The 143627-nt window shown below is 42.5% G+C and overlaps 7 protein-coding genes and 2 pseudogenes across 8 annotated transcripts; 7 read left to right on the top strand and 2 right to left on the bottom strand.

Annotated features, from left to right (window-relative positions):
* Positions 1 to 11843: 11843 nt before the first annotated feature.
* On the bottom strand, positions 11844 to 56500 carry IFT54 (intraflagellar transport 54). The gene is made up of 16 exons (XM_086465995.1): positions 56378 to 56500; positions 55522 to 55590; positions 51896 to 52057; positions 48019 to 48156; positions 47406 to 47876; positions 46678 to 46735; positions 46024 to 46085; positions 38946 to 39021; positions 34388 to 34486; positions 28777 to 28867; positions 27964 to 28047; positions 27348 to 27468; positions 27161 to 27197; positions 25556 to 25632; positions 14537 to 14760; positions 11844 to 12033 (listed from the first exon to the last, which is right to left on the bottom strand). The coding sequence occupies exons 1-16, from the start codon at positions 56498 to 56500 to the stop codon at positions 11868 to 11870; spliced, it is 2058 nt and encodes a 685-aa protein (XP_086322121.1). The 3' UTR covers positions 11844 to 11867.
* Positions 56501 to 72100: 15600 nt separating this feature from the next.
* Positions 72101 to 112939, bottom strand: USP40 (ubiquitin specific peptidase 40). Of its 2 annotated transcripts, XM_086465108.1 has the most exons (32): positions 112919 to 112939; positions 109914 to 110130; positions 109324 to 109391; positions 108186 to 108299; positions 107437 to 107601; positions 106699 to 106845; positions 102583 to 102726; positions 101507 to 101635; positions 100880 to 100981; positions 100432 to 100539; positions 98384 to 98705; positions 97808 to 97889; positions 96600 to 96771; positions 95700 to 95784; positions 94510 to 94580; positions 93048 to 93367; positions 91994 to 92120; positions 91467 to 91524; positions 90733 to 90786; positions 88964 to 89052; positions 88243 to 88329; positions 85410 to 85446; positions 83693 to 83757; positions 83045 to 83119; positions 79326 to 79452; positions 78131 to 78225; positions 76827 to 76945; positions 76366 to 76431; positions 75930 to 76140; positions 75695 to 75790; positions 74747 to 74841; positions 72101 to 74321 (listed from the first exon to the last, which is right to left on the bottom strand). In XM_086465108.1, exons 2-32 carry the CDS (start codon positions 110110 to 110112, stop codon positions 74213 to 74215), a joined length of 3738 nt encoding a protein of 1245 aa, XP_086321234.1. In that variant the 5' UTR covers positions 110113 to 110130; positions 112919 to 112939; the 3' UTR covers positions 72101 to 74212. The 2 variants fall into 2 exon arrangements, with proteins under 2 accessions (XP_086321234.1, XP_086321233.1); XM_086465107.1 differs by lacking the exons at positions 83693 to 83757; positions 85410 to 85446; positions 112919 to 112939 and having other exon boundaries at positions 109914 to 110118.
* Positions 112940 to 116088: 3149 nt separating this feature from the next.
* Positions 116089 to 122297, top strand: LOC104347211 (UDP-glucuronosyltransferase 1A8). The gene is made up of 3 exons (XM_009952178.2): positions 116089 to 116934; positions 121617 to 121688; positions 122202 to 122297. Exons 1-3 carry the CDS (start codon positions 116089 to 116091, stop codon positions 122295 to 122297), a joined length of 1014 nt encoding a protein of 337 aa, XP_009950480.2.
* Positions 122298 to 123450: 1153 nt separating this feature from the next.
* On the top strand, positions 123451 to 124314 carry LOC104347212 (UDP-glucuronosyltransferase 1A1 pseudogene; annotated as a pseudogene).
* A 3188-nt stretch (positions 124315 to 127502) lies between these two features.
* On the top strand, positions 127503 to 129162 carry LOC104347213 (UDP-glucuronosyltransferase 1A1-like). The gene is given in 4 exon segments (XM_086465994.1): positions 127503 to 127699; positions 127701 to 128093; positions 128694 to 128952; positions 129133 to 129162. Coding segments are annotated over 4 exon segments (879 nt in total).
* A 1228-nt stretch (positions 129163 to 130390) lies between these two features.
* Positions 130391 to 131299, top strand: LOC104347214 (UDP-glucuronosyltransferase 1A1). Its single transcript, XM_009952180.1, has one exon. The coding sequence runs from the start codon at positions 130391 to 130393 to the stop codon at positions 131297 to 131299; it is 909 nt and encodes a 302-aa protein (XP_009950482.1).
* Positions 131300 to 133722: 2423 nt separating this feature from the next.
* Positions 133723 to 134649, top strand: LOC104345904 (UDP-glucuronosyltransferase 1A1). Its single transcript, XM_009950500.2, has one exon. The coding sequence runs from the start codon at positions 133723 to 133725 to the stop codon at positions 134647 to 134649; it is 927 nt and encodes a 308-aa protein (XP_009948802.2).
* Positions 134650 to 135553: 904 nt separating this feature from the next.
* On the top strand, positions 135554 to 136941 carry LOC104345905 (UDP-glucuronosyltransferase 1A1-like). The gene is made up of 2 exons (XM_009950501.2): positions 135554 to 136387; positions 136876 to 136941. The coding sequence occupies exons 1-2, from the start codon at positions 135560 to 135562 to the stop codon at positions 136939 to 136941; spliced, it is 894 nt and encodes a 297-aa protein (XP_009948803.2). The 5' UTR covers positions 135554 to 135559.
* Positions 136942 to 138824: 1883 nt separating this feature from the next.
* On the top strand, positions 138825 to 139751 carry LOC147415486 (UDP-glucuronosyltransferase 1A1 pseudogene; annotated as a pseudogene).
* The last annotated feature ends 3876 nt before the right edge of the window (positions 139752 to 143627 follow it).

Genomic DNA, 143627 nt, shown 5'->3' with positions numbered 1-143627 from the left:
AGGATCCGTGGTACCACCATTGGATCAGGAGAACTGCAAGGCAGGAACATTCCTGGCTCATGAACTAAGGCTGGGGCACAGCAAAGAGCTACCTGCAAAGCTCCTGTGTCCCAGGCCAACCTGTCAGGCTATCTTTCCTCCAAGCCTAAGGCTCAACGGGGCAGCCAGCCTTCCTAAAATGTGCTTACAAGATGCACAAGGTCCCTGCCCCTCTGCAAAAGCTCCTTTCAGCAATCAGGAGGCAGCTTAGCCACTCTCCTAGAAGACATGTTGACACAGTCCTTTGACTCAACAGCAGCTGTATCATCATCCCCCTTCCAAGCAACCCTACTGTTTTGGATGCCTTTTCTGCCAAGCAAGGCAGTGTCCATTGAATGGTCTCTTCTGCACTTCTCTAAGGATGGCTTAGGCCCACTCCAGGATTCCCTCCTTGTGAGTCCAGTAATAAGAAGCCTGCTTTTGGATGTCTGCAGAGATGCCTATCTTCTTGGCCAGATAAAGCCTAGCACCACACCCAACCCCTTGTTTCCTGTTACAGAAAGAAAAAAAAAAAAAGCCTCAAGACCTCTAAGGCAACTACCTTCAGCCAGAGGAGTCAGAGCTGATCACATATAAACGTACATGTCTACGTTGATTAATCCCTGCTGAGAACACTCTTAGTGCTCCATTTCCATCTCCCAAAGCTTCAGAGAAGATACAGCTGAAGAGAGGACAATTTCTTAAGCAACTTCAGCAGTCTCACAGTGCTCTAGTGGTCTTTACCACCAGGGACTTCAGAACAGGCAACAGGATCATCACCAAGCAGATGCATCAGTGGTTGACCTGCTTGACCTTGTAGCTTTTCCAATCAATTGTGGCTACAGCCTTGACAGTTGAGTGCAAGGGTGTCAAAAGAGAGCCAAGCTCCAGGAGACAGTCATAGCAAGTACTGAGAGCATATGACAGTGTGGGGGGTCCACAGTAGGAGAGGTAAAGCTGTGGCAGGACTGCAAAGTAAATATTAGACATGAGAAAGGGCACGTTGCACTTACACATAATAATTATGGACAAATTTTCTGGCCAGGCTCTGGGAGTGAGCTAGAAGTGAACTCCAGTGGGCGTTAGACACCTCACACAAAAACCCCTCCCTTCTTAGCAAATTTCACCCTTAATTGAACACTGAAATCTGCACTTAATAACCCAACACTTTTCAAAAATGTTGCAACGAAACCTCACATTCACCCAACTCCTTTTCTGCAGAAGCACCAGCAGGTGACTGCGAGTCAGCCCTGCATGGCCATCAAGCCATCCAGTCTACATGAACCTAGGAAGGACTTTACCCCTTCTGGAGGGGTTCCTTCCCTCTCCAAGCACACTTTTTTCCAAGCCGGGAGACATCCTCTCTCCTGCATCACACTGTGTTTTTCCCACAAAGCCCAGCCACCAGCAGAGCCAGCCCAGGGCGGCAGCAGATGCAGATGCTGAGACCAGCGGTGGAAATTCACACACACCTTCCACTGTGGGCTGTCCTCCCTCCACAGCACTGCATTGGAAGCAGCTGGATGACTTCGGGTGGTCCCGTGCTCCAGTTGCTCTCCATAGTCACATACTGAGAGCCCGCAAGCCCCGTGCAAATACAGCACATGATACTTGAGAAAGTGACATTTTAATGAAATAACACATTTAATGCACATTCCCACACAGGTTCTGGTCGCTCCTACCAGCAGATATAAAATGCAGCACAATAGAACAGTATTTAGCTGTGAGAGACTCTGGTCTCTCACCCTCCATTTTGGCTCCAAAAGACAAGTATCCTATTAACGTGGACCCTGAGTTTACAGCCCTCCATCTAATGGAGTTAAACGGAAAACCAGCCCTTTCTTGACACTTCTGTGGACAGGAATGAAAAGCTGAGAGCCAGGGAGCACTAAAACTGGAGGAGAACACCTTTCCTTCCTCCCAGGCTACCTGATCAGCACAGGGCTACCTATGAACAGCAGATGTTTGGTGGCCCATGAATTCCTTCTGGCTCCAGCACGAGATGCTCCTCAGCTGAGCCACCCCTGCAGCCACCGGGATCCCATCAGGGATGCTGAGGCCATCGAGGGGGCATTTCTTGCTCTTCTCTGCCTCGTCCAATTCCACCCATGCATGGTGATGGCCACGGCTTCATCACACTGAAAACCTGTCACTATTGGAAAATCTCTTCTGGCTCTTCTCCGATTAGCAGCTTCCGTGCATCCAGACTGCTCAGAATCATTTTAAATCCAGGTCTCTTGGTGCATCCTCCAAACCAGCTAATCCCTCTGCACTCCTATCAGGACTTTTTTTTTTTTGGACCCATGGCTGTTTGCTGAAGATCCAAACTGTTGGGATAGAGAGGTACTTTTATTCAGCTCCTGCCCTGCCAGCAGCAACAAGAAGCATGAATAAAACTCTTAGTGTGACTAGAACACATAAACCTTCCTGCTACATCAAACTGCATGCCCCAGGAAGGGCTTCGCATCTCTGTTCAACCTAAACAACACTATCTCTCCTTGCAGTCCTCTTCTCCTTCCCCCCCTCCAAGCATAACTCTCAGTGAAGAGGCTGGCCTGCAAGAGGTGAGGACAACTGAGTGAGATCTGGGAAGGATGCTAAACAGGGAACAGGAAGAAAATCCCTCCTGCAAGAACTGCAGAGGAAAATCCAAGCACAGTTGGGTTTTACAGCTAAATATAACACAGCAAGAGTCACCCTGAAAGACAGACGAGTTCCACATCAGCTGCAAAGGAATTCCAGATCTCAACTGATATGGAAAAGGGAGCCATTTTTTCCTCTTCTGTCCTATCTCTCCTTTTCCCAAATCTCTGCAGACCATGCACAAAGAGCCAAGTGTGAGTCTGCATTACAACAAACCCAAAGGGATTTGGCAGTGCAGATGTACGTGTTGCACTACACAGTGAATAGGTGATGATGGGGTTACAAGTGACCATGAACCAACATGGCTATAAAACCAGTGTGAAAAGAAATGAGGTCTCAGCTTGCTCCAGTAGAGGCTGGAGTGAAATATGCCAGGTGAGAGCTCACCAAGCTCACTCTTCCCTAGCTTTACATCTGTCTAAAGTCAGAGCTGCCATTTCCCAGTACCTCCTGGGACTTTACAGATACAAGCATCAGTGGGGCCAGGACGTCTTTAGCTATTTCTGTCAGTATTGATGCAAACTCAAAACACTCTACTACAGTGACCATTCTCGGGTTAACATATATGTTGAAATGCTCATTTTTACAAGCATTTTCTTCCAGTGGCCCAAACTTACAGACTTTAATACCTGTGCAGATGAAGGCCAGGAGAAAGGAGTTCATCGTGGCTTTTTTACATTCACTATTTGTTGATAGGCTGTTTACTTTCACCTTTGTCCCCATGATACAATTTACGTACGCTTTTACACTTTTACCCATGAATACTTTGTTGAAACTCTCCATTTCAAACATACTTGTCTCTAATGCCATTTTTCTGATGTCCGGTCATCAGATTCATGAGACACTTCAAGATGTTGGAGGAGCCATTCTTTGTTCTCCGCATCCTCAGACATTATAGTAGCTGAGAACTGTGAAATCAGTATCTCTCATTTCTTTCCCATCTATCCTTACAGTGAGAACTGCAGCACAGATTTCTGTGATGATTAGCAGAGCAACTTGGGTATTGTGGAGAGGAGCATCTTGGGCTCTTTCTCTTCCCACGGCCATCTCCCCAGTAAAAAAGAAAAAAAAAACAAACAAAAAAAAACCACAACAAAAAGCATGGTGCAAATGGCTAAAGGCTGCTTGTCTGTCTTTAGGAGGATGTGATGAGACAAAGCTCAGCATCTCTGTGTTCTGGCTGCTCATTCACAACCTCTCAGTGTCACCTCTGGTTCTTACCTGTCCTTTCCTATTCTCCATGCACTGATGCTGACCCAGGACCTACCTCAAGTTGACTCCAGTTTCCACCTTTGTAACGTGCACTGTAAGTACTGCCGAGATTATTTGAATTGGACAGAAGGACTTCCTTTCTCTCTCTCGAGGTTAAAGCCAGACCAGCTTGGAACCTCTTGCTTGGAGCAACTGCTTCTTATCCAAACAGCTTCTCCATCCCAGACAGCTCTGCAATATGCTGTGTATCCTCAGCTCCTCCCAAGCACAGCCAACACTTGGTCTCCAGCATCAGCAGATGCTGTTCCAAAAAGCAGAGAAACCTGAAAGCACAGAAGAAATGAGGCACCTCTTACCACCAACCTAATCCGACAGAGGGCTGTTAGACAGAGAGCCATCCCTGTGGCTAGGCTGCCAGCCCAGGAATTGAGAGATACTGTGCAGCTCCCTCCATGCTGCTTGCCTGTACCACTTCCCATCCATTTCCTCCTAGACTTAATCAGTCTTCTGAAACAAAAAGAGCTCTGTTAAAATACGCCTTTGCCATTAAATCAATAGAAGTCCTTTCGGTTTACATCCTGGTCATCTGGAACGGGGTCTTCTGGCCTTTTGGGGAGGGAGGAATTTACGTCCATAATTAGCCTTTCAAACAAAAGCGGTTACACTGGGCGGAAAGCAAGGGCCGCTTCCTTCCACAGCACTGCAGCACGAGACCTCCCTAAATGTGGTTCAGCAGGAGATAGAGAGAAGACAGGTCCTGCTATACCCTGGGCATGCAGACTGTATCTGCTGTTCTTCTCAGGAAAATGGAATTCCTTCTGTTTGTCTCAGGTTTTGGGTTGTATCAGTTGGTTTAGGTACTGAAGTAGTTTATCCTGTGTAGATTTCCTTCTCTGTATTATTTATGCTATTAACCTTTAACAGACTTTGCGGAAAGATGGGCATATGGGCCCCCCAGGGTAGACTTGTTTCGGTCACTGCCTTTACAAGACCCTCTTGGGAGGAAGGAGAGCGCAGGGAGCCTCCCCAGGCACACATGCTGAAGGAGAGCGATGCTCAGGAGGGTCTCCAGCCCCATCCTGCTCCAGCAGCTGAGCACCTAACTCATGCGTGCCTCCATATCCCTTAGAAAAGCACTGTGCCTCAGCACGTGACCGTGAACCCATGGGGTTGCAGCTGCTGTGGGGTTTGTAGAAAGGAGTCATCTAAGCGATGCCCCCCACACAGAGAGAGACCATGTCCTCTGCCATCACTGGAAGCCTGTCACCCACAGGGTCTGGGACTGACAGCAGTTGACACCAGCTGCGTGCTGTCCCTTTGCAGAGCAAGCACACCTGGAAGTACTTCCAGTACTGAAAAAGACAGAAATCACCTGGCCTTTCCACATACAGAAGAATAAAAAGAAGTCATAAAAAGAGAAAAAGAAAAAAAAAAAACCCACCAACACTTTTCTTTACAAGAAATTTGCACTTCCTTAAAAGCTGGAAAAAGACAAAGGCATCCGTTTTCCTTGGACAAGGAGACTCATTTGCAGAACATGGTCATTCTCTCCCTGGCTTCAAGGGGAAGGTTGTCACCATACGTGTTCAGGTGCTGCCTTCCCTGTAAGGCTGAATATAGTGTTTCCACAGTGCCTTTGCCTTCTCCACCTGATCCAGTGCAGGGCAGAGACCAAAATAACGTGGCAGGCGTAGTCCCTGTCCTCCAGGGCTGGAAGCATTTTCAAAGGTGGCATCGGCACTTCATTGCATGTCCCACAGTTCATTTCCCAGTGCTGCATTTCGGGTGAAATACTGGACCAGGCAATGCCTGGGCACCCTCTTCCCATGCGTCCTGGGTTCCTCTGATGCGTCACCTGGGGAAAATGACTTGAGCACATTTGCTACCGAGTATAGATACTATGGTAGGATTACATGCTTTCTAGGGTCACCAGATCATTTTGTCTGACCTCATGTACCTCCTGGCCAACCCATTTAGATTCTGCCACATTGCTTCCCAAAATACCAGTGAACGAAGGAGGCGAGCTACGTCCTGGTCCCAGCTCTGGTGATCAGCTTACCCCTTGCTGCAGAAACAAGGCACCACCAGGATGACAGGAGGATTCCCTGTGCCACCCCAGAGCAGGGCTCCCATCCCCATCTCTTGCCTCTGAGTAAAATAAATGGCACAATCAAAGACAACCAGCATAGCAATGCTGTTACCTGTTGCCGTAAGTCTTCCTGGTTCTGCTGGAGTCCTGAGATGTTCAAGGATTCTCCAGACATTATGTCAGGGCAAAACCACTGGGGCTGGGAGGGTGCAGAGTACTCCCTTGCATCGGGCTGCACCACGAGGCTGACAGATCCTGCAGGCAGAAGCCACATCTGGGTTCTTCCCCTGAGCAACAGAGCTTTGCTTTGGAAACGTTAGGATAGAGAAGGGCTGGAGCAGGGACCACCAGGCAGAGCCTTTCTCCTGGGTACCAGAACTTGCCACCCAACTGGCTTGATCGTGGCAGGAGGGAAAAGACTATGACACCAGTGTCCCTGGGGCCAGACCCCTCCCACTCGTTTCTGCCTGATGCTCCTAATCGCTGTCATTAACTGAAAAAAAAAAGAAATGCCAAAAAGGGGAAACCGCCTGGGAGGGAAAAAACCCCACCTTGCAGGGACAAGCACACACTCCCCACATGTCTGAACACACACTTTGCCACATACACACAATCAAGAGCCTTAGTGGCCCAAAACAGCACCTGAGCACACAAGTGACCTGCAAAAGCAGCCAAAACCATCAGTTTTCAGCCCATTCCCGGGCACACAACAAAGACAAGTCTGTGGGACCCAGCGCAACATAAAATAAAGCTAAACCATGCAACCTCTGCTTCACAAGTCGTAAATCTGGGGTGGAATTTTTCTCCCTTTTCTTCTCAGTAAGCGTTTCCCTTCTGTGGCTGTTGGATGCAATTGGAGGCCAAGCTGCCATCGTCTCAGGTTGGGATTTGGGTAGGAGGGGGAGGGAGATAATCCTTTTTTCATCACATTAAATTAAACTATACCTTTTAATTCTGTCTAATTAAATTTCTCACTGGAAAATGGAAATGTTATTTCTTAATATTTTTTCACAAAACATGTCAGGAAGCATTTTGGAAGAGGCGTGCCTTGGCGCTGGAGGCAGCTATCTGGGGCATCATGGGACATGCCTGGGGCTCTCTGATGGGTGAGGATCACTCCATGGCTGGCAGCTCCTGAGTCCATCACACGTCCTAGACTGACTCACCTCCACACATGCATTCAGACCCTGGGAAAAATACAAATCCAGCCAAGACAGGATCCAGCTGTCTAGGATACACAAGGTCTTGGTGCTATCCCACCCCCTTGGACTCTCCTGGCAGAGAATGATGTGTTCCCAAAAGCCCTTGAAACACCCAAGCAGCTCTACAGTTGTTGCGCTCTACACAGCCATGGTCCTGCACTCCTCCTCCTGCAATGTCAGGCTGCGGTGGTTGGATCAGTGGATGGATCCAAGGTGCTTTGGAAAAATAAAAAAAAAAACACTGAGGCTTTTTAATTTTTAAAGCAAAGCTGTTTGGGAGCCCAGTTTCAATTAGATTTCAGTGGGCTGCATCCCCTAAATCATGTAAGGGCTGGCTGGCTTACAAATGCCAGGCTTTTCTCTACTGACACAGAAATATAGCTAGAGCTTTGCAATTCTAAAGCACTTAAAAGTAATTGGCATTTTCCCCTTTATGTTCCAAGATGTGCTCAAGGGAAGTAACCCAATAGGCAGGAGAGCATCTCTGAGGCCTCTGAACTATGCTGGCTTCATGAAGGAAGAAATCCAATACAGCGAATTGCAGCAAGGAGTCACCTGAAAGCAAGGGCAGGCCATGAAGGAAGCAACGTGTCCGTCTCTCTGTCCTCCTGGCTTAGAGAGCAGAAGGAGTTTCCATCTGCTCTTCAGATCCCCAGTACCACAGCAAAGCTGTATCACTGCGCCAGACCAGAGGGAGCTACAGCAAGATCAGGCACCAGCTCAACAGAGCGGAGAAACCTAGATCTGACGCGGGGGCATGTGCATCACGGCTGAGATGGAGGTGGTAAGTCCCAAGTTGCACACATGTGATCAGGAATTTCCGATTTCAAGGCAAAAATAGCAATGTTGGCATTTCTTTTGCCAAGTTGGAGAGGATAATGAGATGTGAACAGTGGTAGAACTGTCTGCCCAGGTCAGCACGCAGCCTGGAGCCAGTTTGGGAAGAGATGAACCACACAGCATTTACCTCCGAGGCTGAAACACAAACACTCCAGTGCCAACACTCTAGCAAGAGCTGCTCGTTTGCAAAACTGTTAATTCCACACCTACATGCCACCGAGCAGGACCATGTCCCATCAGGACCAAAACAGGAATGAGCTCTGCCCCTAAGCGAGCTGGCTGAATTAAAGCAGTTATCTCCATCTGGAGGGTACCAGTGGGGAGTGACAATTTGGGGGAGAAGGGGCGTGCAGAACCTGCTATCCCAGAGCATCTACTTTTGCGGCAGGTGAGGAACCCTGGCAGATAGCCTCCATGAGATGGGAAGAAACACCTGATCTTGTAGCTAAGGTGCGGGGTCTGAGACTGAAGGACTCAAACTCGTGGGTGGGTGAGGCAAATCTCACAACTTCAGACACCAGCAAAGTAAACAGCCTTACCCGAGCTTTCCAGCCCAAGGCTACTCTTGAGACAACGCACGTAAATGGGCTTTTCAAGGGAGCTCTGTTTTTGAGCTCAGCCTGACAACGAGGTGAATTGAAGAATGCTCAAGAAATGGGCTGCATCTAGAAGCAGCTTAGATGGCCAGAGTATTTGGACTCAGGACGCCTGGCACTGGTGTCCCTGGAATTGAGGGGTGAGGTCCCATGTGAGCAGAGGGTCCCTCACAAACACAGTTGGACCCTTTGGTACCTAAACTCTGTCTGAGTCCCATTTCACACACCTCAACCCTTCAGGCTTCCTTTCCCCTGCACTGCTGAACACAGAGCTAAGCCTCTTCCATTCCCACCCTAGGGAACAGTCTCCAATACCCAAAGCACTCACTGTTGTCCTCAGATGGAGACCTCTGAGCTCACCCCACCATCCCCTTCTAGCCTCCTCTGCCCACAGACCTAAGTCCTCATGATCTGGGGAGGTACTGTTGCCCCACTGGTCTCCCTCACTGGCTAGCTGCTGCGTTTCGGGATCCTGCCAACAGCTCTACCTTGTCAGCTGAGAAATGTTCCCCAGCCTTAACCCAGAGGGGCTGGCAGCCATCTCCCGACCTGCACAAGAGAAGAATGTCAGGCACATCGTGAAATACAAGTCCTGCTTCCCAGAACTGTCAGGCTCCATTAGCGCCAGAGTGGCTTGACAATGTAAGGGTTTTAAACCCCAAACCACCGTGCTAGCGAAGTTTCCCTTGAGAATGAACCACCCGCAAGCTGAAATGCAAGCCCAAGGCACGGGCAAGCCGATGCAGGCAGACACGCCCACACAGATATTCTCTATCCATTTTCAGAGAGGCTCCTTTCCCCTTCGTGAGGCACGGCTGTTTATTTGATTTTTTGGTGCTCAATCCTCAACCTGCCTTTAAAATTAAACCCAGCCTCAGCTCCAGGACACTAGCTTTGCTCCATCATACTGGAAAATAAAGCAAACCTAGATGCAGAGCCAGCTCAGACTGTGGGAGACATTAGACATGTTATTAAACCCAAACACTAACCCATTCTTGTTTAAAGTGATGTTTGGTGCAGAAAGCGTAAGAAAAGAAGTGCATAAGGATGCAAGAAGTCATCCCTAAGGATGGGGACGACAGGAACCAAATCAGTGCCTCCAACCCCCAGGTTTCTATGAGCCCTAGACTTTCCACCCTAACTCAGGGACAGTCACTTTTAATGCAAGGACAGACGAACGCATGGGTCACATCACCACGTGAAGAGCACACAGCACCCATCAGCAGGGAAAAGATGAGGAGAGAGAGTCTGGTGAAGGGAGCTTTGCGAAATGGAGTAGCTGAGGGAAAAGTCATGGTTCAAATCCCGTTTAACCCAGGGCAGAGCTGCAATCACTTCACGTCCCTGGAAAACACCTGAAGCACCCTGCTATCTCTCTCCTCTTACTGCTTTCCTGCCAGCCCTTGTGCTCCAGCAGCACCACACTGGTCTTGTCTGCAGATGTAGAAGGGGCTTGGGAGAGGCACCAAAGGAGTGACAAAGGCTGAGAGACTGGTAACAAACCTCCCTGTGCCTTTAAAGGGTGGCTTCCAGCAGTGGCAACAGAAGCACTGAGGGACCAGGGGCTCACGGGGTCACACACTGCCTAAGCAGGGGTCTGAGCAATTTGACCAAACCCTGTTATTTTTCAATGCAAGTATTTAAAGGGAGAAGGGAGAGAGCATTCAAACTGCTCTGAAGTTATATATCGACCATGCAGGCTTTCACTATCAGTTCTGGGCTCTGGGGATCCTGGACCCCTTTTCCTTCATGCAATGAGACCCAGGATGCAGTGGACAGGCTTCAGCCCTAGGCGAGAAGCAACGCACAGTAGGAGAGGGTGGCAATGCAGGGCTGGGTCACTGCAGGAGTCCTGCCTCTCTGGACCCTACCCACAACACTGCTTCACCATTTAAGTTCACATATTGAAATAAAAAAAAAAAAAAAAAAATCGAAGTGACAATTCAAAAGCAAAACCGCATGTCATATGCTGTTACAAACAGATCAGAGTATTTCTCCTGTTCCTTCACAAGTCCCCGACTTCCTCTCCACCCTCACCAAAACCCCATGCAGCAAAGATCCTGTCTGTATTTAATGTTCTAAATACTCACGCTATTTGGTGATGATCCATTTGGTAGGTTTTTCAAGGTCCAGATATCAGAAAAAGAAACCAAGAAGAAAAACAAAACTCCACAGATCTGCCAACCAAGGAAAAGGAAAAAAAAAAAAAAAAAAAAAAAGGCACTAGCACTTCATAGCACTTCATACACAATCCAAACAACATGGGAGGAGGCAATGCACGCGCACATTACAAAAATCTTGAGAACAGCCTTGCAGGGGATTAAAGCCTTCTATGCTCAGTGCAGTGTCATATAGTTGTGTCTACGCTAACACGCTTTGCACATTTAGGAGTAAGTGAAGCTGAACTCTAATGTGCAGTACACTCAAGAGGTCAGTCATTAGGAAAACAGTACAGACATCTGCAGTTAACTAAAAAATATCAGTGGAATTATTCACGTACAAAAAGTTACAGGAACATGCATTTGGGAGGAAGCAGGTACTTAAATAAATCCTTTCCAAATGAACATACACAATAAAAATGGAATTAACACCTGTGCAGATAAAATACTTCTGCTCCCTTACATGGTGATGCTTGCATTGCATTTTCAGTTGTTCGTAGTAAGATTCCTGATGGCTCTGAAAACATGACATCATCTCTGTAACGGTGCAAAGAACTGCATGTCACACAAGGCTTTGCTTCTTGATCTTGTGGCATTGTTTTGCAGATAATTTTCCCTGTTAATAACAAACAGGATTTGGGAACCTTCTGACCCTGCAGGAGTCTGGAGCTTTTTTTTTTAAGGGGGCAAAAGAAGTCTCTAATACCCATTTTTCATGACAGCGTGTTCAAAAGTAACCTCAGCAAAATAAGGAAAAGAAAGAGAGAAGTGGCTCAGAAACTGTGCTCAACAGGGCAGGGAGGGAAAGAGGGCTGTGAAGGCCTGGTAAGTGAGTAACAGCAGTTCACATCTAAACAAACAAGTTATTTTAATAGCTCTGCAACCTGAGCATTCAAATGAATGTAATTTTATCCTGGGTAATATCAACATCTAAAGATCAATGCAATAATGGGATTTTATATACTTTTTTGACTTGTGGTACCTAAACATTTTACATCTATAAAGGCATATCTTAGTTTTCTCCGCTATTTTGTTTTTATTTGGTAGGAATGTCAGTCAGTCCCAAGGCTTGCTTTTTTTTTTTTTCTTCTCTCTTTTCCCCTTCTCTTCACCTTCTTGAAGAGAGGTTTATGCTAAGAACCATCCTCCGGATTTTTCCTTCGTTCTTCAAAATATTAGCTTTTACAGCACAGATCTTGTCTTGCTGGTCTTTAATCAACTGTTCCAGTTCTGCCAGATCAGCTTTTAACGGTTCTACAGCACTGTCTGTGATGCTGAAAGAGACACAAAGAGCGTAATGTTACTGGAAACATTATGCTGCTCCGGGTTACTTAAGCCTCCAAGAAAGTACATTCAATACCTGAAAGCCTGCTCAGTATTTAAGTTGTGCCTACCCTTCCTGAAAGAAAGTTTAGAATAAGAAGCACAAAGGCAAAGCTAACAACATGGACAGAGAAGAATATTGTTCAAGAGAGATCACCCACAATTCCACAGTAAACAGCCACTTCTTGGCTAATCAAGCTTTTCTGCTAAAATTCTTTGCTTTGCAGTTATTTCACCCTGCACTATGCCTATTGTCAAGCACTTCTTTCATTTTACCCAGCCAGAAGCTGCAACCCCCTGGCCCAGGGATGAAGCAGCACTTCACTCCATGGGATAGAACCCAACAAGGACCAGAGAAAGGGTGGATGCTCCATCTTTGGAAGTGTTCAAAGTCGGGTTGGATGGGGCTTTGAGCAACCTGCTCTAGCAGGAGGTGTCCCTGCCCACAGCAGGAGGGTTGGACTAGGTGATCTTTAAAGGTCCCTTCTAACCCAAACCATTCATTCTACAGGAATGAACACCCACTTTTTACAGAGGCCCCTGGGTCCTGCCATGATACACATGGTAACAGCCATCCCTCTGGGCCTCACCACAAGAGCTTAAATGAGAAGCACGTGGCAGAGAGCGACAAATACAACTCTCCATGGAGGTTGCTGGCCTGCTGCCAGCTATTTCCTACAACACACCACCAAGCCAGCAGCAAGCTGCTGCCAGCAGCACCAAGCTACAGCAGGTAGACATGTGAGAAGAGGCAAGGCAGATGAAAACTGACCCATCACTAGCTGCTGACAAGAGCAGGCAATCCCATGCTAATAGGAAATTAATAAATCCTGTGCTAATAAACCACAAGTACACTGATGCATCTGAAATGAATGGGGCTGTTTGGCTTTAAAACAAATGTGCCCTGTTCTGTATTGCTTTGCTGATCTTCAGGAACGCTGAACAGCCAGGGAAATGACAGACTGAACTGGCCTGCTGTCATTCTGAATTACCCAGTCACTTTGAGGACTCATTAGCAAAAGTCCGCATCTCAAAATCATTTTGTTTTCCCCTCCTTTCTACCACATTAGCATAAATCACAAAAAGCTTTGCTAGAAATTGCACTAACATTTCCCCAACGGGATCCTTCAGTTGTCTTTCACAGAAGCAAAGAAAACAAAGACAGACATCCAAATTCCAGTACATATGGGAAGCATTGTCTTCTTCATGTCTGATACTCTGTAATTCTTTCCTAGTAATTCATCTGAGTAATTCCTTCTTCCCACTCCCCCTCTCCTTCCACACTGCTGTCAAGGAGATAAGTCTTGTCCTCAGCACACTTTGCCTGGGAACTCCAGGGTCATACGAAGCCGGCGAAGCACATACAGTCACTCTGCTGGGAAACTAGCCCAAGTGTAAATGACTTGTTTGGCAAGGCCAAAGTGGATCCACTGAGTAAGCACATGCCTGGAGAAAGGCTTGAGACTTGCTCCCTGTTGCTAGGTGTGGTGCTAAGGCCAAGTGAGTCAATGCCTCAGTTTCTCCAACTGTAAAATAAAGCCAAACACTGTTTCCTTTCTCTGTGCAGGAGTGGTGCATTCTGAGGCCAACCAGAGTTTTAAAGCCTGTCAAGGTTTTGGGATAGAAGGTGCTATGTAAGTGCAAGGAATTAACATCATTACACTTTATATGTGAACCAAAGCCCTAATTCCCACCTCAGCCCCTGGGCTAAGCCAGTGGCTGTAAATTTCCAACATTTAACACATTGCTGCCTACCAAGATAGGACTTAGCTAAGAACATCACCCATACTTGCTTCTGCATGAAGCACGTGGATGCAGGGAGCAGCAAATCTATCTAGGCTGACCGTGAATCCAACAACATCGATACCTAGTTCATGTTTGACATCAGAGGACATACAGCTGGAAAGGACGATCTGTTTTCAAGGAGCATGAAGACCCATCAGTGAGACAAGTAAGGTCAAAGAAACTGTTTCCAGGCTTGACCTCCTTTTTTTGTACTATGGACATCACCTTCACTCTTCTGGCTTTCCAATGTTATTTTTTAACCTTGCACCAATGACAACAACCGTTATTAACACCAGCGCAGAACACACTGGATTCAATGGCACGGAGAGCAGGTTGCAATTCAGGAATCCACGCCTAGTCCCGATTCAAAATCTACTTTACTAAGTTCTTTCCCCATTGCTCCTGATATATTTGTGAGGGGAAGAAAACAACAAATCAAGCCCTCTCATATCACACAAACATTTGCATCTCTGCTGTCATCTACATCACACGAAATTCAGCTGAAAAGACCTTAAGGCTTTAACACTTCAAAAAACAATTCAGACTGCAAAAAAATTCCTCAAAACCACAAAAATGACAGATGACAAATCTGAGTTGAAAAATGAGTAAAACTTGCCCCTCTCCTGTCTGTCTCAAGAGATAAATCAAACTTTCCGTGACCACACTCACCTTTGCTCTTTCTGTAGAGCTTCTGCATGTTGTCTGTTCTCATGCCGCCACATCTGCAACTCGTTCTTCATGGCATCCATGTCTTCTTGAATGTAATCCATGATCCTGCCAAGCGTAAGGGCACTCCGGCACAGAGTCTGAATAGAGACCTGAAACTTCTCAATTTCTTTGGCTACCAAGTCTCTCTCTTTCTTCCTAGCTGCTTCTGACACAAAGGGCTTCTCCTAATAGAAAGGATGAGTAAGAAGGAAAGCATCAAAACTAAGGAAGACGGTTGTTGCACATGAGGTGTTGAATGAAGGATGTTTTGGAGTCTGCTAACTGTGAAGTATCTGCAGAAATGTTTATGACAGTCTGCAACAAAAGAGAAGAAATGAAGCAATAGGCTAGAAACACATGAGCAGAAAGCATGCCATACCCAAGTCACCGCTGCTACAGAGGACTGCTGCAACAGCATCAGCAGTATTAAATTGCTTTTCAGATCCTGAGTGTGCAAAAGTAAAATTAGCATTTGATCCCATAAGTGATCTCACTGATGTTCTCATTCTTGACATGATCATTCCCAAAGCAGTGGATGTCGGGGAACTTCCTTCGCATTCAGTCACCGTTTACTTCAACCCTTACTTCTGTATATGGAAAGGGAAATTTCCATGGCTTAATGTGGCACCATTAAACAGAAGCTCTCAACAGACGCATAATACTCAGCAACACTTGTTACCAATCTGCTGCTGCCACTGGCTGTCAACGTGTTGGCTGTGTAAAGCACACGTCCATCTGTCCTCCTCTGTGCACTCTATGGGGCAAGGCTGGACTGTCACCGTGTCACTCCAGAGCCCTGCACCAGGACATGGTGGATTGACATTTACTCAATACTACTGCAAGTCCCGGTGCGTTACAACACTGAGAACAAGGTCATGTTAAACTCTGGAGGAAGATGACTATGAAATCTGAAAGGCGGTAATTTCGAGAAGCACCCCACTCATTGTGTTACAGGCACCATAAACATTCATTGGACCTGCTTGCCACAGGGTTTTGCCACTACTTGGAAGCTACAGCAGATGCTGAAGGGCACAGCCTCCTTCTAGCTCTCTAAGTCAGTCCCTTCAAGATGCTTCTCTCCCTCCACTGTCTGTATCTGGATTTCCAGCTCCTAATACCGGTACCAATAATAGCACTTCTCACTGCACAGCTAAAATAGATGGCTGTTATTCTGTGCCTTGTACTTCTGTTAACGGTGGTTGTAAAATCATGCAGGCTGCAGATGTGGCCTCAATAAACTCCACTACTCAAAAATAATTTGGTCTTGGGCACAATTCCCTCATGTGCAGCCAGCAGAATCTCTGTGGTCAATCTCCTGAAGCCTCCTAGCTTAGTGCAAGTTTAACACAGAGAAAGTGTTTGCTAAAGCAGCAAAGTCACGAAGAGCAAAAGGATGCCATAAAAAGAGCAAAGTGATGCCACATTACTAACACGCTGATAATAATCTTATTCCAGGAAAGCCTACCCCGAAAACAACAATCACCATTAAAGGAAAGTCCACTGGGTTTTATCTCCCCCATCAAGAAAAACAACCTAATTTTTTCTTTCTTCCCAAAAGCCCTACAGGTCGAATTCCCAAACCGAGTTTTTCTTTAAGACACACAAAGGTTTAAGTTTATTTACAGTCATTTTGGTCATTTAATGTATGCCAGAAAACTAGAAAGGTCTTTCTATACCACCACCAATTCCTAAGCACAGTTCCTACCGGCTATATAAACACAGAGGTGGCAGCGTGCTTCTCTCTTGTGCTGGGATACCGAATCTACCACGCTGTCCCCTCCTGTCCTCCTACCCAATTGGCCTGTCTTCTTGTGCGAGCTGCAGGCTGTTTGTTCAGCTGCATTTGGAGGCAGCAGGGACTACTGCCAGACACATTTCAGCAGCCCTTGGCTTACTGATGAACTCGTGTATATATATACATATATATATACACACACACACACATATATACACATATACACACACACATAAGAAAAATAGTTCTAAAGATTTGAAGGCTGAAATTTACTTACATCTGATGCTTGTGTTTTACCACACACGTGGTGCAGGAAAACTGTGGGACTTCCGAGTTTACTGCAATTTTATAATGTTTAAAGTTGTTTAATTAGGAACTGGGCTGAAGTGACAAATGCTGCTGAACTTGTGACCTTTGCTTCCTAAGTCAATTCACGAGTGCTGGCTAAACTGTTAAAAACAACACTCATCTTAATTCCTTCTCACTTGATCCATTCCTCTCTCACAGATGTTTCATTACACTACGTAACATAAAATATGTTATTTAGATACTTGCTGGAGCCATCATCTATTTGATATCCTTTACGATGCAAAGATGAAAGCCTGACCCATTTCATCCCCCAAGAGCTGGTGAGCACCCCCATTCTGAGCACAGCTGCTTAGGGTTGAGCAGATCTTCTCCCCTGGGTCTCCTCCTTGGCCAGCCTCTGAGCACAATGGCCAATGGTGTTCCCATCAGTGTCATCCTAGTGATCTTGCAGCTCTCCAGAGAAGACAGCTTTTGCCCGGATGCCCCTGAAGGCACAGATCACAGGACAGGGTCCTGCATACCAGCCATTTACTCAAGCTCAGCACACATTTCGGATTGACAAGAGTTTCTCTCCTGGAAATATTTTTTTGCCCCACTGCCTTGCTGCAGCTAGTAAAGATGTATGAACAGATCTGCACTCTCACAGTGTTTCAAAACGCTTTGCTCTCTGTTCCAACTCTGTTTTCCCAGTCCTTGCTACATGTTGCACTCCACCAAAGCCACATGGAAGGCTTAAACCACAGTGGCACCATACTTTGCACATCTAATTGGGAAATTACCTACTAAGACAATTATCTTCAGTTCAGCAGCAGAGCAGAGTTGTATCAGCTTCCCAGAAGTCCCGTTGCCTTGTTTTTCCTCTCCTCCTAAGTGCACCAAACCCTTACCACTTTCCTCTCCGCCATCTATTATCAGAAGCCACAGCCATAAGACAAGAAATTTGTTTCAAATACAGCTATCTCAGACGTGAGAAGGCTCAGCCAGTCCATTATCTGAGGATACAGTTGGGGGTGTGAAAACCTGAAGAACGCTTCACACTTAACTTCCAAATGCTGATTTCAATTGTTTTATGTTCTCGTAATGCTGGTAATACCTAGACAGTTCAAGCAGCCACACTTCCCAGTGCCAGCAATACAGTATGAAAATAAAAAAGAACTGGAAAATCCACAATTCAGTAAGCAAGCAAACCAGAATTGTATACTTTAAAATATAGATCCAGCTAACAATTTGAAATATTATATGCTAAAATACACAGTTGCTTGAAAAGCTCAAGTGGAAATAAACCACCGTGGAATATTTTCTATGAATCAGGAAGATGCCTTTAAAGGCATCTTTAAATATTCAGAAATACTTTTAGTGTCCCCGTAACTCCAGCATACCCTCTGTGTAGTTCAATTCTTCAAAACTGACATAAAAAGGACAAAATATTATCCCATCCAAAGTCATTTCAAGTACTAAAACATTCTACCACTAAAAATCTATTAAATACTATTCGGGCTTAAACAGGTACATCAACAGGCTTGTTAAAGGAACCCTGTGTCTTTGAAACACATACTATATGATGTTGAAGTGCTGTAAGAACACACAAGAGTTTTTTAGTGTATCTCTCTAAAGGAGAAGCACTTCAGTTCCAAGCTCCCAAGAAAAATCTCCCACCATCTGAAAGTGCAGTAGCTCAACTGGCACGTTGTTGTCCCTGCTCACACAAGTTAAAAAACAACCATTGATTCTTTCTTTCACTTGACCAACACTTGTACTACCAAGCTGCCATGTTACACTTCCTGCAGGCTACAGAAAACTCAGGACAAAGAATTATCACCATGAAGCACTCAAGCTTTGCCAGCTATTGCTGGATATAAGTAATTAAGGGGAAGGGAAAAGCCATAGTGTCTGTTCCCAGTTTCATAGTTACAGTTATGGGTTAAAACCTACACGGGACACTCTTTTAAATCACTAAGAATTATAGCAGATGGTTTATTACAGCAGGCAATGTGGGTGGTAAGAGTCCTGAATGCCACCTTTGCTCGTTTTGCACAAACATGTAACAGCATATATTCAGTTTTAAGAAAAATGCCAGAATCAGAATTGTTCCAGTCTATTAAATTAGGCCATATACCTCAATGAACTCTCCTTTCACAAAAGGCCAAGAATCAATAAATTGTCCCCATATAAAAGACTATATCACTTCTGTAGGCCCAACACGCTTCCTTTCCTCCATGTTTTTCATAAGGCACCAAGATAAATGTTTATTTTGGATTCCTGAGAAAACGTCTGCCTTTCCCATTACTTCAATGTGAACAGAACAGAACTTGGACTCAGATGCAGAGACCTGAGAAACTAAAAAGCAGGAATTTTCTTTTTCATCTATACGGGGGAAATTACCAACAGGGCTCCACAAACCACCAGAATTTACTTGTGTTTCGTTTACCCTCGCTAAAGCAATTCGTAAAAATATTGCAGTGTGCACAGCTCCATAAAAATGGATCATTTGCAAGACATCCAGTTCCGATAGCTGGGCTGTGGAGGGCATTTGAAGTGCCTGACATCTACTAAGCTAAAGAGGTGATAGGATTTTTTTTTTCCCCCCGCTGTTTGAAAAGTTTATTTCTAGAAACAGTATTTGCTCACTTTTACATAGCTTCTCCTTCTCTTCCATTTTTTTAATTCACAGGTATAAAATACGAAGCAAATGAGAACAAACATCCATCAAGCACTTAATAGTTTCTAGAGTCCCTTTTAACTATTGTATTATGCCCCATTATGAAAACAGACCCAAGTAATCATAGTTTCATTGAGCTAGACCATTTCCCCCCTACCTCTTTCTATAGGACAGGGCAGAAACTTAATTTTGAACCACTAATTTGATACATTCAATGCAAAAACAACAAGGTGCGGGTTTTTTATTGTACAAAATATTTTTTGATCATAAAGGGTGTTTTCTTTTCCTGGTTTTTACAGAGTCTGCATTTTAAGCAGATTGTAACTATCCACTAGGGATCACCATAAGAAACTCTTTCACAGAAACACAGGGAAAACAGTAAATGTTAAATCATTTCAAATGAACAGGATGTTTTTTCTGCTTATGCCAGGTACTGAGTTCAGTAGCAGGCCAAGGAATAGGAGACACAATGTTCTTTACCGTTAGATTTACCAGAGTTAGTCTGACCTGCTTCTGAGTTGGAATGCACCAAAAGAAAATAAAAGGACAGCTCTTTAAAGGAGGCTTTTTAGTTGTTTGGGGTGGGGTTTTTTTGGGGGGGTTGGGGGAGGGGGTGGTGGTGAGGTGGTGGCTGTTCCCCCATTCGAGATCTATACAAAGAGCTGGACTTTTCAAACGTACATAAACACCCCACCTCAGCCCCCAGAGCCAGTCTGCTTTACTTCATGTTCAGTTCGTCTTGGGGAGAAGTCAGTTCATAAAACCTCAGCACACTAAGCAGAATCCTACGAGTCTGACCACATACATGCCAAGAGACAACTCTAGTGGTATTAAAGGATAGCAGACAGTATTAATTCAGCCATAATGCCATACTGGGTGCCAGTCCTGCCCAGCTTTCCTTTTCTGCTCACACTGCTGAAACTCTGGGTCCACAACCTCCTTCTCTTGAAAAAGCAGCCTCCTTCCTGTGCAAAAAGAATTTGCAATAAACCTAGTTCCTTGTGTTAAACAACTGCTTTCACAGCAGTCTATGCCCCAGCCAAATCCACTGATAAGCTTCTTGAAATATGTGAAAGTCACCTGTACTGTGTCCTACAACACACTGCTGCTATACAGCTGATGCACTGCATCCTTTCCTAGGGATGGAAATCGCAGCTGTCTCCCCACACTTTTATATATTCTTTCTGTTTAACACCTCCATTTGCTGTCTCATGTTGTAGTTATACCATATCCACAGGTGAGAACACTGTGGTTTTGTGTGCAAAGGCCACAGCAAAGGAGCCATGACACCAGGAATATCGCAAGAGTGACAAAAACCCCATTCCTGTGTTCACAGCTTGAAACACAATTACTTGGGGACCGCAGGGTTTTTTCTGAGTTGGTAACAAGGACACTCAAGCATACACTCATTCAGTTTAAGCTCCTGTGGTGCTTGTCCATAACCGGACTGCTGGGTATAGTTATTTTTGAGGCACTGCATGCTTGCACCAAACATTTCTCACTGCAGTGTTATTCAGATCACTGCGTTAATGTCACATCATCATGACCAGAGCTGTCACACAAAGATGAAAGCCCTTCTGCAGGTAACTCCTGTTAAATTTTACTGTCAGCATTTCTAAGCTGGCAGGATGCTGAGAAGCTATGGCCTTGAATGGTGAGCCTCTTCAAAATACCTAAATGCTGGGACATATGCATACCTCTGGTTAACACAACACATTCCTAATGGCACTGACTGGAAGGGACAGCCAATGGCACAGTTGATGGATTAATATAAAAATCAACGACCTGAAGAACTTTAAATAAATAGAATCAGCAATGATTGTATTTGTTCTAACTTAAAAGTACATACTTAATTTATCACATTTGTAATTAAAGTCAGTATTATTCAGGTGCTAAGCTATTTAATATCACTTGCTCCTTGCAGAAACCTAAAAGCTTTTCTTCTGAAGCCCATGAACTGTATTTAGCAGTGCAAAGATGGGAATTCTGTGATCCCACTTGCTTAAAACTATTTAATAACCTGCCTACATTTTCCACACATCAAATAAATGAAGTGGAATACAAAATGTAACATCTGTTTCTTTCTCTGTTTGACATTAGAGAGTTCGATTCTAAACAAATATATTTAGGAAGTCTTTTTAGGAATTTGTTAGGCTGAACACAGCTAATCAAGGCAGCAAAAATCTTGTATATTTCCAGAATGACCTTTTTGTTTGACCTGAAAATTGTGTATATTATTTTAAGTTTCTGCACATGCAAAACCTAGATGATGAAAGTCCCAGTCTTCTTTCTTTTTCTCTTCTTTTTCTTTATTTAAACTTCTTAAAAAGCAAATGTATGTTTGGGAAATGCATGTTTGGGAAATGCAGAACATAAAAGGTTTCAAAGGAACGCTTTTAACACAAATGCTGCTCGGCCATCAGCAGTTAGATAAAGGTGTGAAACATCCCCAAGAGTTCGCTAGTGTTACATTTGGATTAAGTATTAATTCACCAACTTCAATTTCTAGCTGACTAATCCACAGTAAATCAGGTAGGTCCACTGATCTTTTTTTTTTGCTGAATATTTGACTTAATAAAGTATTACCCAAAAATTCCGGCACTCAGACTACAAACGTATTTTTTTTTCTCCCTTCATTTTCCCAACTGGCAGAAGAGCAAGTCTTTAAAGAATATAAATGAATATAACTAGGAAAATATTTTATTTATTTTGTATGTATTGAATAGTTTAATAAAACGAGGGCAGATGAACATTCTTACTGACAGACAAAAGGATAACCTTAATTTCATCAGGCAATTTCCCAAAGCAAGTATTCTTTCAAATATGCACTGGACTTTTGGTTACCTTACTCCAAAATACAGAAGTACAATTACATTTTACTCTCTACTGCATAATACGTTTTGGAATACAGTTGCATACTGGTGTAGAAGATATTTCTTCTGGACAGTTTGATGGAAAACAAATTAAATAAAAGAGCTGACAGTCTGGGGAGAAACGGTCGAATCCCAGACTGATACTGCTTCCCAGCAGACTGCAGAGCTAGACCTGGCACAAAACCTATGGCTATTTGAACAGAGCACACTGGCCAGAGTTCATTGACCCATTCTCACAGTCCCATCAACATAACAGGACATGGTTCCACTTGCCTGCCTAGATCACTTGGCAGGAATAAACCACTTGAAACTCTTCCTTCTTTTTAATTACTTTAGCTGCCTCTCTCCAAAGAGATTCCCCAGACCAGTAACTATTCCTCCCAAAACTGCTGGTCTGCAGTCTCTCTAGAAAAAAATCTTGCCACCGCCTTCCTCGTGGTGTTAGGAACATCTCTCAGAGATGAGACATGCTCATGATGCTTGGGCCACACGAGCATGCCAGACCCCCACCTGCTACCCTCTCTGCATATCTGGTCCCTGAAATACTCTCGGAGGCAACGCCACGTTGGAAATGTATTTTTTACTTTTACCGTCCCCTGTGTCATAGTGTCTCCATGCTCTAAAATAAATTCCCAGGATTCAGTAATGTCTCCAGCTCATGTTTTTTGAACTACATGTGTCAAGTCACAGTCACTAACTCCGAGCGATTTTAATCATCTTTTCCATTGATTTTTTTTTCCTCTGCTGTCAGGAAAACTACCCTTCTCCTCTCTGGATTTGCAACGACTTCAACAACATAATTTGAAATGCAGTAGCAGCAGCAAAGAAACCTACTGCAGTAGCAGCCAGCTGCTTGGATATGAGATCAGATGATATTCCAGAAGCTTAGCGTTGTATGCAAGTTTTCACATGATTGACTAGGAAGTCAGCATGTTTTTTTCCAGAATTAGTTGTCTATTATCAGTGCTGCTAACACAGATCAGTGCTTCAAAAGATGCAACAAAAGACAAAAAAGGACTCAATGAACATTTTAGAAACTGAAAACATGCAACGGGACTAAATGGTTATTGTAGAAGGACACAATTGTCCACATGCATTTAAAAAAATCTAAGGGGTTAAAGGGGAATCGTTTTAGTTAGCTAGTTACTCTTATTCAGGGAAAAAAAAAAACAACAAACCAAACCAAACAAAACAAAACAGAAAATTTAGCACAAACATCAGAGGAAGCTTCCCGAGCATGAAATCTATGCCGTTTTGTAAACCCTCCCCCACTGTTCCTTTCTATGTCCACTGCTTAAGTTGGCAGGACACAAAACCAAACAGTACAGCCTACAGCACAGTTATGTACTGGCAGAAGACATTATTAAATGAACTACTACCAAAACTCAGTCTCCGGACTGATGATTCAACAGCACCACCTAGTAATAAAACCCGGAACAGGAACAGCTGCACCTCTTGTGAGAACAAGTGCCAGCTCAACACACACTCCAGTGACGAGCATGAGAGCTACTGCATAAACAAAGCACTATCTACTTTTACCCCTCCTTTTCTCCAAACAGTTATATAAAGACAGAACGTATTCAAGCAGGCAAATTTTCACGTCAGACATATTCGTTGGAAATAGCCAACAGCATTTCAATGATCAGTACACAGATGCCACATGGTATGTGATTCAGCAAGCTGGATAAAGCTTTAACTATTCATAATGGATTATGAGCAGGAAACTAAAGGTGTTTTCCTATTTTAAGGAGGATTAATTTTCTTCATTAACCTCACCCGCTGCAATACATGAAAGGAATTTTCTTCCAGCCAAGCAGGCCTGGATCTCAGGCAGCCCCAAACTTCAGAGAGCTTCAGAGACTCCTCCCAAGGGTCTGATCTGCCATCCCAACTTCCTCAGCTTGCTGGGAAAGAAATCAAAAGGCTGGTCTGTGTGGCAGCATAACCCATTACCACTGGACATGAAAGCATATGGGAGTATCTCTGTTTAAGAGGAAAGAATTGTTGATTTTACCCTCCCAAAGTTCCAATCCTAAAAGTTAATACTGTCACTTTTGCTGCAGAATGTAGAGGTGATTTATAGTCATACAAGTTCTAGATAAGACCAGGCTTTTAAAACAGTCTACTGCCTACCATGGTTTTAGTCCCTCAGGGACACTTTCCTTTCTGCTGTATACTTTGCTCATAATGTATCATAATATCATTACTCATTGCCAAATTACTACCGTTGATAAAGCCAAAAGAGGCAGTCAAGTGGTCAAGGCTTCGAAAGTCACTACTGATTTCAGACAGCTATCTGGAAGAGCTTGATGCTCTGCGAAAAGCTGGACTCTCGAGGTCTTGAGTTGCAGCATTTTAAAACAGCATGCCAAACTATAGATCATTCCTGAAAAAGAATATAGGTAGTAAAACCCTACAGTACTGAATTAACATTAAAAAAAATGAGAAGATGTGATTGGAATTGAAGATTTAAGAGTTCATGAAAAGCACTCGCCTTTCCAAAACATTACGTACCTGTCTGTATTTTTATAATAGCACTCTGCAACGCATTCCTCAGTGCCTCCTCACCAGCACATCAAACTAGCTTAGTGATTTAGAAAGTTTCCAAAGGGCCAATGGATCAGAAAAGTCCATCTAAATGCTCTGCCTTTTGCTGCTTCTTGTAACATGAGCTGAAAAAGCAAGGTCTCTCTGGTTGTAACAAGATGAACCTAAATCAGGGGGTTCAACCTTTTGCTTTTGGTTTGTGATCACTGCTAGACCCTTTCTGTAAGTGATCAAAACAACAAAACCAAACAAAAATAACCCAGCAAAACTAACAAAAATTCCCTTTCCCAACTACTGGTTGTGGAAAAAAATCAAATCACTTCATAGATTCAGACCTGAGTGCTGAGGTATGCTAAGACGTTATTAGGGAAACATTTGGCGAAACGAAAACACTTTATATGGTTATAACTGCACCAGAGATCCCATTTTTTTAGACACCGATAATGATTGCTGGGCAATCGGATACTGCTCTTCAAAGGCCCAGAGGACAAGTGAGATTGAAACAATAAAGATGCAGCTGTGCAAATGCACAGTGTGCCCTACTACATCTATGGCAAGACTGAAATCAGCAGACTTTGTTCTGGTAAACAAAATAATGGGCTAAAAAAGCCTCCCTGAAAAATTGTACTGAAATACTGGAAACAAAGAACCAAACCACAAAAATTAAAGATGAGAAAGAGAGAGCACTACACAGAGAAGGTAACAAAATCTCACAGACTAATGGACGAAAAAGGCAGCATAATGCATCAAGGAGGAAAGCTTGATCACAAATGGAAAAAACACATTTAAGGCAGAGAAAAAGGTCATGATTACAATATTTAATAGTCACAGTTCTTTGAAGGCCATTACCATCTTACCCTGTCTGTCGTCTTTGATGATTTCTGTGATGCCTCATAATCTTTCTTTGTTTCTAGGATTCTTTTCACAAGCCCACCTGTTGAAAAATCAGTGTATTTCTCAGCATCAGTTGGAACTAAAATGTTGCTTTAAACATTCAGATAATAACATCAAAACTGACTGCTTGATTTTTTTTTAATGTAAACAATTTTTAGAGCAACATGAACAACATTCTAGTATGTAGATTACTGAGATACAACTTATTTTTCATTTGATTTATTTTCTCCAATGTCCCCTAAACGAAACTGTATCATCAGTATCATTTACTGAACGACATCAGTCCATTTACTGAACGACAGAGCGTACAGAACCAGGTCCTTGAGCTGTATGAACACAATGGCTTTTCCTTTTTTGGAAGAATTCAAGAACTGCACGATAGGTATATAGATAAATATTCCTTTGTGAGGAATTTTTTGATGCAAATAAGTATATCTGCCTAAATCACATCCAGTGTAACCATAATGGAAGCACCTGAATTGGAGATCTGAGGTCATGAGTAAGCACAAATGTTGTTAAGAACCGGCCCATCAATTTTTCTAAAAGCTTTTCTATAACTTGCCTTGAACAGCCAATCCCATCTCATACCTCAGAGCTGACAAGCTGTACCTGACACTTTAAATGAGTTTTAAGCAGAATTTTAAATCCTGCTTAAAGATGTTGTCCTAGGTTACAGTGTAAAATGTGCCAAAAGGAAAAAAAAAAAAAAGTATTTTATTACCATCTTCAGGAGCTGTTGAGACCAGGTGGGGCGGTGCTCCCTGCCTCCCCCCTCTGGACTATCTCCTGTTAATGGCCCATCAAGGAACTGCCTCACGACTCCCCATCCCATTGTGAGACGCTCCGCCCGGGGGGAAGGAGCCAAGCAGTCCATGCTAAATAAAAACTGAGATTTCGAACACCCTAGCAGCCTTCTTCCACTGGATTCCCAGAGAAGTTTTTCCCCCCACTGGAGTTCCAGAGGACAAGAGCTACCTACCTACCACTGGACCTTCGGAGGAAGACCAGACTCTTTTACCTGATTGCTGCTTCCACAGAACTACATCCATCGCTTCAGGAGGACTGCAACCATCATCTTATCGGACTGCTACTGCCACCCTAACAGGGTGTCAGGTTGTATTCCTGACTCTGTCAGTGTAAACCAGTGGGTTGTTTGTTTTTCCCTGCCTTGTGATATATATATATATATATTAGTAAAGAACTGTTATTCCTATTCCCCATATCTTTGCCTGAAGGCCCGTTAATTTCAAAATTATAATAATTTGGGGGGAAGGGGGTTGCATTTTCCATTTCAAGGGAGGCTCCTGCCTTCCTCCACAGACACCTGTCTTTCAAACCAAGACAGATGTATAGAAAAATCTGTACATAACATCACTTGCAAATCCAGTTGCACAAGTAAACAAGACTGCATTTGATAAATAATTTCTGTTTTTCTTGCAAACGTTGCAAGCTCCTACCCTTAGGAGGTATTTTGCCGCTTTATTCAGCATTTTAAGTGTTCAGCATTTGGTTTTAAATTATGGCTTTATTCTACATATACATATAAATATATGCAAAAGCAAACATACCATGCTTTTGATCCTCAACCAGCTCCACTTCTGGGTCCTACACATGCAGGAAGACAGCTTTAGTTGCAAAAAGTTGGCATTGCTATAATACACAACTATTCAAAAATATTCAGCTAGAAGATACTTAAACAAGTAAGTTACAAACAAAGTATGGAAAAATGTTCTATAATTTGCAACATGAACACACCGTTTCCATATCTGGCATTTCTGGACGCGGCAGTGCTGCCTCCACCACAAACTGGTCATCATCATCATCAGAAATCTGCTGGTCTATGATCACATTTGAGACTGTTTTACCACTACCATTCCTGTAAGACACACAATGAAAATGAAAACCTATTAAGATCTGTCCAAACCTATTAAGATCTATTTTCCTTCTAAGCACACTACGTTACTCACTGGCACTAATTAGAGGTCAAGCAAGCCATGTTGTCCGTAGTTTCAAATGGCTGTTTCAGCCTTTTTTGAACATGGGATGTTCACTGCATGTTTCACGGAGATGTTCCAGTGGTAGTTTAGATTAATGCTCTAGGGTGAGCTGTTTCAGAGTTCCCAAAGGCAAAAAAATTAAATCACATGTTTGAACTTCCAGATGTGACTACCAACCGTGACTTTTAGATAATGCACTGGATTTGCAGAAACAATAAAACAAATAAAGCAGGCCTGAATTTTCCAGTCTGAAACAATGAGCAGTGAGGTGATCCATCCTAAAGCTGTTCAGCAGCAGATGAGACACGAAAGATCTCAAAACGGTGTGGCACAAGAAGTAGAAACATCTGCTCCACAACTCCCACATTCCTTACCTTTCTGGAAGTAAGACCTCTGCGCTCTCTTGACGTTTCACTCGGGGCGGTGCTGGCCTTGCACTGCCAGAACGGGGAATACGTCTGTAACAACAAAAAGGCTTTTTCATTTACACTAGAAAAGGAAGCCTCATGTGTCGTCCAAAGGAACAGATGTGTACACACACAAGCTGATAAATTAACCAACACTAAAATCATCCCCAATATACAATCCAATATTGTAACACTTGCTGTCCTAGTAGGAGTCTAGAAAACATGTTATGTTCTAAAAAAAAAAAAACAAAACAAAAAAACCCCAAAAACCCAACTATGATTCCATGTAAAACAACCTCTTGATTTGTCTCACTACAAAAATAACCTATATACAGCAGTTATTTACCATTAACAATAAATTTAGCATTAACAGTACACACTGAAATGTAAATGGAAAAAAAAATTTGTTTTCACAACTGATACAATTACAGAAGACTTCACTGGGAAAAAAAAAAAAAAAAAATGTACATTGGGATTTAAAAGGCAAGTTCATCTTATCCATAACACCATACTTACAAAATGCATGTATAAAGCAATGTTTTTCTCATTAGACTCTCCACACGTCCCTTATATTTTAATAACATTATATTGAAGCACTTTATGGATTAAGAAAATAAGTCCAAAACACTTCACAATGTTAAAGTTTTCTTTATGGAAGGAAATGAAAGCGAATAAAGGGAAAACAGTGTGCTCCAAGTTTCCTTGCTGTTTTCAAATGGACTGTATTACCTCCAAACACATCATAGTTTGATTGAAACACAATAAATGATACGAACAAACCTTTGGATGGGCTGAAGTGGAAGATCATTGGGTACCTCACCATTTTCAGATACTGCAGGCTTTTCAGGAGCCACAGTCTCTGCTTCTCTTTCTATTAAACAAAAAAAACCCCATATAATTTTGGCTTAGCTGGCAAGGCAAATCTAACTTTTCTTACGACAGTATTTTGAATCTTATCAGCACTATACTTGAATGCATGCACATGGAATACATCATGTGACAAACTTTTAAAATTAGAAAGACAATTCTGTAAGCTTGTATAAAAGTTACATATCTTGTGAACTTTCAATTTTCAAACATCTCTGAGCATTCACAATTCAAAAGGGACGCTGAAAAAACATTTTAAATGTCTTTATGTTTTATTTGTTTCTTAATATAGTGAAATTCCCTCATCTGTGAAAATAACATCATCTCACTCAATTCTTCCATAGTTGCACAGTAACATTTGCAATATTTCAAGCTGTTCATTATACAAAATCATAAGAGGAAAAAGGGTATTAAAAAACCTGTAATCTCTATGCTGGGGTTTTTTTAAACTTTTATTTTGTTTACCTTAACTTCTTATTTTCCTCTACTGGTATTACTTGACCCAGACTTGAGCAGGGGTAGGACAGGCTGACCTCCATCTGTCCATCCCTTTCAACATCAGGGATTCTATGATTTGAGGATGAGGGCTCTTTCTGTAATCCCACCAGAGTTACTGCTCTCCATAGGGTTGACCCCATTTGCAATTTAAATCGGACAGAACCAGTTTAACCACTCCCTCCCAGCTGACAGGTTTCCCACCAAGTTACTCTGACCAGTCCAGTGCAGTTAATGGCATGAACCCGCACCTGCCAAGCTCAAGTTAACAGCAGAGAACAAGGCAAATGCTCTGCCTTGACAATCTGTGCAGGATTATGGATATCATTCATGACCACTTTCTGCTTTAGCATTTCTACAAATAATTTTGGTAGGTAACAAGCATTCGATGGTCTTGGATTCCATCTAGAAAGCTTGCTCAGATGAATAATCTGTCAGTAAATATTTCTTCCATGTAATACTACACACAGAAAGGACCCCTCTAACACTATTGTCGACTTCAGTGTCCTTCTGCTCTGAAATCACCAACAAATGGCACCATTGAAAGAAAACAGGCCAAGGCGTCTGGGCTTTCACCAGCCCAAATTTAGGCAAAGAAATGCAAGTATCTTTCCCAGAGTCTGCTGCATTCCACTTTCCTAACAGGTTTGTGTGTATTCCCTGAGCAGTCATTTCACAGGTAGGACCTTCTCATTTAAAACTACTGAGCAGTACACAGACTACATTTTTATACAGCGTACGACTCCTACATATGGTCCACTGGAGAACATAAGGAAGAAACGTAAATACACTTAACAACCGTAAGCACTATGTTAAGTTTTCCCTCAGTCTTACTGGTACAGGAACAACCACCGTGCATCAACCAATCCTACGGTCGCTGGGACAGGACACAAGCTGGAGTGGGCCCTATGTTAAAAGTAAGCCAGGCCTGAGTCAGAAAGCTGTGCTCTGTGGCTGGCTGTACCACGAGCTTCTTGCACTTCCCTCAGTACTTTAGCATCCCTGCCTAATGGATGCAATAGGGATTTCAAAATTCCCCTTCCACACAGCAAAAACGCATTTTTCTACACAATGGAGATTACAAAAGTACAGAGAAATAAAAAACAGAGGTCTGCTCCTTAATAACATATTTGATTTTGCATACAGGCTCTCCTTGGAGCCTGCACTTGCATAGTCAAGGTCTCATCTGATTTCTTGCTCTCGCTACATCCCGCCATGCATCACACTGACATAACAGCTGCTTACGAGACAGAACGTCAACAGTTGCAAGTAGTTCTGCAAGCAATTATTCATTTACTCTGTGTGAAAATTGAGAAACTCTAAAATCTCACTTCCCTGGTTCATCCCAGCCCCATAGCACCAGGGGAGACAGAACAATGATGTATCACAGCTCAGTACTGTGGCACCTGCACAGAGCAAACTCAGAGATGTTTCAGGGACCTCCTCCATACCAGACTGCCCGAAGATTTCCAGATTCACTGTCTATTACCGGCCAACTTATCCAGTTATTTGAGGAAAGGTCCCTTCCAATCCAAACCATTCTATGATGAAAGGTTTTGTGGATCTCTTTCACTTTTAATATCAACAGAAGCCACAAACACAACAAGTAATAGGAGGAGGAAAACAAAGTCATGTACTGCTATTAAGAAAATGGAAAACATACATTTTATTAATCTGGTTGTTGCAATAACCATCTGTAATGTATTGCAAAAAGTTCCCCACAGGTTCTGCCTATTTTGAAGCTAGAATCCATAAAGTGCTCATAAACTCTTACTTTTTTTTTTTTTTTAACTTTTTCTTTTTTAAACATTTAACCAACAGCACAAAGCACTTTCATAGAAGGCTTTATGGTATTCTTTTAAATAGAAACTACTTCGACAAAGTCTACTGAAAGCATTCAAACACAACTACATTATGTTTTGTTACAGTTTAAAAATTCTTTAATACATAGCATAAAACAAAAAACAGGCACTAAACTAGAGAAGTGTTTTATTTATTAAAAAGCACTGGTTTTTTCTATTAGAAGTTTTTAACTACCATTGGTATGTTCAGCGCTGGTCTTTTGTCACTATAATGTATCTGAGTCGCTGGCAAATTCACCTGGAAATAACAACTACATTGATTTTCTCAGATAAGTTATATATTTTTTTAATAAGAATCTGACCAAGTTAAGCATAAAGCACACAAAAAGAACTACAGCCAGCTTCTTACTTGGGAACTACTACCGGAGCTGGGAGAATAAGGACAAAGACATTAGGGGTGTTTTCAACAAACTCATGCTTCTGTGCTAAAGTCATCAGTGTTCTGCTCACTAAGCCAAACATACTCATGAGAAATAAAACTTTTTTAAAAAGTCAAAAGACAGTGGAGGATCAAAGCGTTTGTCTTGGTAGAATATCTGAGCAGACACTCCTGGAAGTTGAGATGTGTAAAAGGTGAATTGTATAAATCTGTACAACAGATTTGAGAGGCAAAGCCATGCCAATCTACTTCGAAATAGGAAAGCACAGGGAATGCTCACCCCTCACAGTAAGTTTACAAAGTCCAGAAATATAAAAATTAAAAGTCCAGAGGAAATTCAGAAACAGTTCACAGAATGTAATACTTTTTTTTAAGTAGTCCCATGTACCCCCTAAACCTTTGAAAACAGCTCTGCTCTGCCTAACGCACCCCAAAGGTAGGTTTGGAGATGTGGAAGGGCAGGGACTGTGATTTTCAAGCAATGTCAACACTCAGTTTCCATTTAATTCCACTGGAGTTAGCTGGAGTATAAGTCTAATGCACAATTAATCAACCAAACGGTATCACAAACCAGCTACATTAGCAAACAAGACAGTGCCTAAGCATCTTGCAAGGACTGCAATTTCCAGGCTGCAGTGACGATCTAAGCAGAGTTTCAGTAGTTTCCTAAACCCTCCCAGTAGTGTAAACTGGCACTGCCACCAAATAAGCACTCCTGCGTTCATACTTCCCATTCTCTCCCGTTAGCACATGCATTCACACACTGCCTGAAGAGCTGGATCAGCATGACTCGGTTTAAGACACTGCCCTCCCAGCCCCTCTGCCAAGCTGGTGGAAAGGACCATCACATTTTACGTATAACACCGGTTCTCTGCGGATAGGTGGTAGGTGGCTGTGACAGCTCAACTGAATGAGTGACAACATCTTAAGTTATTTTGAAATAAAGTTTAGAAAGGAGCCTGGTATTACTCCTTCTAGAGAAGTGTACCTCAAGGTAATTACCAAAACTGTGAGAAGATGGACTGCACCAGTGAAACTCCCAGAAAAGCTCAGTTTAGAATTTAACAAGGTTCAGAAGAATCCTACATAATCATCAGCTTCTGAAAAAGCCTCATGCAGGCCTACACTTTATAGAGTGACCGTGAAATCCAACTGTTCCGCCCTTCTTGCCACAGTGGGTGCATTTATGTGCACGTCTAAAGAAAGTGGAACTTAAGTAACTTCAGGGGTGTATGAGCAAATAGCTGAGACCGGCCAAAACACCCTTTTGCCAGAAAGCTTTAAACATATACTTCTTATTTAAGAGGCTACCATGAACCAGCCAGTGAGGATTCCTAATAGAGGACACCAAGAGAGAATAACTGGTATGCTGACAAATCCTCATGTATAAACACACAAAAAAAACCCGAACAACAAACAAAACAAACAAACAAACAAAAAAACCAAAACCAAATCCACAGCGTCCACAATGGAGAGGTTCTGTTTCTAAGCATTGAGGCTCTGAATACAAGACTGAAGCAGAATGCAGAAATAATACTCAAAAAGACACAGAAAAATCTAAGTTTATTTCAGCCAGTAAACCATGTTTTTATAATCCTGTAAGTGATTCTTCCTTTGGAAACTTTCATTTGCAGTTAAAGACACAAGAACACAGCGAGAAGGGACAGGTGATCACTGTCTTATGGTTACTCCAAATAGCATCGAGCTTCCCTATCTGCAATGACTGTTCTTATTGACTGTCATCATTGATTTCACATTCCAACTGTGAAAGCTCTTAAATGTGTGAATGACAATTTCATCTCTATAAGAAATTACAGAAAAGTAAGGTTCACTAATGCACTACTACGTTACACTATCTTATTGAATCAAGGTGAAAATAAAGAGCAGTCAACAACATTTGGTGCTTGTACCACCTGAGAATCCAATCCAAATCAATAATGAACCTGGGGGTACTCCTCTCACATACATTCAAATTATAAGTACAGGAACATGAAGTTATATTCCATAACAGATAGATTCCAACAGACAAGACAGCTCCAAAAGAACTTGACAGAATAAGCGTCAAGTTCTCCCAGTTGTGTAAGGTCACACAAATGTCTTGGCCAACCATCTACATTTCATTAGACTGACACAGCTATGAGGCCCTGAAGGCCACAGGTCGACCGGGAAACAGCCTTTGACCTCCCACATACACGGTATCAACTCTCCCAACTAGGTCAAGCATCTGGATCTGGAGAAAACAAAACCGTAGCTTTTTGCTTAAATCTCATTTCTTCCTCCTACATTTTGCTTCTATGGCTCCATGTATACTGTAGCTGGATACAAATACCACATTAACAGCGTATGTCTTGGGAGCTATATACAACTTGGAAAAAAAAAATAATGGAGAAATAAGCACGCAGAGATGGACTTTTCCTTGAAAATCCTGTAAAGTGCAAACACTAAGTGAGGCTTCCAAATACTTGTACAAAAATGCAGCATGCAACGATTCAGTTCTTCCACAGAAAAAGTCACCGAGGGATTTGGGTGCATCAGCCCTTGCATTTTCCTTGGGACACTGTAAGCACTGGTCTCTGAAAACTTCACAGGAGTAAGGAAAGAGAAAATAAAAGTAAAACTGTTTCATCATGGAACGTACATTTTCCAAACCAGGACATTAACTACAAGACGTGATTAAAACACAAGGCAGCAGCTGGATTAAGTGTAAATCACCCTGCATGCATTCAAGTTCGACCACAAAGCACTCAAGTTAGACTTTCCAAGGCAGTCAAGTTTTTATTCTCCCTACCTGTCTGTTTTACTGCAAGTCCTGGATCAGCTTTCTCTTGCAGTTTAGCAACACTGTCCTCTGAAATCCTATCTGCCACACTCTTCATTTCCACAGTTCCTATTAGAAAACAGTTTATAATCGAATGAAACCAAAGATGCAATAATAATTTAAAATAAAAGGCCATGCTGAATACCTGTAACAGCTACTATTTCTTTAAGGGCTATCCTAGTTTAACAAACCATCTTGAATGTAAATAAATAACATTCAAAGTTCACAAATACTTTTTTTTCATGACCGCTGACTGAACTGATTATGTTACTGCAAACTAAAGGCAAATCCTTCAATCCAGAAACAATTTACAGATATTATTTATTAGCCTGATAGCCAGTGAAACAATACAATATTTACCTAATAATGTCTAAGTAGTTGCTAAAATACACAATATTGTTTGTATACTACTTGGAATGCATGATGTACTTCAGTTTGTTTCAAAGGCTTTCGTTTTAAACACATTTCATACTAAAGCCATTAAGAAATTTCAAGCAAGAAAAGCTAATTTCTGGTAGCTGAACTCCGTATCTTGCTGTTAATGCCATGGAAGAGCCTAGTCCACAAATGCTGTTCACTTTTGATGCTACCTAAAACTGTTTTATTTTTGCAAAAAAATGAAAGATCATTTCATCTACCAATTATCTTAAATTAATTCCTGCAGTTGCGATAGGGTGATGTTGACAAAAGCAAAGTAGCACACAGTGGAAGAAAGCTGAAATATTCACTTATACATCTGATTTCTAAATTATATGCCCAGGGAGACAAGACATTCAGGGTGGAGGGATGCAAAGGACACCTCAGGTGTGCCACCATAAGAACAAATGAGCAAACAGCTTTGATGGCATGGGAGAAGATTTATTAGATAGAGCCCTGCCTAATGCTTGAGTTGAAACATCCAACAGTTCCAAAACCAGCAATGAAATTACCGCATGCAGCATCAAGCTGGAGCTTTCAGGACATACTGATCAATAGCAGGGGACCTACTCCTCCACCCATGACACAGGAAACATCCACAAAGATGCATAGTCCATTGCAGCAGAAATGCTGAGTTCTACTAGTTTAGGAGGCGATTAACCCACGGCAGAGAAAGGTGAACCAACACTTTCATTTACCCATGCTGACTAAGGCCAGAATGAATTGTCATTTAATAAAACTGAAACTACCATTTAAAGCAGTGCTACAAGTCACCCATAAGGTCTGGAGCTGCACAGAAAAGCCAAACCAATAGTGGAAAGCAAAGCACTTTACTCCAGCATTTCCATTTAGAAAGTAATTCAGTGTCTGAAAGGAAACCTGTTCAGCTCTCAATTAAGAGCACCAGTAACTATGGAGACGAGCATGCAACAGGCATCAGTAGCGCTCCAGAAGGTTTTCACTGCCCTCTGGATTACTTACAGGAGGCACCTCTGAGCCCTACTCACCTATTGCAGCTCTGCTGCGTTAGAACAAAAAGAGGGCTAATGCCCCAAAGTATTTATCGCTTAGGTAAACTGAAATTTGAGTGCACCTTGAAGCCAAAACACAGGATAAGTCATTAACCGTATTTCATTTACCAGAAAAACTGGATCCTCATTTTAAAGAAGGGGCGATCCTATAAATGGCGTGTGTCTGGTCACTGTAGTTTAGTACCAGTTCAGGCTATAAAACAAATATTCAAATCTTGGGAAATAAAGAAAGTTATAGGATCAGCTAAGGATCACTAAGTAGTAAAATAAGACTACATTTAATGGAATCCAGATGGTATTTTTCAGCTGCAAAATTATTAAAACTTCACAGCACTTAAGTACATGAGATGCGATGTAAAATTTTCAATTTTCAAGCACCAATATGAATTAAGCTCCTAAGTCAACAGACATTCATATCCAGAGTGCCAGATCTTTTCCAAGGTATTTAAGGTGCCTAAACATCTTTTTCACTTTTTCCCCCAAATCCTTTTGAAAACACGGCTATTGATTGTTCTGAAAACACTACCCAAGCTCTATTATAACTTCAGTATTTCGCCTCCGAAACATGGAAACCTACTAAAATGGAAACCCAAAGAAAATGTAGATGCTTGGGAAGACACACAGCAACACACAGTCTCTTTACATAAATTAATAATTGTGACATTGGCAGCTTAAGTGTATGAAGATCTTTATGCTTCATTACTCTACACAGTAGCAGCCAGAATTAGGTATTTTAACAGGTATCAATTCACAGGTGTTTTTGTATCTTCTGAACAGTGGTGTTAAACTGATTTGTGTACAGTGACTTCTCTTAGAAATAAGGTTTCAGTGCCCAGGGCACAAAACCATTGAAAGAAAATTTGAATCACAGTAAATAATCAGGTCACTGAAATAAGAGTAGGGGGGAAAAAGGCATTTAAAAACAGACAGAAATTGTAGTCACACTGTCGCCATATGAGGTCCAGGTACCAGTCAGTTTTATTCCTCACCTGCGTGCTTCTCTAGGCTCTTCCTCTTGTCTTTCTTACACAAAGAGCTAGCAGTAGTAAGTTTAGATTCCTTTCTTCCTGATGTGAAAGTATTAAGTACTTGGGATATTCTGAAGAGAATCTAGTTCCCCGTTAGTATGAAAATACACTATCTAATACACTTACGCACAAAAGCTGGTGAGATAATCAATTGCAATGAAGCACCTTAATCGATAAAATAAAATTATTTACTTATTTGCAAATCCTGGCCCAATTAAACCCAGTTAAAACCATCTTATGACTAAAATCTTCATTAAATCTTGTCTAAAGAGACAAAGAGAAATGACTAATGCAGGTGAGAGGCAGATGAGGAGGAAATGTTTATTGATTGCACCCTTTGTTAAATAGCTCCAGTCAACAAAGACTCAGAAGAGGTTATCACCCAAAGACTGAGAAAATGGCCTGTAATCAATACAATTACAGTTTATATCAATCCACTTCCTAATGGGCAAGCACGGATACCACAGATCGACTATCACGAGTGACAGTCTTGACAGACTCAGCACTGAAGCACGGACAGGATGACCACAGCTACCTCCTCGTCTGCCATCAAGACTCAGGGTGGTGGCCACACCACTACCAGGGGTGACTCCTGGCCAGCACAAAGAGATGGACCTTTTACAGACACTCATTTCCTACTGATAATTCCTCTGTAGCAAATATCTGGCCTTCCTTCCCCAGCACTCTCAGCAGAAACGCAGCAGGGCTGTGTTCCTTACACCTGGCTGAGCTGCTGTGGAAGATGACATGGGATAGAATTCAGTACTGGTGATACCCAGATCACCCTTCCCAGTTCCAACTCTAATCACGAGGTCCAGGCCTGATACCAGCCCAGGTACAATACAGTTGACCACAGCTGTAATGACAGACATTGGAGAGAGTCAAAGATCTATAAACACGTGCCGTTGCTTCAATATTCAGAGGAATCTTCTGTAATCATTGAATGGGCTGCAAGCCAGAGGTTTTGCTTAACACCTTATCTTCACCTGTTCTACAGCTTACACCTGGAGTATTGTAAGCGTCTCAAGCTACGGAAATCACTCAGAGAGGTTTGGCTAGTCTTGAATTCACCCAGTCATCTTTTCACTGAAGAAACCCCAGCAAGTGTAACACAAATTCAGAGGTTTAGTATACTGCCTATCAAAGAAATATGCAGGGAAATTCCTTCTTGTACTGGCCAGCAGTCAGTTAATCACAGGGAACATTCCTTTTTTTGTTTGTTTGTTGTTTTGTTGGTTGGGTTTTTTTGAAAAATAGGATCTTTTCATTTATAAACCCCAAATTTCCAAAGACTAAACATTAGGACTTCAGATCCTTGAGAAACAATTGAAAATTTCAGAAAATAAGTGAAGTTGGGATTCCCTAGCCAAATCTAGAAAGAGCACTCTTCCCAAATATTACTGAGTGAGAAAGATACAAATTCAGAGTTCATGGCTGTATGATTTATCCCTACAGAAAAGCACATCTTGCCTCACAAATATCTTTCATCTGACTAAAACAATCTTAAACAACATATCTTAAGTCTTACTGAAACAAAAATGCTGTGCTGAATACTTCTCTGCTGTAAATATTTAACAAACCTTTACATATGACTTTATGTAAGGGTAACATGCAATAATTTTATCAACTCAGACATACTGTCCGCTAATCCTCAGTGATAGAAAGAAAAATAACGATAAAGTTCTGCAAGGCATATTTGTCTAAACTTGCTAGATTATTAAGCAAAGAAACAATTCTCGTGAAATTAATAGAAAAAGAAATAGCTGTAGAACAACTAAAAAAAAGCCCATTCAGAGAGAACAGAATAAATATCAAGAGCAGGCTGAATTTAGATCTGCAATCCTGCATGAGGAATGCGAGCAAACTGAACCGAGTACCACTTTCTACGTACCAAATCCATGCAGAAAAATTGCCTATTGTATTCATAAATGCAGACTGGGAATATAAAACAAGCACTGAAAATCACAAACACGGATAGTTAAGTATTTATGCTATTCCTATTCAATAACCCTCCAGCATATTTAATAGAAAAAATATCCTCCCTCTAGTTACCTTCTCCTCCGGGTTTGGCGCGTTGCCTCGATCCTTTTGTTGAAGGCTGCCTTGATATTCCTGCAGGACTTTCACTCTTTAAAAAAAAAAAAAAAAAAAAAGCCTGCAGGTTTATATATAAATATATAATTTTTTAATGAATAATTATATAAAATTTTCTTAGATGTGTTGGGTTTTTATCTGTATGTATTATACCTGAAAAATACAAACTGACCCACACACATAAGATTAAGAATATGTCAAGTTTATTTTCCTCAAAGTCTGCAGGTATTTTTCCTGGATACATGCTAGCTATTTTCTTTTAAATCTGTATGATTAGATTTCACTACTGTAAAAACAACTTCCAAATGTGGACCAAGAGTATCCAAGGCAGAGCAATCTTTTGAAACCTGTAGAGCATCTGTGATGCCACTGCTGATCTCGGGGCATGACGCTTAGCTACCAGTGAGCTACCGAAAGGAGCAAGATGCTTACAATCACCTATATGTTTCAGCTACATCAGATAAACAGTTCCTCTTTAACCATCTGGGAAGTCTTTTAAATTTCATTCCATAACAGAAGCAAAGACTGAAATACTGTACCACTAGACTTGCATAGTCCTTTACTCAAATGGCAAGTTTCCTGGCCAAAGACCCTGGACTTTGGGGGGAAATGGGTCCTGCCAGAAAGTCCAGCAGACAAGCAATGGATGATCTGAAGGTGCAACCGGTACAGGGACGAGGATAAGTGTTCGAAAGTGGAAAAGGTCAAACTGAAGGAAAATTCAGGACACTTCTGAGGACTCTGACCTTAATCTGAAAGCGATTCAGAGAGGCCAGGAAATGAAAGCAGGCAAGCACACACGAGAATTCTTTTGTTTTATCTGGATGTAGTTTGCAGTGCCTGAAGTCAAGAACACCTGACTGACAATACATTCTGCATGTTACACATTTCAATGGTCGTATGTCCTCGGAAAGGAGCAAGTTCAATCAGCAGGTCCACTTGGCTGGAGGTTGAGAAAAAGATGTGCATAAGCCGCAGCCTCTCGTGAGATGAGATCAACATCAGTCCCAGGAGACAAGGTCAACAGGACTGCGGGGTTCCCTGTGTGCGAAGGAATAACAGCCTATGCACAGGTAGTACAAGAGAGGCTGAAAGCAGCTACAGCACTTGCTCTACAAAAAGGCTCAGAACAACGTCCTGGCAAAAGCAGGTGGAAAGCAGGTCCCTGAGAGCTGCCACTACTACAGATCTACTGCTCACTCCACCCGAAGCACACCTGGGCCCCAAATGCCTCCAGAGAAGGTGGAAGGGGTAAAGGAGGACTCCTGCCAGCCCAGCAAAATTCCTGGGTATGGGATCAAGCTGGGAAGGAGGCAGTCCACCGCCCTACAACAATCTTGGCCAGCAGCAGAGGCAGACTTGGTAGTGGTGGACTTGGCAGTGCTGGGTTAACGGCTGGACTCGATGATCTTAAGGGTCTTTTCCAACCTCAATGATTCTATGACTTCTGCTTACATGTAGACTGGAGGACAGAGCCAGTATGCTGGCCCACCACACACACATACAGGGCTTCCCACTTCTTACAGTACGGTGCGTAATAATAAACCAGTAGCTTCCAACAAGCCATTCATGCTTCTAATAACTTTCCTGTCTTTTTACCCAAGTCTCTGATTTCATTAGCAACATTTGTTTCTAAAAAGGAAGCAACCACCTCTGAACACAACAGATAAAAGTACAGGTGATTTATAGAATACCATTTATGTTTCTATGCTCTCTCCCCCAAAATACATATCTGCATCTCATTCAACATCCTGAAATACGTTTAGCACCTCACAGAATTTCCTCCTTATCTGTTTTTTTGAAGTTTGTGTGAATTAACAGTCCATACAGTTTGCATCCAAGATTTACTGTCAAGGCTGCTGATAATGTCCATACAGATAACATAAATGAGAATTACAAGAACAACATCCCACCCTTACAAGGTTACAACAACGTACCCACTGGCCCCAGAGAGAAAGCTACATGAAGGAGGGGAACGAAGTTGACATGTCAGGAACATGGTGATGTTCGCTTTGAAAGCAAATGTGGCTTTTTTATATGCTATAACGCACCACGAGCTCAAAAGAAGTCCTTGACAAAGGGGAAATGTTTATTAACAATAGACAATCACAGTATCCAAACTGGGACGAACTGAGAAGTTGAACTATTTGGAGGTGCTTTATAGGAAAGTGAGCAGCTCCAACAAGTTTGTAAAGACCTAAACTACATCTCCTTCACCTCCATGATTGTAATGTAATGTGCACACTCAGAATTTCAGGTATTCAATCCACCAAAAGAAAGCCCTACATCCTATGCTTTGCAAAAATGTAGCAGAATGGACAGTACATGGTCCTGCTTCGATGTAAACTAGTTTTGATTTATACTGTCTTCACTGGATTACTACCGTTATTATTGGACCCACAACCAGAGCTACCAATATTTTTGTTTCACTCTAGGAAACACTGGCATGTTATAAAGAAAAACAGACAGAAGTCCAAAATGCATAGCTAATATTGTAAGTGGTTAATCTTAATCTTAGTTCATCTTAATTACTACCATCTTTCACAACCACAACATTATGCAAAGAGCAAAAATAAAGCTCACATACCATCAGAGTCTGGCTCAGCGGGCCCGCAGGCCACATCTGGTCCGCTCAAATTTCAGCAGCTCTTTGGGTGATGTAATTATTAGCACAGGTGGGGAAAGAGTTGAGAATAGGTGCTGAGGCTTCTGGAGGAGTGGATTCCGTCATTTATTTATGTCAGGTAGTGACTACAAACACTGCTTAACATTTTTGTAGAGCCACATGTGCACACTGGCAACAGGTGCAAAGTAAAAGCTAAAATTTAATCACTATGGTAGCACAAAAAAACATAAATCCCACAATTTTTATGATTTGAGCCTTTCCAAAGGGAGATAAACCAGGTCATTATTCTTCTTGCAAATTCAGAGGCTCCAAGACTTCAAAAAGCAGTCACTGAAGCCATTAAAAAGAAATCTTACGCTTCATCTCACACCATCCTTGAAAAAACACATTAAAGTGGAATCCTAGATGGATGTATGCACACTTCCCAGCTTTCAGTAATTACATTTCTATTTGGAGAGGATACAGCAGTCTGTTGTAAACCGTCCAATCTGCTGATTTGTCCTAATTATTAACCTTTAAATAGGTTGACTTTCACTTTAAGACATAAGAAAACAAAGATTTCTAATGTTTCAGCATGTCAAGAATAGACTTTGAAAAGACATCCTGCCAAACTGTTAAGTCTTCCTCCTTTCCATGCAACAACCAGCCTCTACATTCATGAAAGGATGTCGTGAACAGTTTCTATCCATGACTTTTACACTGCTCTCATAACTTGTTCTGTACATGCTTACATACATCTCCTCTAACCACAGCCACTCTGTGCATCAACACTCAAAAGGCACAAAAAACTCTCCCATGCAAGCAAGGCAGGGGGAACAACTCATTATATAACCCAGCCACTATGATTTTCTCCCTCTACTTCATCAGATCTACTGATAGTTCACTATTAACAAACAAGAAATGTCTGGGAACAGACTCTATTTCAATCAACCCCCCACAATAATTTTCTTCTATTTAGATCCACAGTGCCAGGAGGTATATTTGCATGTATACTGTAAATGGTGGGAGTATGTGTGTAAGTTTTATATAAAGAAAACTACATATATGTGTATATATATCTGTCTTATAGAAATACAAGGTTTTTAGTTTTGTGCAACAGACTATACCTCATCAATTGAGCACAGCTCCTGTCTAATGCTTTTACTGAAAGTTATGTTATCCCTCAAAGACTTGCTATGCTCTTTCCCTCAAACTGTCAGTATTTCCAGTATTTATTCCTAAAATGGCTGTCATTATTAACAGACGGAATTTATTAGTGTGCAACAGCAACAAGGAAAGCTCTATACTTGCTAAGGTCAATTTGACTGCTGTGGTGATAAAGCTTATTAGGAAAATATTGATCAATTATCTTTTCCTCAAAAGAAGGCTCTCAAGGTGGTGTTCTATTGCTGTTAGCTTCTACTAATTAAAACCTTTCAAACACAAAAAGAACAATTAGAAAACCCCCACATTTTAAAACCTAAGCTTTAATGATGGATTTCTATTATATGAGCCAGTTATGAATAGCTAACACCAAAAAGAGAGGGTCATTCACAGCACCAGAACAAAACTATTTGAGCCATGTCCAGCAGATTTGCATGGAATGATACTCTCTGCTGCTTCTAGGGCAGTTGTGTCTTTTTTTCATTCAGTAGTTGTTTCATTATATAGTTGAGATGAGTTCCAACAGAAATAGAAGTTCATTAGATATGACTTAGAGGCTGATTCAAATGACCGGTTCCAGAGCAATACAGTTTGTAGGGCAAAAATAAAAGTCATTATAGAAGTGGCCAAAAGTGACAGGATATTACAAAAAGCTCTAGCCAAGAGTTTCAGCAGCCATCTGTAAAATGGAAGAGACTTTTCCAATGTGTTTGGCCTTAGGGGTAAATGACATACCTGTTCTGCAGCCACTTTCATATAAACAGCACCATACGCTCCTCAGAAGCTCTATGACCTGAATCACCTTTTGTCAAAATACAGTATTACTTAGAAGGTCAACAAGTCATGCTATGAAGCGTCCATTTTAAACTTTTACCCGAGATGGACTGAGAGCTAGTAAAATACAACTCAACTTGCTCTGATGACAAACAGTGTGGTATGCAACAGCTAGCCTTGAAGCAGCACATAGTTGTCTTCTAATAGCCATATGTGTTAGCCAAACGTCTCTTCTTAAGTCCTACTTACAGTTGCTTTCTTTTAGTTCCAGAAAACTATAGATACCCATGTGACAACTGTTACATGCTGGGTAACATACAGGTTCTTTAGTATCAGAAAAATACATTTAATAAAAACCAAAACAAAAGACTACCTGTCAAAATTTAAGTGGCATTTTAAAGCTGGCCTCTGATAATTAGCAGCATGAAAAATCAAGACTTGCAAGAATACAGACAGAAACTTATCAAGACTCATAGGGCCAAAGCCAGGAACTAAACTTTAAGTGATAGCTTTGCTGTACATGTAGAATATGAAGAAAAAAAGTTAAATTAATTTGTTCTCTAAAGTAAATGCAGCATAAAAGCCATTCAGCCTGAAAGTCTGCGGACATCTCAAATTAAATAAAAGTTCCCATTTCCCCACTGCTTTTTCCCCCCACTGTTTCCATGTTCTTATGCTGCTACGCAGCATGTCTGAAGAAAGGACCTAATTCAGAGGACGCAAGATGAAAATCAAGTGGAAGACAAATAGCTCACTACAACGTGAAGCCACATAGGACTAGGCTTGGGAAGAAAGGGAAGCTGTAGCTAGGAGCATAGGGATGAAGAGAGCAGGACTAGGAGCCAGGTTAACTGGGTAAATGAGCATGACAGGAACAAACGAGAAAAGAGGTCAATCCTCAAGGCAGTAAAGAGTGAGTGACATGTGAGGTACTGGCATATCAACCACTGCTTGAGAGGGTATGCTTCAAAGTGTTTCACTTATATTATATTTACAAAAAGCTAAAGACAGATGCTGAAGATTTATTAACTATGCAGCAAAGACTACAAAATACGGTTCAATACTCTTCATATGCATAAAGACATAAACTGTTTCCCTTCTTTTTAAACACAGTTGTTTCACTGCCACGTGACTTAAATTGAGTTACAGTAGTTTAAACCAAGGTAAATCCCTGGAAATAAAGGCATTACCCTGCTGTGAAACTACTGTGAGGACAGGAAGATCAAATCCCAGTCCATTACATGCACTTTCCAATTTTTTCATGCTGAAATTTCCTCTAAATCACTTTGTGCAGTATCTTAGCTCTCCAGCTCTAAAAATTCATCGGGAACATTTTCATTTCATTTCTCTCTTCCTCAGTCTTAAGATTATGACCATCTGTCATGTACTGGTCTAAAGTGTATGTTTTCACCACCTAAAAACTAAGCAGTGTCTACTGTTACGCAAGCAAGCAGACCAAAGCATGTCATGTAGATTTAAGGTAATAAACCCACATGCCTTGGAATCACTCCCAAAAGCACTTAAGACGGGAAATGAAACTTTACTGCCCCAGTGTATTATTGTGGTGCCCAAGAGCACTACGACAGTTTGGGAGGAGGCTCAGAATTTCCATTAGAGACCAAATTTGCAGGAAGTTTAACTTGGCCATATACATTTGCTTCAGGCTAAAAACTATTTTATAAGCTCTCCCTCAAAGTGCCAATAATCTAAAAAGTTTGGTTGGATTTCACTCAAAGAATAGCTATAAATTTGTCATCTCATGTAGAAGACAGGATGATGTCAGCAGCCCACAGACTCTCTAAGAGAGACTCCTGCTAGACTTGGGATCCTGCCTATTTTCTCCTAGTCTGAGCTGCTTTAGGTTAATTTATTGAAGTCTCACTCTTTAAACATTTAGCCATATGGCTCCGTAATTCCCCAGATTGCCTCAGGTCATCAAGAAGCAGCAGATGCAGACACAACAGTATCACAACCAACAGCTACTGTTCAGAGGTAAATCAGTGAGTTGCTATTCTGCCCCATCATCACCCAGCTGCAAAACACGGGCCCAGACACAACAATGGACTGATTTTCTTTCCAAAACAGTAACTTCTATTAAAGTACAAAAAGTACAAAAACCAAAACAAACCAATCGAAACCAAAACCCCCCACAACCAAAACCTAACAGCTTTCCAGGAAAGATTCAAAGGAATAAACAGAAAACTTTGAACAAATATTTTTCCTGAAGCACCCAACATATCAATACACAGAAAGAAAATCTGGAAAATTAAATAAACTGAGTACTGAGTAGAGACCTTTTTTTTTGTTCAAGCTCAAACAAATGAAAACAAAAATCTACCAAAAAACAAACAATCAGACAAGCATCTATTTTATCTGGTTTACAACCCTAAAACTAGTCATCTACCTACCTTTCAATCCTACATTCCTTTCATGCAGACTCCTAAATCATTCTAAAATGCAACACTTTCAATATTCACCTGCTGTGCTACTAACCCCATTATCTGGCTGGCACTTGCTGTCTTCAGTTGGCCTCTGTATTTTTCTAAGTGTAATTCCTCAGAATTTATGGACTGAAAAGAAACCAATTGCTTTAGATTCAGTGTGCTGAGAAGTGAGCTACTTACCTGAATAACATGAAAGGGGAAATGAGCACATTACAACCGTGTTCTTAGCCATCCACCTGCCCTCTTTACCTTGCCTGCCCCACGTAGCGGACTAACAGTGCAAAATCGACAGTTAAACATTGTTCTTTGAGTGACACGAGGAAGGCCACGATCCTTAAGGCCAGTGGACAGGTACTGACAGAAGTACTTTCTCACCTCTAACAAAATTAAACTACCCCTTAACAGAAGCACCTTTGATGTCCATTAATCCTGAACTTCTACCATGAATCAGCATGCAACGGAACAGAAAATGAGAACAGGAAATATTTAGAGGACGAAGAGAGAAGACAGAAAGAACAACAAAATGAAAGGCTATGAAGAGATGGCTCCTAAGGCCTTTAGGCCTTTACACTAAGAAGGCCTGAAGTATGGGGAAATGGAATTGTGTTCAGTCTCAAAGATGCAACATGATGTGCAGAGACCACTGCAGACAGAGCACCACTGCAAGAGGGAAATTATTTGATCTAGATGGGCTTTCCAACACTTATTTCAAAACGAGTGGGGTTGGGGGGAGAAATCAAGCTGGAAGTGAGCAGCTTAATCTAGAAGGACAGAAAAAAAAAAAAAATACAGCTATACAACTTGCAGAATCACAGAATGTCAGGGGTTGGAAGGGATCTCTGGAGATCATCTAGTCCAACCCCTCTGCGAAAGCAGGTTCACCTACAGCAGGTGGTACAGGACTGCATCCATCCAGTGTGTCCTGCTACAGAAGAAGTAAGCTCAAGAGAGGTATTAATGACTAGTTATGGCCCAAAGGAACTCTCTTCAGCCCCATCTTCCCCAAAAGCTGGCTATGGCTGCAACAATGGCATGTATTACTGGGAAGACATATGAGGACAGAAGTACACAGTTCCACTAGTCGCTGCCACCTCTCTCTGTCAAACATAATCTATGGTCATCAGGAGAATTCAGACATGCAGAGTTCAGAAAAGAAACTGCTTATTAAATGTCCAGGAAGCACAGTCAGATAAGTCTAATTGCTTAAGTTAAGATATGTCATGACAGAGACATGAAATTACACACACAGCCTCAGTCACACTCTTACCAGATCAAATCCACGTCGAAACTCTCACTTCATGAGAGTAATTGCTGTTACAGCACTTAATTGTTAAATAAGCAGAAATACAAACATGCAAGGTCATTAGAACAAACATTCAGTCCCTACCACAGCATATGAAAAGTTATTCTCTGAAATAAGACTTCAATTACCTTTTTCTCTGCTTTACCCTTTCCATGTTCTTTTAAATGCTCTCCATCCTTTTCTCTGTCCCTTTGTCTATCCCTTTCCCCGTCTTTTCCTCTATCAACATCTTTCTCTCGTTCTCTGTCCCTAGCCTTATCTTTGTCTCTTCCTTTCAGTCTGTCCTTTTCTCTTCCTCCTTCATTTTTTTTCTCTCTTTCCTGCCCTTTATCACGCTCGAGATCACCTTCTCGTTCTATGTCTCCTTTTCCCTTATATTTTTCTGTTTCTCTTCCTTGCTTGGTGGTTTTGCTTTTGTTTCTCTCCCTTTCTTGTTTTTCTCCTTCCTTAAAGGTGTTTCTTCCAGGGTCTTTGTGCCTGTCTTCATTACCCTTCTGTTTATCACTTTCCTTTTCTCTTTCTTCGCTCTCTTTCAAACCTCCTTTGGGTTTTCTGTCTCTGCTTGAGCTTCTGTCTTTAATTTCAGTGTCTCCTCTACCCTAGAAAGGAAGTAAAAACTAAAAATCAATTCCAATACATGGCAACTCTATCACACAGACAAAAACGCAAGCTAAGACAGACCAACCAATCAATTATAAAGAGTGGTAGCCCCTGTACCCCACAGAAGTTGCAGATGCCTACCTCTTTATCTCTATGGCTTTTTTGTTCTGTTTTGGATTCTCTGCTTTCTTTATCTCGAGATTTAGAGGATGGAGGTTTCCCTTTAGCATCAGCTCTTTCCCCAGCTAAGATCGTTTTTACAGCAGCATCACTGGACAGCTGCAAGGAATAGAAAAACATCACTGAAATGAGTAAATTATTTTATTGAATATCTCCTTTTCTCCTTTCTTCCTAACTCTGTAATCAACATGACTTGGGGATTTTTTGTTGATTTTGGTTTTGAGTGGGTTTTTTTAAATAAAGCTTATGGTTCTGCTCTTTTGGAAACATTCTTTCACAGCAGTAATAATGCTCTTTTATGTCAAACACCTCCTTGCAGTTCTTGTAATAATTTGATTATATGTACCAGAACTATACAAATATATGGTGCTTTTTATGTATTATGGCACAACAGCAATTCTCATTGCAACAGCTTCAATATTTTTCAAAATGATAAGGTAAGTGACTGTCCAGTCCTTATACCACGACTGCTAGATTGGTTAAACACCCTTAAAACCACATTATGTTGTATTTGCATCCACTCTTAGGACATTACACTTTCACCAAATACTTGCTCAACCAGCAACAGTCACTAAAGAAAACTACATTAAGAATGGCTTTCAACAAGCTGCAGTTACACCATTTAGAAAGCTTCTCCATCTAGTTTGTTTGTTAAGACGACAAGCAATTATTAATTAGATCATTTAGACAGCAAATTAACAACCTGTTTTCACATCCAAGTGGCACAGAGTTTAACTACATTAACAAAAAACAAGAAGAAAACCCAACATATTGCTGAGGAATTCTCCTTCCTGAAACAGGAACAGCTTTTAGATCACGAAAACGGATATTGCCCTGGTCATTGACTCCTGATTCTCTCTTGGTTTGCAAATGCAAAAGGCTGAATTTTTGTGGGTTTTCACGTTTGGACACAAAATTCTGCACATTAGCAACATTTGCCTGAACTATCTAACTCCAAGCAGCATGCTCAGCTCAGCACTGAGAGCATCAAGCTGACTGACAGAAAACTTTTCCACAATGCACATCACACAGAATAAAAGCCAAGGGGCTCATTATCTTAATTCAAATGGGTAGACTATAACCTCTGGATATTAAATCTCATCAGAACTGTTCCATCAAGCACATTTTTTAACTCATCCAGTCTCTGTGCATATGTTTATCAACTCCCCCCTTCCTGATCTGAAGCAACTCATAAGAAAGAAGCTCATAGCAGTCAGTTAATTAAAACAAAATAACATAAATTTAAATGAGTAGATTATCAGACAAAGATAATCCAAACTAAACCTGCAATCAGCCTGTAAACACTGTAGTATTTCACAGTTAAATATACAGATTTTTTTCACATTTATTAATTCAAGGGGTTTAGATAATACCTTTGTAACACCTATAAGCAAAGAATCCCCATTACTTTTGATGAATCAATTATTTTAAGAATGCAACATTTATTTTAAGAACTGCCCCTGCAGGTTATCAAATTTCTCCTTTGCTGCATTAACATATCCAAAAAAGTAAAGAAAAAAAAAGCTGCACATTGGAAAAACAAAGTCAAAGGTAGCAGCAACTGGTCATATAATTAATGTGTCTACATCCAAAAGAAGTTTTAAAAGTTCTGAAGCTTCATACACTTCTTCAAACCTAACAAAAGTTATGAAATGAACAATAAGCAAGGTGAAAAATACAAATCAGTGTACGTTTAGCTTCTGGAAAAACTCAAAGGGAAGAAGGGGGTTTACAGCATGTGGAAAAAGGGACTGGCCACTTGGGAGGAATATAAGAACATTGTCAGGGTATGCAGGGATGCAACCAGGAAGATTAAGGGTCACTTGGAATGAAATCTGCCTAGGGATGTCAAAGACAACGACGGCAGCTTCAAGTACATCAGTTCCAAAAGGAAGACCAGGGAAGATGTGGGCCTGCTGCTGAATGAGGTGGGTACCCTGGTGACAGAGGACACAGAGAAGGCAGAGTTACTGAATGCCTTCTTCACCTCAGTCTTTACTGCTAAGGCTGGTCCTCAGGAAACCCAGATCCTGCAGGTAGGACAGGAAGTCTGGAGGAAGGAAGACTGTCCCTTGGTTGAGGAGGATCGGGTTAGAGATCGTTTAGGCAAACTGGACACTCACAAATCCGTAGGCCCTGATGGGATGCACCTGTGAGTGCTGAGGGAGATGGAGATGTTATTGCTAAGCTGCTCTCCATCATCTTTGAAAGGCCATGGAGGACAGGAGAGGGGCCTGAGGACCGGAGGAAAGCCAGTGTCACTGCAGTCTTCAAAAAGGGCAAGAAGGAGGACCAGGAAGCTGAAGCAGCTCATTCTGGATGTCATCTCTAAGCACATGGAGGAAAAGAAAGTCATTAGGAGTAGTCAACGTGGATTCACCAAGGGGAAATCATGCTTGTCCATCCTGATAGCCTTCTGTGATGGCAAGAGTGGCTGGGTGGATGAGGGGAGAGCAGTGGATGCTGTCTATCTGGACTTCAGCAAGGCTTCTCCCACCACATCCTCATAGGTAAGCTTAGGCAGTGTGGGATAGACAAGGGGACAGTGAGGTGGGTTGAGAACTGGCTGAAGGACAGAGCTCAGAGAGTTGTGATCAGTGGTGCTGAGTCCAGCTGGAGGCCTGTAGCTAGTGGTGCTCCCCAGGGGTCAGTACCAGGTCCGGTCTTGTTCAATATATTCATCAATGACCTGGCTGAAGGGACAGAATGCACTCTCAGCAAGTTTGCTCATGACACAAAACTGTGTCATCAGGGAGGTGTGACTGACATGCCAGAAGGTTGTGCTGCCATTCAGCAAGATCTGGACAGGCTGGAGAGCTGGGCAGAGAGGAATCTCATGAGATTCAATAAGGGCAAGTGTAGTTTCCTGTACTTGGGGAGGAATAACCCCACGAACCAGTACAGGTTGGGGGTCGACTTGCTGGAGATCAGCTCTGCGGAGAAGGCGTTGTGGCAGACAGCAAGTTAGCCATGAGCCAGCCATGTGCCCTGGTGGCCAAGAAGGCCAATGGTATCCTGGGGTGCATCAAGAAGAATGTGGCCAGCAGGTCGAGGGAGGTTCTCCTCCCCCTCTACTCTGCCCTGGTGAGGCCACATCTGGAGTGCTGTGTCCAGCTCTGGGCTCCCCAGTTCAAGAGGGACAGGGTACTACTGGAGACAGTCCAGCAGAGGGCTACAAAGATGATATGGGGACTGGAGCATTTCTCTTACGAGGAAAGGCTGAGACACCTGCAACTGTTCAGCCTGGAGAAGAGAAGACTGAGGGGGGACCTTATCAACACTTACAAATATCTAAAGGGCGGGTGCCAAGAGGATGGGGCCAGGCTCTTTTCAGTGGTGCCCAGTGACAGGACAAGGGGCAACAGGCACAAACTGGAACACAGGAAGTTCTGCCTGAACATGAGGAAAAACTTCTTTACTCTGAGGGTGGCAGAGCACTGGAACAGGCTGCCCAGAGAGGTTGTGGAGTCTCCTTCTCTGGGGATATTCAAAATCCACCTGGATGTGATGCTGTGTGATCTACTGTAGCTGATCCTGCTTTAGCACAGGGGCTGGACTAGATGATCTCCAGAGGTTCCTTCCAAACCCTGCCATTCTGTGATTCTGTAAAAGCACTAAAATATCCAGAATGTATTTGCATGGGGACCTGGCTCCAACTCTGCTAAGGATCACATACTATCTCTCTGTTATTATTACTATTATTATTAATTATTATAAATGGTGACCAAACATTTATCTTGTGTAATTAGAAGTAGAAGATGATTGTCAATAAAGTCTGTTGCAAATAAGCTCTGATAACCTATTGCCATATGTATAAAATATATATGTGATGTCATACCTTATTTAAGCAACACTTCCCAATTGCTTGAAGAAATTCATTGGTTTTTTCAGGTTCGTGTCCAGCCACAACACGCGCTGGCTTTACTGACAGGGGCTCTCCTGTTACCATTACAACAGCATCAATTGCCTTCTGAAGGAAGCTGATTTTGGCATCTTTATCCTGGTAAAAGAGCAATTAAAAAATAATACTGAGACTCCAAAATAATTCTGCACACCGCCTAAAGACTAGAAAAACTCTGATGTGAGGAACAGTTGCAGAACAGTTGCATCTGTACAACAAGAGCAGCACATGGTTCCTAAGGTCAGGAAAGAGGGCTGCCCCAAATTTATAGTTATCGATTTATTTCTGATTAAGGAATGACAGTTTTGATAACGGATGAACATTGAACTGGAATGACTGAAGTGAATGTATAACTTTGTCTTTTTAATATGTTTATCATTTAGCTCCAGTGCATTTTAAGACCGCTAGAAGTCTTTTGGCACAGATTACATACATGTTAAATAAGACAAAGTTTTGCTTAACAAATCATGCAAGTACTACAAAAAGAACCACTAAAGACTTTCAGTGGGATTGTTACAGCAAATACTGCTTAGAAGGACACTTCTTGCCTTGAATATTTTTCAGCACAGAAGTCTCAAAGTTATGGGACTAATATCAGTCTAAATTGAGGGACTGACATGCTTGTACACATACTTTACAAGCCAGACTTATCAGCAAGCAAAGAAAACACAGGAAAGATGGTGGGAAAGAGATACAAGCATATATTTTTACATCCACAATTACCAGATGTGTTTTAGTTTTATAATTATACTTTACAAACAGCTTTCCCCAAATGCCCTTAAGTAGAGATGATGGCTTTTGGTGATTATGCAAAATTGTAAGAAAAAAAGAAAACCAAAACAAACAAACCCCCACTAAGTAAAATTTTATTGGAGGGCTCCTGGCCCAGAGAATGAAATCATGGTGTGAAGTCTCTGCAGCTGCAGAATACTGGGGAGGGGGCGGGGAAAAGGGTTTTATTAACAAAACAGAATACAATTTAAGGAATATTTACCAGGCCCAGCATAGAGTCCACTCACTCATCCTTTACAGTCATGAGTGGAGATATAGAAAGTATTTTACTAGCCTGTTAAAAACTAAACCCATGTTAGAAAAATTCTGTATGTGTGCTTTAATAGGCATTGGTTCAAAAGAATATAAACTACCACATTCAAACTAGTAATTGAAAAGCAGAACACTGCCATTTCAGTTTATTCAGAAAAGGAGCAGTTGTAATTATCCAGTAAAACACCTGATTTTGCACGGCACTTATTGTCTGAGTGTCTCAGGTGCACAGATCCAGGATGACCTGGACCAAATTTGACAGACGTATCGATACAGAGGAAAGCAACAGAAGCCACTATTTCCACAGCTGAGCAAGGTCAACGTTCTTTACAGGCCACCTGGTAGCACTACCTATTCCTGCGGCACTGGAGCTTAACAGAGCTGTTCTCATGGCATCTCAAGTCCCAGAGCCCCTCTCCATAAACGAGAGCTGGGTTCTGCTGCAAGCACGTAACTGATAGTTAATGGAGAAGACAGCCTTCAGAGTCAGGGTATTTCCTGTCTTCAGCTCTTCCAAACGGATTGAAACAAACAACTGCCACATAGCTGGGATTTTCAGATTGTCTCCGTTACAATCAGGAGCACTTGACCCATGCCAGTGCTCCCTGCATTCAGAAATAAAAAAAAGGAAAAGAAGGAAATACTGTAACCTCCTTCTATTAAAATAGTTGTCTGTCCTTCCAAGGACATACACAATCTATTAATTTCAGGAAGGAGACAGGACACTATGCTAAACCAAACAGGTTTTCAAATAAAGAGCCAAAATTTCCTCCTGCATCCTCACCATTTTCAGCAGTTACATTTATCAGCATATTCTGTCCATATAAGAAATCCTCATGGACTCGATGAGAAATCTACAGCTCCCACCTGCATCAGTAAATAAAATTCTATCAAAATAGAAATAAAGACCTGAAATAGTGCTAAGGACTTAAAATACCTTTTTTTTAAGTCTACCCAATAAAAAATATCTCCCCTATTTCAAGCAGGGACTTCATAAAGACATTTTATGTGCATATATATTTAAGGCTGATATGAAAGACTGAAAGAGCAAGCCTGATATCCAAACTTCCCATTTATAAGAGAACACAAGGACTCTGGCTGCTGCTGTCAGACTCTGTGGGTAGTTTTGGTCTCGGCATGAAGATTACTCTCCTGATTTTCTACATCTCCAACAGAAATCACAGTAAGGAAGCATTCTGGGAGAGCCAAGTGTTTCTCTTGACCAGTGTTTTGAAAAGAGGAACACAAACTAGAGATGTTCTCCCCCACACTCCAGCATTTTGATCTCCTCTTCCAGAACTCTGGAAAACCATGATCTCACGGACTGTGAATGAAATTCTCAGAGAGGTACTCAAGATCAATGCAACTTCACAGCTATCACAGTATGTAGGTACTAACAAAGACCTACTCAGAAGCAGCTAGGAAATCTGTTTTTTCAATCCACAAATAAACTGCACAGTGTTCTCCCAAGAAGCAGCAGCATGTACTAAGCTGCTCTTCATCAAAGAACCTACTGACAAGCTTCAACAGGGACCGTACCAACAAAACCAACAACCCCTTGTATAACTTAGATTTTAGTTATCCTGACAACAATAAGAACAGTCACAGAAATAAACATACATATCAGACCGATAATTAGCTGCAGGAAGTGCATAAAACACCCATGCAATTGGCTGTATGGATGACAGGCCAGGCTCGTAGATCTCATACTTTCAGTTGCTATGTTAAACAATCACCAACGGATGTAGCTGTCTAATTAGCAACACGCAAACATTGCATTATTTGTCATGAGTAAGTGACCAAAGTTTGCAATCAGATCGGTAGTTGGAGAAGTCAGCGTCAGCTCAGCAGGGAGGCAGACAGTAGAAGAGCAGCAAATGGAGGCTGAAGTTACTCTTGTACTTAAAAAAACCACTTTTCAGTAATAACATTAACATCCTCTTTGAGTAATTTGTATACTGTAATAAACCCATTGTGGAACGCATATACTAGATGAGTGCCTCAAAGTCCTGGGATATTATGCAAGAATATTTAATGTATACATGTATACAGTGCATATATATATATATATGTATGCATATATACACACACATATATGAAGCAATAAATATAAAACCATACATTCCACTGAGAGACCACATATAAAAAGATATATGTGGGTTTCTAATGTTTGTGATTTATTCTCAATGCCTAACTACTTCAAGGCGATCTTGCTACATAGTGATTCTTTTCATCTGTAATACAATAGTATTTTGGAAACCCAGATCTGGTCATAGAAACCCTGTTTTGAAATCTGTACAGAAACAGTTCTTCACATATGACACCTTGTTTGTGTCACGTCCAATTTATGGGTGTTCACCCTGTGCATTGCATAATATAACCAACAGGAAATAGCTTTTACAATTTCTTCACAAAACTAGAGACAGGCAACGAACGCAGAAAAGACCAAAAGGACCTTATGGGAAGTTTCAAAGAATACGAATCTTAAAGCTAAATAAACAACCAAGTTTCATACTCACCTTAACGTTATCTGATTTCAATTCAAAATCCGTGTAAAGTCCTTTCATAAAACCTGTCACTCTAATTACCTTCAAAACAGAAGAAAAGGAGTCAGTTAAGAACACTTGAAGGCCTCTGTTCAGTAAAGCTTGCGTGGCCATGGGAAATACATTGGCCTTATTTGCTTTCAGAGACGATACCCCATTTAGAACCATTTCTAGAGCAGGTTCAGAGGTCTGCTATGGCTCTGAACACGCTCTGGAACAATGGGACTTAAGCAGGGAGGCCTGAGCCGTACGTAAGGACTAATTCCATCTTTAACCTTAATGGTTGGTGAACCTGGGAGATTCACAATGTAAACGCCAGAATGTGCATTTTAAACGCAGATCTGCATTATTCCCTTATTGACTTCTTTACATGTGACTACACAGAAAAGCAGCAGCTCGGTGAATATAAAAATTAGGACTTTTTTTTTTTTTTTTAACGGGAGGCGGAAAAACAACGCGCCAGAGGGTTTCACGAAAGACCAAGTGCACAGCAGCCTGAGGAAAAGAGGCTGACCCTCTTTGGCTCTCAACCACCGCCAGCCGCCCTCAAACCCCGACATTTACTCACTACCCGGGGCGCGCCCCCTGCAGCAGCCACCTGCCTGCGCTGCGCAGGGCCCGGAGCCCCGCTCTCCGGCGAGGGAGCGCTCAGGGTCCTGGGCGTCCCCCCGGCAGAGCCCCAGGACCCCAGGTGTCCCCCCGGCAGAGCCCCCCCACTCCCAGCCCCGTGACAGAGACACCCCCGCCCACCAGGGGGCGGCCGAGACGGCAGGGAGGCCCCGTTGCTTAGCAACAGCGGAGCGGGCCCGCAGGCCGAATCCCGGCCCACCTCGGTGATCACGTCGTGCAGGTAGCGGAAGGGCGGCTTACTCAGCAGCCGGTCCGTCAGCGGCGGCTTGCGGATCACTCGGCCCAAGGACTCCTGCGTCCGCCGCACCACCGTCTCGTTCATACCGGCGGCGGGAACGAGCCGCCGCCGCCGCGACTGCTGGCTCCCAGCATTCCCGGCCTGCCCCGCGGCGCGGGGCGCCTCACTGCGCAAGCGCAGAGCCGGGGTAAGCCGTTGCTAGGCACAGCGCGGCCCTAGCAACCGGCCCCGTCGCCTGGTTAGGAACAGGAATCAGCCCCAAAGCCTCTCGTCCCCTCACACCGCAGCCCCTTACTTGAATAATCAGCAGGTAAGGAGTGCTCAGAAACTCCAGTTGTATCTTTCGGTGGGTTTTTGTTTGGTGTTTTTTTCTTGAAATAAAGACGTAGAAAGTAAGAGCGATGGTTGGGGTCATAACATCAGGATTGCCTCATCCCGCGTCACACTCCGTAGCAAAGCCAGGCCACGGCCATTAAAGAAAAGGACCCTCCGCACCGTCCTTACCTCCTGCGGCCCCATTCCCACCAAGCAGCTTACTACACCCTTTCTGCAACCTGCTTCAGCCTCGCCTCATTGCAGCCCTCATCAACAAGCAAAAAATTGGCTGTGCCCCACATAGAGGCCACTCTCTCTGACAAGGTTTGGGAGCATGAGAAAGAAAATACTACTTTACTGCTTGGCCACTCCTGACCCACATGTTTGAAAGCTAAACTTCAATAGGGCTGCATGGGGGCCACGCTGCTGTGCTTCAACTTCCAGCTCCAGCTCACCTGCCTTGCTAAACAACCTTAGAATTAATCAGATTTAGGAACAGAGACATGTTACAAAGCACATTTATCTGGTATTAGTGCAAGTAAGGAAAGAGGTTATTTTTTCAGCAGAAGAAGGGAAGCAGTTAGCTTCCACACTGACATGGTAATTACACCTGGGCTCCTAAGAGCAGGTGGTTGCAGGGAAGCAATTTCTGTCTTTCCCCAGCCTAACACACTGGTGGGTTGATGAGGTTCCCAGACAGGCTGTGACTACAGGAGCTAGTGAGCCTGGGAAGAAGAGGAGGTGTTGACAGCTTCTACATCCAAGAGCATTTGAAGAAGTCTCAGAGGAAGCAAAAAGACTGGGAAGAAGCTGCTCTGGGGAAGAGGGTTGTTTATTTTGGAGCTGTGTGGTTTATCTGGATTTCTGCCAGAAAGCATCTGAGATCCCTGAAAAGGAATCTCAGCGGTTTTGTTACATTTGGCCTTCGGCATGCTCATTTTGCTGAGGAGGTAGTACCCCGAGGAGGCACAGCTTAATTTAACTGAAGAACCAAAAGACAGCAACCCACAAAGTCTCCACAAATCCCTGTGGACCTAAAGGGAGTCACTGGAATCAAAAGAAGTACCCTAAGACCATAAAACAGATAGCTTTAAGTTTAATCTGGAGACCTAGTCTTTTTGAGGACCTTGGACTAGAATTGTTCACAGACTTTGGGCAAGCTGAGACCAGTCCTCCTGAAGATGTCAACAGGAAAGTCAGCTGACCACACAGCATCACTAAGAGGTAAAGCAGTGTACCAAACAGCTCAAGAGAGGATTCACGGGTCTCCAGCATATGCCAAAAGCCATCCTAACACCAAAAGGGTGGCAGAGAATCTTACTGTTTTGAGCACTTCACCTCCATCACAAGCAGGAATAGACATCAACACACACTGCCTTTTCCTCCAAGCTTTGCTTCTTCACAGAGGAAGGGACTCTGATCTTTCCAGCCACTAGTTTGATTCAATACAGTAGAACTTCTTTGCAGAAATAGGCTGGAAAGCAGCGAGACAGCACCATGGTACATATTGCTGGCCAAATATTCAAGACCCAGCAGCAGGAACATGAAGTGCTCTACCTCTGTTTCTTTTTACATACCACAAACAGCAGGATACTATCTCCAATCTCAAATAACCTTACGAACTCGGTGGCTTAAGTGCAGACATGTATCTATGTAGTTTCCAACCCCTATCAGCCAAGCTACCAAATGCTGCTGTAAAATATAGATGCAGCATGACAACAGAAAGCACCCACTGTCTGTCCCAGCCAAAACCTAGATCAGCCCTGAGGACACTGATATAGGGACAGGAGTAACATGGAAGGACATACTCACTGCATTATCTTAGAACAAGATTTTTGTTCCCGACTGATAAATATTAGCAGGTTTTCATGCATCACTGAGTTTCTTCGTTTTAAGACTTTTCAAAAAGGTAATGGGAAACCAAACAGTTTGTAGTTGTGCAGAATTCTAAACCAAGTGGAGATTTCTCCAAAGATCTCCACTTCACAGGATTTGGGAAGTTTACATTAAAATCAAGTCCTCAGGCAGAAATAAATATTCACACAGTACCCCTTACCCTAACATCAAGAACAACAACCAAATCAAGTCCACGGAAAGAGGCCGAGACATAGAAACAATTACATTTGCTTGGGAGACAGGCTTCCGCTCTCAGCATGCTCTTGAACTCTCTAATCCCTTCTCCTCCTTTAAACAGCTGTGGGTTTGTTTGCCTTTTAAATTACTACCACCCCTTAAAAGCCATGTTTTGTATTTTTTGCTGCTAAACAATGTGGAATTTGGAATTTTGTCCAGCAGTCCCACATTTGGATTATTATCCACTATCAGAATTACTCCCAGCCCATCAGGTAAGCATATCAAATGTATAGTTCAGATCACTGTGAAGACAGCATGCTTTTGAAGATCAGCAGGAAACTGGTGAAACACAAACTACTGTCGTGCTTTGCTCCTAGGTGGTTTGAAGTAATTGTATTTTGATGCTGCACAGGCCTGAAATATTTGGTTGGCTGGTTCTGCAAGATGCCTTGAAAAATGTAGATTTAAAATAGCCTGTAGCTACCATACAGTTCTGTAGAAATTCATACTGTCTGCACCTCTGGATATACTTTATTCTGCGAAGGATCTCACTCCTATCCTATTGCCACCAACTCCGGAACTGATACCAGCTTTGCCACACAGCATCTCCACAGGAGAAGTGTGGTCGCCAAAGTTATAAAACTTCAAGGAGTGTGTATTGCACTCCCTGAGAGCAGCTTATATTCTTCTACAAGAAGGCCTATTTACATATATTTGCTGTAAATATGGTCTCTGGCTTCCAAAATTATTCAGCAAATTGGTATCCAGTCTAAATTCCTGAGCTGGGTTCTCCTGACAACGGCGAGAGCTTGCTTACCAGACATGCAAGCTCATCTATACACCTACTTAGGCTGGGAACAGTCGTGCTCCACCAGCACCCCAGGTCTCTCTGACAAGTCAGCTCAGACAAATGAATCCACACTGTGCTACACTGGTGATTTTTTAACCTCAGCATGGAAAACTGAGGGTTCTGATTGTGCCCCTCTCTTCCCTGCTGATTTAATAGCACATCTTTACTGCAGTGGAAAACTAACCATTTTCACTTGGCATAGACACACCAGAGACACTTGGATGTGGCATTATCTTGTGAACATTTCAGAAAGCAGACTCCAAGGATGGCACTTCACAGGGAGCAGAGCTCCCACCCAGGACCACTTCCACAGTTCCCTTGTCCTAAAACATAATTGCATGAGCCCAACACTTGCAAGGTGGAAACCAGTGAGATTTCCCATGGGTTCCGTGTCATTATTTGGCTGTCATCCCACCATAAGGCATGAAGAAATTGGTGACTATAGCTCTGTGGCTGATGATTTCTCACTTTCATTTACTATTTAATTCCAACTGCAAGAAAGGTCAATGACAGGTAACTTTTGGAACAGTTTGGAAAGGGGAATGAAGCTGGCATCTGATACCGAGTGTTGCATGTTGCTGGCTCTGCTTTGCTAAGCAGTGCTTGCAATAAGAAAAGTCATTTTATTCCATGAATCTTTGGACTTGCAGATTGCAAAATGCAAGTTCAGCCACCAATAGCTTGAACCCACCCCTCTCCTTTCCCCTGTGTGCCGGACAGAGATCTCCAGCACACATTCCCTCATCCCCAGGGCAACTGGGCTCCATCTCAGCAGTGCAAAGCAGTGCAAAGTGCTTGGCTCCAATCTGGTCCTGTAACGAAGTAGGCAGACATTTTAAAGTGCTCAGCATCTCTTGTGAAAATGTGGAAGTGACTTCACGCTTCAAAACACACTTCACTTCAAACTCTGAACCATGTCCAACAAGGTAAAGTCCGTAGCAGAGGAACTTCTTTGTACCAGCCTACTCAGTAACAAGTAATACACAGTCGTAGGCACCTTCTACACCTTTTTAGTTTTTTGAATACAGGATGAATCTCAGCAAACCTTTCTTCTGCCAGCTGCGATCCTGGCCTCTTATATACCTCTTTTAGGGCTTTACATGGCTTCTGATATTTGTTTCATTTCCTGGCTGCTTGCCACAAGATGTATTTGTAGGACTTCCAGCTCCATAGAGGCTCCATTGCCCTACCTCTGCCATCCAGCAACAATCCAGCTTGCAAGCTGTGTCCCAGAGCCACAGACACATCTTGTTAGCTGATGCTGCCTGGATTAGGGTGAAGCAAGCTTGCTGTGGCCTTCCCATCCTCAAAGTGGCAAAAAGATGCTGTGTTTCATGAGTACTTCATTGTGGAAAGCAAGGGAGAAATGAAGTGAATTGCCTTTGTGAGTTATTTTTTCAGATATGAAAGCAATCTATCGATAAACACACCTTCTTGAAATATTTTGGTCTTCTTATCTTTACCTGCTTAAGGTATGTAATGGAGGGACCGTTCTGGACCTTAGAATAAATTTGGTTTGGACACTTGTGTTTGGTGTATTGGATAAGACCCAAACCACAATAAGCAGCATAGAAGCTGCATGTTTACTCCAAGGAGTGTTAATGTAAAAGCTTGTTTGATTTCTCCTGTTAAATCATCCAAAAAAGAATTTTTGCAATTAATGAGGGTATGGTGCACAATCAGATTTCTTTTATCAGGAGAAACAGTTCCCTCTGGGTCTATTGAAGCCATGTAATATGGCATGCCTGCAGGTTTTTTATCATGCCCCTATTTTTCTTTAAATTTTATCTGTTAGTTTCTTTTCGCCAACCTCTGCTAAAGCTGTCCATGCTAGCTTTTATTTCTTTTGTATTCAGGAAAGCTTGGCATTCAGAGCACAGCAGCATACTTGCATTTTTATACCCTAGTTTTGCAAATAAGCAGAGCTTTTGACTTTCACTGAAGCAACCATGTATCTTCCTCTGCACAACTCAACCTCCCCATGCAATTTATATCCAGATTTTGTGCAGTACCACTCCGGTTCAAGAAACATGTGATGTTTGCACATTTCAGCAACTCCCTGTCCACTGTACCCTCAGCCTTGACCTAGCAATGTGCTGTAAGTCACTGGTGGTGCTCCTGAGCTTGCTTTGTGACACTCCAGGCCTGGATGCTGCCTTTTCACCTTGCAAGTGAACTGGAGATAGAAGAAAACCACTGGTGATATGTAAGAACATATACATATGACCCTCCACAACTGGGACCCAGTTCACTAGCTCATTGAAAAGGTATGAGGAGGCGAGAACAGAGGGCAAGTCAAAGGAAAGAAGGGATCTTTCCTTTCCCATGAACTGTGCTAGCTCCAACCCCTCCTTTTGCATTGAGGACTCCAAAGATGAAGACGCCTCTCTTCTGCAAGCATAGCCGTTGCCAGCCCCAAGGTCTAGCTGGGAAACAGCCCAGGGCTGTTGTCCCTCCTCGTAGAAGCAAGCACTGAAGGTGAAAGTCCCAGTCCTGCTAGACCTTAAATATAGGCAAACACTGTTTCTTCAAAAAGTGCCAAGGAAAGGCGTTCACACAAAACAGCATTAGAACGAACATTCCACTGGTTGAGTAACCAAACATCAGAAACACAGGCACACTATTTCCAGCTCTTTTAAAACCCTACCATGACCTCTTGGGCCCATACGATATGCTGAAGCCCACCCCCTGTGACACCAGCGGGAGGTCCTCACAAGGAGCCCTTCTCTTAGCACAACAGAGCAGATGGAAACTAAAACCACAGTACGTCTGTGTACAGAAGCAGATTTCCTAGGATTTCCTAACAGGCCAGTGGTTAATTCCACAATGGAAATTATGGTCTGAATCAATCTGCACTTGATAGAGCAGAAGCTTTCCATGGAAAGCTGATGTTTAATTTCCTTAGAATTTGTGATGGAAGAAGACCCTCTTCTTAGGCTGTGACACAAGTCCTGGTTATCCCATAGAGTTATGGCTCCTGCATGGCCCTCTCATTATGCTGCTGTTCTCTGTTACTGTGATAAGGTTCAGTTCATACCACATTGTTTACATTTTGTATTTTCTTAATTATTATTTTTTTTCTTACACCTCTTCTAAGTGCAGTGAATTCTGCACCACCCTTGGCATCAAGGGTGTCAAGGAAGCCGTATACATCCTCTCTGTATCTCTCTGCTTGACCCTGGAAGACTTCACTGTACGTCGACACTCACAGTCCACCCTGAAGGAGCTAGGTGTATCTAGCATAAACTCTGCACGAATGCTTTCATAAATCAATATACCTCGATTTAAAACATGCACCTTTCTGGGCTGAAGAAAGCTTTTGTGAAAAGGTTGTCCTGCACCTTGGCAGGAGCAGGATATCCTGGGATTTCAGCTGATGTCCATATTCAGCTGTAGTACAAATACAGAGGTATAAAGAGACCTTGCCTTACCTAGGTCAGAGGGGAGAGGCTGCAGCAAGGACACCCCTGTTGAGGCGTCCAGGGGGAGCTGCCAGGTGAGAGACCAATTTTAAGGAAATGGCTTTTTATGAGACTGTCTTAAGTTTTGTCTTGTATTGGTCATGTTCTGCCTATCCAAGTTGATACTTTCCCTCTCAGTTGTTTGCAGCCAGAAGCACACACACATTCCTGTTACCGTGTGCCCTCCTTCTCTAACAGTGGCTGTGCACAAAAAGATCCAGAAGCTGCCTGATGAAGAGGAAGAAAGCCTGGCTCAAATATAGACCCTGTAGACTCTCTCTCAAGGTGAGTGACTGGGACCCTTGAGGCAGTCCTGAAGCACCCCTATTTCCCTCTGTCACAGTAGCTAGTGTGCACCTCCGCCCATGTATCCAGACAGGGAAATGTCTGAGAGCAGCGACTAGATTCCTCTGCAGTGTTCCCATTCAGAAGCAGCCCAAACCTACTTTTCACAGGTGCTATTTCCACCGTGGCCAAGAGAACTGGTGCATTCAGCAAGGAAGAGGTCCTCCTGTTCTGTGCTTGGGAACAGGTACAGGTACTTTGCTCCAAACCTGGTGTGGGGACAGAGCCAGGAGCCAGACTGCTACACCAGCTACTGATCAGCGGCTGGATCCGCTTTGCAGAGGCTGAGCTCAACAGGCAGCCTCACCAGCAGCCTCTACCCCTACAAAGGCATGCTGTGTATGCAGGAGACCATAGTCTCATAGCCAAGCTGCAGTCAGCTTAACCCCTCTGCTGTCCACTTTCCTGCCAGCGTCATAGGCCAGGCACCTGCAGCAAGTACCTCCTCTTCCTCCCTGGGTCTCCTTTGGGTGATGCAGGGCACGAGTGGGGTGCTGTAGCCATTGGAAGGGGCACCAGACTCAGGTCGAAGCTTTGGTCCATCAATCAAGGTCCAGGAACCTCATGCCAAAAACGCTCTCACATCCCAACCCTCCCTAGCTCCCATCCTGTTGAGCAATCCTTTGTTGCAGGAAGCCATATACAAGCAACACATCTGGTTTGGCTCTTCGTGAGGGTGAAGAAGTTCAGGGAAGAAATCCTAATCTACTACCCAAGCCCTAGCGAGGCTGGGGTTTCACCCCTCCTCCTTAGCAGCTGTTTCTTTGCACCTTTCTGCTTAGTGCTTTGCTGGTAGCCACAAACCACCTTGAGGGTCTGGACACCCTGAGGGAAGGAAGGTGCTCAGTTTCTGCGACCAAATTACACATGTGGCTCCATCTCCCTGTTCAGCAGAACATCCTCATCCATACTGACCAGAAAATTAACTAACGGTGCTCTCAACAAGCTGTGAAGATGACATTGAATGGGTGCAGACATACGAAGGTTTAGCACAAACAAAACATAGGTAATCCTCAATTCTTGTTATGTCCGTTCATATGTTTAACTGCACAGGACAAAGCTATGCTCTAACATGATGCTCAGACTCTATATCTTGCAAGCAAGATCCAAGTTATATGTTCCTGCATGGTACGGAGGCCAAACAAGGTTTTGGTGACAGCTCACCTTTTGGGAGACACAAATGCCCTGGCAGTGCCTCCAGCCTTATGTTCTCAGTGATCCGCCCCTCCGTACATGGCTGTGTCCACACCTCCCTGCCAGCCTAGCTGCTATTGCTCCTCACAATGTAAATACATCCCTGGAGCAACTCAGTGCCTTAACACTTCACAAGTACGGTCTGAAAAAGGAATTGCCTCCCTGCTCCTTTCCTGCAATGCCGTTTCAGCAAGCCACTGATGGTTATTCACCACTTGGAAGAGTGTCCTTACAGCCAAGGTGAGCAAAGCAAACCCTTCTACACAGCCTGGGGTATCCAAATCTGTTAGTGCTCATTCCTTACAAAGCGTTGGAGCACTTGGTGTGAAGCCTTTCCGGCACACACAGGGAAAGGTGGAGAGACAGTAAATCCACTGAGGACCCTGTAGAAAAGTTGGGGAATAAAACAGTTGTAAAGCTGTTCTGGGCAGTGACATGCTCTATATCAAAACTTCCTTGGCAGAGACATGCAGCTATGAAGCAGGCAGGTAGATACTGTGCTTTCCTCCTTTATTCTCTTCCCCATCCTGACGTCCTGTCAATTCGCCTTCCTGCCTACTCCCAACTCTAGTCCTGGGCACCAGCAAGCATGGAGATCATCAGCTTGTGTGAATAAAGCTCAGGGAAGTTGTATCCCCCCCTAGAAAGAGGCCCTAAAAGGAGAGTGTGAAGCCAGCGAGGTTCAGCGTTGTGCTGCCTCTACTGCATAGTTTTATGCCATGGCTTTCAAGTTATGGGTATCCTGCAAGCAGGAAGTCAGACCCCAGGAAAATGATCTTTATAGCCTCATATTCACTGATTCATAGGGATGGCAACGTGCCTTTAGCAGCCTATTTTCATCTGCAGACGAGAACATTAGAAGTGCAATAGTTTGCAGCATTGGAAAGCTCAAATCTTCTGGCCTGCAAGAGCATCTGTTTTATACTCCTTATTCTTACGAGGCCTCCTGCCAAAGAGCGTGTCAGACCACTTGCTATCACTTGATAACCTCCTCGGTTATTGAGAACAAAGTGAGGTCTGCCATGGAAGTCTAGCCATAGCTTTTCTTGTGAAAATTTTGTATTTGTTACCCTAAATGCATACAGCACAAATGGTACAGACGACTCCTACAGTATGTAGTGCCACAGACCGCTGAATAAAGCCAAGTGTCCTGGTTTGGGCTAAACCAGAACTAATTGTGTTTTGGTGCTTTAACTTTTCAGTTAAGTCTCTTCTAACTAATGGCACTTTCTGAAACAGCAGCATGTTTTTCCAGACAGTGACTGCTCCTAGCAGTGATAAGGCCTGATGTTTACAGTCAGTACCAAGGAATAGTGTGCAGAAAGGCCCTTGCTTATACTTGTTCTTATAGCAACCAAGGTCACTGCTAAATCTTGCACTCCGTGTTGGGGTGCCGAGAGTGAAAAGGGGTGCAAGCACATAAAAGGTAGCACCTGCAGGGAGGAGCGGACTGGACAGGTGACCCAAACCTGACCAACAGAGTATTCCATCCCATATACGTCATATTCAGTATAAAGCTGAGAGATCACGAGGGTCTCTCTCTCTTCTTCAATGGCCGACATCTGAGGACGACTTTGTCTGTTCTTCTGTTGTCGATCCCGCTCCGTGCATCCCTGAATCCAGTGCCTGAGTCCAGCTCCTGCATCCCGTCCCTGTCTGCTGCCGCGTCGAGCCTGGGACTGCCCCAGTGCCAGCCCTGCAGCATCAGGGGTGACATATCGTCATCAGGGTGGGGGGAATTGGGTTCGGTACTGTCTTTGTATCTATTTGTATATATTTGTACATACGGTATATATTTCCTTATTCTTATCTTTTCTTTTATTGTTATTGTTTCATTAAAGCTGTTTTAGTTTTCCAAACCATAAAGTTTCTCTCCTTTCTTCTCTCTCCTTTTCCCTTTTGGGAGGGGAGAGGGGTTAATAGAGAGCATCTGTCATTCATTAGGGGCCAGCCCAGCCTCAACCCCTGACACCAAGCTGTATGCATTCATGACCTGTTCAGCCACCGGGAAGTAAATGTGTTTGTACACCAGCATTTCAGTTTCTCAAGGACTAAATGTCCTTTGCATTTTACTTTATGAGAAACCAGTCCTCCAAACTTTATGTGCCATGTACACATCAGAAAGTAGTGGTGGTCATTTACTGGTGTATTTAGGATCAATGTAAGATAATGCAAAACCATGGAAAGCGGTGATCCAGGAATTTTTTTCCCCACCCAAACAATGTATTTCTCTTTCTTTTAGCTTCTAGCCCAGAGATCCAGGAGATTGCTCAGGAAGACTTTATCATGCTCAACGTGGTAGTAAGCCTGAATTAAAATATTAATCGAAATGTTTACTCAGGACTGGAATAAGCCGTCTTTAAAGCAGAAGTGGATTCACTTTGCACAGCCTTGAAGTTGTATTTGAAATCCTCTTTTCCCTCCCACTTCTCTGAGGATGTACAACAGGGTTTGCAAAACACCAACACAGGTCCTCCTTGGAGAGGGGCCAGGGAGACACTTCCATCTACACACTTGCTGGTATGGAAATACCATTTTGTATACTGAGAGTATTCTGATATAAGTAAAAAATACCCAGTCATCTGGCATTCTGAGTTACCCGCCTGGGGTTTCTGTCCTCATCCCCCAGCATCTAGCACGGGACAACTTGGACAGAACAGGGAAACTCCATATTTGATTACACCAGAATTGTTAGTTGTTGGTAGATGATTCAGTCCATTTCTAGTGCTTGGGCAGTTACCTGTCACTAAGAGGCCACCTAAGTCCGACAGCATTCCAGCAGCGATGACAACATGGCGCCCGATGGCCATTACGCCACTCAGATCCTCTTTGTAGGCAAGTCTCTGGGGTCAGGGGAATAATCAGGGCAGCATTTTTTTCTATATGGTCCCCACTGAATTCATGTTGCTTCAAGTAAGAGCTTTTATTCTTTATTCTGTAGGAATAACCCAGGCTTTCAAAAGGAACAGCTTAAGCGTAAAAACCCAAATTGTTTAGCAATCAGAGCTTTAATCAGGCATCCAAAACTACTATTTTTTAAATACAGGACCATGACAGTCTTATTCCACTCATGGAAACAAACAGCATGTCACTGTCATTAACTGCCAACATATATCCTTTAAGAGTTTGGTCCCGCCTGTGTGACACCAAGTCACAATATCTGAATATAGACTCTTACTCCAAGCCTGTCCTCAGATGAAAGACAAACGCTCTGTCCAAGGGCAGAGCAAAGGCCCATCAGCAACCACAACCAACAACTATACAAAACGCAAACTCACCATCAAACTGCTGGGTACAAAGGGGACAATGGGCAATCATCTTGAGCCACCAGACAAGGCTTGTACGTAGAGGATCTACTCGTGATGGGTTTCAGAAGTAGACTTCCTGCATTAACGTACAGCTGCTGAGAGCCTGGTGCTTCCAGATGTACCTTTCTGGCCATAAAAAGGCCAATCAACACTGTTTTAAAAGGCTTTTATCCTCACTAAACTATTCACCACCCCACCACTTCACAAAGCCAGAATTGCTAATAGCTCCTACTTTTCCCCTCAAGATCCTTCAATGACAAGTTCGAGCTGATCTAACTGGCAAATGTGGGAACAGGATGTACACTTATGAACCAGAAGATATTTCGACCTGTGAGTGAAATGGACACTTTACTGACCCCTTTTTAGCCATCTCAAGTTTATACAAGACCAATGTGGTTCAAGGAAGAGGGTATAAGAGAATCTTGAGAAATGCTGGATCTATTTCTGCAGTGAAAGCTGCTCAAAGCCCTTTATAAACACGAATGAAGTAAATTTAGTGCAAAAAAAAAAAAAACCAAACCAACAACCCAACCAAACACTGCTGAGTATTTCTGAAGAGTAGCAAAGCATGGGGAGAGGTGTCCTCCGCATCTGAATGAACCCTGCTGGTGGAATTTCCAAACATCATGGAAGTTTGGCCCCAAAACCCACCACTTTGGTTCAAGGCATTCGCAGACTTCAGTGCACTGCTGCTCTGCTTCACAACCTGAACCACAGAAGCTGTTTCAATACTTCTCGCCCTAGGGGTAACCAGAGTCTAAAAATACATACTCTGCGAGGACTGGAGTGAATTCCTAAGGGCTGGTGTTTCTGCACTTCCCTCTCTTGGTTGCCTACTTCACTAATACTTAAAGGACTGTATCCTTCTGAGGTCTTGATCTCCAGATCAGAGCAAGTTGGGATGAGCCAGATTTAAAAGCTGCGGGTAACAGAACAAACCCCTTTCCACAGACAAGCAGGCTAACAGCCCCCCTGCAATTCGAGTTCACAGTCCTCTCCTAGTTTTTCCACTCCAGCAGTGCACAGACTTCTGTCTGACACTCAGACAAAGCTTTGAACGTCATGGGACACCTGAAAAATGCAGAAATGAGCATCGGTACCCTCCACAAACTCCATCAGATATTATAATGGCATTCTCTCACTGGAGTACTGATTAAAACACAGCATTACAGATACTTCTGCTACCAGCAGCAGTTAACAAGATAGCCCAAGAGAAGAAAAAAATCTTCCCCCAAACCAGTGTCTTAGCATTTTCTAGAAGCCAATCGCTAATTCCAGCAAAAACCTGTTGCTGGGACAAAATAATGGGTCAAAACTACTCATTAAAATAGAAAAAGAAATATTTTTAAAGACCTTTTAGAAGTCTATCCAGAGCAGCTTTAATTTCTGACCTTAAGCTGTGTGGATGCAGGAATTTTCCCAGTCATCCTTAGTATCTTCAGTGCTTTCTCTGCAGTGACTGAAAACATGAGACAAGCGAAGCTGCTGCTGCATGCAGCACTCAGACAGGGACAGCACCAATCTGTGCGCCAACGCAGATGGAGACCATGGCCCCAGATGTGCCAAGAGACACAGCTCAGCGCCCACGTGCCATCCCTGCACCTGCCCTCACAGGCTGCTTGCGGAGAAGCCGCTGGCAGGAGAACTCAGTGCACCCCAGTGCAACAGATACCCAGAACACAGCACTGCCCGCCGATTTTTTAAGCAGTTTATCTTCATGACTTCACAATTAACAACAGAGAAAAATTTTCTTTCATAGTGTTTACAAACTTTTCTTTACTCCAATTAGCATCATTCTGAAAAGGATCCTTAGATTATAAATACATTTTCTAAGTTCATTTTGTGTGCCTACCTACTTCGTATTGTTGCAGTGATTTTTCCACAGCACAATTTCTTTTTTTTTTTAACCTGCAAGCCTCTTAGTTTGAACACTTTTCAATATAGTGAGAAAAGCATGCAGCTATACTCAATATTAAGATAGCTTTTGTATTTTTATTGCTTTGTGAATTGCCATCCTCAAGGTGAGCTTCAGAAAATTGTTTTATTATTATGTTACAACTTTTGCTGTATAATGTAAACAAGAAAAATAAAGCATCAGCCCGTTCCCTTTCCAGATTCCCTTTCCTTTTCTTCCCATTATTTTATGTGCACAGCCATAATAAAAAAAAAAAAGATACTCTGCAGAACTGAGCAAGCCCCTCTGATCACAACCTGGCCATTAACCACTTCCATGCAGCCCCCAGCCATGCACACTGAATCTATGATATGGAAATCGAGAATTCATAAACCACTGCAAGTAAATTCTGATTGGGGATTTCTACCAGTCCTCTACACTGCCCCAAAGGAAGATACACTCTGTGCGTACATTACAGCTACAGATTAATTCCTTCTGCTGTAGCACTAAGTTAATCAGCCAAGTTAAACATTTATTAAGGAACCCAACCAGGTGTCGGTTTAACAGGAACGATGGTGGCTGTAGCTACTTAAAATCCCCCCAAAAAACCCCACCCCATCACAGCCTGTCCCTGTCAGGAGTATCCAACGGGAACAAACCAAACCATGCTGGCTAACAAATATCTCTCTCTTCACGAGCACAAGGACTGGTGGGTTGGAGGAGGGTTAAGCTTCTTTAGGCATTAGAGAGGAGCCTAGGAGACAGGTACAGCAGAAGAACTACACAGTGGTCTCAGCAGCTTCTGCATGAAACACAGGAGACTGTGTGTGTTCAGAAAGATCAGCAATTCCCTGTGACCGCCCAGAAAATGGAAATGAAAGAGGAATTCGAAGACAAGGCCTGCAGCAGATAGAGCCCCTGGGAGAAGTTGCAGATGAGGCAAATAAAAGGGCAAATAAAGATCAGCCATAAGGGAAAACCCTGGGATTACCCAGAGACAGGAGGGCTGGTAGGAGCTTGGACAGAGGTGGGAGCAGTTCAGAGAGGACAGTGATGGGCTGAGCACTGACCCAGGATCCGGGCTGGTGGGAGGGGAGCATCCTGGCAGGTACCTGCGTGAGGGAGGCTGCTGGCTCAGAGGCACAGCAAAGCCTGGCCAGCAGTGCCCGCCCAGGGCTCAGATGCTGCCAAGGAGTAACCACACGCAGGAGATTAAACACGATTAATCCCTGGAACCAGCAAGTTACTTAACTGCAGTAAAACTGGTCAGCAAGGAAGCAAGCCCCATAGCCTAAGGCCAATTTTGTTTCCTGTTTTCTAAATAGGTTTCTCCCCAGTGATAAGCAAGGACATTTTAGCAAAAGCAGGTGTTCAAGCCCTACTGATCACCATCTAAATACAACCACCAGAATCAAAATCTGTTTGGGCTGCAGTTAAAGTTTACAGGAAGTCTTTGTAAGACAGGAATTTAGATTTATTGACCATGAAGCTGATGCTCTCTTAGCCTGCAGCCTCTGTGCCATCACCCACCTGTCTTAGCCACATTCCCCCATGCGCTGCTGCTCCTTCTTGGGGCTTGTACCTGCAACACCCTTCAGAATGCGATGGCTCTGCTAAGTGGCCGATGAGGGAGGACAGAAGTGAGCGAGGACTTCACTTTTTGAATGGGCCACTCCTGCTCCATAACCACTTAAGAAAACTGGAATGAGTTATGAGGAAAAAGAAAACACATAATTTTCTCATAGTCAGATACCCAGAGCTGAACACTTGCTCTAAAAGGATTGCACCAGGAGCAGAGACAATGAGAACTGTTCATTCCTCAGCAATCCGTGTTTCTTGCTCTATGCAGAGCCACAGTCCTCCAGATGACTCATGCCAGTTCTCTTGAAAAACAGGCTAGATTAATACATTTGTGCACAAACCGGGAGCTGAAATAACGGGAAGTAAATACTAGATGATGCTTTCTAAAAAAATAGGAAAAAAAAAAACAACCCACAAGCTAAAGATAAAAAGCACTTTAACTTGTATCAAAATCCCAGTTGTCCAACTGAAGCCAGGTCCTTGCACAAGGCAACCCCAGCTGGGTTGGGGCAACTTCTCGCACACCGATCGGAATGCTGTCTTAGGAAGAGATTTGAAAATTAAAGCTTAATGAAGGTTACACCCCGTGCAGTGTTAGAAACCAATTCATGCTACTCCAAATCAACGGATCAGGGGGACATACACAGACAAATCAAGCAGACATTTAGAAATGACTTTTTATTTTGTGAAGAACACTTGAAAAATAGAGATGAAAGTTTTTCCTGGCTTTGGAATATATCCATCATAAATTGTGGAATCACAAAGACTCCATTTTAAAAAAGGTGTTCCCTCTCCCCACCCCCATGTTTAATGAACTCTCTCATGGTGGAATGACCCACTATAGTTCTAAGAAAAAAAGAAAATAGGCATTTTGAGCCAACATTAGAAATAATTCAAGATTGGTTCAGTGCAGGTGCTGCTACATTACACTTTAACAAAGGCACATACTAAAACCCTCACTTTAGTGCTTGTAACCCACATTTAAATTTCTCCAAACTTCATGTTTTCAAGAAGAGACTAGAGTTATTAAAGGTAGGAGGGAAGGTTGAGCTCAGTACAGCTGTCCAGCAAGGAACTGGAGGAATTAAAGCAACAGCAAAGTAAGTGCAATGCAGTGGAACAACCTGCAAACACAAATGGTTCTTGCTTACCTCAGTAACCAGCACGTGTGAGCATTTCTGGATCGCAAAAACATTTGTGGATATGGAAGAAGGTGATGAAAAATAAGATGAGGAAAGCAACTGGCTGCCCTTACCTCAGTCAGAAAAATCTATCCTTAAAACTAGGATTATTGAAGTAAAGCCTACCCACAACCAAAACAGTGAGGAAATCAAAATATCCCCTTCTTGAATGAGCCAGCCTAAGAAAGCACAGAAGCACCTGCTGAATTTTAAAGATATGCACAGAAATAAGTAATAATCATAGGCTTCAAGGTGCTTTCGATTTTTTCGCCGATAGCTGAGTGTCAGTTTTTGTCTTGAAGCTGTCTGAAACACTAGAATATTGTCAACCTATAAAATGCAAACGAGATCTTCTCACATTAGCCAAAATTTTAGTAGTCTGCTGTATTGGTGTCTCCTATACAAAATCTTCTACATCCACACAAAATAGGTTAAAATTTAAGGCAGTCCCCAAAAGAGACTTGTAATTTATCTTCCCATTATCACAGATTTAATTAAGGATACTTCAGGCTATGTCCAAATGCTATTTTTGAACAATTGCTTTGCTCATTTCAGAACAGGCTTCCGGACGTTTGCACAGTTCAACGAGGCTCTGCAGTGTCTGCTAGCAGACTTCACTTGACCCATCTGCACTGGTTCCCAACCGTAATGCAAACACAAGCCACCAGCATGTGACTGCTGCACAGAAACACTTGTGTGTGATCTTTCACCCTTCCATTTTCACCATTTCATTCAAAACGTGTTTAGAATCAGATTCTAAACAATTAACTCCATTAAGAGTTTGAGTTTCTTTGTCAGTACTAGCTGTGCTCAAAGAAAACTCTGAATCTGATGAGAAATTAAGTTATGAATAGTCATGTGCAGCGGGGGAAAAGCCAGTTTAAGTACTGTAAGCATTAGAAAAGTTTGGATAAAGATGCCAAAACGTCAACTTCTGATAAACCTTATGGACAACTAAAAAGCCCTAGCAACTTTAAAATATAAGGTTATCGCACTGTTGTTCCATATCACAAGTGGTCTTCAGGTTTTAGAGCTTGACAGGTTCCGAATTTGCTCTTTTTTGGGCCAATTTAGTACACTTTGTCAAGAGATTCCCAAATTTCCTTCATTCCTGAAATCTGACTTCAGCTACTACAGATTTAGGTTTATACATAAAGAGACAAATTCTGGTATCGCCAGAAACTTCACTGATTAGAGATGGAAAAAAAAAAAAATCTAGAAAGAGATTTAAAACGCAGCAAACTCTGTAGTGATGGTGCAAGACATCAGCATCTGATCAAAAAAAAAAAAAAATTATTTAGGGTGATAACAAGTCACCAAAAAGGTTACACAATATATTAATCTGTTTTCTTATGGATAAAGTGCATTTACCTAGCCTGAGAATATGTACCACACATTGATAAAGGGATGCCAAAGCACTTCCCCAAGAGAGATTAGTAGAAAACCAGTTATCCTGAACCCTGTGTCCAGTTTGTCTCGGTGATTCTGAAGACACTTTGGGGAAAGACCCTCTTGCTGATCCAGCTGAGGTACTTTACTCCCCGCCAGCTGTGTACATCAGCAGTATAGGTGGTCAGCAAGTGATCTCCTAGTGCTATCTGAAAACACCCACATTGATAGAAAGAGCCGCTTCTGGTTTACGGTGCTTAATGTTCAGCTTCTCCTCAGAGAAAACATGGTCCTGTAGGCGTCCGGCTTGATGACTATTTAAAAAAAAAAAAAAAAAAAAATTTAGATGCATAGTTATGAGTGTTGAGCCTTAGCACCCACAGCAGCATGAGCCTGGACTGGAACCCATCTCCACTTAGTTGTAAGAATGATCTTGCAAGCTCACACTTGCAACCTATGCAGGGCCAGTGCAGCCAAGGAGTTCACTTTTCATCTCCAGAGGCAGGGAGAAACGTTGGGGTGTGTTGCAAGGGAAAAAAAAACTAAGGCTCAGTGGAGGAACATGGCACTTAAAGCCAGGAGTTTGAACTGCCTGAGCACTTCCTTGAGGGCTACTGGCATCGTGTACTCCAAGAGCACTCAGCTAGCACTGTCCAAAACAATTACCCATGTATCAAGCTAGTCTGAAAAGCTGGCAGTTTATGTATTTTAAAGAAAAAGAAATGTAAATACTCAATACCTTTTCTTTTTTTCTAATGCAAGCTGCCTTTGTTTCTCTTTTCCAACGTCATCTCTTACTGTGCTGAAGTCCTTTGTGTCATCAAGGAGAAGATTCTGTGGTGAAAAAGGATTTGGTAGGCGAAAATTGTAAGCTCAAACTATTTCCCACATGTTGCTCAGTTTAGACAATTAATTTTCAGAGCATTTCCTCAAACTAGTTTTACAGCAATTAACTTCAATTTCACTAAGTGGAAAAGATTCAGAAAGGCAAAAAAGTTTTTTCAATTCCTCTCGAGATTTTGCATTTAACAACGAATTTGCCTCATTCCGTGGTTTCTCTAGTCTAATGCATCAACATAGGACATCAGACTTTTTGCCTACTGCTTTAAAACCCAGCAAATATGTTCTTTCAGAGGTCTCCTAAATAAGCCTTATTGCTAATTCAGAGCTCAATATGCTGCTCTGTGATTCTTTTTTAAAGTAGTAAATAGATCCGTAATAACTCTTTGGAAAATGTAATAGGTTTAAATTTACATGACTTTTAAAGGGCGCTGTTGTGGGATTTTACTCAGAGACGGGAAAAAAAAAAAATCAGTCAATAAAATGAGGGCAAGAAAAAAAAGATTTGGTTTCTTCTAGATAGCGTTCAAGCACAGAGTGGAAAGCGCCTGCTTGCACTGGCTGAGAGCTGCACGAGAGCCTCTAAGGTATTGCCCTCTAGTGCCAGCACTGAGATATAAGGGGAAAAGCATGAACCTCTCTCAGGTTGATAAAGAACATGAGAAAAACAGAAATCACCAGTAGCAACAATTTTCCAGTCCACACGATGTACTGCCCAGATCCATGCACCAGTACTTTCATAGAGATGTAGTGGGATGCCAGAGAACCAGGAAGAAATTAAGATACTGTAAAGGGGACGGTACTTGAACCTAATCCTCATGCGACAATTAGAGTCAAGTTAATTTACCTTCACCCCAATGACATCTCCATCTTTCAGGTGGTAAGGCGCTGACTGCAAACTCTCCTGTTTTTTCTTCCGTCTCCTCTTTGACATTTGCTGTGTCTGAATAAAATGAAAACAGAAGATTTGTGCACGGCAGCTTTTGGAAATCTGCTTAAATACGTTTGCTCAAGAACTGCAGCACAAACCAACAGATACTTCTCTCAAAACAAGTGTTGGATTCTGTCATTCCAGATCTTACCCAGCTAGATATTGGCAGCCACTCAAATCTTTCAGGGAAGTATTTGGCTATTTCAATTTTATCTACAGGGAGACAATAGTGAGAAGCCACTCGTTGCCTCAGCGCCCAGGTTGTGCATTCTCTGGAGATATCCCACACCAAATCTGTGGAGTCATAGTAGTCCCTCTTCCCTGGTACGCCCATCTGGACTCGAAGCAGCAGTTCACGGGGGCTGTCATTAGGAAGAGAAAAGAGACTGTTCTTGTGAATCATGGTTTCAGAACCCAGAATTCCCAGTTTTCACTCCCTCCTGCCCTCCCTTATTTTCATTTGTGGAAAACAAAAAATAAGCTCCAAAGTCTTCTTGCATCCTGACAAAGTATTTAAGTTAAAAGCTGCTCAATTAAGTCTCATCTCAAACGCACTGCTGTAAGAAAGAAGTATCTCAAGATCTTACCCCAAATGCTCTTCTTTTTGCAAAGGTTCTAAGCAGATTTCCACTCTGGCACCCAGCTTATAGTCACTGGAAACAAAAATAAAGACAATATGCATTTCCAGTCACATATTCTACATTCCTGAGAAGAAAACCCACTGTTTTAGTCAAGTAGACCTGTGCTTATCTGGAAAACCAAAGCAAGAGGCTATCTGAACAAAAATGAAACACTCAGAAAAGCACAAAAATTGCATTTGAAACCACCTAAAACAGAGCTTAGCAGAATAAGCACGGTATGATCTGCTTATGCCCACACCTCCTCCTCCTCCCACAGCTCTCAAGTTAAAAATCATGCTCGGCAAAAACCTGAAGTAACCAGAAAGGAGCTTTATGTTGACATTTGACTGAGCTGATTTATTTCCCCACCAATCCATCCCGCAGTCAGTCTGATGCAATGCTACTCGCGTGTTCAACACGAAACCTACTTGAGTTGCTGCTTGTTGTTTCGTAAAAGCTTGCCTGGGCGCTTACTGTCCACCGTCCATGCTCTGAGAAACGAGGGCAGTGGGACAATCTGCTCCTGGCAGCACGGTAAGGTCATAGCCTGAAAAAAAAAAGAAACATTTCTTCAACAATTTTAGCAGAGTCTCCTTGAGGAAAAAAGAAAATTATTAATTCTCAATGCAATACTGAAGCAACCAGAAACAGGGCAAGGTATTTAGATTTATTCCACAGCAGCTGTTGCTTGTGACTTACAGGTAGCAGCCAGGATCAACATACTTGCTTTTCAACCTCAAAGCAAATGGGACTTCACTCCCTCCCAACACTTCTCAACTTAACTTCTATTTCAAAACTAACAGATTTCTTTTTTTAATCAAAAATTGTACACCTGGGAGGGAACGAGGCTGACCAAATCACTACCCCAGTCTCTAGCCAGGTGCTGAGCAAGCTCCTTTAATCCGCTATCAAGGGCACAATGCTCTTTCCATGCCAAGAAATTCTCCTTGTTCACAAGGTGCAGTCAGTTTTTCGTAGCAGTACTTTGGCAGAGACCAAAACGGACATCGTACCCAAAAAAGTAAGTATTGGTATGGATCAGAATCAGATGAGCTACCCTTCCCCATGCAGTTTAAAGTAGAACAACCAACTGGCTAAACAATAAAGAGCCTTATGATAGGATTGTTATATGTCTTTTGTGGGTTTGTGTTTTTTTTTTTCCTTTTTCTTTTTTGTTTTTTTTTTTAGTGTATTAAATCATACTTTCATGGTTTAAAAAAAGCCTAAAACGGCACCTTGGTTTCTGGGCAAAGAAACTAAGCTATACCTTCCTGAATGACAATCATGACCTTCTGTGCATCAAAAGCAATTCTTCATTCATTAGATTCAACATACAAAAAAAAAAAAAATGCAGAAAACTAATACAGGAACAATGTGGAAACGGAATGTGGCTTTTCAGTAAGTGTTTGTACGCGTGTGCTTCTCATGAACAATTTTTACATTGTGAAATAAAGATAAGGCTGCAAGCCAAAGTTCCAGATGAAGTGCAAAAAGGCTTTTGCAGGTCAGGACACACGACAGGTAGAATGGCAACTGCAGGGGACATACTAAGGAAATCTCTGAGCTACACGCTCCAACTGCCTTTTGGTACTTACCACTGAACATGGCATATAAGCAAATGCCATATCAGAACATACTGGAGACAAGGGAAAAGGAAACAGAAAATAGGTATTAATAGAGCTCATTTAATCACAGTGTTGCTGCACATTTCCAATACAGGAGAACATCTAACCTGCATCTTCAGATCTTCCAAAGAAGCTTCTCCTGCTATCTCTATACTGCCAGCATAACAAAGATCCATGTCTGTGGGGATGTGTTCTGGTGAATCTTTAGATGGCGGGTGAAGAAAGAAACAACACAAGAGTCAACATCACTTTATTGTCTTAAGAGATAACAGTCACTTTAAGGTGAGATTTCACTTAGAGAAGAGACCTGACCTCAATTTTTTTTTGGAGGGCAATTAAAGAAACATAATATACAGTTGTTAAACCACAAATAGTTGCCAAACAGGAAGAATTCCAACTGATTCTATATTGCAAATTTAAAAATTAAGACCAGTTATTTACATTTGTAAATAGCATTAATTATTGGTTACACCTCTGAAATGCAGAGTGTCTTGCAATGAAAAGTTAAATCTGCTTTTACCCATGCTACTACAATCATCAGGGGAGAAAGTAAAACTCAGGAAAAGACTGAGAGAAAAGGAGAAAAATGCAAAGAAACCTTCTAAAATGAGAGGTGTCCTGCTCTGTGACACAACTCAGTGGCAAAGGAAGAATATTAATTTTCCTGTAGAAAGGAAAACCTAGTTTGTTTCCCATTTTCCAATTGACAGTTGTCCCCACTTCATTTTCTTCTTCCTTCTCAGCCCTCACTTGATTTTCCTGTCCTAGCTGGTTTTTGATTTGGATTTGACCTTTACAAGAACAAATCCAGGTTTCTTATGTACTGTATGTAATGTCTTTTATTCTAGGTAAGATTTAGTCATCGCTCCTTTTACAGCTTCTTAAAAAGCAACATAGCCTGAAGTGAATTAAATGTGATATTAGGAGTCTGGCACGGGAAGCCAATCACCTCTACGCTCCTTGAGTAGATGCTTTACAATACTGCCACTGCCTTCAGAGTATGGAGAAGCCATTTTACTTAACTGACAAAGAACCCCTGCTTCAGAATTTAGTGGAGGTCTTGCCCACTAAATTGACCAAATATAGCTCAGGAACATCAGAACAGTACCACCCAGCATTCCAGGCCTTGATAAAAATGTCATCTGTCTCCTAAGTGGCTCCTTTCACCACAAACTTGCTTAAACTTGTACAGTCACACATAGGTTTCAGAAGCATTTTAAGGCTTTGGATTGAAATTTAGGTTTGACTCAAAGCCTATCAGACCTATCAGGTGTAGACCTTTCAAAAATTAATCAAGCTCACCTCTTGCAGGAGACACCTGCAAAGCATCCATCTTGCAGGTCATCCCCTTCACTTGATCTTGTGCATTCTCTCCATGTTTCTTCTGATTTGAAGACTTGAACCACCAGATGGGTATTTTCAGGAAATGCTGAAAAGTGAACAGAAGTACCAGATAGCTTATGTGTTTCAATACAGACAACAAAAAAAAAATTCATCTTCATCTCAGGAAGAAGGAAAGGACGCAAGTCTGAGCTTTTATGAAGGAACTGGCATCCATCTAAGATGACACATCATGAACTCTCCATTCCTACTTTTACAGTGAAAAAGAATCCAGCCTCGTGCAGCCTAACCTCACCACCCTGGCTCTGCTGTCATGGCATCTAACAGAAGCAACCGAACAACACTGTTTTCCGAAGATTTGGACACAGATACGACCTTGCCAGAGGAAGCTGGAGTCACCTAAGCTCACCAACTGCAATGCTGCTCTGTCACTTCAGAAACCCCTGATCTTCTTACCTGCTTTGCATAGCCAGGAGGGGACACTAAGTTGATACCTCTTTCCTTTCCTGAGCAGGAGAGATCACTTGCTTTCTTTCAGATGCAGCTCTGAACTGGGCTATTAACACCCACTGTGCTGCTGCCATAAGCTCTTATCCTACCTTTTTTTTTTCCTGAGAACAAATGTATTAAAAATATCTGGTTTTCCTTCCTGAAGCTTTATTCACCATGGACTTGGTAAGATCCACGTTGTCTGCCTGTTGGTTCTTGCAAAGTCTTTTAGCCTTCTCTTTCAGCTTACACTGCCCTATACTTCATGGGGTAGAGCAGGGGTACAGACCCCCATTTTTCCATGTCTCTTGGTCACTAAGACAGCAACTGTGCTTATTTTCCTCCAAATAAAAAACCCTGAGCATTCTGTCCATACAGGGGACAAAGATCAGATGCTTTACGAACAATATTTGTGAAGAACTCCAAAATTTGCTGGATAAAATGGAAATCTTGCAATACCCCTATGTCTCTGCAGAAAAGCTTTGGCATGAGAATCCCAAAAGCACAATCTATGCCAAAACACAAGTTCAGAGGGAAGAGGTTGATGGAAATGAAGACAGGCATACCACAGCTGTCAAACTGAATTAGGACTGTAGCTAGTCCTGTAACACACCTACAGGAATAATCAGTGCTAGTGGCCTCCCGTAACTTCCCTACAACCATTCCTAGAAGATCTCTTAGCAATGTGACAGAGTTCAAGTTTGTCCTAGGACCTGAACGATGTTATTTTAGAAGGTATCACTTGCAAAGAACCCCTCCAACAGGCTCCACGCATCGCTCCAGCACCACAGCCCCAAAGGATGCCAGGCCCTCTCCTCCCCTCTCCCTCATGTCTCAGTGTAGAAGAGATGGCACCTCTCCACACTCCAGGGGCACGGCTGAGGGGTGGGGAAGACAGGCCCATGTAACGCGTGGCAATCGGCAATTCTTTTAGGGAGTTCTGGGAGACCTCATGCAGGGCAGCTGTGCCCATCTTTCCCACCTGTGGGATTGTCTGGATGCTTTGCCCCATCACAACCACTTTTAGACACAAGGGGCTGCACCACTTGTGAGAAACCGGGTGGGTGGAGGGTCACTGAGAATCCCCGACCCTCCTGGAACACTGCTGCCACTATCTCATCCAGGGGACCCCAGGCATGGGATGAGGAGGGGGCGTGAGCCCAGGGCACACAAGGGGAAATGGAGGGCAGTCCCTGGGCCCAAGGGGCAGCAGAGTGGCACAGGGGAGTGATCCCCAGGAAAGGGGCCCTTAGTCCCCCTGACCCTCCTCCTCCTCTTACATCAGGGCATCTTTCAGGCCACAGGCCCCACAGCTCCCAAAACAGCCATCTTTGGCCATGCTCATTGCCATCAGAGTAACCTCCTGATGCCACAAGCCACTTCACTGCCTTCTGTTCTGGGCCCAGTCGTTGGCCCACAATTTGCTGAGCTTCGAGGGCCTCTCGTGCCAAGAACAGCTGGTACCAAGAGGCCTCATAGCAGCAAGGTGGGTGGCTGACCACCTTTGAGTCATAGAGAACAGAGATGGCTGCAGTAACCATGGAGGAAGAGGAGGCGGTGTCAGAGGGGAGGCACCATCAGCTGCATGGTAGTGATGGCCCTCACCCATATGGCTGATGGTGCGGAACCCATGGAGGTGGGTCCATCTGAATACCAAGAGCAGCCAATAGAAGTGGATCCACCTCCAGCACAGCTCTCCTGGCACCACTACATTGTGCCAGACCTCCCCTCCATTAACAACATGCTGACACCAGCACAGGAGCGCCCAGCCAGCACCCCGCCACTGGCCCAGCCTCCGTGCTCGGACATTCTGCAGGCTCACCCATCTCACCTCCTGGAAACTAGCTGTTATTTTGTTGATTGCCACAGGTAGTGTGAGCCCTTCTCTCCCATTCCTCTACCCGCCTCCCCTACCACTGCCCCACCCCTCCCTGAAGGAGTGCCATCTCCTTTGCTCTGAGCCCCAAGGGGGCCAGACGACATGGCTTCCTCTGGGCTGCTGTACCAAGGTGACAGCAGTCATCCCTCGGGGGCCACTGAGGTCCCTGGGGCCTGGAGGCAGGGGGGCGGTCCTTCAGTCTGAGGAGGAGGGTGGTTGAAGATGAAGCCAGACTCTCTGTGGTGGTGCACCAAGAACAGCAACAGATAAGCCAAGAAGTCAGAGAGACAGCTGTTCCCTTGGGGAAGAACACCACCGGTCTGCCAGGAAGAAGTGCTGGCCTTCAGCATTAAGGTCCCTTCTAGCTGCTTCACCACAAGTTCTTTTCAAGATTGTTTATCACCTAATTTTAAGAGGCCAAATAGAACAAGAAAAAGAACGGTAAAGATGCTTTCCTCCTCTCTTATTTGGTACTCTGGTGACTACGCCTGGACTCCTCTGTCCCCTCCTGGTCTCCCCAGTCCAGGACAGACACCAACGGGTGGGGTGTGGGTCCAGCCCAGGGCCTCTGAGATGGTGAGGGGCCGGGGCACACGGCGCACAAGGGCAGGCTGAGGAGCCGCCTCTGGTCATGAAGGCGGTGAGATACTGGGGCAGGCTGCCCAGAGAAGTAGTGGATGCCCCGTCCCTGCAAAAGTTCAAGACCAGGTGGGACAAGGCTCTGAGCAACCTGATCTAGTGAAAAATAAGAACTAGGTGATCTTTAAAGGTCCCTTCCAACCCAAACCATCTTATGATATTCCTTGAGGCTTCTTAGCAGAAAATCCTCCCATTTCTATAACCCTCATTGACAAGGGAGTCTCCCATTAGGGCCCTCCATCTTCAAACGCCATCCTCAGTACAAAATCAGAACTGAAGGCAAAACACTTCACTTCCTCTATTTTTATCATTTTGTGAGGAAGTAGCAGCATACGAGTTATGCCTTTGCAAGAACCTTGCATGCCACAAATACCAATTTCCTCCAGATCTGTTTAAGGTTAACACACTTCTAGGCAAAAAAGCTGCAATTGGCAAGCCTTTTACTACAGAAGTTGAAACAAGAATAAATATAGGCAGACTCAGAATATTACAAATGTTGACTGAAATTTAAAAAGCTGCAAAACTACAAAAAGCAATATTCATCACAGCCAACCAGAATTTTTCAATGGAAATATTTTTAAAATAGGCAAGAGGGAAAAAAGAGAACCAACCATCATATTCAGGTCTCCAGACACTGTCAACTGACTAAAGAACACCACCTCTCTCGTTTTACCTTTGCTGGAAGCTTTCCTTCAGTTATAACCAAAGTATCTCCTCTGCAAACATTAAGTTCCTTCAGAGTGGCATTCTGTAGTAAGAGAAAGCACAGTACACTTGTAAGTCTACACGTTCTTGTACTTTGTTTCCTAAAGTATATGTTGATGGCTTTTTAAACCATGCATGCCGAAGGTCCAAGGTGGTTTTGCTTTTCCACCAAAGAGCATAGAAATATCCATTTATCATCCACCACGTGGAGACAGCTTTCCAGCAGCACACAAGTGTTGCACCTACAGGAGCCTGCTCTGTAGGAGCCCTTCCAGAGCATCCTGTGGATTTCCTTTGCACCTCCACATCTCACCAACTGACACCTCACGCTTCTTTGTAGCTATATCTCTAATGCAATGTAAACCTAGACTTTAGAAAAAGCTCTGTGGATATGGCTTAATCATGAGGCAGGCACACAAGATCTACATTTTAACCATAGGTAGTCCAACACTGTCTTCAAAAGGCCCTGTGAAAATAAAACCATGTGTGTATTAATGTAACACACACAAAACCACCACAGATTTGCTTCTATGCAGCTCTCTTCAGGGCAAGTCTCTAAAGAAAAACAGAGTAATAAGCTACAGCATGGTTCAAATAAAAAATAGGATCCTCTTACTTCCTGACTTAATGCTTCCCCTGCTTCATAGCACCAGTCAATCCTTCTCAAATGCCAGTTGTCACCTACCAAAAAACCCAAAAAAATACATAAGCAAAACTAAGTAGCAAACAATGCTGTTTCAAAAAAACATTATAAAACTCTTAGTAAGTGTTAGGGAGTTCTTTTGCTTGTTTTTTGCTTGTTTTTTAAACACAACTCTACAAACTGAATGAAGTACCACCTTCCTGTCCTTCCGCAGTCCCTAGAAACACTGCTGTTTGGAAAAGGTCGTCTTTTGTTTGCATAGATGTCTCTTCCTCACCTACCTAGTTGATTTCCCTGGTTTAAGCAGAAAGTGAAGGAACTCTCATGTCAATTTACCATTTGAATCAATGACAGGGTCATTAAAATTAAAACTTTACAGTAAGGGGGTGGGGGGGGAAATCTAACTTTCCCTCCGCAATTGTCTGTCAGGAAAGTTCACGCTGGAGGAAAAAAGAAAAAAAAAAAAAAAAAAAGATGGTGTAGTCCAGAAAGCACAATACTTTCGATTTAGCACCTATATATAAAGTGCACCAGGTACAGAAGGAACAAATACAATTAAACTTTTTAATTTGACCAAAATAACTGATGAAAATGCACTTTGTTCTTTGCAAGGTACAAAAAATTTGACTTTAACTAAAAAAAAAAAAAAAAAATAAACCAAGCTCCGAAGGAATCTCATCAATAAATTTGGGGGCGGGGGGGGTGGGGTGGGGAATGATACCTTGCAGTCTTTTTAAACAGCAAGACTATTAAAATCCTCTGAAGTCTGATATTTATTTGAATGAGAGCAGTCAGATCACGAATCTCTACACAAGACCAAATTCAATTGTTCAAAAATGGTAATATAAAATAAAGCAATAAAAACAGAACCATTGTTTCTTGGCAGTAAACCTACACTATAGGGAAATGAAAAAGTTCAAATTTCTTTCAGGACATTATTAACTACTTAAACTCATAGGTACTTGTACACAAGAGCGTAATATTTAATTTTCATTTGGGCTACTCAATGTCTATTCTGATATTAACATCTTTCAGGTGAACTTTTACAGCTTTTGGAGCATGGCTGAATTTGCAGCCATCTCTCCACCATAACACAAATCCGGTGTTCAATGAATGTTTAGTACAAAAGCTGGAAATCAATGTCGCAAGTCTCTTCTCCCTCTTCCTCCCTATCAGCATCTATGGAAAGAGATATTCAGCCAGAAAATTAATGTGTCATGCTAGTGCTGCCTAGATCGCCTCTTTAATCCTCACTAAAAGCTTAGTAATGAGTACCTGCTACCACTCAGATTCCCAAATAATGGCCAAACCGTGATCTCATCATGAATAACTTGTTTTTGCAAAGCAACCAAAAAAATTTTTTTTACCGTTACCCTTATGCAGTGGGTCCCACTGCAACACAAAGTCCTGTCAAAGCAGCCAAACGCCTCCACCTGCGCACGCACCCCAGCAAACAGTCTAGGATTTTGCCATATTTTGATTAAACAGAAAGCCTGGAACTGATTTTCAAAAGCAACGGCATAGCCAGCTTTTATCAGAGCAAGACTGCAAGTTTACACGTCTTTCTCCTCTCATGTTACAACGATCATTGAAACAAACTTCTAAGTTTTAGGGTAGCAAGAGCTGCCTTAGAAATGTGGAAATCCCTTTTAAAAAAATTATCATTAAGTAACAATACAATACCACTAACCTGATAATCCAGATTTTTCCAGCATTAAATTTAGACACTAAAAAAAGAAACACATGGTGAGACTTGTCTCAGTGCATAGGTTGGGAAATAAAGTTTTCAGCAAATCTACACTAGAATTTTCTAACATAAAAACTAAGTGACTGATTCCTGGTCAATTCCTAAAAACAATATAATTACATAGACACTGTGTCTTTGAGCTCTATAATAAACCCTTCAAGTATGAGATTGTTTTCAGGCAAGAATGAGGCGTGGATGAACAAGTTGCTACTGGACAAACTCAAACATAAAATGGAAGCCTCACAGAGGGTGGAAGCAAGGATAGATAGCCTGGGAGGAAGACAGAGAAACTGCCCAAGCAGACAGGGATCAGGTTAGGAAGGCCAAGGTCCTGATGGAATTAAATCTTGCCAGGGATGTCAAGCACAAGAAGAAAAACTTGTATAGGTACATCAGTGACAAAACAAGGACTAGGCAGAATGTGGGCCCTCTCCAGAAGGAAACATGAGACCTGGTTACCCAGGATATGGAGAAGCCTGAGGTACTCAGTGACATTTTGCCTCAGTCTTCATCGGCAAGTGCTCCAGCCACACCACCCAAGGTTGCAGAAGGCAAAGGCAGGGACTGGCAGAATGAAGAACCGCCCACCGTAGGAGATCAGGTCTGAGACCATCTAAGGAACCTGAAGTGGCACAAGTCCGTGGGACTCAATGAGATTCATCTGTGGGCTCTGAGGGAACTGGCACATGAAGTGGCTAAGCCACTATCCACCATATTTGAGAAGTTGTGGCAGTCTGGCAAAGTTCCCACTGACTGGTAAAGGGGAAATATAACCCCCATTTTTAAAAAGGGAAAAAAGGAAGACCTGGGGAACTACAGGCCAGTCAGTATCACCTCTGTGCTCAGCAAGATCATGGAGCAGATCCTGCTGGAAACTATGCTAGGGCACATGGAAAATAAGGAGGTGACTGGTGACAGCCAACATGGCTTCACTGAGGGCAAATCATGCCTGAAAAATTTGGTGGCCTTCTACAATGGGGTTACAGCGTTGGTGGACAAGGGAAGAACAACAGACACCATCTACCTGGGCATGTGCAAAACTTTTGACACTGTCCCACACGACGTCCTTGTCTCTACATTACAGAGATGATTTGATGGAGATTTCACGGAAGGAATAAGGAATTGGCTGGGTGGTCACACCCAAAGAGTTGCTGTCAATGGCTCAATGTCTGAGTGGAGACCAGTGACAAGTGGCGCTCCTCAAGGGCTGGTATTGGAACTGGTGCTATTTAACATATTTGTAGTCAACATGAACAGTGGGATCAAGCGCACCCTCAGCAAGGTTGCTGACGACTCCAAGCCGTGCGGTGCAGAGGACGCACTGGAGGGAAGGGAGGCCATCCAGAGGGATCTTGACAGGCTGGAGAGGTGGGCCCGTGTGCATCTCATGAGGTTCAACAAGCCCAAGTGCAAGGTCCTGCACTTGCGTCAGGGCAATCCCGAGCATAAATACAGGCTGGGGGATGAGTGGATTGAGAGCAGCCCTGCAGAGAAGGACTTGGGGGTGCTGGTGGATGAAAAACTGGACACAACCCAGCAATGTGCACTCACAGCCCAGAAAGCCAATCGCATCCTGGGCTGCATGAAGAGCAGCGTGGCCAGCAGGTCAAGGGAAGGGATTCTCCCCCTCTTGCTCTGCTCTGGTGAGACCCCACCTGCAGTGCTGCATCCAGCTCTGGGGCCTCCAGCACAAGAAAGACATGGACCTGCTTGAGTGGGTACAGAGGAGGCCATGGAGATGTTCAGGGGCTGGAACACCTCCCCTGTGAGGACAGGCTGACAGAGTTGGGGTTGTCCAGCCTGGAGAAGAGAAGGCTCTGGGGAGACCTTCTAGCAACCTTCCAGTGCTTAAAGGGGACCTACAGGAGAGACAGGGAGGGACTGTACTGAGGAGGATAGTGATAGGATGAGGGGTAACAGTTTCAAACCGAAAAAGGGGAGATTTAGGTGAGATATTAGGAAGAAGTTCTTTCCTGTGGGGGTGGTGAGGCACTGGCACAGGTTGCCCAGAGAAGCTGTGGCTGCCCCCTCCCTGGCAGTGTTCAAGGCCAGGTTGGATGGGGCTGGGAGCAACCTGGTCTGGTGGAAGGTGTCCCTGCCCATGGCAGGGGGGCTGGAATTAGGTGATCTTTAAGTTCCCTTCAAACCCAAACCAGTCTATGAGTCTATAAGAAAGTTACCATGTCACGTGAGTCAGCTTTTACAAATTGTTAAAAAAAAAAAAAAAATCTGTGCTGTCAGTTTGTTGCTTTACTTGAACGCATTCTGTCCCAGAATTTGAAGATGCACCTTTTAGAAATCAAACTCAACCATTCAGAAATGCCAACTCAACGCTTTCCAGCCACTACTGGTAGATGTTGGCACTCTGTGTGTGCCACAAGTCTGGATTGGCAGTAATGAGAACTGCTTCCTTCACTCTGTGCGACTCTTTGCTCTTCCTGACTCCTCTCACTCCCAGTTCTGCGCATTCAGAGCTGGATGAACTACAAGGAATTGTGGCAGGCTTTGCCAGGACTGCGGCGTATGAAAGGAATGGCTAGCCAGGCATGAAGAAGTCAGGCTACGTTCATCCTTGGGGAAAAAGCAAGGATGCCTCTTTACTACTTGGTGAAAGATCAAGGCATTCTTCCCTACTGGTCTTCTGGAGTTGAAACAGCTCCTTTGCCTCGGTGTCTCCTGGTGACCTGAAGTGATGCACAGGTATAAGGCAAAGTTCTCCAGCAGCAGCAGACCTGACCCAGGCATGACAAAAGCTTTTAAGAGCAGCTAGACTTACCTCTTTGACAGAGGCAGTCTCTTCCACAACTATCTCCATCTCAGGGCTTGTGTTTTGGTCACTCCCAACAATAAAATATAAGAAGAGCTAAAAAAGCAAGTATAAGCTGTCAGAATATGTATTTAAGTATGGAAATACCGTGAAATAACAGCCCTAATGCACACACGTACCAGCTATTGCAAGCCTGCCATCAGTCAAACGGCACTGAAACTGCTTTGGGCTAAAGCAAACAATCTAAGCAGGACAAACAGAGGAGCACGTGCAATTGAGTTATGGCCACCAGTAGAGCTTCACTGATCATCTCTACATATCTGCTGCAAATGAGAGAGAAAACCTGCCAGCACTCTGATCCTTAGAAACACACAACTATTTTTTCTCTTGCATATTTACAACTTGTAAATATCAAGGGCAGCATGTCCCTTTTCTTACTTTATGCTCTTTAAAAAAGTATAGGCACATTAGAGCACAGAAGTTGGACAGCCACAAACAGATGAATGATAAATGATTTACCATTAAGTCATGAGCTATGTTAACTGTTCATGTATAGGCTCTTGATCTTCTGCAACCAAGGTGAACGGTGTGAGCCTTCACGCTGATATGTATACTTCTCTGTGTCACCGAGCATTTTTTCCATGCCGTTTACAACCATTACAAGAGTAAAAAGAGGACTACATGAAACAAAAGCAGCACGAGACTATTTTCAGTCACAGTACTACTATACCTGAGTGGAAGTTGGAGCTTTGCCATGACACAGCCCCAGCAAGCTTCCCATTTTCAGTTCCGCTTCCTTGACAGTATAATCCTCAGGCACTTCAGGGAGGACAAAACCAAGGAGAACATCATAAGCTGCTGCTTCCTGAAAATATCCATTCTATATGATGCTCTTTAGAGTAAGATAAAAATGCTCAGTGACATTTAGAGAACTTCACTTCCAGATCTGTAAGTCTCCTATGACAAGAGCAAAGCAACATTTGTATAAAGGTTCCTACCCACCACCCCTTGTATATGGGGTGACAAAAGAATTTAGGTTGGAAGGGATCTTTGTAGGTTGTCTGGTACAAAACCCTACTCACAGCAGAACCTGCTCTGAAATCAGATCATTTCACTCTGGGCTTTTTCCAGTCAAGATCTGAAGACCTCTAGGGATGGCTATCTCCCAGCCTCCCAGGGCTCCCTGTCTATTGTTTGACCACTCCCAACATGAATTCCCTTTCCCCTCCACATCATACCAGTTGGAATTTCCCTTGCTGAAACTTGTGTCTGCTGCCTCTCATCCTTTTTATGTGCTCCTCTGAGAAGAATCTGGCTCTGCGTCCTCTACAGGTCCACGTTAAGGAGTTAAAGATGACAATTACCCCTCCTCCCCCCAAGTCTCTTCCTCTTCAGGTTAGAAAAAAACCCCAGCTTTCCTCCTCTTTCATATGTTCCAGCTCCCAAACCATCCTGAGTGCTCTCATCTGGACTGGCTCTAGTTTGTAAGAGCTTCTGTCTCATGCTTGGGAGCCCCCAAAATGGGCACAATACTCCAGATGTTGCCTGACAATTGCTGAATGCCTGGGAATTAAATCTCTCCTTGGCTTCCTGGCAGTGTTTTATTAATGCTATATGTCAGCGTTTTATTAATGTTATATGTCAGCAAAATAGCAAAGACACAGAAAATGTTCCCTAGCAAGCACAAAGCTGATCCACTCAGTTTCTCACGACTGCCCCAATGACAGCAAAAGCAAATCGGGGATGCCCTTTTCTGCTGAACACTGCCCATCAGGAGCACAGTTATATAGTGACAGGTGGTATTGCATGCTCATCTAAGTCAAAGAGCAGCCTATGGCATGAACAAGTTCCTCACATTTATGGAAGCAGAAATCCACACACCATTCAGTATGCCTCAAACTACAGATACAAGCTGCCTTCTCACAGGAAACAGGAACCTAACAGTGCTTCCTCCATCACCACAAGACTCAAGTTTGCTGCTCAAACTGTTCTGAAATCCAACCTTGTGCATTAATACTCTAAAACATATTTAGTCCATTTTGTTTCAGGAAATATAAGTTAGAAAGACATGGAACAACTCTGCTTCCTGGCACATCTAGAAAGTTGCTCTGTGATGCATTTAAGTACGATTCAAAACAGATCACTTTGAGATTTTTCAATTTATAAAGTAAGTATGGGAAACAGAACTTTCTGTTAACTCCCACAGTCTTGAAGCACACAGCCAGTGATCAATAAACAACGGAGGTATGCTAATCAGTTGTACTCATTGGGAATCCAAGTCCTAATACCAAGCTGAACATTTAAGTTTACCTTCTAGCTTTATACTGGTACTGCTAATAAACAGTAAAACTAGGAAAAAAAACCCTACATGACCACTTCAGTTAAGCCTGGCAATTAGTGGAGTTACGTGTGTGTACTTCTCCCAGGAAAGGACAAAGGGAATCTTAAAGTTTCCCAATTGAACTTCTTACAGAATGATGATTAAATAAATAAATTTACCTGGAGAAAGAAGTTTTCCGTTTCCACTAACAGGTCTGAGACAGCTGTCACTTGCTGTAACAAAAAGGGAAGGAAAGCAACCTAGATGTATTAAGTAATTCAAATAAGAAATTTGGCTCAGAATTTTAGACAGAGAACATATTCAAGATTAATGACAACAGGTTTATCTCAGAGGCCTCCCTCTGGGAGTATATATATATATAAGTATAATTGGAGAGAGATTCCTCAAGACCTCGTGAACAGTCTTAGTTTTTACCCTTTCAGTGAAAGATTACTTTCCTTTTGAAGCCAGCTGTTAGCCAGAATCAGTAAAATACTACAAAACTGACCAACTGCTTCCAAAGGTAAAGGCATCAACAAAAACTTTAAACGAAGAAAACTGGAGTGTCTTAAAGAAAGGAATAAGGTTAAAAAAAAACCCAATTTCTTGAATTCTGAGTGTAATGCTTTAGTAAGACGAGATTATTCCTACTCAAACAGCTTCTGAAAAATAACAGCTTCATAAAATGTATTTTAATTAAGACTTACACAGATTCACTTTTTCTAAACTACAAAAAATAATAATTTTATTCAGAATTAGATGAATTTTGAGTCCTTTGCACCCTCTTTCTTTCAAAAAAAACCTCCTACCAGCAATGGATTTGCTGTTTTGAATAGACTGATGCAAAAAGCAGGAAGCCAGCTCATAAATTCTAATATTATCAGATCTAGAAGGAAAGCAGCTGAACACTTACCTAGTTCCTCCTCTAGCTGAAGCTCCCGTATTGCTTGCATTTTGATATCTGACATCACCTAAAAGAAAGCAATATTAACACCTCCGACATAGAATGCCAGTAACACACCTGCTGTTCAAACACCAGTCCATAAAAGGCAGCCTTCACTTGGAAGTCATCCTCGTTATGTTCTTATTCCTGTTAACACTATATACAGCTAAGAAAACACTTCTTTAATATTTCTTTCAGCTTTTGTTTGCTGACATAGCCTCACCAAACATACATTTACAAGACAGTCTAAAGTGAAAATTGTTTCACACTAGAACACACTAATGTAGAGCGCACTGGTCTAAGTTACCAGCATTGCAGTCTTATTGCACAGCAGCCAAAGTAGTCCAGTAACGGCAGCTCCGAGTTGCATACTATTTTCATGAGCGCAAACTTCAGCCCTGAGGCTAAATCAAATTCTCGTTGATTGGCCCAACTGCACTGGCCAGCTTTTCAAGGAAACAACTTGTATAATATCCCTGAACAGTCACACTTCTTACTGTTTCAATAGTGGCAGTAATTTTAACACGTTCCTCTTCACCATCCATTCTGCAGAAGTTTTTAACTTGGAGCCAGCTGATGTCATATGTAAAAGCAGTCAAATTGCCGCTTGACACATTCACGAAGCTGTAAAAATGAGCAGTGCAAAGATGGTCCAAGACAGCAAAAATACACATTGTCTGGGCTAGATGGCTAAATACTAAAGCTCTCAAATAAACTGATAACACCCAGGTCATTAACAGTGACGGCATGTCACAAAGAAAGAGTCAGAGGCCTCAAGAAAGCATCCAGGCACCTCTGGGCTGGCTACTGAATTTGGTAACTGGCTTTCAATGGCACTTGAGCTTCTGAAGGCACTTCAGAGTCTAAGTCACCTTCTGAGGTTGGGTTTAAGGCTTCTGGGAAAAAATACTGTAAAAGTATACCTGGTCATAACTAACATTTGAGATTCTCTCTCTCTGCTACCATATACAAACACAGAAACAGTTCTTGGTGAAGAACCCTCTCGCTGCTTGATTTGACCTCATTTTTTCAGTGCTGTTTCAACTAAGAAGTCAGAATTTATGTAACATGCTCACATATATGTCTCTGAAAACAGGAACCTAACCTGAGGGCTATACACTGGGAAGTGACATAAGACCAGATCTTTGCCCCCAGCAACTTTAGATTCAACTGGGAGATTCAGCAGAGCTGCATACTCTTCTGATACTGCTCTGTTCTCTCATCCCTCTGAGAATCACACAACTCAAACCTTAGAAATTCAGGCTGTGCCAAAGATGTGGCAGCACACTAGGCACCAGTTGTCCTCACTAGGTTCTTCCCTTTACAAATGTTAAGTCAAAGGATGTGACTGCATCTGCACTTCAAGAGCAACGAAATATCTAATAGTAGATAAATACCTGATCTCCAAAACTTAAGATAACATTAACATGAATGAAAAAGCTCAAAGTGACAATTAATTGAAAGAATATACATAGCTAGCATAACTTTAACTAAACAGATTGTGTCAAAATTGCTTTTTTGTTTAATTAGACTTGTAATCAAAACAGTTACCTCTGGTCATGGCTGTCTAAGATTAGTACTGAACATCCATCCATCAGACCAATACTTTTGACCGTTTCCTTCATATCTTCTTCAAGAAACACTTCCCAGATCTTGGCATCTTTATCTGCTCCCGAGCCGTTCTTTAAGATGATTCCTCCTGATGGTGCTAAGGCTTTGCGCAGATCACCCAGTTTTGTGCTGCATGAAAAGACATGCTGCGATTCTGTGAAATGCTGACCCTTCCCTCCTTCGTTATACTCCGCTAAACGAAGAACATTTATGACCAGAGGTTCATGAGTGGGGCCTGTCATCACCTTTGTACCACCAACCTGAAGTAAGGAATGAAAGATTTATGCAGTGGTGATCAACAAAATACAGAAAAGATTTGACAGCAAAAAAAGAGAGACATCCATAAAATTACTGAAACAAAAAGATGGACCCTCTCTCCTCATTAGAAATAAACCACCTTTGACCAAACGCCTACTGAACAAACGACAGTAAGGTGCAGGGAAGAGAAAACGTAACGCTAAGGTCTGTTCCAAGTTTGCATGTATAGTAAACACATTGGTAACAGTAGCAGGAAAACCAGTGGACACTTGGTCTCCGTTAGATTAATAGAGGAATTTAGCCCCTCAGAAGACTAAACAACTACCCAAAAGTGTGACTGAGGCAGATCAAAAGGGTTAAATTTTAAAGTCTAGCCTTCCTGATATTCAACCTAGGCTGAAGACAATTTAATCACACAGGAAGCTGCAATAGAAAAGACCATACCAAAAGTACAGCCAAGGCAAGAATGCCTCTGTTACTAGATGTTTTCTTTTGGTTTTGGAGTTTTTTGATAGATCTGGAAGAAAATGCATAGTCTTACAAAAAAGAAAAAGTGTTTTTCCTTTTAAAAATAAAATTTTATTCCATTGTAGAGATGTAATAAAACACGGCATTGTGTAACCACTGAGGCAAGCACTTGAAAGTTAAGCAGAAGCCTTAATATTAAAAGGAAGACGCAACACTAGAAGAGGAGCACAGTGTTTCAGGGAGACCATATAGAAAAGCAGTCACCGACAGGTCTAATTTTATATGTGGAATGATTCACCACAGCGCACAAGCTTTTGTTACTGCACTACTATCAATCAATCTCCTTCCAAGAGGCACGAGCTGGTTTCAGAATGTACTCCAATGTAACTGACATTGGATAACTAATGGCACCTATCAATCTGATCATACCACATTCTGCACAGTTTAATTCTATTTACAATTTTATCAAGCAGCAAATTGTACATCAGTCAAGGTATACTGACAAGCTGTAAAAACACCGTATTCTAGACAAGGCTGAAGAAGTGTCCCCAAAGCCAACACACTGGTATGTCAGTAGTGCAGTTGCAGAACAGATCAACATTTCCAAAACTCTGCCTGGAGACTGTGTCTTGTCTCTTCAGAGCTGACAAGGAGAGAGGGTATTTGGTTCTTTTACCTCTTTCCCATTCCACACGAAGACGTCTGCTCCATCAGCCAGCCCAATGCTATCCAGTGTCAGCTCATCTCCTAAAAAAGAGAAAATCATCAAGTTGTTCCTCCCGGCAAAACAGACAAGCAGAGTCAGCTGGTAAACTGAAATATGACGGCACATTCTACTCTGGCTCAAGCGTATCATTAGAAATGCTGCTGTGCAATCAGTTTACAGGGGGTAAGTTTGGGTTCACTCATGTAGCAAGAGCAACACAAGTGGGTACAGCACTCTAAGTAAAGAGGGTTGCAGCACCAGGGTTGCAATTCAACTTCCCTTGCAAACTGAGACCCAAGTTAGCAGTTGGCAAAGCTGCTTGGTCAGGATTATCTACATGAGATTTAACAGTGAATCCATAGATCTAAAATAAAAAGGTTGGATTTAATAAATAAGTTACATACTGTACATTCCAAGCCCATTCTTTGAAATACTAATGCCCATGCTGCTGTTTCTTTCACCTTCCTACTGTAAGTCAGATTCAGAGTTTTTTATAAGTCATTGTCATTTAAAGAACAGTACTAGCATCTGGAGGAATATTTAGATATTAGAGTGCCTCTGTATTTTGATGCCAACATCATGAAAAGTTGGGTTATGTCCTGGTAGAACCCTGGTTTTCTGAAAAGGACCACAAAGACCATAAAATTTTAAAATGGCTAAAAAGGCTTGTGAAGACAAACACCTAGAATTGCATAACAATGCAAAGCTGGAGACAGAACTCATGATTTTAAAATACTAATGTACCCTTAATAAATTAATGTACTCATTAGGTCAGACATAAGCTGAAGACCTAACCTCTGATGTCACTTTGGCTGCTCTCTTCTATCATCTCCTTTACCTACTAGGTAAATACTGTGAAAACAAAAGTTCATAAGCAAATTAAAATCAAAATACAGACTAATGTATTTCTGTCAGCAAACGTGCTTAATTTGCATAAGATCTGCAGTCTTACTGCAATTCACAACAAAGATTTCATATGAAGCTCCCAAAAACCTTCATTTCACTAAAAACAGTGTCCAAAATAACTTAACAGAAGTGGCCCTGCACGTAAGAGTGTTCAGTAATACACATCTCCAAGACGTTTTACATATGAAAACCTCAACACCTGCAGTAAATACAACATATAAATAACATGCAAGCCTTGCATGTGGTACTCTTACCATCAAGTATCTGGTAAAGATGCAGCCCGGCTGGTAAAGGCTTGGCAATACTGAGAATCATGTCTCCTTCCCAAGATTCCAACATCTAATTGGGAAGAATAATTATTTTATATATATATATATATAAACCACTAGCAATAACTCACATCACCCAAAATTACAACTTTGATGAAAGCTGTTACAGCCTGGCTACCAAGCTCGCTTGGTGACACTTAACAAGTCACAGCTACTTCTTTCCACAAGGCTAGTAATGCAGAACACAGGCAAGCATTTAGGACTTGGCCTTTCAGATAGACAAAAATAAAGTTTCAGCTGGACACCAACCAAAGGCTGGGAGGTACAGGAAAAGCAAACTGTGTCTCCTGACACTATGTTAGCTTTGATTTAGATATCTATGAAAAAGTATTTTACAAATTGTCATATTCTTTTAGCATAGTAGAGAATAAATACAAAGATACCACATTCACTAGTTAAGCTACACATTTCTTTTAACTATTTTCTTTTTCTTGAATTACTTTGATTATTTCCTTGTAAGGCCAGCTACTGCCTTGAAAATACAAAGACAAATCCATCACAAACTGAAATGTTAGGAATAAGCCTGGAGTTCTGCAAAGTGTAAAATCCATGCCCACTTACAGTGCTGTCCAAACATAAACAATCAGCTTACTAGAGCTTTCAAGTCTACACAGAATTTCATCAATTTCATGATTTCTTCAGTACTTTGAGAACAGACTTCAAACCAATGTTTCCTTCAGTGTAAACCCATAGATTTTAGTCCCCTAAAACTACGTTACTGTTGAAAATTTCTCATCAAAATAAAAACTGCATCATAAATACATTTGTAAATGTTGTGGCTCAAGTAAAAATGAAGTGTTTGAGTTCATTTAATATAGCAAATACCTGGAACACAGATTGTCGAAGGTCTCCTAGCGTTTTTCTTCTATCAATAGTCAAATCCACAAGACACTCTTTCCAAGTAAGTGAAGGATGCAAAGCCCCATTGTGAAATTTATAACGTGAGCCCAAATGGAGATGTAAATCAATGCTATTGTTTGCTGAGTCACATTCCGCTCTTTGAAAGAATAACACAACAATAAACCGGTGAATTTAACACCGACAAATGGCTAGCTTATCTCAGAGATGCTTCTGTGCAGTTGTCCTGGAACTGATACCCTCATGGCTAAATTCACTGCCACATTCCCCCCTCCATCAAGGGGTAGGCAAAGAGGAGCTCAAAGATGACAGCGATGTACACTTACAATACAGCACTAGTGCAGACATCCTCCACTGTAACAACACATTCTGTTTATTTCTGCACCATGGATCTACACCTTTCTAAACAGAATGACAAAACTTCATCTTTAGGGATGTGAATACTGTAGTTTTTTTCAGGCTGTGTTCCAGATCAGTACCCTGTTGAAATGCAAAGACAAAAAACTGCATGGAAACTGAGTCAGGACAGTCACAGCCATGCCTTCCTCCTTTATACCTGTACCTAGTTCTATCAGCTACATGAAGCGGCAAATATGCTCACTTAAAAAATAAAGGAGTGAAATTTGCAAAGTACAGAGATATCACACAAGACCTATGTGTCTCATGTCTGTATTTTGATAGCTTAACTGTGATTCAGGTGTATCAGTAGTTCTATGTGTTCCTCAACAGAACAAAAAGTTTCAATGAACATGAATAGCACTAGCTCTTTCCTCCATGTTTCTGGGACAGGATACCATTGTCATTTCACAGTAAAGCAAGTCATCCTCCCTTCTCCCAACAGAGAACTCCCTCTATACACGTAATTAAGATAATGTATTCCAGTCTCCTCCCAGAGTTGCACTAATTTTCACAAAACATTGGTATAATTTTAAACTGTACTTAAAGTTTCCCTTGGAATTCTGTAGAACGCCTAGTCACGCCGCTAACAGGGAGGCAGGGAACCAGCAGAAGGCAGAACCTGGATGTACAAGTTGTATTTCCTCAATTAACCTCTATGACACTGAATTATTTTAGTATTCCGCTTTACTCATTGAGTTTCTTTCATTTTAAATCACTTTGGAGATCTGCAGATTAAGAATGCTGTTTAAGAGATCGGCACAGTTACATTAATATACCTCTTTTTTTGCAGCTCAGTATTAGCAGCATTCATTTCATTCAGAAGGTGTTCAGGAATTTGGTACCTTGGATTTCCTCGCGCTGCAACAAATAATATAGGCTAGTTTGGCCTCAGCTGCTTAAAATGTGTTTTGGCAAACAAGAAAAGCGATCAAGTGAGACATTACAGTACAGTAATCACTGAAAATTCAGATCATCCTTTCACAATAGAGAAAATTAAACTGCAAGATAACACAAACAAGTGCTTTTACTTCTTCCCATCAATCTTTCCCTAAGGGAAACGGATACATGAATGCCATTAGCAACAACTTGTATTTGTTTCAGTAGGAGATGTTCTGCTAGTATTTATGAAGTGTACTAGGAAAAAGTGTCAGCTATAGCCAACTAACTGGTCATTACCTCCTCGGAGGCAACCTCTGTGTATCGTAGTTAACCCTTTTTTCAAATGAGCACTAGAAAGAAAACTGTATCTTCAACCCTTGGAAAGTTCCAACAGAAAGGCCCAACAGCCTTTGCCCTCCAGAAAAAGTGTCAATGAAGGAAGCCCCCAGAATATCAAGACAAGCTTTGTGTACCTTCAGGTGGTCTTTTTAACTGAGATTTTCGATAAAACAGCATGTAGGCACTCTCTTTACCCTGAAATTGTTTCTCAATATCCTTCTCCTTGATTGGCTGGACTTTTGAATCGTTCAGATCAAACCAATGGCAACCAGCAGAACTGTACTTTAGCCTTGCAGGGTTTTTTCCTGAATTCCACTGGACATCATTCTTCTGAGGAGGGCTTTGGAGATCTTGTCCTTGAGAATCTGACTTGAACAGGAGCTTGCGTTTTTCCTTCAGACTAACCTTATTTTCCTCAGGACTGAACTCAAATATCTGAGGATGATTCTGCAAATACTAAAAAGGAAAGCAAGGACAAGATGAAATAGATACCCAGTTGCAGACTGCATTAGCTACTTCACCTAATTCATTCTGAAATTGATACACAAACCCTATTCCTTCAAATTTGGTTTTATGATGCTTCCTCATGTATTTCCTCTGTTGAGACAGAAACAACGTCATTTTCCTACCACCACTTATCTGCCTGATCTTTTATATGCTGTTGCTAGCTTTGTTTCTCATGTAATGTCAAACTATCAGGCAAGAAATTGCAAAAGAATTGGTTTTGACATACATGCATGACTAAGAATTAAATCAGACTAACTTCTGAATTTCAAGGATTGCCTGAGACACTGGAATCCTTTTAAAACACTTCTCACAAGTGCGTGCTCTCTGACCCTGAAAAGGTAGCATAGAATAGCAATGCTCTATAGGCAATCAAAAAGCTTCTGCTTTATCAGACACATGGTGCCATCCCAACCAGTTTAGCCCTTTAACACCGGTACTTTCTGCTCCCTAGTCTCCGCAGAAGCGCTCCCTTCTGTATTTACCAGGCGGTGATCTTGAGCTCAATCCTGGTCTGCTGAGTTGTACCTTACCCAAAATGATGCTGCCCATTGTGGCATCTCAAGAACTTAAAACCTACTCATCCTGTTTCACCCAGCTTATCCACTCTGCTCTCTACTTTCATTTTAGCAGCAGTCAGATACTTCAAACAAGCTTGGTGTCCAAATGACACAGAACAAAATCGTGGCTCTTGAGGAATGAGGGCGGGTGGGTGGGTGTGTGGACACCAACCACCCTCCAATCGCCCCCCAAAACTATAAAAACCACCCAACCCCCTCCAAAAAAAAAAAACAAACAGAAACAATCTGAATTTCAGTTTCAATCATAATCCAAAACTCTTTTGATACTTCAAAAAATGTAAACCAATTTACAGTTGTTTCAATAAGGCAAGTATTGCACTGATCAGCGTGCTTTTGGTATAGATCCGGTAGCTGTGAAGAGTCAGCTTTGGTAATATTAACCATTTCAAAGTTTGAGTGCTGCTGTGAATACTGGGTTGCTCACAACTTGTTTCTATCACTTCCCTGTCAAAGTCAGAAAAGTATCTACCTCTGCGGAAGCCTCACATCCAGATTTCACAACTACATGTAAACAGTTATTGTGAAAACTGCATTGTGAGCCCTATTCAAAAACAGTCAAACACGAATTTTCCACATAACTATAACACAAACGCTAAAGTATTTTCCTTAAAGCATGTGAAAACACAGTAACCAATTGGACAAACACAAGATTTTACTGGAAGTACTAATTTTATGGACATGCCCTAATCAACCAAGAAGTAGCATCCATTTTCAAAACCTCATTTCTGTTAGGACTCTGAAGAGGTATTGTATTTCTTCTTTAATTCTCATCTGTGCTTTTACGTTCAAGTGGTCATAGTATTGGTGCAGCCTCATCCACAGACACAAGTGAAACACGGTTCAGTAAGGTAAGGTTAATTCTTTTATAGGCCAACCATATAGATGGAAAAAAAGATAACAGCTTTCAGGCAGACACCACCTTGAGAATCCTGTCCATGTTCTCCAGTCTAGTAATTTATCTCACAAACCTCTCTTACACATGCTCTACGTTGCTAGCCCGAGTACCAGTATTTTCAAAGACCATCCTACTGACTATTCAATAGGAATGTAAATGTAAAGTTATCTTAACAATAAAAACCAAACTACATGCATATTACCTTTCGGAAGGCTCCATACTGTTTTCGGTACTTCCTATTCCAGGACACCCCTTTTTTCTCCAATAATTTCTGCCCTAATTGATCCACAGGAATTTGTTTCGATTCCTCCTACAGAGAAATTAAGCCTAGAATAACAAAGGCTAAAAAATTCAAGCGATCAACACAAAGAAGCCAATTCTGAAGTGCTTAAATCATTCCTGTGTGATAATAGGCCAATGTAACATCACTTTTTGCAACAGCTTAGGTAAGCAACTTAAATACTCAAAAAGGGCTATTTTCTGTATCAAGAGCCACCATTAGTATTAAAGTCAGGTTAAGTTTCAAGTTTTATCTGCTTCACAATGAGTTCAGAAGGGTTCTGTACACTTAAACCTGCCCACTCTTGCATACACTAACCCCTTCTTCCCCAACATCAAAACTGAAGCAATAAACTCCTTACATACCATACCTCTGATAAAATCCCTTTCAACTCTGCCAATGGATTTTCTGCTACTTTGGCATTCTCAGGATCTCTTGAAGCCTTATCTTCAATCAGCCTATCCTCTTCTTCCTGCATAAGGAAAAGAAAAAAAAACCCAAGCACTCACAAATGCTGTTGTTTCACCCACAACTAGCATTTTTCGGTTATAGTCTGTACTAATATCAGCATGCACAATTTAGAAGAGTGAAGGAAGTTCTGACAAGCTGCCTCTGCCACATGCTGTATATTGTCATACAGAATATCCACTATGAGGGGTTTTTAACAGAAAAGGCATTTGTGTTAGTTACAAACAGCCAGCCAGAGTTATCCACTAAAATGACTGTGCTAGCCTTGAGCAAAGATATTAACTCATTTGGGAAAGAAAAAGTGAGTCCAGTAACACAAGATAGTCCAGCAGCTCAGAAAATGAAAGTTTGCTATAAAATCTTGACAGAGATCACGTATTGTGGAAAACTAACCTTCTCAATAAGGTAAGAGACCAAATGCCTCACTAAAAGATGCATTAGTTTGGACATACATTTCATCCACTAGCTCTTAATACTTTTCTGAAAAACTAGACTTATCAAGCAAGGAAGACAAACCTTTAGGACCTACTTGTAATTGCCAGTTTCCTAATTCATCCACATCTCTGATATAAACATGATAGTGTCCTCCATAGCAGCCACCTTTATGTATAATAACAGAGAAGAGCTCATACATGTACTCTGAATCATCCGTTTCAGTCTTTAAAAAGAAAAACAATAACAGTAACAATAACATATATCAGTCAGTCTTCCACACAAGGACAATTTTACACCATCAGCACAGCTTCAGATATTTCTCAGTCTGCAATTATACATGCAGAGATGGCGACAGATTTTCAGTGCTGGGGAACACAAGTATGAAAACCACAGACCAAGGCAGAGGCTTACTAAGCAACTTTCTAAGCATGATTCTGAACAATATTGGAAATTCAAAATTTAAAATCATGAAATATTGATGCAAAGAGCAGAACAGTTCAACCTGTTTGCACATAACCAGGCTTATTTTGTCTAAAAGACTAGAGAAAACACAAGCAACACATTTATATACACAGACCAAATGAAAAAAAAAAGGCTTCCTCAAATGCAAACACTGAGCAATTTCCAAGCTTGCATTGCATCATTTCAGTAAGAAAAACATCTTCCAACAACAGTGCCTCTAATAAGTATATTCTTTGTATATTTTAAGGATCAAAAATTGGCATCAAGTACCAGTATAGCGCAGTTTATAATCAAAATACATATATCTGAATGCAAAGACAGCTTCCTAAGTAAAATGAAGTAACTACAGGCACATAAAACATATATAACTAAATTTATAGAGGACATTATCAGACAATGACAATATAAAAATAAGTTTCAATTTCCAGGTGATAATCTTCCTTTCAAACAAATGTCAGATTAAGTTTTAGGTAATTGTTATACCCTTTCCCCATGTGTAGCTACAAGCTGTTTTCCATTCAGTTAGAAAGTGGTCTTTTGGAAACAAACTGGAATTCCAAAAATTTGGAATTAGGGACAGAGGAGAACCCCACAAAGTTTCTCAAATACCTTGCCCAGAAAAAATGCAAAATAAAAGGTAACTTGTTCCTCGAGATAGCAGTTCTCTGCTGAGTATATAGAAACTTTAACAAGTAAAACTGTACAAACCTGCTCACAAAAAGGCCTCAGATTTATCTGGATGGGGAATGTATAGCAGCTTGTTTCCTTGTATCGTTCACACTTCTCAAAGTCAAAGTTAAATCTCAGGAGCGAAATGGTGAGAAAGGGCGGCAACTTACGTAGTTTAGCAGACTGTAAAATCATTTAAAAAAACATTGTAAGCACATAGTTATAGAATAGAGTTTTCACCTTGCTATGGTCAACTCTATCTTCCCAACAAAGCTTCCTTACAACCAGGCAGACATGACCAGTGTCTTCATTTTCAAAATGTCTTCCCCAATTCTCAATTTTCCTACCTATCAGACATCCTAAGAGCAATAAAGATCCTGCCCGCTTTGTTAAGCCCTGCACCTTCCCTGAATGGTGATCACCAGCCCCATACTTTATACTGCTACAGAAAACAATGGAGGACATTGCTGAAATTCTAGTCGGTAATTACATTTCCATAGCCCTCATGTTCTTTGAGAGAGGATTTTCTTGAATTTTATACTAAGAAGCAACTGCTTCAAACCACTGAGTTTGTGCTTACATATGAAGACAGACCATACAGCATCTTCCCAGCAACTGTGCTCTCAGCCCCTTGCAGAGCACCTGCCACCACCAGCCCCACAAAGACCTTGGGAGCCCAGAGAAAAAAAGCTCCAACACTCAACTGCTGCCAAACAGCAGACGCAGCAGAAGAGCGACACAGCTCTGTGGTAGCTTTGCCACTCCCAGATGAACAGTGGGGAAAAAAAAACAGATACAAATGAAGCTCAAACCACACATGTAGCCTACACTCTCGCTTCTGCTGCAAGGAAAAGATCCAAGCTGAGGCTATCAATCTTCCAGCCCCTCTTGGTCATCTCCAAACGCAACGTTCGTGTATCACTTGAGGTTTATTCTAATGACCTTTGAGGAGTTTTCCAGTTCTTTGGAGTTGTGTGACCCCAAGTATAGGTCAGGGCTCCTACTGGCACTTCAAATGTGGAAGTCAGAAATTATCATATCTGGAACATAACTAGCTCTGACAGGTATATATCATCCAGAAAAAAAAAAACCAAAACAAACAAGAGATCATTCCCACATGTACTTTGCAGCCTGCTGCTAAGCTGCCTCCAAATGCAACAGAAATGGTCTGAAAAATGTCACCGGAATATGTCACAGTGGCATTTTGTGTAAGATCTGCCAGTCTGCTTTAAGAAAAGGGCCTTGACTAAGATCTGTGGGCTATGGTAAATGAGCACGGTGCTGTGCCTGCACTGCACAGGGCAGGTGTATCCTGGAAGACCCTAAAGACAGCCACAGAACAACCAAGCAAGCGTTAAAGTCTCCCTCATTTATAAAGGAGAGAACCTTCGAGGCAGGAAAGCCCAAATAATTCATTGTAGTAAGGAAGAATATTAATCAAGATCAAACAACTTCGTGCGTGAGCACATCAGGAACCCTGGTGTGAAGCAAAACCAACCATCTTGTATCACATGTGAATGTGAGCGTGGATTCAATGGACATGCTCCTGAGCCTTTCCAACGTCTCCATTCATCTCTCCATTTGCTGAGCCACAACAGAGAGCCCCCAGAAAACTGCATATGGTTTAAGAAACCCCCTGAATTAGGTATTTACACCAGTTGTGAAGACTATGTTGTAGAGGTTAGTGGCACAAAGGATTTTTCACGTTCTTCCAAGTTTAGGGTGAAAATCAGCCTGTATCATTAATATTCGATAAAGTTCTGGAACACAAGGTTTTCAACTACTACTATCTCTAGAGGCCATGACAAGAAATGGGGAAGAATAACATGCAAAAACCCAGAGTACTGAAGGGAGGGAGGAAGGGAGTAGGTAGGTATGGGCCATTTTGTCTTTGAAACAGGATAAGCGTGGGCAGGCAGTTGCATTGTTAGGTGGCTGCCTTCCTAATGCTGCCACCAAGCCTAGAGTGGCTCAGCTGGCACGTCACTCACTGTGTTGACTCTCATTAGGGTCTGCTGTAATCAAGTGCCTCACACCAGCAGGGCCACAGAGCCACACACAGCAGTTGTGCTGACAAAACATCCCTCCTTCCTGTTACAGCCTTCTAGCACAGCTCCTCTCTCTTGAGGTTGTCCATTCATAACCTGGCATCCACCTAGCTATGTGACTTCTTACCCAAGTTCAGAGTTCCCACTGTTTTCTTGCATGGATGACAACATTTGAGGTAAACAACTCTTATTTCGCACTCCCTTGAACCCAGCACAGTTTAACTCAAACAAGCCCTTATAACCAAGCCACATGAGGCACTGGCAAATGTTCCTGAACTCCTGACTCACTGATTAACTTCACCTGCCCTCAGCTTGCCTTTGCACACACACTCCCATCCACATTAAGAGTGCTGCAAGCTTTGGATTACACTGACCCTGCTGCAGGAGTGAGTCACAGCAGTGGGCCAAAAGAGCTTTGCTGTTGTGAAGATGGCAGAGTACACCAGAGTGCACTAACAGCTGTTTCCCCTTAATGAAAAATAGGGGGAATAACTGGAAAAAGGAGCAACTTTTTATAAAAAAAAAAAAATTACGACACAAAAGGAAACCAAAGAGCACTTTGTATCATTCCAGAAAAATGCAATTCCAATACCTACAACTCCCATAAAGCTCTCACGGGGCTGCCCTTCCCTGGCCCTGGCTAAGGGGATGGACAAGAAGACAAATAAAAAGTCTTAAATTCGACTACTATGTCAGGAAAACCAGTCCAAACTGCCATAAACCAACAAACAGGGACAAGCTGTCAGCACAAGGATGCTGCAGGTCACACTGGCATGTGGACAGTATAACAGGGTAACAGCAGCGTTACCAGCCATGCCACCATTTAACAAAGCACTCAGGGTCACATACACAACTCCTCTGGAGGACATCACTGCAGACCAGTGTCAAGCTTTCCCAAGGTACCCAGGGGTGAAGGCAGGAAACCAGGCCAAACAAAGGAATACTCCAGCCTGGATATCCCTGAGCTCCTGGGGACCACTCTCAATAAACATCACAGGCTTAATGTCAACAGTTCTCCAGTGAACACTGAGGCACTCAGCACAGGAAAAGGGTTGCTGCACTTGGCTTCACAAGTAATGAGAAAAACAACTCAAACCCGACAGTTTTCACCCGCAGCCAACGTCAGATCAAAGCAGCAAATCATTCACTACAAGATTATGACAAAGCAGCAAATCTCAACAGATAAACCAATCGGCTTCCTTCAAAAGCAATTTCAAGCTACTGCCTGAAGGAGAAGACTCTTCCACAGTCCATGTTCTGACCACGGGAACATGACTTTGAGGCTTTGCTGTGCCTGGATTTTTATCCTCCTCCTGCCTGGCCTCTTAGATGGAGGGAAACGCCTGGTGGAAGCCACTGGCTTAGCATGCAGCAAGTAGCTGAAAAGCTCACTGAGAGAGGACACAAAGTGGTGGTGGTTCTACCAGAAGTGAGCTAGCAGATGGGAACGACACAGGCATACACGGTGAAAACATACCCAGTGTCTTACACACTAGAAGAGGTGGACAGTTCCTTGCATGAACACACTCCAACTCATCTGAACGCTCTAGCACCACAGAACATATTGAAAACACCTACTAAGGTGTTAATTTATCACTACAAGAACCTGTCCAGCATCAGGGAAACAACGCAATACCTGGATCAACAGATCCTATTTCCCCGTGCAGTGCAACAGTTGTTCATTATTTTGCTCTCCAATGTGGATTCTTTGTGAGAGAACTTCCATGGTTTTCTTCATTATGTGGATCTGCTTATTTTCTCTACATGCTTTAGCTTATCATTTAGCCTATCCTCTGGAATGTCCAAAGCCAGGTGCCATAAAGCGTGTGAATGAGGCAATACTCTTCAAGCTACATGTCACCCCATTCACCATCGGCTCGATTAAAGACTGCAACAATACTCAAGTCAAGAAATGAGTCACATGAGCTTTTCTTGACATAGTTGCTGACATTTAAAAAACGGGTCAGATTTTGGTATCCTCTTGTTATATATCATCTGATTAAAGATACAGATCATTTTATTTCACAGTTAAGAGGACAGACACAGCAACGAAAACAAAGTTCCTAACTGTCAGCAAACTGAACACTGAGAATCACCAATGCATTACCTTTGAAGCTTCAACAAGTTTATCACAGGCTCCACATCGGTACAAGTTCTCATTTTCAAAATACTCTTCTTCTACATACATGTTCCACAGGGCCTCCTCCAAGCCAGCAACACCTTTTACTGCCACCGTTAGGTCTAAGAAATCTTCCTATGCAGAAGTACAACAAAAAAATAAGGTAGTAAGCGGTGTAAGTTCACAGTACATTAGAAAGATACTCATCCCATTCACCATAGCAGATGTAAGTGTTCATTTTGCTTTCATTGCTGATGGGGAAAACCTCCCATACATCCACAGAAGAGAAATTAAAAAAAAAAACAAACCAAAAAAAAACCCCCCCAAAAAAACAACCACACTTTTTTTAAACTACAAAGAACATAAAAGACTGTAAAGATATGTTTTACTGTTGCTACCCCATTGTTCAGCTCTCTGCTAAGTACAGCTACTAAATCCGATGCTTGCCAACTCAGAAGATGCAATAACGCTTGTTTACCTCTGAGTCACAGTCTGAGGTAGATGGGTTAGCAAATGCCAGCCAAGACTTAACAACAACAAAGTCATGTATAATTTTCACATTTTCAAGTCTGCAGCACCCTAACCAATACACGCTACCTAGATTCAACAAGGCCACCAGTGACACTCAAGAAAGATGTCATTACTTTTGGAGTTTACAAAAAGAACATTTAAATTATCTTCAACAGACTGAACAGAAACCTATCCTGGAAAATCGTCTGGCTTTACCTGTTTCTCACTGATATTCTTGCATTCTTTACAAACAATCTGGTTGACAATGATGCCATGGTACAATCGGTTAATAAGGTCATGACCCGAAGTCCCCACAAGGGAAGTTTCCAAAGCACTGAACAGAATCCGATTTAATTCCTGCACATCATGCTGCCTCATTTCCTGCATGGTAAAAAAATCAAAACTTGAAGAAATAAAATAGTGCCATCTGCTTTGCTTATTGCTTAAAAACAACATACATTAAGTGTGACAGAGACAGCTGCCTCAAGGACTACTCAGATATTCACTATCTTGAGTAGTAAATTGCTACCTTTATTTTTTAATTCTTAATTCAGTTATGCTCTCTGAGTAGCTACAAGTACATAAACTATAACCCACATAAGACACTTTCACTTGCGTAGATTTAGACTAAACTCTAAGATGAGTTATATAGTTCAATTTAGATAAGAATCTAAGTATTTGAGGACAAGAACCCCAATTACTGCTGGAAAAACGTTCCTATAAAAACAAAGAAAAAGCTACTGAAATTATATCAAACAGAATAATTTTCTTCTGTTGCTTGCTGTAAACAATTGGCACATAAGTCATGTGGAGGTACAATAGTATACAACAATAGTTGACCAAATTCAATGCTACCTCCACAGCTTGAAGTATTTTAAGATGTTTCTTTAATGTCAGACTTCAAGTTATCTTCTCCATTCAGGACAAAGTTTACCAATGATGGTATCACTGATGGCAATTTGTACCTCATGGCTGTTCCACCCGAAGCTCTCTGTAAGGTCTGTTGTAGATGCAGCCTGCTGGTCCAAGAGGAGAAGCTGAGCAAATAACCGTTGAAGTTGTAATGGAATTATTCGAACCTAGAAATAACGAACAAAGTATACCCAACAGATCAGAAAGCATCTTCCAACCAATCATTTAAATAAAAAAGAAAAATAATTTAGTACAAAACTTGTCATAAACCATCACTGTCTATGGCTTTCATGACACAGGTTACTAAATTCACATCAAAACATCAGCCAGACTGGTTCCCAAAAATTGACAGTGCCTCACCTTACTCAGCCAAATACAGTTATGCACATATACTTTGTGACAAAGCAAAACTGCACAGATTAAAACTAAGCCATCACCACAGTAAAAAAGGACAACTTTCTCTGGTATTTTTCACAACACTAAACCCTCAGCACTCAGATACAAGACATCATGACATACAGATTTAACACGTGCTACTCCTTGCTCACTAAAGAGCTTGGTGGGGCGGTGGAATGAGATAGGAAGGAGAATGGGTAATGTCAACAAGCTTGATGAGCTATCTGTGTATAACTCTGACTTACAAAGGAAAAGATTTTCTAAGCAACAGTTGTGTCACTTTAACCTGAGAACTAAAGAATGGTATTCTGTACTCAACTTCAGTAAGCACTTTTTAAACAAAGATTAAATTCTAGTCCCACACCACCTTGTGCACGAGCAGGCTGTTAAACCTTCAGAGAGCCTCGGTGCAGTCACCTAAGCTGCACACATTTACTTTGTTTGGGTTTTTTTCCTGGTGACAAAGAAGTCAAAGCACTGTAGCTTCAACTACAGAAGAGAAAAATCTGAAACAGGACTGTAGAGAATTTGGGATTGTTCCTGCTCTCCTTGAAGACAAAATGATCTCTGCTATCAATTTCAGCAGAAACAGGCTCCGTATCTTACTTCTGAACTAAAAGCTTATGGCACTGAAAACTTACAATTGTATGAAAAACTGAGTATTGGCCAACCAAACCGTCTTTCAGTATCAAAGTTAGGCTTTCATTCATTCTTGTAAGAAGTTCCATGCAAACTGAAACAAATTCTTCCCAATCAACATTCAGCAGTGACTAACGACAAGAAAGTTTTAAATACCTTTGCATCTGGTTTACTACTATCATCCAGAGTCCCAAGTTCTTCAGGTCCTAGAGAGAACAGCGCCTCTGTAATAGTAAAGAAAAATGCCTATTTAAAAAAAAAGACAATATCCCCTCTTTAAGGATTTATTGTATTTTAACTGTCAAGCATTATGCTTGATGCTACTCTTTTTGGCAAATTAAGACACTAAACACCATTTCTGAATATCATTCATCCTTGCAACTGGTTCAAGCTATAATAACAAAGCAGAAGTAAGTGTGAAGGTGTTTAGATGGCAAAATATGTCTTTTCAGGAATTGTAGTGGTTGTGTTAAAAAAAATGAATGACACTTTACAGACAGCATTATTTATTTACACAAAATTTAACTGTCCACCTGTAAGAAAAGGTAATACTTACATTCTGGGCAGAAGTGACAACACTGATTTTACAGACCAATAGCTCTGAGTATTCTGTAATAACTTACCTGAAGTGAACTGAAGTAAACTGTTCCTGAAAACAATCAGTGTTTGTGGTGTTTCTTTAATAAATAACCAGAAGTCACTGCAAAATATCAATTCCAACATTAAGAAGATTTTGAACACAATACCTCTAAATTCAGGTGTGAAAAGGAGAGTCTGCAGAAGAGAATTGAGGTAGCAAGTCCCACCCTGATTTTTGATACCACTTAGGTTGGTGAAATCCCTGGGAGGTGGAGGCTCTGAATCTCTGGGTCTTGATTTCTTCCCTTTTCCACAATAATTGTTTGAAATAAAAGAAAAATCCTCTTCAAATAAGTCCCCAAACATTGTGAAGGCAAAACAGTCCTTAAAAAAAAAAGAAAATTATCTATTTACTATAAAAACACCAATTGAATCCACCCTCCTCAAGTCCTCCAAGATGAACCTTTCAGCCCTGACTGGAGAATTTGTTTATAACTTTTTTCCATCTTATTCTGTTCATTCTAAAAATGAATGTCAGATCCATACAAAAGCATGCACTAGTGTGACAAAAAAAGGGTGAATTAAAAGTACTTATTTTATCACAGGTCTGAACAGACTTCTAACTGGAATCAAATACATCACATTTCAATTTTGCATTGGCAAAAACATGCATAGCAAAATAAATAGGTCCTTCTAACATCCATAATTAACTAGTGCTCAAGTTGTTCAGTTTCCTGCAGGAACAGTATGTAAGGCCTCTCAAACACATCAAAATCCCTGCACTGTCTCTCAACAAATCCATATGCACAAGTAACCTGTCTCTAGTATTGACCAGTTCAGATGGGAAGAGTGTAAGTCAACAAACCAGTGATATTTTATGAAAATACTATCTTTCCTTCCTGACGTTTGAGCCAGAAACTCAATGGCAACTAATTCTTCTTATGGAAATATTTTTCAGTCCTTTCTGGAAGCCTTGCAACAATCTAAGCAGGTACCAGGCCTTCCAAACCTGCTCCCTTTTGTTTCGTGCTTCTCCCCCCACAATTCCATTTGGCATGCTATAGCTCTTGCATTAGCAGGAGTTATACTGAAGCAGCGAATAATCATTCCCCTATTTACTTTCATTCCACATGCAATTTTACAGATTTTTATTATATTTCACTCGGATATCTCTCCCAGACAAAAGCTTCCACAAAGCCGTATTCATTCCTATAACTGAACTTGTCCCCTATCTTTGATTATCTACCTCCTCCAAACCCCCTGAACACCTGCTTTACCTGTTTCTGAGATCAGAGGACCACATCTGCCTACAGTGCTCAAGACATGCACAAGCCATGGCCTTCTATAACTAAGTAACAACGCTCTGGTTTGTTCTCTTTTTGTACAACTGCTGAGCACTAATGTATTTTTTTTAAGCAATGTTTATTATTACCCCAAGGTTTCATTCCTGTATGCTCACTTCCAACCCCACCATTATACACGTGCTTTACAGAAACACACGTGTATATAAAGAACCATAAAATAAAGAACCATAAAGCTGTGATCGTCTCTGCCCCGTGCCACACCTCTTTGGACTCACCTACAACAAATATTATCTGCTACTGTTTCATTCAGCTGCCTATTAGCATAAAGACTTTAAAGTTTCACTGATGGCACTTGGCTTTACTCCAAAATATCAGTCAATTTCACAAAAAAATTAATCATCCCAGCATGCACCGTTCATTCCTGACAGTTTATGATGCGCTGAATGCAGGCCTAGCAAAAATACAAAGAAACTCCCCTCTGCGACAGCTGATCTTCCGTTTCCTATTTTTTAGCTTATTATTTAATCAAGCAACAACTTCCTGCATCAGCTTAATTTCATTAAGAGCTTTCAGTGGCAAACCTTGTTGCATGCCTTTTGAAAACCCAAATGTAGCTGACAGCTCCCCACTCAACCAACCGGTAGTTCATCAGGCATCTCCTCAAACTCTTTTTATAAAATAGCATTACATTAAGCCCATTTTAGTTCTTCCCACTGTAGAGCAGCTTTTAGGCAAAAGGTTATGCTAAAAGCAGCTGACAATGAAGCAGCATGGCAGTATTCACTCTGCTTGTTCTATAATGCTTCTTCAGCACTTCATACAATAGATATCCCCTTATAAACCTGCACAAAATAAAATAACATGGCTGGAGATACTTCTTAAGCAACATAGAGAGGAAAGAAATCTTTTTGATCTCTTTGTATCGTGTTTTTCTCCTCTGAATGCAGCTCTTCTACCTTCACTGCCTTAAAAAAAAAAAAAAAAAAAAAAAAAAAAAAAAAAAGCCTGTAAAGGTTCCACCTCCCGTACTTCAAGATGTAATTACTAGGTTTATCACTCTTTCCAAACCACCTGGCAGCCTTCACTCATTTTTCCAGTTAGGCTACTACACTTTAACCATCCAAACGTTATAAATTTTCCTATTTTCCTCATCTGAATGCACAGCAGCTTGCCCCTAATACGTTTTTTCGCCATAAAAACACGCATATTTAGGAGACAGCGATCATCTCACTTGACAGTCTGCTGTACCCACCCACCACTCCAGAGAAGCACTTCAGCAGGACAGTGCCAAATCCTCCCTCGCTCCTTATTTCTGGATCCTCTGCACTGCTGCTAACAGCTTCCTTCCCTTAAAAATCACACAGTAACATAGCTTACAACGAATCTCTGGATGATGTCTCTGATCACAAAGCCTGGCCAAATTCGAGCAGATCGTTTATTAGAGCCTTGCCCTGCTGAAGCTGGAATAACTCGATGAAAGGAGCCCACAAAACCCCTCTAAGCCCCTGCCCCAATATTCCTTATCTCTGATGGGAACTTCCCGTGTTGTAACTTGCGTCTGGCACCTCTCATCCTACCCCAACGCACGCCTTACAAGAATCAGGCTGTACCTACGCCCTTCCGACAGCGGGACGGTCTCCGCTTCGCCTCCCCATCTTCAGGCTGAACTCACTCGGCTCCCCTTGCTTCTCTCCACCTCCCATATGCCCCAGCCCCGGAGCCCCCACGGAGCTGGGCCCAGTCGTCAGACGCGCTCTCATCGGTACCGAAGAGAGAACGAGGACCGGAGCCCCGGGTCTGCCGCCCGCACCGCAGCGCCGGGGATGGCGGGGTACGGCGCCCCGCCGCCGCCGCTTAGCCCGACTCACCGCTCCGAGGCAGCCCCTGGAGTCCAGCCGGCACCTACCGCCACGACCCGGCGGCCGCCGCCATGTTTGTTGTGACGCCACGCAAAGCACGCTGGGACCTAAAGGCCGCCGCTGCTCTGGGCCTTTACCCACCTGGCCAAGACCCGGAGAGGGAACAGCGGCGCCCTCTCGCTCCACCCGCTCCCCAGAGCAAGGGACACCTCCCGCGAGGGGTGGAAAAGGACCACCGGGGGCGGGCGCCGGTGCGAACCGAAGACCGACTGGCAAGGCGGGCCCGGGGCGGGCGGGCGCGCACAGCCTGCCGGGAGTCGTAGTGCGGCGGCAGAGTGGGGCCAGCCGCACTGCCCGCTGGGGGGGGGGGGGGGGGGCGGACCTCCCGCAAGTTCTGCTGGGGGATGTAGTTCCCTGCCAGTCACGGTGGGAGCCAGCCCTGCTGGTGGAAGGGGTAAAAGGGCAAGGGTTGACATGGAGACCCCGGGGCCTACGGAAGGCCCGGCGTCTGCTGGGTGGTGGGCCTGGGAAGGGTCTCCGCCATCACCCAAACCTCGCAGGCCACCACCAGCGACAGACCCTGCTGGAGCCTTCTGAAAAACAAGGCCGAGGAGGAAGCTCGGCATACCAGCCTTGTGGCACAAGGGCTTCCGCTGCAAGGAAGACCTGTCACAGCGGCTGAGGCTGCTTCTCCTTCTGCCCCTTCTGGTCACGTGGCCCCATCACATGCAGGCCAGGTCTCGTACCAGCGTTGGGACTGCAAATACAGATGACCTGGTCAGTAATCAGAGAAGACCAGCTCCCTCCAAAACAAGCAGGTGTTTGCAGCTGCCTTCCTAATGCTGCCACCAAGCCTAGAGTGGCCCATCTGGCACCTCTAGAGTGGCCCAGCTGGCACCTCCATTGCTGCCAGCGCTGACTCTCACTGTGATCTGCTGTGATCACGCATGTTGTGCTGGTGTGGCCACAGAGCCACAGGCAGCAGTGCTGACATAGAATCATTAAGGTTGGAAAAGACCTCCAAGATCATCAAGTCCAAGCAGCAACCAAACATCACCATGCCCACCAAACTGTGTCCCAAAGTGCCACATCTACACCTTTTTTTGAGTACTTCCAGGAATGGTGACTCCACCACTTCTCTGGGCAGCCTGTGCCAGTGTTTGACCATTCTTTCAGTAAAAAGTTTTTCCTAATGTCCAATCTAAACCTCCTCTGGTGCAACTTGAGGCCATTTCCTCTTGTCCTATCACTTGTTACTCAGGAGAAGAGACTGATCCCCACCTCACTACAACCTTGTTCCAGTTAGTTGTAGAGAGCAATAAGGTCTCCCCTCAGCCTTATCCAGACTAAACAACCCCAGTGCCCTCAGTTGCTCCTCACAAGACCTGTTCTCCAGGCCCTTCACCAGCTTCGTTGCCCTTCTCTGGACACGCTCCAGCACCTCAATGTCCTTCTTGTAGCAAGGGGCCCAAAACTGCACACAATATTGGAGGTGCGGTCTCACCAGTGCCAAGCACAGGGGCACGATCACTTCCTTACTCCTGCTGGCCACGCTATTGCTGATACAGGCCAGGATGCTGGTGGCTCTCCAACACAGCTGCTTTCCCTTGGGGTTGTCCGTTCCTCCCCTGGCTTCCCCCAGCCATGCAGCTTCTTACCTGAATTCAAAGTTCCGACTGCCTTCTTGCACTGGTGACCACATCTGAGAAGTAAACAACTGTTGTCTCACACTCCCTTGAACCCTGCAAAGTTTAACTCATCAAGATATGCTTGCCAGATAACAAAGCCAACTGAGGGAGTTGGTGGCAAAATCTCAAATGATCAGAAACGCCTCTAAGGTACTGATTAACTTTACACATCCTGGATTTGTCTTTGCATCCACTCACTACACGTTGAGGGTGCTGCAAGGTTTGGATGGCAAATTTGTCATGCTGCAGAAGGGAGGAGAGGGCAAGACATTTCCCTAACAGCTCTCTGCTTTTCCTCTCCCCCTACTCTCAAGCTCAAATTGTTTTCTGAAAAGTTACCAAGGACCTGAAAGGAAACTGCGTTTTCACACTTACTCAGTAGTTTCCCTACACAAGGAAAATCTCACAGACATTGGTAGAGTGGGAAAAAGAAATAAGCAGGCTGATAGGAAAATGTGCAGAAAATTATATGTAATTCATTTCATTGCATTGACCGTGGTACGTAAAGGAGAGAAAAGGAGTTGTGTGCCTGAGGGACAGAGGCTGCATGGCTCTAAATATCTTGTGCTTCATTATTTTTCCATGTCACAGCTCTATTTAGGCATCTAATTTTTCAGCATCAAAAGCAATGCCGTGAAGCTGATGGCTCTTGCAAAGCCATGCTTGCACTGAAGCTGCTCATGAGCTAAGTCAGGTCCGATACCTGGGCTCACACCTGAGGCTCTATTGAACAGTTCAAGCCACATGGGGAGTAGCAGTCCTTAAAATACATTTGGTATGTGTCTTCTGTCTGGCCTCTACTTGCCATATAGGCAAGTGGCGAGGAGCTTTCAGCTGCCTAAGGGCCATCTCATAGGCTGTGAAACAACTGCATTACTGCCCTGAAGCAAGCGCTTGGGCTTCAGCTTCACAGATCTCTGCCTCAGCTGCCAGTCAGCCTCTCTGAGTGTCTTTTCTTGGTAGCATTGTAGACCGTGGAGGTTCCTGCTAGCTCAGCAGAGTTGGTTCATCTGCCCTTTCGCTTTATCCTGAGGGTCTTCTGTTCTGCCCTTAGAAAAGCTATCTGAACATCCATGTCTCCAACCACATTGAAATTTGTTGAGGTTGTTTTCATTTGTTACTGTGGTGTTGGAGTTCTTTGCACCAGACCTGCATTCCTTGATCCTGGCTAAGGCATAAAATAGGATGCAGGAACGATCAAGAGAGAAGTCCTAAGAAATGTGAATAGCATGTTGAGGAACTAGTTCTCTATCGAATGCTGGGGAAGTCTGATGACTCAGCACAGGAAAGGGATAGTGCATTTGGCTTTACAGTTAATGAGAAAAACAAACAAACCAACACCACAACCCAAACCAGTTAATCATTCACTAGAAGATTATGACAAAGCAGCAAATCTCAACAGATAAACCAATCAGCTTCCTTCAAAAGGAACTTCAAGCTACTGCCTGAAGGAGAAGACTCTTCCACAGTCCATATTCTCACCACGGGAACATGACTTTGAGGCTTTGCTGTGCCTGGATTTTTATCCTCCTCTTGCCTGGCCTCTTGGATGGAGGGAAACTCCTGGTGGTGCCCATGGGTGGAAGCCACTGGCTTAGCATGCAGCAAGTCCTTGAAAAGCTCACCGAGAGAGGACACGAAGTGGTGGTGGTTCTACCAGAAGTGAGCTGGCAGATGGGAACAACACAGGCATACACGGTGAAAACATACCCAGTGTCTTACACACTAGAAAAGCTGGATAATGCCTTTCATGAGTATGTTGCCACTCATCTGAAGGACCTGCCTTTCCCACTGAACACTCTGGCACTATACAACATCTCAGTGCACGTTTTCCGTACGTTCTTTGTTCAGTGCAAGGACTTGTTCAACAGCAAGGAGACCCTGCAGTATTTGAATCAAAGTGGCTTTGATGCTATCCTAACAGACCCCATTTTTATGTGTGGACCAACACTTGCTAAATATTTGTCTCTTCCGTTTGTGTTCTTCATGAGAGGATTTCCTTGCAACTTACACTATGAAGCACCACAGTGCCCCAGCCCTCTGTCCTACATCCCGAGACTATTTACCTTCAACTCAGACCACATGACTTTTTTCCAGAGAGTGGAAAATGCACTGGTTTCCCTCCTGGAGCTTGTGTACTGTAACGGTTTCTACGAAGAGGCAATAACATTTTCCTCCAAAGTTCTTCAGAGAGATGTATCCCTGATAGACCTCATGAACTCTGCTTCCATTTGGCTTCTGAGATTTGACTTTGTGTTTGAGTACGTCAGACCAGTGATGCCCAATATGGTTTTTATTGGAGGTATAAACTGTGCTCAGAAGAAACCACTGTCTAAGGTATGTTCTTTTTCCTCCAAATGATACATTTTTCAATGAAATGTGATTACGTCATTCCTGGAAGTTTAGTGCTATTGATTTTTTTTATTTCTGGTACTGATTTACTACAACCGGGTTTTGGCAGTTGTTTTCCACAGGCTGAAATCAAATTACCTTAATGGAGGCAGATGACTTACTTGAATCAATGAGGCTTTTCTGACAAGTCCAACAAAAGGTGGACTTCATCTGCCAGCTACAAATTACAAATGTCCTCTGTGAATGTATATTATTCACCAACGGATGCAGTTTTGATTTCATTTTCATGGAGTCTGACATATATTTCTTTCACCTGACCAAAAACCCAAAGACCATGCTCTGTGAGTCATCTTTTGTTTTTAATTATAGGCTCAGCAAAGTCAGTTAATTTGCTTTGGGTGTGTTTTCATGACACACGGTTTGCAAACTGGCTGTCTGTGTTAAGTTATTTGTTTGTAGATCATGTAGAAATATAAATGTCATATTGAAATGGGAGGAATTAATCTAAAATAGTGTATTTGGTGAAAAACACATGTATGCAAAGCATTCATACCTTTTTCTTGACATTTGCTTTTACCAGAATTGTTCTGCGCAGTTTTTAAAGCTAATCTAGAAATTTAAATCTATTTGATAGTTACCATATAGTCTCTAAAATGATTAACAGCACTAGACATTTCTTTCCAGGCAGAAAGCAGGACACAGATCTCTTTCCTATGAAATTACTCCCTCCTCACTTCTGAATTGTGGTCACACAATGTCACTGCACAATTGAGCTGAAGGGTTTTCTTCTTTCTTCTTTCACATTTCTTTTATACTCTTTGATGGGCTTATGAACTTAATAAAGAATAAGGCAAATACAGAATCATATTATAAATTAGAATATTATAATTTTATTATAAATAAGACATTCTCTCACATTAGGTTCAAGAGAGTGGCACTTTGTAGTTTGAGATTTAAGAGGGAAATTCTTGCTGCTTGCATTATATAAGTCTTTCCTTCTGTATCTTGAAGGTCTCAGAGCTGCAAACGGTTTGTAAGCTTGCTACAAGGGTAGAGCCATCCTGCCCTTATTTTATACCTGGCATCTCCCAGCTTCACACTGACATGTCATTTGGTGGAAATCACATGTTCCAAACCTGGAAAAACTTGTGTATTCCTCCTATCTTCAGCCTGCCTTTTCTAGCTACATTTTCTACAGACAACAAAGGAATTTCTCCTGTTTCACTTTGTCCAGCAGCAAGGCAATAATGCAGTAGAGTGTAAACAAGTGTGGAGTAATATGGGAGAAAAAAAAATCTACCTATCCATACACAGTGATAAGCCCTGGGTTGATCATTACTGTTCAGAAATGTGATAAGAATAGATAGTTCTTTGAAACCTGATAGCCCATTGCTCAACAGACAAGAAAACGAAAAGTCAGGATGATTAGGGGAGGGAGAGAGAACAAGAGATTCAAAATGATGTTTCTTTTCTCAGACAAGGAGCTTAAGTCACAGACCTTTCTGTTACATGCTTGCCGTACTTTCTCACAGGCAGAGTAATCTGCCATTGTGGCCTCGTTCCAGAAAAGTGCTCCTTTCTGCCGTATCTGACACAGCCCTGAGGAGTACCTGCTGTGGAGCTGAAGGCATCAGGGTGTCCAGGAGCTCGTGCTTTTGCAGAGCTAGTGATATAGGCCTTATCCAGCACAGAGCTGGGAATTCAATCCCAAATTCCCTGACCCTCCTGAGCTATCAGTGTCATCCACAGCTTGCAGTCTCAGAGGGAGTGGGAGAACATGCGACCACAGGACTGGGCCTGGGGGAAGACAAACCTCATTTATTCACTGACATGAGAGAACTGCACTAGTTGCCTCAGGCTGGGTTCTCTCTTGCCCTGTACTTTGTGTAGTCATCCATCTCAGTAGCAATTACACACTTATTAACAGACACATAAATCCGGTTGCCAAGTCCCAGTGTGTCTGGGGGTTTAATACAAGGCTTGAAGGAAATCAGATCCATTATCTTGGCTGAGCAGAGGTCCTGTGCCAGCCTCATCCTCTAATGACTCCAGAAGTACCTGAAGGCTGGCGTGGTAAGTGATCCCTCATTAGGGGGGGCATTGCAAGTGAACTCGGACTGTGAGCCCTGCGACACTGATTAATATCTTCTGTTGAGCCAAAGTTAACGAAAAGTTGCCTTTTTGGGTAGCTCGTAAAAACAAAGTTCATATGATTTGATTAAAGCAAAAATTCAGAAATGTAAGCTATTGCAATCTTTCAAAGTTGCTCCTGTTGTGGGTTTTTTTAACCTAAAACACCCATTACTTATTTAAATAACTGATTAACTTAAAACATTAAAATATCCCTGGATTTAAGCAGGTAGTTACTCAAGTAAAGGAGAAGTGTAACTGAATAGAGACCCTGTGGTTTGTCCCTCCAGTCAAGGATTAAGAAAACAGGTCCTGTTCTGAAACCCTCCTGCCAGAGCCAGCTGCACCTGGGAGATAAGGGGACATTTCTAACTGGTCCTGTGACATACGAAATTAAAGTGGAATTCAAAGACTTTGGTAAGAAGCCAAACACACAGTAATCAGTACCAATACACACACACACACGCATGCCTGGTACAGAGAGGTACTTTTCAAAAGCCTGCACAACCCAAACATCATTTCGTGTGACCTCAGAAGGGATCCCTTTAGGTCTGCAGATACTGTTAATTTGCTAACATGGTTAGCTAAGATTAGTACAGCTATAGGGGAACTCTTCATTTTTCCTCTGTGAAGGAAATAATAGGGTCATTTTTTGGGTGTGATATTCAAGGTATTCATGAACACAGTGGCAGTTCGGAGCAGCCTGATACCATGTCAGCATCTGTTTATTATTTTTTTGTAAAGAATGTTAAGCAGCCTTAAAGCTGACAATACTGTTCATCTGCCTTATATTGCAAGGGCAAAATACATATCAGGCAAGTAAAAGCAGCACCACTTTTGAAAAAGAAAGTTTAACTGTCATGCATTGTATATCTTCAATGCACAGTATGTATCAACCTGAAACAGCTGCTCTAACCAAACTGTTCATCTCGCTGTCCTCTTTAGTTTGCTCTTGTCCACATCCCTGTGCCTCCCATGTTTTGAAGAAGAGCTATTGAAGGAAGCTGTAAAACACATGGAGTTTTTTGACAAAAGTTCCCTCATATAAAATGGAACTACTGCCTTAGTTTCTCCTTCTGTGGGAAGTTTGCATTCTGGTTAAATTAAAACACCTTCTCTAAAATGAGTCTAAAGGTACGATATTTGACAGAGGTCTATGCACTAAAATCTAGAAAGGCTTTAAGAGCATTAAATTTACAATATCAAATACATTGCCTTACAAGGATTTCTGCTGACAAAAAGTATAAGCCTGACCCATCATCCAGAATGTTGAGAAATCAAATTACATCATCCACACACACTTGCATTTGAATAATCTTTTCCTGCTTGCAAGACCCAGAGCATAAGCGGGTAAGCAATCTCATCTAACAACAAGAAAACAAATCCAGTAGCTGAAACTGTTGCAAATCTGCAGTGGTAAGAAAAACTTATCTACGCAAAGTCAGATAAGTAGAGACGTCCTTTATTAATGTTGTGCACTGTGTGCACTGGGGACATGGGATCCTTCCCAAAGATGTCCACCTGCACGTTGCAATCAACAAATATTTATATATTAAATTCATAAATATTCAGTCCATACAATGCATATTCATTTTCATCTTCTCGATGATTGGTTCTTCTTTTCTTACTTCTGATGCAAATTAGCGTGCAGCCTCTGTCATAGTCTTCTATTGCTCTCTTTTGAGTAGGTGGTATAATTTGGATAAGTGGTCCGTGAGTCGGAGGTCTCGACCACTCCTCGAATTGACCGTGTATGGTCAAGGAACATGTCCTTGGCTTGTAGACTCTTGGCTTGTACCTACTTTGGTCACGATTCAAAGATTATACACAATAGGTACCATAATAAAACCTGTATTGCAGACATCTTGGACTATAACATATTATTCTTGTCTCTAACCACTAACAGATTATTGGTTAATGAATACCTTAGGTCTGGGACTTTACAGGGGTGTCTTAGCAGCATTGGCAATACAGATTTTATTTTATATTTGATCATTTATTCCATTTGAGACCTATCTTCCAAAAATAATCATTAGTCTCTCCTACTAATATCTACTAATTAGAATTCCTGATATTCAAATTAAGATGGGAAAAGTAAGGGGATTTCCAAGCAGTATCCTAAAATCCTAAATCTGGTGATTTCTGCAACAGGAGGACTTGGCTGTGTTGCTCTGAAAGGTCCTGAAGAACACCCCCAGTCTGCCCTCTGTCTGTTCCATGGTGTTCTCTGTTTCCAGCTGTCTCAGGGACTGTCCACCCGTACTTCTGTATACCCATTCTCCTTTCATAAACATTGAAGGTTGTAGGGCTTCAGATTTCTGCTATTCATCAGTTCTTTTTTTGTCACATCCATCTGCCAGATTGATTCACTTACATCTTTCCCATTATGTCAGGGTGTCAATAGCAAACCCCCAAAAGAAAGCCTTTTAAAAATATATCTTCCCCTTCTTTCATAGGCTATTTAATTAGGGTTTAAAGTTTTTCTGGGTGTGGATGTTTTCCGTAAATTCTCATTCCGTTTTTTGTGTACCAACCAGGTGTCTGAATCAAGTATAGCATATTCTATAGTAGATGGAAAGCAGGAAAGGGATATTCAAGTCTTGCAAATTGTGAGTACTCCTGAAACGGAGTAGTATAGAAGAAAGCCCTAATATCCTCCTCTGTTTGTCCAGATAAGTATGTTTAGTGCTTGTGTTGCAAGTGGCAGAGAGAGTTCTCTTACCAGGACAGTCTCTAGTGCCACTTGGTTCACCCTAAATGCTTCTATCTGTTCGAATGAAGGAAAAGGAGTAGCAGTGGCTCACAAGATGTCTTGCAAAAGGGCATGGAGTCAGGAGTGGGGAAGATTGCTGACTGGATATTAAAGACCCAAGCAGATGTCTGTAAATGCCCCACATGGGACGTGCATGACTGTCTTTCTTCATCTGTCAGTCTAGCTTGAACATATCCTCTTCTAGTGCTCATTTGACAGCCTTTTCAGAGGTTATGAGCAGTAGATCTGTTCCTGTGCATCACTTTCTCCTGAGCTGTTTGAAAATTCCCATTAAATTTATCCTATGTTGTAAACTACCGATATGGGGACGGTGTGGGTGATGGAGCTGTGTGCTGTTTTTGGAGGGCAGGTTCTCAATAAGGTCAAAGCTTTCCCACCAGGTTTGAAAATAAGCATGAAGAAATTGCATGTGAAAGAAAGCTTCACCAGTGATACGGAGCCCTGAATGCCTTGGAGGAGCAAATTGTATCCCAAAGGCACCTGCCCAGCCACCTACTTATAAACTTTCATGGTGAGAGGCTATCACCAGCATTTAAAAACTCAGCAATGTACAACTGAGAAGGATCTGGGTGGACCCACAGAGTTAATGAACTCTTTCAGGTATGAACTGAACTGATATTGGCCATGAACTTGTGAGTTCATGAATTAGAAACGTGTTGGTTTATGTTATCTGAGGTACAACAGTGACCTGCTGTTTTGCAACTTAGTTTTATAACTGATAGGATAAGAGGTTAGAAGGAAGTCATGTGTAGATATGGGGAAAGATTTTCTGTTGGCTATTTATCTTCAAAAAAGGCATGTTTGCATCAATGAAAACAATAATTCATTTTTCTCAGTTGTACCAACCAGTTTTGGTTATTAAAAAAAAGGGAAAAAACAAAGCCCAGGTACTTTAACATTGACTTCTTATATTTATCTTTACTAAAAGTTACGTTTCACTGTACAATTTCCTCAGATTCATTAGAAAAGAAAATACTTCTAAAAAAAATACCGAATTACTACACTCTCTGACAGCTCTGTCAGCCTTCAGTGGCATAGAGGTGTCCAACACTAGACAGAAAAGTGTCATTTTACCGTGCTTTTTATAGATCCAATACTACCACGTGGGGTCAGCAGTGTCTCTGTCCATCCACTCTGTGTATACATTTCTTTCATGGTTTCTGAAGCACCTTTAGACCATGTTGTCAGAAAATGGCAGCAAAAGTTGATGGGTTGTTGATGGTAAGAAATGTCATCAGGCTGTGGTTCTACTAGGTCCTACTAGGGAAGAAGAAGAGAAGGCTGAGGCATTGAGCTATAGTCTCAGCTTGGGTAAGTGAAGTGTATGATGGGAGACACACCTTTCATGTGCTCATACAAGCCTGCGTTTGAAGTACAAAACTTATCTCAATCTTTTATCATCATGAATCACCTACCATGACTCTATTGCGTGCAAACTTGTGAACACCTGAAGTGTGGGGCAAGTCAAAAGGACAGAAGTAGTTAGAAAGCATTGCCAAGTGGTGTGTTTGCATAGGTGGAGCATTACTACAAAAGCTCGCAAACCAAACCACCCCTGACCTTTCCATGCTTGGGTTCCTGTCTGCCCAGCTCACAATATGCTGGTGGCAGTGCTGCTTCCCTTCTTGTGCTGCCTGAGTCCTGCCACTGCTGGAAAACTGCTGGTGATCCCGATGGAGGGCAGCCACTGGCTTAGTATGAAGGAAGTGCTTGCTGAGCTCAGCAAGAGAGCGCACGAAATAGTTGTCATCGCACCAGACAGCAAAATGTTGATAGATTCCTCCAGGATATATGAATTCAAAACGTATCCTGTGCCTTTCAAAAAGGAAGAGATGGAAGAACTTGTCCGCACATTAGGTGTACAGACTTTTAGCGAAGAGCCTTTCCTGATCAGATTTTTGAATACTTGGGATAATTTCCGAAAGACCTCTGCCATGTTTCAAGCTTCCTGCAGTTCCCTACTGTACAACAAAGAGATAATGAAATATATTGAAGAAAGTAAATTTGATGCTGTCTTTACAGATCCTCTGACACCCTGTGGACAGATAGTTGCTTTGCACTTTTCTATCCCTTCTGTTTTCTTCTTGCGGGGCGTCCCATGTGCTATAGACATTCGTGCTGCTCAGAGTCCAGACCCACCATCCTATGTCCCACGAATGTTGTCACTCAATACAGATCATATGACGTTTCCTCAGAGAGTGAAGAACTTCCTGATCAGCATTTCAGAGTCTTTCACCTGCAGTGTGATCTTTGCACCGTTTGAAAGGCTGGCCTCAGATTATCTCCAAAAGCCAATGACACTTACACAGCTTTTAAGTCACGGATCCATTTGGCTGAAGAGAGTTGACTTTGTCTTTGACTATCCCTCACCTGTAATGCCCAATATGATTTTCATTGGAGGCATAAACTGCGGACAGAAGAAACTATTATCTCAGGTCAGTGACTGGCTGGGAAAGCTATAACAGGGGAAAAATTCTGGCAGTCATACACCTGCATGACCTGGGTGAGGTCTAATAGTGTGTTTGATATGGACGTTTCTTACCTAAAGGTATAATTTAGATTAACACATTCTGAATAGCCAATCCACATGAAAAACAGACCAGGACAAGAAGATGTAATTCCAACTCCTTTCCTTAGGTCTGCCCAACACGGGGATTTTGTTCGTTGAGGGGATCACATGCTGTGCTGTGTTTAATTCCAGCTGAAGTCAGGTACACAAACATCATCTTGCCCAGGAATTAATGCAAAATGGGCAAGTGAATTGTAACGGCTCTTCCAAAAATTCTTTGCCTCTCATAAGAGGCAGTAGAATATTTCTTCAAGAGCATTACCTGCTTATCCAGTTAGAAAAGTAACTCTCTGGGTTATATGCAATAGCATCACATGCTTTTTTCTGTAACACCAGTCTTGTGTTTGAGTCGAAGGCTAGTATTTTGTGGTGAAGATTTTGGTCTAACAACAGCTTCCATCGCAAAAACTAGATAGCTGAATTCTCAACTGCATTCTTAGAAGACATACAGTTTGGATAGGGAAACAATGGGTGGGTGCTTGGGCATCTGTGGTCTCAAAAGTACTTAATAATGGCATGCGTGTGATGTACGTTAGGTTGTTGGTGCATGTGATATATGTTCTTGCTTGCTTGTGCTCTGAGTAGGACAGCTTCATGTGAAGCCAGAGATGAATTGGAAAAGGAAAGATAGGAGAAGACAGCTCTCCTCAGCAGATGATGATTCTGTAGTTAGTGCCATCCATCCGTTTCAGCTATAAATCATGTTGTTTCCTAGAAAGGATAAAGTTTTATCCTTTGCGAATGCTACTTAAAAATAAACAGACTCTCCTCTATTCTTCCCTTGAACTTATTTAACTTGTCAGCCTTCGCTGAGTCTTATGGAATGGATTCCTCCGGCCTATTACCACTCCTGCTTTTCCCTTACATTCGTAGGCCTTTGTGAACATGAATGAGTGAAGCTTCACAAGAAAATAGATTTGCATTTTATAAGCCTGACACATCTTCCCCACAGCCAACCTTAACTGCCCTCAGGCTTTGCTTTACTCCTCCCGGTACTTCACCTGATGCTGCCCATTGAAACTACTGTTTATTTCTGTTGAGCTGCTAGTGTTCAGAACTTGCTTTTTCACAAAAGTCTCTTTCAAATTGCCCCATGTGGCCACTTTTATCAGGGTAGTGCTTTTCCCTACCTACTCCATCCATCAGAGCTGCTTAATGGCTCCCCAGGGACAAACCCAGGCAGATGCTCTGGGTAAGCAGCATCCTGCCTCCAGGGAAGGCCATGTGGCAGCTCCAGGTTAAAATCAAACTTTCTTCTGAAGGCAAAGGTCACTCTCACTCTTATCTTTCTCAGGGGCTAAAGATCATAGTCCAGCAGCAATATTTATTGTAGAAGTACTGTTTCTTCAGTCCTGACTTCTTGTTGTCTTCCAACTGTGTGTTTGCATCACACGGTTCCATCTAACACCAAAATGTAACCCTGGGGGTTGACAAGTTTATCACAAGTACTTGTTAACTGCTCAGACATGGTATCTTACTTCTAGTTTTTAATCTGAAGTAGTAACACTACCTCTTACCATTCAAAATCAATTCCTGGCCTGAAACAAGAGGACTGTTACAGGCTACTTCTGTCCAGGTTGTGCGGAATATCCTGGCACCAGTGGTCAGTGTTCACAAAGGAGACAGAGGAGTCCTGTAAAATAAACTTTATTTGAATAAAGGGAGAGTCCACTGGGCATATCCCGTGAGGTCTCTCAAAGTTGCTGGGGTCGCAGCCCCCTTTTTATTCTAATTTTCCGGCCACATAGGACCCTCTCCCATTCCCCATTGGCTAAGGTACTAGGAAGGCATAGACTTCTCGATCTGCCTACTACATATACTACAATTTTACCCCTTAACGTGTAACCCCCTTTGCATCATGCATCGTATGTTTCGTTACCATGTCATTATGCATCTCCTGGGCGGAGAAGTTAATATTGATAAGTCTATTAAGCCTGCGCACTGTTTCCTAAAGTTGAAAAGTTCAAACTTCCCTTGAAATTTTCGAGGAATTTTTTTTTTTTTTAAATGATTTTTCTCTTGCAAGTTGTCTTATCTAACAGAGCTTTGTAGTCTGGTGAGTTCTCCTGATTGTCTCTTGCAAGTTGGCTTATCTAACAGAGCTTTGTAGTCTGGTCCTTAGTTTCTGTTGAGATTCACTATTTGGTGAGATATATGGCACCTTTTGTTTTACGAGATCTGCTGATTACTTAATAAACACATGGCTCCTCTGGATAAACAATGCCATGTACTTGCAAAAACACTCTCCTCCTCATCTATTCATTGTTTAGGTCTGTGGTATCTTGTACCAGCCTGAGTAAATGGTACTATATTTTTGTAAAGACACTGTCATAACCCTATCAAGGTTTTCCTGTAATTAATTAGGTACAAGGGTAACTGAGTTACTTTTCCTTCTTATTGCTCCTGGGAGAAGAAAGTGAGTAAGAGAGGCACAGAGAGATAAGTGTAACATCTCGGATTCAGTGTTTATCCTTTGCTGATGCAAGCCTTTGCTGCAGTGTTGCTTTTTGTAATAAATTTGTACCTGATGTTGTACCTGGCCCCAGTGCTGAGCTGTATGTAAATCACAGAGCCTCCTCCTTTGGATTTGGACAGATATTGTGCTGTATAGTGGCATAAATTTATAATTTTAAACATAAACTCGACAAGTATTTCAGAACAGCTGTAAAATGCTTATCAAAAAGAAAGAAAGAAAGAAAAAAATAAAGAAGGAAAGCAAAGCATTTTAATACCTGCTTTCAGCAAGCCCAGTTACTTCCAAGTGCCATTACTATTCAAAGACTTTGGATTTTGGTTTTGCAAAGTCTAGTTTTATTTTCAATCTATCAATCAGCACAGGCAATCAATCAGAAAGGACTCATCCCAAAGGAGCCTCCATACCAAAGCCAGTTCTGCCCAGCCCAAGTTGATTTATCACATTCCTTAAAAGATTCATCAACACCTTGAATGGTTGCTTGTGACTGGTTTTGCTGGAAAAGCCGGATCCTTAAGGGGGGAATGTGAGAATCTGTCAGGGGGCTGTGGGTCTACTTAAAATCTTTTAGGTCAGGGCAGATGAGCAGATTTTGGATTTTTAGGAACATGGCTCACATAAGTAAATACTTAGTTTCTGCGGGGGTTTTGGTTTTCCTGGCTCTGTTTTGCTTGGCCGATGGTGGAAAGCTATTGGTGGAGCCAATGGATGGGAGTCACTGGCTCAGCATGTGCTCACTGCTGGAAGCCCTCAGCCAGAAAGAACATGAAATTGTCATTGTCACACCAGAAGTAAACTTGAATGTCTGAATATTACACTCTCAAAACGTATCCAGTGCCTTTAACTAGGGAAGAACTGGGAGCAAGCATGCATTCATTTGCAAATGATCTTTTTGAGAGACGACCTTTTCTTCAGAGAATTACGGGGCTTTATGAAAAAGTTCAAATCATCTCTGATCTCTATGTCTCCTCCTGTAGCAGTTTACTGCACAATAAGGATCTGATGCAATAACTTGAAGGGAGTAAATTTGATGCTGTTCTCACAGATCCTGTTGTACCATGTCGACAAATATTGGCTCTGCGTCTTTCTATCCCATCTGTTTTCTTTTTACGGGGACTGCCCTGCAGTTTTGGTTTGCAGGCTACCCAGTGTCCAGACCCCCCTTCCTATGTCCCAAGAACATTTACAGACAACTCAGATGATAGGGGAAAGTAGAAAATATCTGAAAATATTCTTTTTGAAATATGTGATATGCTTTAGTCTCTGCAATATTAGCTAGCTAGCCTTGTCTTTGGTAAACAAGAGTGTAACCCCCTGCCCTTGGCAGGGCTTAAGTAGGGTCTTTATCACTTGAAGGCCTGCTTCATTGTTTTAGGTAAGATGGCAATGGGGGAGGAATTGTATTTGTGCAACAGGCCGTGACCATGGAGGGGGATGTTGCCTTGAGCTGTGGTCGCGGGGGAAGACACTGCCCAGCTGTCCCTGAACTACGAACTCTGGAGGATGGGTTCAAAAGGACAATCATGAAGACTATCGAGGAACTCTTACTTCCTCCCGAAGACCACCAAAAGACCCCCGAAGGGGAAGACTGCGCCTGCGCAAGGGGGAGGAGATCTAACTTACATCCCAAGTGGGACAGAGAGATAAATATGTAAATATGTAAGTTTTGTTGCTTTAAATAAGACGCAATTACCTCCTTAGGGTACCTGACCCTCGCTGCACCCAGCGCTGCAGAGCTGTAATAAACATACCTGCTTCACAATCAACTTGGATTGCAGAGTTCTTTCGCAGATCACAGGCCATATGACGTTTATCCAATGTGTGGAAAACTTACTTCTAAAATCATCAGAATCCTTTCTTTGCAATTTTGCCTATTTGCCATTTGAACTTCTGGCCTCGGATGTTCTTCACAGACCAGTAACAACGAAGGAGCTCTTAAGCCATGGATCCATTTGGCTTAAAAGAATGGATTTTGGTTTTGAGTATCCCATGCCAGTGATGCCCAGCATAGTTTTTATCAGAGGTATAAACTGTGGAAAGAAAAAGCGATTATCTCAGGTCAGTGGTTTTCTTGATAAAATATATTAATGTTTGAAGGGAGGATGCTGTTTGCAAATGCTGTGTGTGTATATACTTGTATACATGAGTTGGGGGATTTGTATGTGCAGTAAGGTATACTGTAAAGACAAAGAAAATAAGTGAAACTGAGTTGATTTTAATTCCCTCCCACTCTTGCAGCTACTCTTCTACAGTATTAGCAAGATCTAAGCATTTTTGCTGACACAATTGTTTCCTTTGGGCTGGGTGGAAGTAATTTATTACTACACTCTCGCTAAGGAGGCACACACTCACCAGTGAGGGTGATCCCCTTCTTAGCAGCCAGGTTTGCTGCTTATGTTTGCCAGATTGGTGTTATTACCCAAAACGGTTTGTTTTACTGTCACAATTTATTTTTAAAACTAACGAATCTTTTTGGTTAATAGAAACATCCTTTTGTAATTTAGAAATAAAGCGTCATAACACATCAGTTGGCAGGTAGTGTTCTGGTTGCTTCTTCAGTCTAGGCTTATCCTTTCACAGCATGGATTCCTCATGCAATTTTCTGCAAAACTGTTAGAGGTTTTCATCGCTGCTAGCTAGCACTGAGCCATCTGCAACAGCTTACGATGCCTGCTGAAAAGTTTCTTTACAAAGGGTGTACCTAGACATGCGGTAGTTCGGGAAAAGTCCTTTAAAGAATTCTAATGCCTACTATCAACCTCCATAGTAAATAACTGTATGGTCAAAATTACATCTGTGCAATAATTTTCGTAATTGAGAGCTGATTGTCTGGAAATCCTGTCTCTGCGTTAGTGTTGTTTGCTTTCATGGCCCTGGGGCATGCTTCTCATCCAGAACATGGTATTTCTGGGTTGCTAATCCAGTTTTAATTATAGCTGGCAAAAAGCATGTACTTGTCCTTCCTCCTTCCAGCTCCTACTTCATCCTTTCAAAAACAGGCCTTTCAGGGAAATGAATTGTGATAGCCAATTTTCTGTTTTCATTACAGCATCAAGATGTAAAACTGATGAAACCAGAGCATTTCCTATATGAAGCATAAATATTTTTCTAATCTTTTACAAATTGAAAAAGATTAGGACTGGCAGCAGGGGAGGAATTTTCTTATAGTGAAAATTCTTGTTTGGAAAATTAATGATCTATTAATGGTCACTTTTGAGCAGACCACTTGTTGAAGGATCCCTCGTTTCCTTAAAGCCCAGTGTTCCTCCAATACAAAGAGGAGGGTGTTTCCCAGTCCAGCTGCTGCTCTGACTACAGTCTGCCAAGTCTGCTGAACTTTAACACCCCTTATTCCATCTTTGCCAGATCCATGATTATACATTTACCACACAGCAAATAAGTCTAAAGATCATCTGCAAAACGACAGCACAGATTGCTTAAAAGCATGGAGCTGGGGGTACTCTTTCTGGGTAGCACTCACCAGATTTCTGTGGACATGGCCCAAGTACTTAGTGCTCATCCACAAGTCAAGGCGACGCTGGTTCTGCTCCTATCCATGCTCAGTTTGGCTGCTGGTGGGAAGCTGCTGGTGGTGCCAGTGGATGGGAGTCGTTGGCTCAGCATGCAGGAAGTGTTGGATGCTCTAAGGCAGAAGGGACATGAAATAGTCGTCGTTGCACCTGAAATAAACATACATATAAAACCATCAGAGAATTTTATTATGAAAATGTATCCAATACCTTTCACGAAGGAAGAGGTGGATGGAAGTATCCATTCTTTTTCACAGGATGTATTTGAAGAAGGATCTTTTCTGGAAAGATTTCTTAAAATATACTGGAGACTGAAAAACATCTCTGCCATTAGTCTCTCTACCTGTGCACACTTACTGTACAACAAAGAGCTTGTCAGGTATCTTGAGGAGAGCAAGTTTGATGTTGTCCTTACAGATCCTGTAATACCCTGTGGGCAGATACTGGCTGAGCATCTTTCAGTCCCTTCTGTGTTTTTTTTGCGAGTAATGCCATGTGGTTTAGAATTTGAAGCCACTCATTGTCCCAGTCCCCCTTCTTACGTTCCCAGGATATTTACAAACCTTACAGACCACATGAACTTTTTCCAGCGGGTGAAGAATCTGATCTTTGACATCTCAAATTATTTTCTCTGTGATTTTGTCTTCCAACCATACGCAAAACTGGCTTCTGAGTTCCTCCAGCGAGATGTGACTGTGACAGATCTCTTACGCCAGGCTTCCATTTGGCTCATGAGGTTAGATTTTGTGTTAGATTATCCAAGACCTTTGATGCCCAACATCATTGTAATTGGAGGAGTGAACTGTGCTCATAAGAAGCTACCTCAGGTGGGTCATGCTCCGTTTTTAATTCATGCTCTGACAGGTGGAATTTAGTGTTGCCGGTAGGAATCATGGTCCCCTTTGGGGTGCATTAGGCAAATACTCGTGAAAGAAATTATTTTTCTCTCCTTTCTTCCTCACTTTCCATTTTCTGTGTAGGTAGCCATACCTTTTCATTTGTATAGTATGCTCAGTTGACGAGAAACTCTAGGTTCTTCTATGAAGGTCTGTGATGTGTTGTTGTATCCACCAGTCAAAGGGATTGTCAGAATTTGTGGACAGTAAGACAAAATGTTAGATTTGTCTTATGAGTATGGGCTGGCCCAGAAAACCTTAAAAGCTCTTTCCAGACTCAAAAACCCAGTCCTAATGAATGGAGTGATGGAGCAGGTCTGATTTGACACATCCAGTACAGCATGCAGGATGACTAGCACTCAGGGGACGGATGCAGCCTTGGTGATTATGCTAAACTCTCAGATGTGGCATGTGCTTTGGGTGCCTCGGATGTAGAAGATGGCAATGTGCACAGTTCTTAGTGGAGAGCCTCCTCTGCTGCACTGGGGGAGAGCCTGAAGAGTTGAGCTATTCTTTTTGGTGCCCTGGCTTTCTCTTCAGTCATATTATTTAGGACTTGTGCACCATGGGGTGATGTCACGAAGTCTGTGTGTCAATTCCACACATTTCTAAGTGGTGGAGGTGGCTGTGGCATCTTACAGACATCCTCATGCACACTGTAATTTGCTACCTGAGCATTCAGGCAACTCCACTGCTGCTGGACATCATGCAAGATTTGCCCGTGACAAAAGCAGCCAGAATTAGGCCCTGAATTCTTTCATGGGAAGTCCCCCTCAGAGAGTGTTCATACATCTGGGACCAGTACTATTCAATATATTCATCAATGACGTGCATGAGGGAATAGAATGCACTGTCAGCAAGTTTGCTGATGACACAAAACTGGGAGGAGTGGCTGACACACCAGAAGGCTGTGGTGCCATTCAGTGAGACCTGGACAGGCTGGAGAGCTGGGCGGGCAGAAATTTAATGAAATACAACAAGGGTAAGTGTAGAGTCTTGTATCCGGGAAAGAATAACCCCATGTACCAGTATAGGTTGGGGACTGAGCTGTTAGACAGTAGCGTGGGGGAAAGGACCTGGGGGTCCTGTTGGACAGCAGGATGACCATGAGCCAGCGATGTGCCCTGGTGGCCAAGAAGGCAAATGGCATCCTGGGGTGTATTAGAAGGGTTGTGGTCAGTAGGTCGAGGGAGGTTCTCCTCCCCGCCTACTCTGCCCTGGTGAGACAGCATCTGGAATATTGCGTCCAGTTCTGGGCTCAGTTCAAAAAGGACAGGGAACTGCTTGAAAGAGTCTGGCACAGAGCCACAAAGGTGATTAAGGGGGTGGAACATCTCCCTTACGATGAAAGGCTGAGGGAGCTGGGTCTCTTTAGCTTGGAGAAGAGGAGACTGAGGGGTGACCTCATTAATGTGTATAAATACGTAAAGGGTGAGTGCCAGGAGGATAGAACCGGGCTCTTCTCAGTGATGGACAATGACAGGACAAGGGGCAATGGGTGCAAGCTGGAGCATAGGAGGTTCCACATTAACATAAGGAAAAACTTTTTCACTGGGAGGGTGACAGAGCACTGGAACAGGCTGCCCAGAGAGGTTGTGGGGTCTCCTTCTCTGGAGACATTCAAAATCCACCTGGATGCGTTCCTGTGTGATCTAATCTAGGTGGTCCTGCTCTGGCAGGGGGGTTGGACTAGATGATCTTTCGAGGTTCCTTCCAACTCCTAACACTCTGTGATTCTGTGATTCTGTGATCTCTGCTTGGCCTTCTAGACTCACAAGGATAATTCTTCCATCCCCTGAGGCAGGTCTTAGGCACTGGAAGTACCACTTAGTTTCGGCGATGCATCCTGCGGACAAATCTGGCATCATACTTCCATCTTCATCAGTCTTCTCAGTCTAGAAACCATCTTAAACACCTCTTCCACATCTGCTATGGGGTCATAATTCTCCTAGAGATGAGTGTTCAAAGAGAGAGAGAGATGAGACAGGTTTTGCCCAGGGGGAAAGGACCAGCCTCTGCTAAATTGAACAGTGATGTGGATTTGAAATATCTCCTGCACTTGCAAAAGGTTCTGCCAGGGGGAGGCTATCAGAAGTGCTGTCCCACCCAGAACCACCCCTGCCTCCTACCTGGGACACTCCTTACTGTTCCTCTAATAGAGACAGATGGGGGTTATCCAGTGTATAAACCACACACCACCAGCCTGTGAAGTTAACTGAACTTAGTACTTTTTGTGTCGCCTTTTATCAAATCAGTGATTATATATTTACCACACAGCAAATACCTTAAGGATCAAAAGTTATGCTGTAGCACAGATTGCTTAAAAGCGCAGAGCTGGTGCTGTTGCTTCAGTGCCACTAGTGGTTTTCTTTCTGGGCAGCATTCTCCAGATTCCTGCAGAAATGGCCCCTATGCTTAGTGGTCATCCTCAAGTCACAGCAATGCTGGTTCTGCTCCTGTCCATGCTCAGTTTGGCTGCTGGTGGGAAGCTGCTGGTGGTGTCGGTGGATGGGAGTCCTTGGCTCAGCATGCGGGAAGTTTTGGATGCTCTGAGGCAGAAGGGACATGAAATAGTTGTTGTTGCACCTGAAGCCAGTTTACAAATAAAGCCAACAAAGAATTTCATTATGAAAATGTACCCAGTCTCTTTCACAAAGGAAGAGCTGGATGAGAATTTCCAGGCATTTTTACAAGATCTACTTGAAGAAGGAACTTTTCTGGAAAGATTTCTTAAAATACACCAAGGTATGAAAAGACTCTCTGATATGGCAATCTCCAGCTGTGCACACTTACTGTACAACAAAGAGCTTGTCAGGTATCTTGAGGAGAGCAAGTTTGATGCTGTCCTTACAGAACCTGTAATACCCTGCGGGCAGATACTGGCTGAGCACCTTTCAGTCCCTTCTGTGTTTTTTTTACGAGCATTACCATGTGGTTTAGATTTTGAAGCCACTCAGTGCCCCAATCCCCCTTCTTATGTCCCCAGGATATTTACAGAGTATACAGACCACATGAACTTTTTCCAGCGAGTGAAGAATTTGATCTTTGACATCCCAAATTATTTTCTCTGTGATTTTGTCATTCAACCATTTGAAAAACTGGCTTCTGAGTTCCTTCAGCGGGATGTGACTGTTCTGGATCTCTCACGCAAGGCCTCCATTTGGCTCATGAGGTTAGATTTTGTGTTAGATTATCCAAGACCTTTGATGCCCAACATCATTGTAATTGGAGGAGTGAACTGTGCTCATAAGAAGCTACCTCAGGTGGGTCATGCTCCATTTTTAATTCAAGCTCTGACAGACTTCTGTGTTCACAAAGGAGGAATTTAGTGTTGCCGGTAGGAATCATGGTCCCCTTTGGGGTGCATTAGGCAAATACTCGTGAAAGAAATTATTTTTCTCTCCTTTCTTCCTCACTTTCCATTTTCTGTGTAGGCAGCTCGTCCTTCTCACTTAGAAAGTATGCTTAGTTGATGCCTTTTTTGTCACACATATTCGAAGCTGATTTGGGTAATGTTTAGTAACTTAGTACTCTCTTTCTCCCTCAGTGAGGGATGGAAGAGCAGCAGGCAAGTCTGAGGGGCTGTCAAAGTCTTGAAGTTAGGTATAACCCATACAACCTTGCATACTGTTGTAGTAGAGTCTGGTATTTACGGAGAAATTCACATCAGGCTTTTGTCCTGGGGCACCCTTGCTGCCTTACCACTTTTTTCTTTGTCAAGGAATTTGTCTGTTCCTTCTCAAGGGTATTTCCAAAGCTGGAATCAGCAGGAAGGTCACAGGTTGAGGACTCTCAGGCTAGGAAGCACCATCTCTGTTAATAGGCGGGGCTCAGAAGATTCCGTCTTGGCGATGGCTATGTGAGATCTGAGAACAAAATCAGTCTCAATGAGCCTGAAAGGGCTGTGGTAGCTTGGCAGATCCTGCTCAAAGCCAATAGAGCTGCCAAAGCTTTTCTAATAGAGACAGATTGTGCTTATCTGGTGCACCCACCGCATTTACCAACTGCCCACAGATTGCTGAACTCTAGTGCTTGTTATCCAGCCTTTTACCAAATCAGTGATTATACATTTACCACACAGCAAATACCTTAAGGATCAAAAGTTATGCTGTAGCACAGATTGCTTAAAAGCGCAGAGCTGGTGCTGTTGCTTCAGTGCCACCAGTGGTTTTCTTTCTGGGCAGCACTCACCAGATTCCTGCAGAAATGGCCCCTGTGCTTAGTGGTCATCCTCAAGTCATGGCAATGCTGGTTCTGCTCCTGTCCATGCTCAGTTTGGCTGCTGGTGGGAGGCTGCTGGTGGTGCCAGTGGATGGGAGTCGTTGGCTCAGCATGCGGGAAGTGTTGGATGCTCTGAGGCAGAAGGGACATGAAATAGTTGTTGTTGCACCTGAAGCCAGTTTACAAATAAAGCCAACAAAGAATTTTATTATGAAGATGTACCCAGTCCCTTTCACGCAAGAAGAGATGGACGGAAATTTCCAAGCATTTTCACAGGATGTATTTGGAGAAGGATCTTTTCTGGAAAGAGTTGTTAGATTCTATCAACGGTCAAAAAAAACCTCTGCCATGCTCCTGTCTACCTGCACACACTTACTGTACAACAAAGAGCTTGTCAGGTATCTTGAGGAGAGCAAGTTTGATGCTGTCCTTACAGACCCTGTAATACCTTGTGGGCAGATACTGGCTGAGCATCTTTCAGTTCCTACTGTGTTTCTCTTGCAGCAAATACCATGTGGTTTAGAATTTGAAGCCACTCAGTGTCCCAATCCCCCTTCTTATGTCCCCAGAATATTTTCAGAGAATACAGACCACATGAACTTTTTCCAGCGGGTGAAGAATCTGATCTTTGTCATCCCAAATTCTCTTCTCTGTGAGTTTCTTTTTCAACCATACACAAAACTGGCTTCTGAATTCCTCCAGTGGGATGTCACTGTGCTGGATCTCTTACGCAAGGCCTCCATTTGGCTTCTGCGATTAGACTTTGTGTTCCACTATCCCAGACCATTGATGCCCAACATGGTGATAATTGGAGGAGTAAACTGCGCTCACAGGAAGCTAAATCAGGTAGGTCATGCCTGATTTTTTTTCTCATAAGCTCCTGTGTTCACTAGAGAACTTTGTATCACAGATTTTATTAGAAAAGTCTCTTTAACTGAGTGATAATAAATTGCTTCATACCACTTTTCCTTTGCCAAGAGGTGCCAGTGCTCTTTTCAGTGAAGATATCTTGAATATCACAGTATAAAAATGTGAGTGGTGTTTTGAATGGGCATAGGTCTACTGAAGTCCACATAGATTTGTGGAGGGTCTGAATGCGATTACTTTGCTCATAAACTTCCACCAAAACACCTCCTTCATCCCTCTGATGAATTCAACTTCTTTGTTAGAGCTAGGAGGAAGTAGAGGTGGTGGGTAGGGCATAAGATGTTCTGATATCCCTGAGAGCACTGTTGATAGTCACCTATGAAACTCTTGAGTTTTCTCTTTCATATTTGTCTTTATTTAGAGGATGACTCTGTGCTTGTGAGCTTTCTCTCACTGTCTGCTGGTAGGAGAACATGCAGCTTCCTATGGCAGATTCTTCTCATCACTTGCTGCAGCAGCAGGAATCTGTTTAAGTTCCTGGCCCAGCACAAGTCAGGCAGTAGAGCTGCTCATCCCTAAGGGAAATGATCTAACAGATCATTGATCTAACAGAGAACAATTTTCTCATGAGAATATCATCAGACACCAGTGATCAAAGCATCAGTAACATCTCAGGGTGCAGGAAGATCTGAATGTGCAATTTCAGGCCATTGGTTAAGGTGTATTTGACAGTGTCATCTCAGGGGAAGGGTTGGCAGCACATGAAGAGCTTTCTTGTTTTATTAGACAGCAAATAGTTCATAGTAGAAGAGCCCTCAAGAAGGCATGTGGCCAAACTCTCTGTCCAAAACCAAGGCAAGTTTGCCATTACAGCAGGTTACTCAGGGCCTTCTTGATAACATCTTCTGCAAGAGAGATTCATTTGAGAAGTTCTTTATTGATCTTCTATTCTGCCTTAAGGATCAATCACTGCAGAATTTCCTCACATTCCTCAGCTAATTTTTTTTTCTTTTAAGAAGGTTTTCCTGTTGTTTGCAATATGGTAGACTCAAAAAATACATTAGTTTGGAAGGTGCTATTAATCACCAGTGTGCTTGATTTGCAGATGGATATAGCCACAGGTTAGCAGTCTATCTTGTGAAATCTATCAGATTTGGCAATACACAGCTTTTCAGTCATTCCTCTGTTGGCTGAAGAAATGTTGCCTTGTTTTGCATATCCTAGGCCAGTAATGCTCCTCAGTGGAAGTATCGGCATTGTTACGTCAATGTAATATAAATGTTCTTAACATCATGATGACAAGAACTGACAAGAGCTTATTTGTGCATCGCTCAGCACAGTTTGGTTGAGAAGGTGCCACTTTCTTCCCTAATCTCAAATCACTGCAGGGCTGATTCTCTTTGAGGCCCCTTGCTCCACACCAGGAGCTGCTTCATGGTGCTGCTAGATGAGAGTCAGTGGCTCCGTCTGCTTGCAGCTAAGTGCAGGCAGAAGTGGTGTGAAATATCTGGCCCTGCACCTGGAAGAACAGGTCTCCCACTAAACATCAGGGAGAAAATGAAGGAGATGGACCCAGCACTGGTCCCAAAATAAAACATTGATGGACCTTTCCCATATAGGGGTTCTCAGAGGAAAAGTCATTCTAGAAGAGGTCTTAACAGGGTGAGGAATGAACAGCTCTATCCTCCATTTCCACCAGGTTTCATGCTGAGGGTGGGCGAAGTAATTGTATAACGAAAGAGCACACCTTCTGCACCAGCCTCAAGGGGTTATTCTGAGTCCAGCTCTTCAGGCTGTCACACATTTCATGGGGCCATCCTTGTGCCTTTGCAGGAACTTGTAGTAGTTCCCTGATGCTTAACATACCATTTTTGTTGCACTTCCATCCTTATCAATCTTCCCAGTCCAGAAACAATCTTAAACACCTCTTCCACATCTGCTATGGGGTCATAATTCTCCTAGAGATGAGTGTTCAAAGAGACAGGTGAGTGTGTGGGGGACAAGTTTTGCCCAGGGGTAAGGGAGCAGCCTCTGCTAAGCTGAACAGTGATGTGGATGTGACATCTCCTGCACTTGCAAAAGGTTCTGCCAGGGGGAGGCTATCAGAAGTGCTGTCCCACCCAGAACCACCCCTGCCTCCTACCTGGGACACTCCTTACTGTTCCTCTAATAGAGACAGATGGGGGTTATCCAGTGTATAAACCACACACCACCAGCCTGTGAAGTTAACTGAACTTAGTACTTTTTGTGTCGCCTTTTATCAAATCAGTGATTATACATTTACCACACAGCAAATACCTTAAGGATCAAAAGTTATGCTGTAGCACAGATTGCTTAAAAGCGCAGAGCTGGTGCTGTTGCTTCAGTGCCACCAGTGGTTTTCTTTCTGGGCAGCATTCTCCAGATTCCTGCAGAAATGGCCCCTGTGCTTAGTGGTCATCCTCAAGTCACAGCAATGCTGGTTCTGCTCCTGTCCATGCTCAGTTTGGCTGCTGGTGGGAAGCTGCTGGTGGTGCCAGTGGATGGGAGTCATTGGCTCAGCATGCGGGAAGTTTTGGATGCTCTGAGGCAGAAGGGACATGAAATAGTCGTCGTTGCACCTGAAATAAACATACATATAAAACCATCAGAGAATTTTATTATGAAAATGTACCCAGTTCCTTTCACACAGAAAGAGCTGGATCATGCTTTCTGGAGAACTAGCCAGGAAGTATTTGAAGAAGGATCTTTTCTGGAAAGATTTCTTAAAATGCATGAACGAGTGAAAAACGCTTCTGCCATGCTCCTGTCTACCTGTGCACACTTACTGTACAACAAGGAGCTTGTCAGCTATCTTGAGGAGAGCAAGTTTGATGCTGTCTTTACAGATCCAATACTACCCTGCGGGCAGATACTGGCTGAGCACCTTTCAGTCCCTTCTGTGGTTTTTTTGCAGCAAATACCATGTGGTTTAGAATTTGAAGCCACTCAGTGCCCCAATCCCCCTTCTTATGTCCCCAGGATATTTACAGACCTTACGGACCGCATGAACTTTTTCCAGCGGGTGAAGAATCTGATCTTTGACTTCTCAAATTTTTTTCTCTGTGATTTTGTCTTCCAACCATACGCAAAACTGGCTTCTGAGTTCCTCCAGCGAGACATGACTGTGACAGATCTCTTACGCCAGGCTTCCATTTGGCTCATGAAGCTAGACTTTGTTTTACACTATCCAAGACCATTGATGCCCAACATGATTATGGTTAGTGGAGTAAACTGTGCTCACAGGAAGCTAACTCAGGTGGGTCATACTCGATGTTTTTTCTTGTCATTCTTGCAGGCTTTTAAATACTCTGAAAAGTTGTAACACAGGTTTTGTTAGAAAGGTCTTTTTGTGTGAGTAGAAGGATTTCAAACTGCTTTTGCTTTGCAAAGAGGTGCCGATACTCCTTTCAGTGAAGGTATTTGAATATCGCAGTATAAAACCATAGAAAGTGTTGTATATGCATTTAGATCTATGAAACTCCCCTTTGGCCATGTGCCTCTGCTCAAAGCCAGCTTTGACATTGCAGCAGGTTACTCAGGGCCTCTTTGCTCAGGACTGGTGGTGTTCAAGGCAGACTTGTCAATGGAGGGCACCTTTGCTCATGCTGTGGCCCACCTTGTTGCTGATTTCCTCTTCATTTCGATCTTTTTTTCTTTAAAGAAGGATTCTCTATATTTTGAATTGTCACATAGTCATAAAATACTTATGTTGGTAGGTCATTTGCAGGCATCTCAGCCAACTTCCTAGTCAAAGCAGGTCCAGTTATTTCAGGTTGTTCCATGCTATGTCTTGTCAAGTTTTGAGTATCTCCTGTGACCCCTATAGTGAAAACACTTTATTATATCTAACATTATTATATCAGATTAAAATTTTCCGTGATGCAGCTTGTGTCTGTTGCCTCTTGTCCTATCACTGTCAATCTCTCAGTAGAGGACAGCTTTGTCTTCTTTATACCCTTCCATTAAGGTAGTTAAAGACAGCAATAAGATCTCCCGTTAGCCTTCTCTTCAGAATCCTGAGCAAGCTCATCTTTCTCAGCCCCTCTTTGTACATCATGGTCCCCAGCTCCTAACCATCTTGGCTTTTGCTGGACTTGCTGCAGCACATCAATGTCTTTCTTGTATGGGAGAGCCCCAAACTGGGTACCTGTCTTCAGATATCTCCGAAACACTGACCAGAGGAGAAGGATCACCTCTCTCATTCTGCTGGCTGCACTTTTACTTGTAGGGTGCTACTGACTCTGTGGCTGCAAGGGCACATTGCTGACTCATATTCAACTTTTTGTCCACAAGGACTCTGGGACATTTTCTGCAGAGCTGCTGTCTGTGCAGCAGCTTGTCCTGTGTCATAAGGTTATCCCATCCCAGCAGCAGAACTTTACTTTTGCCTTTGCTGACCTTCATGACACTCCTGTTGGCCCATTTCTCCAGCTTGTGGCATTCTTTTTGCATATCCCAGTCCCGTGATGCTCCTTATTTAAATTACCGACTGGCATCATAAAAATAAAGTATAAGTTAGGTTATTGTTAGAAAATGAATGCTGGATTTATTTCAGATTTTTTTTAACCTGCATTCAAATATATTTTGTAGTTTTCAGAGTCATATCATGGCTTCTATTTTTAGAAAGAACTATTCCTGTTAAATAAGTTTTTCAGATATTGACTTTGTAAACCAGTGAAATAGGGCTTATTTTTCAGAAAAAAGCTGAATCTTGTGTACTAAAAATGAAGCATTTTTAAGAGGATCCGTGACGGAGGTCTAGAAAGTCCTGAAAAGTGTAGCGAAGGTGAAAGGGAAACTGATAAGCAGTTTCTACTGACACTTGACCTAGAACTAACACTGAAATGAGGTGGCAGCAAGCTGTAAGCAAACAAAAGAGAGTCCTTTTCCACACCGTGCATGCACACACACACACAAAAATCTGCCTTTCAACACCAGCAAATTTTTTTTGTAGACAAAACCTATGAATTTAAAAAGGATTTGGGTGGTTAATAAGAGGTACATTCTGACTGCCAGGATTTGTAGACTTACAAAAGAGGTAATCATAGGTTGCCCTAACTGGGGATACTCGCTGTACTGTTTCCAGCATACAGCCTTGGCACTCAACCCTGTACTTCAGCTCTACTTTCTCCTGATAGGTATCTTTTTACCCTCGCCTTTGGAATGGGCTGAACTTGTGGACTTCAGTCTCTGGACTCATATACACGTGAAAGGGTGCTTGTGTGTTGCTAAAATCCATGACACTACTTTTAAACTCTTATGAATGTGCCATTAGCCTTAAGGGTTTGGTTTGGGGTTTTTTACCTCTTTAATGTTGTTTTATAGCAATTTGTACGGGTGTTACATAGATAAGACACATTTGGCTGAAAAGTTAGCAGAACTTAGAGGCTACATGGAAGTGACTACATATCAAATGTGAGATTTGAGTGCTCGTTATATGTCAGCATAGAGTAACAGTATGTCTGCAACTCCCGGTTAACTACCTGAGTGTATACTGCCACCTTAGGGTATCGCCTTGTTATGCGAGATCTCCTCTCTACCGCTGAAACGTGAAAATGCACACATAGGTACAGCAGCTTACTCTCTGGCACATGAGATTAGCTTCTGTCCACCTCCTTTAGTTTTTGGTCTTTTAATATCACCTCACTGTCAGCTAGAGAGAAAGTTTTGCTTAAACAGGCTGTAGAATGGGACTGTAATGATGTCTGAAACTCCTTGCTCTTTAATGCAGTTTCCTTAGATGTTACACTCCACCTTGCTGGCTTATGAGAATCACTTTTTTTAACATGGAGAACCTCCTATCAAAATAAACTTTTTAGGACACATTTAGTATTAGCCTTGGAATGTGCTTATCACACCCAGGTACCTTTGGCAAACATAGCCATTTCACAAACCAGATTTCTTACCACTCCTGCCTGCTCCAAGACAACTCCTCTAGGTTGCCGCACAGCACAAAGAAACTGTTCAGAGCTCTCTCCAATCAATTGTGCTTGGCTGGGGAGTCTAAAACAGCCTCCTTTCTCCAGCCAGCAATTACTCTTGTTCAGCTGCCATTCCTGTATCTTGTTTTGCTTTTATAAACTTGCAAACTTTTGGCATCTGCCTTTTCCCTTTCCAGGAAATATGCCTTAATGGCAGAGGAGAATTGCTTGGTCAGGCACTTCTTTTAAGCACAAAGTGCAAGATATCTGCTTTTCTGGGTTTATCTTGAGTTTTCGTGTGCCTTTGCATGATCTCCCTATCTAAGGACATTGCTTTGTTTCTAGGCGTTTATTTCATTCATCTGTCTACCTATTGAGTTTCCATTGCAGTATTTGCTGCAGCTTCAACCCAGGTTCTCAAGAATAATTAGGCACTTAAATCCCATTCAAATCAACCTGATTTGGATATCTAAACAAGTCCTTGGAGTGAAACTGTCTTTCACATCAGATCACATCAGTCATGCTGTTATACAGGCAAACCTCCAACCTCCACCTTCTTCTAGTAGGCTCAGAAATTTCTCCCCTTCTTCTGGTAAGCACAGGACACAAGTATGGACTTCCCATTGGCTCATAGCACAGCCAAGCCTTGTTAACTTCTGTTGAAAATTAACTATTATTAAGAACTTTCAAAACCTTTGGCCCATAGCCTCTCACCTATGAACTCTTATGGCCCCTCTTGATCAAGGACCACATATTCTGCTCCATCACTGCTTTCAGAAAGATGTTTGGCCTCGAGCCGCTCACCTATGAACTCTTATGGCCCCTCTTGAGCAAGAACTGCATATTCTGCTGCATCACCATTTATATAAAAAGGTACTTGGTTAATATGTTACCCAAACTTTGGTGACACTGCTGCTTTGCATGCCAGTTCCTGTTTACCATGTAGAACATCCTATGTGAACTCCAGGCACCTTTCTGAGCAAAGAAAGAGGGTTGGAGGTTTAGGTCTTTCATGTCAATATGCAACATGCTTCTTATAATACAAGATCTCTGGAGAAGCTCAGTGACCATAAAAGTTGATTCTTGACTTGAATCTGGCACAGGAAGTCAAGTAGTGCACAGTGACTCACTTGAAACAACTCTGACCCCAAAAAATCCTTCTACAAACATCTGCTACTTCTGCTAATCAAAGTCTCTGATAAATGTTCTGAATCATTTAAGATGATTTAAACACATGGAAATGCTTCTTGCTTTAGATTCCTTGATAGCACCCTTAT

Source organism: Leptosomus discolor, chromosome 5 (assembly GCF_034619465.1).
Source record: "Leptosomus discolor isolate bLepDis1 chromosome 5, bLepDis1.hap2, whole genome shotgun sequence".
Classification (NCBI taxonomy): domain Eukaryota; kingdom Metazoa; phylum Chordata; class Aves; order Leptosomiformes; family Leptosomidae; genus Leptosomus; species Leptosomus discolor.
Note: the sequence above shows the minus strand (reverse complement) of the source record. Positions and strands in the feature narration are given on the sequence as shown.

Coding starts and splice junctions, on each gene's coding strand:
- IFT54 (XM_086465995.1), bottom strand. CDS start 56,500: ATGAACGAGACGGTGGTGCGGCGGACGCAGGAGTCCTTGGGCCGAGTG. Junction 46,086..46,677: donor CCCCACTCGTTTTGAAATAA/GTGTTGGAAAGC, acceptor ATAAATTCTGAG/GAATTACACTTAGAAAAATA. Junction 39,022..46,023: donor AGTGCCAGCCAGATAATGGG/GTTAGTAGCACA, acceptor TTTTTTTTAAAG/AGTGAAAGTCCTGCAGGAAT.
- USP40 (XM_086465108.1), bottom strand. CDS start 110,112: ATGTTTGGGGACTTATTTGAAGAGGATTTTTCTTTTATTTCAAACAAT. Junction 100,540..100,879: donor TGAAAGGGATTTTATCAGAG/GTATGGTATGTA, acceptor ATTTCTCTGTAG/GAGGAATCGAAACAAATTCC. Junction 90,787..91,466: donor TCAGCTAGAGGAGGAACTAG/GTAAGTGTTCAG, acceptor TTTTTGTTACAG/CAAGTGACAGCTGTCTCAGA.
- LOC104347211 (XM_009952178.2), top strand. CDS start 116,089: ATGACTTTGAGGCTTTGCTGTGCCTGGATTTTTATCCTCCTCTTGCCT. Junction 116,935..121,616: donor AGAAGAAACCACTGTCTAAG/GTATGTTCTTTT, acceptor TGTACCAACCAG/GTGTCTGAATCAAGTATAGC. Junction 121,689..122,201: donor ATATTCAAGTCTTGCAAATT/GTGAGTACTCCT, acceptor TTTGGAGGGCAG/GTTCTCAATAAGGTCAAAGC.
- LOC104347214 (XM_009952180.1), top strand. CDS start 130,391: ATGGCCCAAGTACTTAGTGCTCATCCACAAGTCAAGGCGACGCTGGTT.
- LOC104345904 (XM_009950500.2), top strand. CDS start 133,723: ATGGCCCCTATGCTTAGTGGTCATCCTCAAGTCACAGCAATGCTGGTT.
- LOC104345905 (XM_009950501.2), top strand. CDS start 135,560: ATGGCAATGCTGGTTCTGCTCCTGTCCATGCTCAGTTTGGCTGCTGGT. Junction 136,388..136,875: donor CTCACAGGAAGCTAAATCAG/GTAGGTCATGCC, acceptor GTCTGCTGGTAG/GAGAACATGCAGCTTCCTAT.